Source organism: Mytilus edulis, chromosome 9, assembly GCF_963676685.1.
Source record: "Mytilus edulis chromosome 9, xbMytEdul2.2, whole genome shotgun sequence".
Lineage (NCBI taxonomy): Eukaryota > Metazoa > Mollusca > Bivalvia > Mytilida > Mytilidae > Mytilus > Mytilus edulis.
The window spans coordinates 15,773,537-15,914,248 of record NC_092352.1 but is presented as its reverse complement, the minus strand read 5'-3'; the positions used below and the strand labels follow the sequence as shown (position 1 = coordinate 15,914,248).

The following is a 140,712-nucleotide window of genomic DNA, read 5'->3' as shown; positions in this document are numbered from 1 at the left end:
TAGGGGAAAGTCAATAATGTGTTATCTTATTTCTCTTTATAAAACAGACAAAAATATGTAACAAAGACAAAAAGACGGCTAAATCAAGACAGGAATACAAATTTTTACTACAGCACAACCACACAATGATGGGAAGTAAAAGTACAGAGCCAAGTCTCGTGTAACCAAGCACATTGGCTAAAACACTGTTTATTTCATTATACAGTGAGTGGAAAACATCCTGAACAGTTAACAATCCCAAGAAACTTGGGTAGATAAACTTGTGAATTAGACAATTGGTGGTTATAAATGAACGAAGAGGAGTAGCCTCACCAAGGATAAACCTATAACAGACCTGATCATACCCTATTTGAAAAGTAGGTCTTTATTGAATTCACCTACTTTTTTTTCATCCATTCATCAACATATTTTCTCACTTGTTGAAACTGAATTTACTGAACTCGATTCTGGGTTGTAACATGTGCCCTTTATGCACAAACGATAAAAATGGGGTTTTTTTTGGTATGAAGATGTTATTGTCCAAAGAAATTTGTCTTCCAAACAAGAATTATATGGATTTCTATGTAACTAGCACAAAGGGATTTTGGGGGCAGCAAGAAAAGACTTGTTTTCTGGACCAAAGAAATAGTACACGTGTTTGAATCCATATGTAACTACAACAAAGTTCCGCACCTCAAAAGGAAGGTTGGGGGTTGTGGTCTAATAGTTTTTATACAACCGCAAAAATTTTAATTTTTTGGTCGTATATTGCTATCACGTTGGCGGCGTCGTCCGAATACTTTTAGTTTTCGCACTCTAACTTTAGTAAAAGTGAATAGAAATCAATGAAATTTTAACACAAGGTTTATGACCACAAAAGGAAGATTGGGATTGATTTTGGGAGTTTTTGTCCCAATATTTTAGGAATTAAGGGCCAAAAAGGGCATAAATAAGCATTTTCTTGGTTTTCGCACTATAACTTTAGTTTAAGTGAATAGAAATCTATGAAATTTTGACACAAGGTTTATGACCACAAAAGGACGGTTGGGATTGATTTTGGGATTTTGGTTCCAACAGTTTAGGAATTAAGGGCCAAAAAAGGGCCCAAATAAGCATTATTCTTTGTTTTCGCACAATAACTTTAGTATAAGTAAATAGAAATCATTGAAATTTAAACACAAGATTTATGACCATAAAAGGAAGGTTGGGTTTGATTTTGGGAGTTTTGGTCCCAACAGTTTAGGAATAAGGGGCCCAAAGGGTCCAAAATTGAACTTTGTGTGATTTTATCAAAAATTGAATAATTGGGGTTCTTTGATATGCTGAATTTAAAAATGTACTTAGATTTTTAATAATTGGCCTAGTTTTCAAGTTGGTCCAAATAGGGGTCCAAAATTAAACTTTGTTTGATTTCATCAAAAATTGAATAAATGGGTTCTTTGATATGCCAAATCTAACTGTGTATGTAGATTCTTAATTTTTGGTCCAGTTTTCAAATTGGTCTACATTAAGGTCCAAAGGGTCCAAAATTAAACTAAGTTTGATTTTAACAAAAATTAAATTCTTGGGCTTATTTGATATGCTTTATATAAACATGTACTTTGATTTTTGATTATGGGCCCAGTTTTCAAGTTGGTCCAAATCAGGATTCCATATCAAGTATTGTGCAATAGCAAGAAATTTTCAATTGCGCAGTATTGCACAATAGCAAGAAATATCTAATTGCACAATATTGTGCAATAGCAATTAATTTTCAATTGGAAATTTGCCAGACATGACTATGATGTCATTTTCTATTTTTATTTGCCAATAACTTTATGTAAATAACTTCATTGGAAATTTGCCAATATAAAATGTTGCTGATGAAGCTTTTTATACGACTGCAAAATTTGAAAAATTTTTCGTCGTATATTGCTATCACGTTGGCGTCGTCGTCATCGTCCGAATACTTTTAGTTTTCGCACTCTAACTTTAGTAAAAGTGAATGGAAATCTATGAAATTTTAACACAAGGTTTATGACCACAAAAGGAAGGTTGGTATTGATTTTGGGAGTTTTGGTCCCAACATTTTAGGAATTAGGGGCCAAAAAGGGCCCAAATAAGCATTTTCTTGGTTTTCGCACTATAACTTTAGTTTAAGTAAATAGAAATCTATGAAATTTTGACACAAGGTTTATGACCACAAAAGAACGGTTGAAATTGATTTTAGGAGTTTTGGTTTCAACAGTTTAGGAATAAGGGGCCAAAAAAGGGCCCAAATAAGCATTATTCTTGGTTTTCGCACAATAACTTTAGTTTAAGTAAATAGAAATCTATGAAATTTAAACACAAGGTTTATGACCATAAAAGGAAGGTTGGTATTGATTTTGGGAGTTTTGGTCCCAACAGAATAAGGGGCCCAAAGGGTCCAAAATTAAACTTTGTTTGATTTCATCAAAATTGAATAATTGGGGTTCTTTGATATGCCGAATCTAACTGTCATGACTGTGTATGTAGATTCTTAACTTTTGGTCCCGTTTTCAAATTGGTCTACATTAAGGTCCAAAGGGTCCAAAATTAAACTTAGTTTGATTTTGACAAAAAATGAATCAGTTAGGTTCTTTGATATGCTGAATCTAAAAATGTACTTAGATTCTTGATTATTGGCCCAGTTTTCAAGTTGGTCCAAATCGGGGTCCAAAATTAAACTTTGTTTGATTTCATCAAAAATTGAATAAATGGGGTTCTTTGATATACCAAATCTAACTGTGTATGTAGATTCTTCATTTTTGGTCCTGTTTTCAAATTGGTCTACACTAAAGTCCAAAGGGTCCAAAATTAAACTTAGTCTGATTTTAACAAAAATTGAAATCTTGGGGTTTTTTGATATGCTGAATCCAAAAATGTACTTAGATTTTTTATTATGGGCCCAGTTTTCAAGTTGGTCCAAATCAGGATCTAAAATTATTATATTAAGTATTGTGCAATAGCAAGTCTTTTCAATTGCACAGTATTGCGCAATGGCAAGAAATATCTAATTGCACAATATTGTGAAATAGCAAAAAAAAATTTAATTAGAGTTATCTTTCTTTGTCCAGAATAGTAAGCAAGAAATATCTAATTGCAAAATATTGTGCAATAGCAAGATTTTTTTTTTTTAATTGGAGTTATCTTTCTTTGTCCAGAATCAACTTAAATCTTTGTTATATACAATATACAATGTATATTCACTTTTTACTACCAACTGATAAATAAAAATAATCTTTACCATTCAGTGATAACAAGCAGTTTTTTTACATCTTAATATTTTATGATGTATTTAAATGAGTAGTTATTGTTGCAAACTCCATTAGAAATTTTAATTGAGATTAGTTTTGGAATAAGGGAAAGGGGGATGTGATTAAAAAAATTGGGTTCAATTTTTATACGACCGCAAAATTTGAAAATTTTTTCGTCGTATATTGCTATCACGTTGGCGTCGGCGTTGTCGTCGTCGTCCGAATACTTTTAGTTTTCGCACTCTAACTTTAGTAAAAGTGAATGGAAATCTATGAAATTTTAACACAAGGTTTATGACCACAAAAGGAAGTTTGGTATTGATTTTGGGAGTTTTGGTCCCAACATTTTAGGAATTAGGGGCCAAAAAGGGCCCAAATAAGCATTTTCTTGATTTTCGCACTATAACTTTAGTTTAAGTTAATAGAAATCTATTAAATTTTGACACAAGGTTTATGACCACAAAAGAACGGTTGGGATTGATTTTGGGAGTTTTGGTTTCAACAGTTTAGGAATTAGGGGCCAAAAAAGGGCCCAAATAAGCATTATTCTTGGTTTTCGCACAATAACTTTAGTTTAAGTAAATAGAAATCAATGAAATTTAAACACAATGTTAATGACTACAAAAGGAAGGTTGGTATTGATTTTGGGAGTTTAGGTCCCAACAGTTTAGGAATTGGGGGCCAAAAAGGGACCCAAATAAGCATTTTTCTTGGTTTTCGCACCATAACGTTAGTATAAGTAAAAAGAAATCTATGAAATTTAAACACAAGGTTTATGACCATAAAAGGAAGGTTGGTATTGATTTTGGGAGTTTTGGTCCCAACATAATAAGGGGCCCAAAGGGTCCAAAATTAAACTTTGTTTGATTTCATCAAAATTGAATAATTGGGGTTCTTTGATATGCCGAATCTAACTGTCATGACTGTGTATGTAGATTCTTAACTTTTGGTCCCGTTTTCAAATTGGTCTACATTAAGGTCGAAAGGGTCCAAAATTAAACTTAGTTTGATTTTGACAAAAATGAATCAGTTAGGTTCTTTGATATACTGAATCTAAAAATGTACTTAGATTCTTGATTATTGGCCCAGTTTTCAAGTTGGTCCAAATCAGGGTCCAAAATTAAACTTTGTTTGATTTCATCAAAAATTGAATAAATGGGGTTCTTTGATATACCAAATCTAACTGTGTATGTAGATTCTTCATTTTTGGTCCTGTTTTCAAATTGGTCTACACTAAAGTCCAAAGGGTTCAAAATTAAACTTAGTCTGATTTTAACAAAAATTGAAATCTTGGGGTTCTTTGATATGCTGAATCCAAAAATGTACTTAGATTTTTTATTATGGGCCCAGTTTTCAAGTTGGTCCAAATCAGGATCTAAAATTATTATATTAAGTATTGTACAATAGCAGGTCTTTTCAATTGCACAGTATTGCGCAATGGCAAGAAATATCTAATTGCACAATATTGTGAAATAGCAAATTTTTTTTTTAATTAGAGTTATCTTTCTTTGTCCAGAATAGTAAGCAAGAAATATCTAATTGCAAAATATTGTGCAATAGCAAGATTTTTTTTTAATTGGAGTTATCTTTCTTTGTCCAGAATCAACTTAAATCTTTGTTATATACAATATACAATGTATATTCACTTTTTACTACCAACTGATAAATTAAAATAATCTTTACCATTCAGTGATAACAAGCAGTTTTTTTACATCTTAATATTTTATGATGTATTTATATGAGTAGTTATTGTTGCAAACTCCATTAGAAATTTTAATTGAGATTAGTTTTGCAATAAGGGAAAGGGGGATGTGATTAAAAAAGTTGGGTTCAATTTTTCTCATTTGAAATTTCATAAATAAAAAAGAAAATTTCTTCAAACATTTTTTTGAGAGGATTAATATTCAACAGCATAGTGAATTGCTCTAAGAGAAAACAAAAATTTTAAGTTCATTAGAACACATTCATTCTGTGTCAGAAACCTATGCTGTGTCAAATATTTAATCACAATCCAAATTTAGAGCTGAATCCAGCTTGAATGTTGTGTCCATACTTGCCCCAACCGTTCAGGGTTCAACCTCTGCGGTCGTATAAAGCTACGCCCTGCGGAGCATCTGGTTCTCATTTGAAATTTCATAAATAAAAAAGAAAATTTCTTCTAACATTTTTTTGAGAGGATTAATATTCAACAGCATAGTGAATTGCTCTAAGAGAAAACAAAAATTTTAAGTTCATTAGAACACATTCATTCTGTGTCAGAAACCTATGCTGTGTCAACTATTTAATCACAATCCAAATTTAGAGCTGAATCCAGCTTGAATGTTGTGTCCATACTTGCCCCAACCGTTTAGGGTTCAACCTCTGCGGTCGTATAAAGCTACGCCCTGCGGAGCATCTGGTTTTCCTTATCTTATCTAAAATGTTTTTAGATAATGTATGTTGGACATTTGCCAGACATGACTATGATGTCATTTTCTATTTTTATTTGCCAATAACTTTATGTAAATAACTTCATTGGAAATTTGCCAATATTAAATGTTGCTGATGAAGTTTTTTTTATTGTTTTATACAATAAACAATGTATATTCACTTTTACTACCAACCAATCTTTACCATTCAGTGATAACAAGCACTTTATTTTACATTTTAATATTTTATGATGTATTTAAAAGAGTAGTTATTGTTGCAAACTCCATTAGAAATTTGAATTGATATCAGTTTTGGAAAAAGGGAAACGGGGATGTGAAAAAAAAATGGGGGGGGGGGGGGGGGTTAAATTTTTCTCATTTCAAATTTCATAAATAAAAAGAAAATTTCTTCAAACATTTTTTTTAGAGGATTAATATTCAAAAGCATAGTGAATTGCTCAAAGGCAAAAAAAAATTTTTAAGTTCATTAGACCACATTCATTCTGTGTCAGAAACCTATGCTGTGTCAACTATTTAATTTTAGATTTAAATAAGTTTGAAGAAGAAATCTTTAATTGATTTGTAAAATCTTGACATTTGTTTTGTGTAAAAAAAAACATGTAATGTCAAAAATTTGATCACAATCCAAATTCAGAGCTGTATCACGCTTGAATGTTTTGTCCATACTTGCCCCAACTGTTCAGGGTTCGACCTCTGCGGTCGTATAAAGCTGCGCCCTGCGGAGCACCTGGTTATAATCATTTTTGATCCCAAAACACTTATTTCTGACCAATTTCAATAGGGTTTATATAATCTTGAATAATTGAGATTCTTTGATGTGCTTAACCTTGCTGTGTATTTAGAACTTTTAATTTGGGCCATGTTTTCAAAAGGGTGGAAAATTAAACTTTCTGCCCCTAACATTTTCTGTCCAAAATGAAATCACCCAAATAGGAATTTAATGATAATCCACTCTAAACCATGCAACATTAATATGACCCTTTGATAATACTTTTCAGAACAATTCCATTCACAAATTGTTATTATAATATCATCTGAACACTGAAATTTACATTCCCATAACCTCATTTGACAATTCTATGCCATATAATCCTATTTTGCAAAACAAAAAAATTATCCTTATACCTTGATGTAATTTTATTCTGCATTTCATTTCCAATCTATCCATCAGTATGACCAAACTACTATGAATATTTGATTTGAAGCATTGCAATAGGTCGAGTGATATATCCAAGTCAAACTACAGTACAAGTATTAAAATATTGCAATGCTTCAAATCAAATTACCACTAGTAGACAATATAACTAAACTGCTTTAGAAGGAGAGCCAAAATTGGTTCAGCAATAAGTACAGGTGATAAAGAAAGCCTTTTACCATATGTTAGCTTTATCATATAAATTGTAAAGTAACATCAAGGTAAGTGAGTTGCTGTGTGCTTTATTCTACATTTGCTAGAGACATAGGGGAGGGTTGAGATAACACAAAACATGCCTAACCCCACCTCATTTTTGCGTCTGTCCTAAGTCAGGAGCCTCTGGCCTTGAAGTAGATACAATAATGTCTTTAAAACTTGATGAAAACAGATTTCAGCTAAAAATATATTTACAACTTTAACATTTTAGTACAAAGAGACTTATGAAACAAAGAAACCCAATTTGTAAACTAAATACGTTACGATCATTGAAGATTAGTTGTGTTGAAATTGGATCAGTTGGTTTTTTTGGGGGAGGGGGATTTAAAGACAAAGGATGACGTAATCGGACAACAAGAAATTTCGATAGTTAAGGTGGCTAGGGTTTAAAATAGAACAAAATGTAATAGGCAAATAAAAAAATGTCTATCCAGCAATATGGTAAAAATTGAAAAAGAAAAATGCTCGTATCAGGTATAACTAACTTCCAAAATGACAAATAAAAGCCTGCTATAAGGGGTTTTGGCACAAATATGGCGATTTTTTTTTAGTATTTCCAATTGGTATCTACATTTTACTATGTAAACAGCAACATACCAGTAATTCTAGACCTCCAAAAATATATAATGACGAAACCATGAACTGCTTTCTTGTAATAGTTAATGTACTTTTGCTCACCTTATAGTATTGTAAACAAACCAAATCAGTAATGCAATATCTACCAAATAAAATGCGGATATAAGGATAAATGTGTTGGACACTCGAAAACATTCTATGTGTGCCTGTCCCAAGGTAGAAGCCTGTAAATAAGTTGCTGGCTGGTGTTTTTCATATATGTTTTTTTCGTTTATTGTACTTGCATCATAATTTAGATCATTGTATTTCTATTTTTTGTTTTGTTTTACAATTTTCCAGCATGGTCTTTTATAGATTTCAATACGCCGTGGTTGAAAGCTGTACGGTGACATTAAGTCCAAGTCATTTCATGTCACTGGTTGATAGTCTCATAGGCATTCATTCCATATCGTCAAGTATTTTCACTGACCATTATAATTAATTGACTAACAGAAGGGGCTATTGTCCTCTTATAGCATGTATAGTGCCTTTTGACTACATTTTATTGTTTTGAAAATACAGTAGATATAGGCTGTGTGCAGCAAAATGAATGTCAGCAATGCAAGCTTTACCAAAACAAACAAAAAACCGAAAGCAATATGACTCAAACTATCAAGTATTTGTAAGGGTTATAACACAATTTATTTTAACAAATTGTAATGTTTTGCATATTTTGAAGAGATAACACATTTCGTTCTCAGCTTTTCTTGTCAACTTGTGCATGTTTTAAAGTAAAACTCATGAAGCGTTTTCACGAAATTGTAATACATTTTTTTAATTACATATCAGCTAACGACCATGCATGACGGACGTTTTAAAGGTGTCAGACCACCAATTAAAAATCCCTATCTGTTCAACCAAATTTTGCAATTTTCACAGCTTTCTAAATATTTTACCTTAAGTTTAACTTCAAGGAAACCAGGTATATCCTGAATTGTACATGTACACCTTCCTACATGCCAATTTTCAACCAATGTTTAAAGTCTTGTAACAAATTTCTGATTTTGAAAAGACAGGTACTACCAAAATAACTCCCGGTTTTCTGGAAATCTTAAATTAGTGTACTATGTAGCGCATTAATCCTGAATTTTTAATGCAAACTCATAGACAAGTGAATTTTGGCTCAAAATGGTCTAAATATATTTCCCTTTCACCAAAAGTTTCATTTCTGCAAATTTGTTGGTTAGTTTAAGTAAACAATGACATCAAAAGCACTATTTTGTGTCAAAGTAGGACTACGTTCTAAATTGGAGGGAGTAATTGGTGGTCTGACACCTATTCGATTCCGGAAATGCATCCGTTCGAAAAATGTGTTTTATGTTATCGCTGGTTACTGGTTTGTTTGTCCATGAACAAAATATTTTACAGATTTTAATACCAATCTTTTAAGTTCACTTTGACAACGGAACAGTACAAAGGCATATATATATACATAATGTATTGTCCAAAGTAGCATGTCAATGGCATGCTCCAAAAACTCTCTTAAAAACACATTATCACTTATTGTTTTGAAATAAAAAGTAACAATTGTAGTCAAGTTGAAATCTTTATTTTATACAATAGAGTTATCCTTCTTTGAATCGAATTTTATGTCATTGGTTCTCCATATATATTTGATGCCTGCTACTAAGATTTTGCAAATATTTTGTATGCCCTATTTATGGGCATTATGTTTTCTGGTCTGTGAGTTTGTCCGTCTGTCTGTCTGTCCCGCATCAGGTTTAAGTTTTTGGTCGAGGTAGTTTTTGATGAAATTGAAGTCCAGTCACTGACTTGAAACTTAGTACACATGTTCCCTATAATATGATCTTTCTAATTTTAATGCCAAAGCAGAGCTTGCACCCCATTTTCACGGTACATAGAAAATGATAGTGCTAATGGGACATCCGTGTACTATGGACACATTCTTTATACCCTAATTTAGCCACCAGCCACTGTTGACGAACGTATCGTCCCAAAAGATATCACCAGTCACTGTAACATTTAACGAACGTTTCCTCCCCAAAGTTATCACCAGTCACTGTTACAGTTGACGAACGTTTCCTCCCCTAAGTTATCACCAGTCACTGTTACAGTTTCACCAAAGTTATCACCTGTCACTGTAACAGTTGACGAACGAATCGTCCCCAAAGTAATCACCAGTCTCTGTAATAGTTGACAAACGTTTCCTCCCCAAAGTTATCACCAGTCCCTGTTACAGTCTCGCCAAAGTTATCACCAGTCAATGTAACAGTTGACGAACGTTTCCTCCCCAAAGTTATCACCAGTCACTGTTACAGTCTCATCAAAGTTATCACCAGTCACTGTAACAGTTGACGAACGTTTCCTCCCCATAGTTATCACCAGTCACTGTTACAGTCTCACGAAAGTTAGCACCAGTCTCTGTAACAGTTGACGAACGTTTCCTCCCCGAAGTTATCACCAGTCACTGTAACAGTTGATGAACGTTTCCTCCCCTAAGGTATCACCAGTCACTGTAACAGTTTACGAACGTTTCCTCCCCAAAGTTATCACAAGTCACTGTAACAGTTGATGAATGTTTCCTCCCCAAAGTTATCACCAGTCACTGTAACAGTTGACGAACGTTTCCTCCCCTAAGTTATCACCAGTCACTGTCACAGTTGACGAATGTTTCCTCCCCAAAGTTATCACAAGTCACTGTAACAGTTGACGAACGTTTCCTCCCCAAAGTTATCACCAGTCACTGTAACAGTTGACGAATGTTTCCTCCCCAAAGTTATCACAAGTCACTGTAACAGTTGACGAACGTTTCCTCCCCAAAGTTATCACCAGTCACTGTAACAGTTGACGGATTTTCCTCCCCTAAGTTATCACCAGTCACTGTAACAGTTGACGAGCGTTTCCTCCCCAAAGTTATCACCTGTCTCTGTAACAGTTGACGAACGTTTCGTTCACGAATGTATCACCAGCCAAGCCGTCAACACCTATGTGCTGACATGAAATATCATTGATACGGACGGTTATTTTTTGTTTTATGCGTTTGCTGATAAAAAGGAGTTACAGGATAGACGAAAAAATTCCAGGTAATTTTCATTTTAGAAATTGCTTGCTAAAAAAAGATTTAAAACCTTTTCTTACATATAATGACTATTATATATAATTAACAATTAACAAAAAATGTGTGAATTATAACATGTCGAATGTGTCTGTTCCCTGTTTTTATAATGGTTTTTACAGATTAATTAGAATAACACTGAAATGTCAGGAAAAAGAAGCGCACGTAATCAATCACACTAGTTGTCAATGTCAACATCTTTAGTAATTTATATGCAAATATATATATTAATAAGGTGCAAATTAAATGATTAAGAAGTTTGAAATTATTGTTAACCTATATACACAAAACAGCCTTGGAATTTCCCAGTTCAAAAACACTTTTAGTGTAGTGATTAATCATTTCATAAATAACTGATTAAGAATGACGCTTTTTTCTTAGCCGCCGTTCCACAAATGTCATACTTTGAAACTATGCCATATGTGTAGCTACGGACGAGTATAAGATTGTGATCATAATATTCTTTTTATGTTTTACAATGCGTACTTTCTAAATTCATAATAACAATAAATTCGTATTTTGTTTTAGTTCGAATCATTTTCATTACAATGGTAGAATCCAAAGAGTTTTTTCGACTTAAAGACTTATTGTACATGTGCAACTAGCAGCTTACTTCCCGAATAATTCAAGATATTAAAACGACAACACACCCAAAACAACATATCTTAGGGAAAAATTCGTAAGTGTTCCGCGGAACCCAGTGTCTCGCCTACTTTTGCTGTTAATCGCAGACTCAACAAAAATGAGGAAAAACATCAATAAAAATTTCCCTCTCGATACTGTCTTTTGATTGAAAGAAGCTTCCAAGTTTGGAAAAAATCCAGGATAGTTTATGAATCTAATAAATGTTTTATAAATTTTAACTGCAGACTGTATGTAATGTTAACTGGAAGAAAAACTAATTCCATTTATAAGTAAAATACGGAAAAAGTGGATTTTTTTTTACAAAATTTACTTCTGAATAATATCTTATGATCAAAAACAAGCTTTTGTCCAAGTTTGGTAGAAATCCAGGATAGTTTAAGAACATCATAAAAATTTTAAAAACTTAAACCACACAGTGAATGTTTTGTTTCTGGCAAAAAAACTAAGTCCATTTATAAGTAAAATACGGAAAAGTGGAAATTAATTTTTACAAAATTTTCTTCTTGATACTATCTTATGATCATAAACAAGCTTCTGTCCAAGTTTGGTACAAATCAAGGATATTTAATGTAAGTTATTAGAATTTTAAAAACTTTAACCACAGAGTGAATGTAATGTTTCCTCGCAGAAAAACTAAGTCCATTTATAAGTAAAATACGGAAAATAGGATTTTTATTTTTACAAAATTTATTTCTGGATACTTTCTTATGATCATAAACAAGCTTCTGTCCAAGTTTGGTAGACATCCAGTATAGTTTAAGAAAGTTATTAAAATTTCAAAAACTTTAACCACAGAGTGAATATTTGTGGACGCCGCCGCCGCCGCCGCCGCCGACGACGACGACGACGGAATGTAGGATCGCTTAGTCTCGCTTTTTCGACTAAAGTCGAAGGCTCGACAAAAATGACCAATTTCACTTATCCCACATCTATAAAAGTTGTCAAAATAATTCCAAACTGCATAATAAATTCTAGATCGATGTATGATTTTGGTTGGTTATCTCATGTCATACTTGTCATTTCTAAAGTTAACATTTATATATGTCTGTTATGCTTTTCTTTTCTTTGACTACTATATTTTTTTTAAGATAAAAGCTCAAATGGAGAAAAATAACTTTCTTAAACTTGGACAGAAACTTGTTTATAATCATAAGGTAGTATCCAGAAGTAAATTTTGTAAAAATAAATTCTATTTTTTTCGTATTTTACTTATACATTTGTAATGGACCGTTAGTTTATCTGCTGGGAAACATAAAATTTATTCATTTTGTGGTTAAAGTTTTTTTAAATTTTAATAACTTTCTATATATATATGACTCGTCTAAACATCAACCCAATCTGTAAATTTGTTTTCGCAAATTTGAACAGATCTAACATTGTTGGGTTGATGTTTAGACGAGTTGTATATACATAATGTACACAGCCATGTATCACCATCTTTGCTGGTGATCCGATGGATAAATCTGTTGTAGAGTTGTCACTGACTCAGACGTACTTATATATATAGAAGTAAATTATATCCAACATATATAGAATTAGATTTTTCTGCTGACAAATTTTTTGTCCGTCCCTCTGCGGAATTCGAGCTCACACCTTTGATACACTACAGCACCAATCGCTTAGCCTCATGTCCAGCGCTCTAGACCACTCGACCACATCCGCTATATAAAAATATAACTTCAATAGTCGTAGTGTTACCTTGTCACGGAAGGCGAATCTAGAGATAGACATAAGACTTAAGACATAAGACATATATATATATATATATATATACAACTCGTCTAAACATCAACCCAACAATGTTAGATCTGTAAATTTGATTTCGCAAATTCTTTGTTCTTCCCTCGCCGGGATTCGAACCCATGCTACTGAGATATCGTGACACCAAATCGCCTGCACTGCAGCCGTCCCGCTAGACCACACGACCACCTGGGCTTCACAATAATAATAAAGCTTTCGGTGGCCGTGTGTTACCTTTCCTCGTCAGTTTTAATCTAGCGTCGTACTGCAGTACATGATATATAAGGAATGGAGATGTTATTGTTACAGATCAGCTCAATTATCTATAGTAAAGGATCCTACAAATTAATGCAAGATACAGTCACAGAAAATAATTATATTTATAAGTTGGTCTGAGTCAGTAACAACTATCCATCGGATCACCAGCAGTGATGGTGATACATGGCTGTGTACATTATATATATACAACTCGTCTAAACATCAACCCAACAATGTTAGATCTGTAAATTTGCTTTCGCAAATTCGCAAATTCTTTGTTCTTCCCTCGCCGGGATTCGAACCCATGCTACTGAGATATCGTGACACCAAATAACCTGCACTGTAGCCGTCCCGCTAGACCACACGACCACCTGGGCCTCATAAAAATAAAGCTTTCGGTGGCCACAAATATATTTGTTTCTCTTGATACCCTATGAAAGCAATTTTTATTCTGCAAACTGGACTATACAAAGCCCCATTTCTCTGGGAGACGTATCGGATCGGTTAACTACAATATTTTTATGTTCACAATTGCTATTTCAGTAAATTACCACGGAATACGGACGTTTCCTCTCCCTCACACACACACACACACACACACACACACACACACACCAAATTAGAAAAAAAAAGAATAAACAACAAAAAATAAGAACTTCCTTAACTTTACATAATTTAATAGACATAAACCAGGTTAATACCAATTTTAGTAGATACCGTATTCTATTCCAGAAGTATATACGTCAAACCAGTTGTAACAAAGTATATTGACACACAGGGAACTGACCTTTAGCTGATCCATCATGTAATATATCATGTATTTCTTACTTCATAAATCTTACATAGATAGCACAAAAATCATTAATATTATCTGTGAATTTGTGTTCCAAGTGTTAATATAAATATAGGAAATTTGGTGCGAGGTTTGGTAGTTGCGTTAGAATATTTTAGGACTGATATAATATGACCAATATCAAGAAAAACTCGACAGTTATAGGACGTATAGGGTGAAAATATAAACCCAGTACATGATTCTTCACAGTGTCACCAAAAGGGTATAAAACACGGATATCAAAATTAATTGATCATAAAGACATTCCAAACGACTGAAAGCTGACCGCAATATAGGCTTGATATATCAAGATGCATTGCCAATAACCCACTGTCGCACACACATTGCAGAATTCATTACAGGTCATCACTTTGATAAATAAAAACGAAAGCGATTCTAGAGAACAATAAAAGGTTGCCAAAAAAACGTTTACAGTTTTCTTCCTCGTAAACTGAACTACGTTTTTAGATTAAATCTATCAGGAATAAATATAAGTCCATTATTTAACTAAGTACGCACACCACGGTCCAGACTGGGGACCATCATGGGAAAGGTTATCTAAATTAAGCCATCAGGAAATCATTAGGTCTTGCCTTCCAGGCAAATTTTTTCACGTAGTCTTCACCTATTTATCAATATTACTCTACAGATCATCTAATATATGATATACTACAAAATGTTCTTAAAAACAACAGAGTAAATGGACAACCTTGTCTGGTCTTTTTTAATACATAATAACATTCTCTATTGGTTGCAATGTAATTTATTTACTTGCAAAATAAACAAGAAGTCCTACATCTGAACTACATAATAAAAGCAACTAAAATTCATTCTAAAGAGTTAAATCACATTATGCGTTGTGAAGCATTTCTGGATTTCAAGATCGTTTTACATAGCAACATCTAAGATTCATAGGATAAATAGTTACATCTTTAAAATGGCGGCATTTATATACGAAAACCAAAATTTTGAAACCGTGGTTTTCATCTGTGTGCGTATCTTGTCTATACTCAGAAACTCTAAATTGCCATCCTACAAAAAGGTTATCACATACGCCATACATACCACTATTTTAGAATCGTCGCTAATAATTTCATGGGAATTCAACAATTAAATCAGATCCTGCTTGAATATACCATGACGCTTCTTCATGATCAAAATAAAATCGTTTGCCATTTGTTGAAATTGGAAAAGATTTGTCGACATTACTTAGTCTACCATCAATTAAAATGTTACTTACAGCTTTTAGATTGTCATTTATATATTTTGAAAAGTAACATGAATAATATGGATATTTGTTGACAAAATTTGTTTCGTATAAAAGAAGTCTGGTCGTGTCAGCTACTATAGAGAATCTAAATAAAACATTGCTGCCATCAGTATAACGTAAACGGATGCTGTTTGATTCTGCGTTTATTTCAGTTGTAGCTATCGAAACTGAAGAAAATTTATCTCTAAAACCGAAGTTTGGACCTATGAATATACCAGAAGGTTCGCTTATTGCTTCTGGATAGCTTTCCATCAATGGTCGCAACTCTGCTAACGTGTATAGCATCAACCTGCCATCTGAATGAAGTGTAATCACTTTGTAGTATGGTGCACGTCTGCCTTTCCGCGCCATAATGCTTACCTGATCAACGAATCGTCTATTTCCTGGAGCATGAGTAGAACTGAGTACCATTTTAGTATTGGAATGTGATGAATGTTGTAACCCGTATACTTCTAGCTGACTGTCATGAAACAAATCTAGCGTAGACACAATCGGATCATCAGACTGAAGGTCAAACTGTACAAAATCTATTTTCACGGGTATCGCAGATCCAGAAAAAGAAATTCGAATAGTATTTGGTGCCTTATGTGAAAATGCATCTTTTTTAACAATCCAGAAATTAGTTCTAGAGGTTGGATTGAACATTTTACGTTCAACGGTAGACCATTTCCATTTTTTATGATTAAAGTACTGAAATCTTACGAGCGACATTTTAGGATTAACTAATCCCAAAGAAAATGTCCCAGACACGGCTCCTCTTTCAAACTGAATTGGTGTAGAAAATTTGATATATATGACAGACGAGGTTGGATTGTAAATTGTTCCAGGCATCAGCTTTGGATTGATTTGAAGCTTTTCTGCATCAAATGATAAGAAACCAGTTGCACCAAGACCTAGATCCTTGTTAGAATTGTCATTTTTGCCTAATGCCCATAATGTAATATTTTTTACGTAACATTTTGGAGTTGCCTCAAACTCGTCATCCCATTTTATACCTAATCCAGAATTATTGAGATATTCCGAATGTGCAGATATCTGCATCCCAATTAAATAGTTTGTTTGTAAACACATAAAAACATTGTACTTATCAATACATTGGAATGGTTGTATATTCGTTAACAAGTTCACTATTTCTGTCTTATCTTTGTGTACGTTTGGAGGAGGCAGTTGTGAAAACATAACATATTCAGTCAGAGCTTTGGTGCAAAAGAACACTTCATTACTTGGTTGGTTCTCTAATTGAAATTCAAGACTATCTAATTCAGTTCCATAATTGTCAGATAAATTAATTAAAATCCTCAAAGTGTGGTATCCAGGAGACAGCAATATAGGATATGTCAAAGGCCCTGTTTCGGAGAAAACATTCCACATATGTCCCCAGTTAGTTCGGTAAATAGTTTCAAACTCTGCGACTGTTTGATTGTTCATAAATAAGAGAACATGGTCTGACAAGCCGTCATTTGAATATCTAATATTAGTCACAGTTATTTTAGTAAGAGCAGAAAGACAAAACTTGATATCAATATACTCCTCTTCGTATAGAAGCAGCGTTCTTTTCATCGAACCTCCACCTCTCCACATAACCCGGTCCTGGTGTCGAGACAAATCTGCAGAATCCTCAAATTCGATTGTAACCCTATTGCCCTTGTGTCGAGCACCATAAACAGTGCAAAGGATAGACAAAATTACTAGTAATATAGGTAACATGTTTCTCAAGTTGTTGTCTGATTAACTGTGAAATATGAAATGATATTGTTACCTTTTTATCAATAGACACGCCCTCCAATCAAAATAGTTATGAGTGTTGAATGATAACGAGAAATAATATTAATGCAAAAATTACGAATAATATTCTAATAAAACACCACAAACTTTCTTGATTGACTGATTAATAAAAAAAAATTATGTCATAATCCCAATGAACTATTTCAGTATATAAATCTAATTATTAGTATGACTATGTACTTAAGTTGTAAAACCCTATTTTGTCAATTTTCTTGAAATTCAAATCAATGCTGTCACCATGTTTTCTGAACTTAAATATTTATTTTTCCTTTTTAAATATAGGTGGAATAGGACAACCTTGTCGAACAAAACATTAAATGAATAAAAAAATGTATAAAACCATGTGCTTAAATTGATATGTTATTAATGGGTTGTATACTAATGCAGTAATATATATGCAGTTAATTTATTGGTAAATAAAAAGCAGTAATTTTTTTAAACAAATGATACTTATTGTTGAATTTGCAGAGTAGGATCTGATTTCATGTGTCCATACGGCTCTAATTCTTCCTACTATACAAATATTTAGCTAAACGGTTAAAAAGTATACACTAGATTTTAATGTATACGGTTGTATGGAGAATGTGGCATATCATTTGGAAATCGAAATTAAACTCCGTATAGAAAAATTACTGCACCAAATGATTGTGGTTTGTCATTTACATGGGAAACTCGGTAATTCATAAATGACATATGGTCAGTCACAATTGAATTGACCAGTTAATACAGGTTTGATGTAGAAAATAAAAAGGGAAAGATACCAATAAGACATTTAAAACAAAGAAGCCGAAGAGATCTGATAACATGACACACATTCAAATGACGGCGAAAAGACTCAACAAGATCATAAAAAAGACCAAACAAGATCATAAAAAAGACTCAACAAGATCATAAAAAAGCATTGGAAGCTTAAAGACTGAGCAACATGAATCCTACAAAAACTAGGAGCTTATATAGTGGTACCGTCATGTTGCTCAAGGTAAGAACAAATTAAGTGATGTCACAACGAAGAATAGAGGTTGCGTCAATAAGAATTAAAAGAGTATCATCCAAAAGAACTCTAAACTATCGCATGTCTTATAAAAACATTGACTGGTAGATAGCAAAATATTGCAAGAACTAATAGAACTTTGAAGTTTGTAGCTCGGAAGATTTTGGAGACGAATGTCATCATATTTTTACATGTTCTGTATCTAATGATGATTGATTGATTGTTGGTGTTTAATGCCACCATTGGTACTATTGGCTATGTCGTAGGTTTTTTTCTTAGCATCTAGAAAGCCGGAGTGCCTGGAGAGAATCCCTGACATGCGGCAGGACAACCTACAACCCTGGTCAATTTAGAAACGAATGTACTTGCCAAGTTCGTCAAGGTTCATACTTATATAACCTCAGTGTTGACAAGACACATTAGATGAACTATCTAATGAGGACAATAAATAGCTATAGAAAAGTAAATATAGAAACTAATCATATTCCTAAAGGTTTATTGAATTGAATGATGAATAGCAAAAATGTATTTGATCTCAACAACATGAAAATTTAGAAGAATTATTAATCAGCACTTAGGCCCTTTGCCGTTATAAAAGAGAGGCGAAAGATACCAGACATTCAAACTCATAAGTCGAAAATAAATTGACAATACCTTGGCTAAAAAAAGGGAACAGACACACATAGAAAACTAAAATCTTAAATGGTAATCTATATTGCTTATTTTACTTTTGCATGTCTGTAATATATGCAATATGTGATATATATTTAGTGTATCTCTTTATCACTGTAATTTGGTTTGGTTGGGGTTTTTTTTTAGAGAAAAAAAGATTTATAAAGATACACAAAAGATGTACTTATTATATATTAACCATAGAAGTATTAACTGAGATTGATAATTTAAAAAAAATGCTTGGAGTTGCATGGATGATGGATGTCAATATATTTTTCATTTTTAAAAGATGTCACAATCTGACAAACGTGGGTTTTATGGTATGTAATAACATTTTATTATTTGGTTTAAAAAAAAACGCGACCTTTTCACTGTGTTTAATCGTTGGTTTATATGTTATTTGTATTTTTTTAATTATGATTCAATACAATATCTATTTTTGTCTTCTTCAAGTTTGAGTAATAATGAAGTATTGTGTTTTTCACTTGACAAGTTATTTATGTTTGCTACACCCAAGTTACAAATAACGAGACATATGGACCGTTATTAATATGTATCTTGACTAACATAAATCAACAAACAATTATTCAAATTGCGTTGGGGTCTAATGTTTGCTTTCAAATGCAACCACTGCTTTAACTTGAGATACAAAACAAACAAGATTAATATAAACAAATAAATGCGTAATGGATATATAACTTCATTTATCATAAACATATATTGTTTACTCTTAAGAAGTTATAATAAATGAGCATATACATATGCTTGTGACAAATGCAAAGCAACAACAAAACTAAATTGAGATCAATGCATAACTATATACAAGAAAAAAAAATCTTCAAGAGTACACTCGAGTACTCATATTAGTAACACGACAGGTGCTACATGTGGATCAAGATATGCTTATCTTTACGTAGTAATTGCAATCACTGCCGTTTTTTATGGGGTTCGTATTGCTAGGTCTCAAGTTTTCTGTATTGTGTTGTGTTGTGTATACTTTTGTTTGTCTTTTTGTCTTTTTTTGTTGTTGTTTTTTGCCATGGCGTTGTCGTTCTATTTTCGACTCATGAAAATAAATGGCTTTTGGTATCTTTCGCATCATCCCACTAAACTCAGCCTTATAAAGAATTTTCTAAAAGGGAACTTAGCAGGACCTCTAGTTTTCAGAATCGAAAAGATTGTGAAAAAGAGGGATGAAAGATACCAGACGGACAGTCAAACTCATAAATCGAAAATAAACTGACAACGCCATGGCTAAAAATGAAAAAGACAAACAGACAAACAATTGTACACATGACACAACATAGAAATATAGGAATATCTATAATTATCTCAATCACAAGGTTTGTAACGAAATTTTGTTACTTTGACAGTAAGGAAGAAATCATTTTTCATCCTCTTATGTTTTACATGATAGTCACGTTCCTATATTTCGAGGTAAATTGATATATTTGGAATCTTCAAATTGGCGTCCAATTTTACGTGAAAGAATAAGATTTCAAATCGATAGCTGATTATTTGGCCCTATAATCATAGTTTTTCCAGTCTCAAGTAGCTGTCCAGGTCTTAGTTTAAAAAATTATTTGAACCAAATAAAATTTGAAAAATGATTAAAAAAAATAAGAATAAAATGGATTAATTTTCATAAATTTATCAACAAAGTATACAGATTGTTATTTCAATTTCAATTAATATTTTTTATCTGATCCCTTTTCATGCGGACCACAACTCTAAATGTTGTAGATAGATTGTCTGGGAATTTCATATTTTGTGTCTGGGAATTTCTAATATTTTCTTAGAATTTCAGCTATTTTTGTCTAACACAACTATTTTCTTGTACCATGCAAAGAATATCGCCAATAGTCACATCTCAATGTTTTCGTTATTTGAGCGAGTTGACTCAATATTGTTGAAAGCATGTTTAGGTCATTTTTTTTTGTTTGTTAAACAAACTGGTAAAATTATGTCTGTTATTGAAAGTTTAAATCGAAGGAGAAAGTGAACCAATTTAAATGTATTTGTATCCGAAATAATGCATAACTTAACATTCGGTAGACATTTGGTCCTTCTTTTTTTAAGTTTGTAGAAATAAAAATAGTTTTCAAAGTTGCAGTGCCGAGTTATCTGTAGTTAAACGTTTATTGGGTGGTTGAATGTTCAGAAATACGAAATAGTGTTCTACCATTCTTAAAAATATAAAAATCATTATAGGGAAAACAAATAATGATTAGTATACTGGGATTAAAAGATATTGGACATCGATTAGAGGAGATTCTGATCGATAGGACATCGATTTGGCAATACATGATACATGAAGTGACATTGGACGTCGATTAGAGGGTTTGAGAAATGTGACGTCAGATTGGATGCTGATGAAAGTAGTGGTAATCGGTGTACTTAGTTAACATCTGTTATTACGATGTACATTATAATGATATGTCGATAGTCAATAAGTGTCTGCATTTTTTGCATAAAGATTGATCACATTTAATAATTAAAAGGAAAATGACAATCAAATACATATTGATGAATAATATTACATCATACGGATCAAATTTTTAAAACTTTTTTTTATGCCAAAAATGATATTTATACTTCACATATATCAGATTTAATGTTGCTCATGCAGTGCATATGTAATTTTACAAAGATCCTTTTCTGAAAATTTATCAACGAATTTTACAAATTCCCGATAAACAACTTTAACTTTAAAATCTAACTTTTTAGGAGAATGGTCATGGATAGAAATGTTTACATATGATTTTATAAGTTAAAACTATTTTGTTCGTTTGTTGATACGTTTTTTTTTCATCGGTAAAATGAAAAGCCTAGACTATACACTATATGTTTAGTCATTTTCCCAGTCTTCACAATAAATTCAGACTATATACTTGTTTCGTAGTGGACATATTCACATGTTTATTTTTTTCCCACAATCCCTATATTGCAATAGTAACAAAAATGATTTTTTTTTATCAAAGATTATCAAAGCACATCGGCTAAGCTGTACACTGATATTTTTCATAATTCTAAAACCAGATACTGAAGGAGATTTGACCCGTTTCGTGGTGGACATAAGAAAAAATACAGCATCACAGTATAGTATAATAGTCCCAGTTTCAGTGTTTTAATTGTCAAACAGATCATCTCAAATTTACGATTTTTCATTCATATGGTTAGAGAGTGGATCATACTCTTATGCCAGTGTTAATATTGAATTTCTGTGTTCTTGAATATAAAATGTTATTCCAAGTTTAACCAAGATTAGTCTTACGTTTCATGGCCGTTATTGAAATACTTGACAATACTATTTGTATATATACAAGTCTAAATTGAAAACTACGTTCAAACCTATGATTTCGTTGGATACAAACCGCAATTTTTATACGTGTGCATGTAAAACAAATTTCGTTGTAGAAGGGTCTAAATGCAGCACAAACAACATTTTCCAAAAGACCAAAAAAGTGAAAAAGTATATTTAAACAAATCGCACTTGACTAACAGGTCGAACAACTGATGTTCTATAACCCTGCATGTTCTATATATATATATATATATATATATATGTTATAGAACATATATATTCCGAAGGCATGCTGGATATTTTACGGAGGCCGACGGACCAACCTATGTATACCTAGCCTATATTCATCGTGATGCATGAAATATTTGCCACTGGACGTTAAGCAACAAACAATCAATGTATCAACCTTAATATTCTAAATTGGTTTATATTAAAAGTGCTTTATAATTCTTTCTTCTTTTTTTTTTTTTTATAAGAAACACTTTTGATCATACTTCACATGCAAGATCATCATGAAAATGCACAGCATGAGTACAAAATGGCAAACTAGGTCTCTCACATATAGATGCCAAATATGTAATGCATGTTGTTATTATTGTTCTTGTGTTATGTATATGTTTTTATATTTGGTGTAGAGCTCTCTAGAGCTTGAAGTTGTGTTGTATGGTTTAAATGCCGAATAGAATGTCTGAAAAATTTCGGAAATTTACATGGTTTATCCGTCGTTGTAATTAATATTTTGTTAGTCATAGAAACGTTTGAAAACAGGACAATTTTCGTTGTAATTACAAGTAGATGTCTGACCTTGAATTTAAGGAAAAAATCTTGATTTCATGCTAAATTCCCCTTACTTCTTTACTTTCTCTGAGCGTTAAGTATGAGTGCTGCTGCAGATCTTAAAAATCAAGGAAACAAATATTTTGCAAACAGAAGTTTTGATTCGGCGATTAATTGTTATTCAAAAGCTATTGTAAGTGAATGAAATAATGACTGAATAATGATCTTATGTACATGTAGACTGCAACATGGTACACCAGTTATGTTGAAAAATTATATATACTGGTAAACAATATAGAATATTTTTGGATGTGTTCTTTTCCTATAAAACAAAAATTCTGAAAGTGTTTCAGCAACAATTTGTAAATACTTGGTATCACTATCATGTCATTCTGCTACAATCTTGTCCCCAACAGGTCAGGAATAACCACCCATAGGTGGATTATACCCCTCTTGACATATAATCCACCAATTGACATATATGGGTATAGACCAATTGACGTAATATGAGGCAGGCATTACCTGTAAATGGGGACGAAGTCTGTATGAATTATTTTTTTGTAACTAAATATTTGTTAAAAAAAAAGAAACGGCAATACAGTAACGTTTCCGATTTTGGTTCTGTTGTTAGGGATTTTAGTTGTGACGTTATTTAAGTTATGACGTCATATGCAATGTAAACAAAGAAATGCTATCATCAGGTAGCTGCGGAACCGTAGCTCTTAGGTCCTTATGTTATTTTTTGACTATTTGCGGATCTGCGGAACCGTAGCTCTTAGGTCCTTATGTTATTTTTTGACTATTTGCGTTTTTTTTTCATATCAAGGAATTATCAAAAATGAAATTGGAATTGTGTTCCTTCCTATTTTATACTATACTGATAAATATATATTTTACTCAAAGTTTCATACAAACGAGACCGGAAAAAGGAAGTACATTGTAGATTTCTGCGCAAATCCAGAAATTCAAAAACCTGACAAAAAAAAAATTGAACGATTTTGAGTTCATTAGTACAATGAAAATATCGGGAAAATTTTCCCGATTTTTTTTTTTTTTTTTTTTTTTGAATTTTCTACTGTTATTGGGGACTTCGTCCCCATATAATGCAGGTTTTTTGTAATAAAATGCTAGTGTGAGTTAGGAGCATGATTTTGCAACTTGCAACCTATTTTATGACCCTTATTAATATTGAGTCCTCCAAAGATTCAGTTTTGTCAAAGCCTGCTGCATCTCTTGAGAATGCATGTGTACAACAATCCTTTTGTTGAAACATTCGTACTATTGACTTTTGATAATGAAAGTCAAGTATTAACAAAGAGCTCCATTCACCTGTGGAGTTGTACTCATGATCACTTGACTGCACACAGTATTGATGTCCATTGACAGGTGATTAGTGGTTAATTTGCCAATCAAGAATTGACAAGATAACAATAGAAGAAACTGCAAATACAATTATTGATTAAATGCAATATGTTATGTGACTATACTAAACTAGGAATGTGTGACAAGTTTTCATACCATAATATGGTTTTAAGAAAACAATGCTCCATTTTGGTGGTATAATTTGCTTTGAAAAACAAAGATTTAGTTCACCAATTGGTCTATATCATTATATGTCAATTCGTCAATTGAGGTATAATCCACCAATTGGTGGTTATTCCTGACCTGCCCAAGTTAATCAACCCTGATGGTAAAAAAATAATAACTATCAAGATAGGTTTTTACATTTATGATTCATGGAAAGTGGAACTGCACATGAAAAATGTGTGTATTTTTTTAAAATCATATATATTTAATAAATGATGAGAGGAATATGTTTTAGGAAAAAATCAACATTGATAATGAATGACATCCATCAAACAACATTTCTTGATTTGAGTAGTATTATATTAAACTTTAGACAAAAACAAAAATTTGTGTGCATCCCCTTGGGAATCTTCTTGTGCAGTTGTGTATGGAACTACATGTATTATAATTACACAGTTGAAAGACTTATTAAGATCAGTCATTTGAAAACTTGCTATTTTTTTAACCGATATACATGGTACAATTTATTTTTTAATATGAAAAAAGTTATACATGCACAAAAGTGAATATTCATTTTACATGTTATAACTTCTAATAAAATCATTATTAACACAAATGCTTTTTACTCCATAATCATCTTCACTCATTTAACATGTTTAAGGTGATAAATATTTAAAAAAATATTTGACTAAATGTCTTGTTATTACAATGTATTCAAGAAATTAGGAAACAACTTGGGCCATATCGACTTCCGGCTGGATCACATGAAAGGCTTCAAAGCTCTGAAAAGGTCTATTGATTAACCCTATAATAGGTATACACAAATGTCACAGACAGGTCACATACTCTTTAAATAAATGAGACTGAATAAAGTTGTGTGGGTTATTCCTTTTGAGCAAAAGCATCTATAAGTAATTACATGGAAGTCTGAAGAAAACTTTTGTATAAAGATAATAATTATTCAGGCCAGTTATTGGAAAATAAATATTGAGTAATAAATCACAAAGGAAGACAGAATGACATTACAGCTATACACCAATTGTGATCATAAATGTTTCATCCTAAAAAAAAAAATTAATTGCTTTGTGACTTTGTAAGAAAATTAACCTTAGTGACAGTCATATCTTTTTTTCAGTTGAAAAGTCCTAATACATCAACTTACTTCACAAATAGAGCATTATGTTATTTAAAAATGAAAAAGTGGGATTTAGCTCAACAAGATTGCCGTCGTGCCTTAGATTTAGACAGATCTTTAGTGAAGGGACATTTTTTCATGGGACAAGCCTTGGTTGAGCTTGGTTTGTACGATGAAGCTATTGCAAGTTTGATGAGAGGTAAATATTAAATAAGTTTACAAATGTATATGAATCAATACAAATTGAAAACTTTTTCAGTCAATTCAGAAATTACGTACATTTGTATATTATTTAAAACAGTACTGTTAAAAATATGACAACTCAAGAATTACATTTATTATGATTTCAATTTTAAAATACACCAAAAAAAAAGAAAATGAGGATAAACTCATTATAATACAGTACCTGAAAGGCCACATTATAGTATACAAGAATGGAACATTTGATTTAAATTGATGAGTCTGAAAAAAAAATCACAAAATTACTGTGTAAGCCATCTTATGGTTATTACAATGAAACATTTATTCTGGTAGATTCTAACTAGTGTGTACTTCAAAGCTACATGTATAATACAATTAGTTGAATTTTACTGCATATCTTTTTGCTATCAATTTAATGAACAATATTGCTGCAAGAAATACATTTTGTAAGGAAAGTTGTCTTGTGTTTGCAATACTTGTTCCTTGAATGTTGTTTCTCCAAATAGGACACTTTCTCCTTGTTTCAGGATTTTTTTCAGATACGGTCATTCTTCATGTATTTGACCCCTACCCATCCTTTTATCTTTCTCAGATTTACCTCTTTAGTCTTATCCATTTATCATATTAATGAGACCAGGGTTCTTTATGTTTCACATAACTTTCTAAGAGTTTAAATTGTGTCAAATGATTTATATAAAGAAAGCAATTATTTAGATTTTATTTGACCCTTTTATTATGTTGCAGCAAATGATTTAGCCAAAGAACAAAAGTTAAATTTTGGAGATGATATAGCAGGTGCTCTTAGAATGGCTAAGAAAAGAAGATGGAATGCAATAGAAGAAAAACGAATCAAAGAGGAAATAGAATTACAGTCTTATATAAATAATCTCATAATTGAAGATAAAAAGAGGCAAGTCTTCATTTTAAGAGATCAGAAGTATTTATATAAGCAGATGTTACATTATTTGTCATATGATTACCAGTAGATGGAGAGTTGTCTCATTGGCCCTCCTACCAAATCTTCTTATATCTATCTATAGTTTTGAAACTTGAGGAATCCTCTAAATTAAGCTTTTTTAAAAGTATCAAGTACCTGTTATGATTGATATAAAAAATAAAAAGATATGATATGATTGTCAATGAGTCAATTAAATATTATTATCCACCAGAGTCCATATGAAATGGATGTAAGCAACTGTAGGTCACTTTACAGCCTTCATCAGTAAGATGAATTTCCTGACAAAATGTATATTAATGAAAAGCAAACATGATCCTGATTTGGGACAAGCAATACAGAATGTGGGAGGGTTAAACATGTTTTTTTTTTAGTATTAAACCTTCAAACTGACATCAAACAGTGGTGTAACAACAAAACACACCATCAGCACAAACTGTAACACCTAGTTGGAAACAGCTTGAAATATCAGATATCACAAAAAAAGTTAAGAAAAATAGATGAAAGACACAAATTACTGATGTTAGAGTACTTACAGTTACTGTAAACTAAATTGTATGTATGTCAATCAGTTTTTTTTTATGAAAGATATTTACGAAAATTATGATATTTCATATTAAAAGAGAAATATTACGTTATAATAAAAGACCTTTGTTGAAGTTGTTCGTTTGTCAAAAAGAAGCAAAAATTTTGTTTATATGAAATTTTTTATAGACTCTGCACCTTACATATCAGTGCATTGTATCTTTTAAACAGTGCAGTGTATTTGTACCTTATGATAAATAAATAAAGTTTAATGTACATGGCAATAATTGGTTTACAGGAAACTGGAGAAACTTTCTGAAGAAACCTCCGATCAAGAAAGTTTTACAGAAGTACAGAATGCATTAGAAGAAGATAATGTAAGAAATACAGATAAGTATTACTGGTAGAGGGATTAATATTTTTGTAAAAGTCTTATAATTGGCACTTTTTTGATACAATCATTAATTTAGACTTTTAGTAAAAGATAAAAAAGATTGTGTATTAATCTTTTCAACAAAAGTTAAGGAAATTTGAAATGATTATGTTGTATATAAAGTGCTTTAAATGTTCATTATATGTGCTTCAGGTAGAATAGAAATGAGAAATTTTTAACTTCTTCCATAGTATTTTTCTTGACTTATTTATTATCATATTTCAACAAAATAATGATTTTATTATTTTTTACTACTGGTACATTCAACCCTTCTTGTAGACTGGTTTATTATTTTTTTTATTTTTAATACATGTATTGAGTAACGTTTGATACAATGATTTACTTCTTACAGGACACAAGAATAAAGGATGTAAATGAGTTATTTTCCCAGTTAGATCACAGAAGAAAGGTATATCATTATTGTTTTGAATTTAAAATGAAAACATACATGAACATATATATGTTTTTCTACTAAATTGTTATTAGAGAACACTTTAGCTGTCGGACAACATATTACTTTTTGTAAATAATTGCATCATTTGCAATAAAAATAAAGTGAACTTGAGATATCAATATATGATATTTGTAGAAAGTATAGAAAGTTATCTTAAGCTGTGTCAAACAAGCAAACAATGTTATTGAATATGCTGACATACACTTTTACAATATTTTCAATTGATGGACATCACTTTACAGTTCTTCAAAAAAGATTGTTCGTGTAATGTCAAAGTTATTTGTTTGTTAGTATCCATTTCAACTTTTAAAACCAGTTTAACTAAACATACTAGCATTTGAAGAAATGAGACCATAGACATAAATGGGTATAAAGATTCAGTCTTCATGTGATATCTATTTTTAGTATTTCTACTGTTTTCAGACAAGAGATGTTCCTGATTATTTATGTGGGAAGATAAGTTTTGAATTGATGAGAGAACCAGTCATTACACCCTCAGGAATTACATATGATAAAAAGGACATTGTGGAACATCTACAGGTATATTATATTTTGTCATGACATGAGAAAATGACTTGGTATTGTAGACTATGTTACTCACATGCTATAGAAGAAATAGACTTATGTACTACATTTGTTACTACATTGAAACATTCTGATCTATTGCAGTATGATCTTATCTATTTGTTCAAAACTATATATAGATACAAGAAGATGTGGTATGAGTGCCAATGAGACAACTCTCCAGAGAGCATCCAATATGATATTCAGAACATCATTGATCTACAACAATGTATATGATTGAAGTACATTGAATCTAGGTAACAGTTTTCATGTGGAGGTCACAATAACATGTACTTCATGGTTCAATGATTCTGATAAGTAAAATTTTACTACCATACTTTTTTGATTGAAAGATGAGCAGTAAAGCTTTAACAAGCTAATTATAGAACTAGGCAATCTTTATTATAATAGGTTATATTTGTGTGGGTCGACTGCATTTCTGTTATGTAAATGAAATGAAAAGAAGTCAAAAAATTGGTATTCTTTTTATGTTATTTTTAGCCCCATCACTTGGCGTCCGGCGTCCGTCGTCCGTCGTCGTCCGGCGTTAACTTTTACAAAAATCTTCTCCTCTGAAACTACCGGGCCAAATTTAACCAAACTTGGCCAAAATCATCATTGGGGTATCTAGTTTAAAAAATGTGTCCGGTGACCCGGTCAACCAACCAAGATGGCCGCCATGGCTAAAAATAGAACATAGGGGTAAAATGTGGTTTTTGGCTTATAACTCAAAAACCAAAGCATTAAGAGCAAATCTGACGAGGTAAAATTGTTCATCAGGTCAAGATCTATCTGCCCTGAAATTTTCAGATGAATCGGACAACCCGTTGTTGGGTTGCTGCCCCTGAATTGGTAATTTTATGGAATTTTACTGTTTTTGTTTATTATCTTGAATATTATTATAGATAGAGATAAACTGTAAACAGTAATAATGTTCAGCAAAGTAAGATTTAAAAATAAGTCAACATGACTGAAATGGTCAGTTGACCCCTTAAGGAGTTATTGCCCTTTATAGTCAATTTTTAACCATTTTTCGTAAATCTTAGTAATCTTTTACAAAAATCTTCTTCTCTGAAACTACTGGGCCAAATTAATCCAAACTTAGCCACAATCATCATTGGGGTATCTCGTTTAAAAAATGTGTCCTGTGACCCGGTCAATCAACCAAGATGGCCGCCATGGCTAAAAATAGAACATAGGGGTAAAATGCAGTTTTTGGCTTATAACTCAAAAACCAAAGCATTTAGAGCAAATCTAACAAGGGGCAAAATTGTTTATCAGGTCAAGATTTATCTGCCCTTAAATTTTGAGATGAATCGGACAACCCGTTGTTGGGTTGCTGCCCCTGAATTGGTAATTTTAAGGAAATTTTAGTTTTTGGTTATTATCTTGAATATTATTATAGATAGAGATAAACTGTAAACAGCAATAATGTTCAGCAAAGTAAGATTTACAAATAAGTCAACAAGACCAAAATGGTCAGTTGACCCCTTTAGGAGTTATTTCCCTTTATAGTCAATTTTTAACCATTTTTCGTAAATCTTAGTAATCTTTTACAAAAATCTTCTCCTCTGAAACTACTTAGCCAAATTAATCCAAACTTGGCCACAATCATCTATGGGGTATCTAGTTAAAAAAAATGTGTCTGGTGACCTAGCCTTCCAACCAAGATGGCTGCCACGGCTAAAAATAGAACATAGGGGTAAAATGCAGTTTTTGGCTTATAACTCAAAAACCAAAGCATTTAGAGCAAATCTGACTGGGTGTAAAATTGTTAATTAGGTCAAGATCTATCTGCCCTGAAATTTTCAGATGAATTGGACAACCCATTGTTGGGTTGCTGCTCCTGAATTGGTAATTTTAAGGAAATTTTGCTGTTTTTGGTTATTATCTTGAATATTATTATAGATAGAGATAAACTGTAAACAGCAATAATGTTCAGAAAAGTAAGATTTACAAATAAGTCAACATGATTGAAATGGTCAATTGACCCCCTAAGGAGTTATTGTCCTTTATAGTCAATTTTTAACAATTTTCATAAACTTTGTAAATTTTACTAACATTTTCCACTGAAACTGCTGGGCCAATCATTATAGATAGAGATAATTGTAAGCAGCAAGAATGTTCAGTAAAGTAAGATCTACAAACACATCGCCATCACCAAAACACAATTTTGTCATGAATCCATCTGTGTCCTTTGTTGAATATTCACATAGACCAAGGTGAGCGACACAGGCTCTTTAGAGCCTCTAGTTTTTGTCGAGCCTGCAACTTTTGTTGCAGAAAACTCGACATAGGGATAGTGATCCGGCAGCGGCGGCTACGGCGGCGGCAGCGGTGTTAGCTTACTTCTTAAAAGCTTTATATTTTAGAAGGTGGAAGACCTGGAGGCTTCATACTTTGTATATAGATGCCTCATGTTACGAAGTTTCCGTCAGTCACATGTCCAATGTCCTTGACCTCATTTTCATGGTTCAGTGACCACTTGAAAAAAAAGTTCAAATTTTTTGTAATGTTGAATTCTCTCTTATTATAAGTAATAGGATAACTATATTTGATATGTGCGTACCTTGCAAGGTCCTTATGTCTGTCAGACAGTTTTCACTTGACCTCGACCTCATTTCATGGATCAGTGAACAAGGTTAAGTTTTGGTGGTCAAGTCCATATCTCAGATACTATAAGCAATAGGGCTAGTATATTCAGTGTATGGAAGGACTGTAAGGTGTACATCTCCAACTGGCAGGTGTCATCTGACCTTGACCTCATTTTCATGGTTCAGTGGTTATAGTTAAATTTTTGCGTTTTGGTCTGTTTTTCTCATACTATATGCAATAGGTCTACTATATTTGTTGTATGGAACGATTGTAAGGTGTACATGTCTATCCGGCAGATGTCATGTGACCTTGACCTCATTTTCATGGTTCAGTGGTCAAAGTTAAATTTTTGTGTTTTGGTCTGTTTTTCTCATACTATATGCAATAGGTCTACTATATTTGTTGTATTGCACGATTGTAAGGTGTACATGTCTAAAGGGCAGATGTCATGTGACCTTGACCTCATTTTCATGGTTCAGTGGTCAAAGTTAAGTTTTTGAGTTTTGGTCTTTTTATCTAATACTATATGCCATAGGTCAACTATATTTGGTGTATGGAAATATTTTATGATCTTCATGTTAGTCGCACAGGTTTTATTTGACCGTGACCTCATTTTCACGGTTCATTGCACAGTGTTAAGGTTTTGTGTTTTGGTCTATTTTTCTTAAACTATAAGTAATCGGTCAACTATATATGTTGTATAGAAGCATTGTTAGCTGTACATGTCTGCCTGGCATGGTTCATCTGACCTTGACCTCATTTTCAAGGTTCATTGGTCTATGTTTAGTTATCTTGGTTAATGTTAAGTTTATGTGACAATTGTTATAAAGCTTAGCTTTATACTTAGGACTATCAACATAATATCAATGATTAGTATAGACGGCGAGACATTTCAGCGTGTGCACTCTTGTTTTTTTGCAGAGCAGGCAAATCCTGTAGATAGGTTTGTGTAAAAATGATAATTTACTAAATAATAAATATTTTGTGTTTATCAATGGATAAAATATAAAATCCTACATTCTAATAGTTTTTCTATCAGTATTTGTATATATTTTATCAATGATATCAATACATTAGATTATGCCATTACATACAGCAAATCAAGATGTGCAACCAAACCGAAACAACAACATTGCTAAGGTCTGGATGGCAAGTCTTCTTCAATGGCAGAATCAGATGCTAAAGCATTAAAGTTTTTATTTTCATCTTCAAATTCAAGAAATCTTTAAAGGAGAGGGTGGAAGGGTGTTGTATGTTAAAACTTAAAATGATTATTTTATACATTACAGAGAGTTGGACACTTTGACCCAGTAACTCGTACAGATCTGACACAGGACCAACTGATTCCAAACCTTGCAATGAAAGAAGTAATAGATACATTTTTAGAGGAAAATCCCTGGGCTGAAGATTATTGAAATATGTAGTGTTAATTAATCAAATTAAGGAGTAATTAATACATTAAGTATACTACTCAAGATTAGAGGCAATGATATCATCAGGTTCTGTGAAAAAGCAGAGATGTTAAGTTTGACATCATATCATAATCATAATGGTCATTGTCATCATAATCATTATCATCATTTTCATTATTACCATTTTTAGCTCACCTGACCTGAAAGGTCAAGTGAACTTTTCTCATCACTTGGCGTCCTTCGTCAGTCGTCGTCCGTAAACTTTTACAAAAATCTTCTCCTCAGAAACTACTGGACCAAATTTAACCAAACTTAGCCACAATCATCATTTGGGTATCTAGTTTAAAAATGTGTGGCGTGACCCGGCCAACCAACCAAGATGGCCGCCATGGCTAAAAATAGAACATACAGGTAAAATGTAGATTTTGGCTTATAACTCTGAAACCAAAGCATTTAGAATAAATCTGAAATAGGGTTAAATTGTCTATTAGGTCAAGATCTATCTGTCCTGAAATTATCAGACAAATCGGACAACTCTTTATTGGGTTGCTGCCCTGAAATTAGTAATTTGAAGGAAATTTTGCAGATTTCGGTTATTATCTTGAATATTATTATAGAAAGAGATAAACTGTAAAAAGCAATAATGTTCAGCTAAGTCAGATCTACAAATAAGTCAACATGACCAAAATTGACCCCTTAAGGAGTTATTGCCCCTTATAGTCAATTTTAACCATTTTTAAAAATTTTAGTATTCTTTTACAAAAATCTTCTCCTAAAACTACTGGGCCAAATTTAACCAAACTTGGCCACAGTTGACCCCATAAGGAGTTATTGCCCTTTATAGTCAATTTTTAACCATTTTCAAAAATTTTAGTATTCTTTTACAAAAATCTTCTCCTCTGAAACTACTGGGCCAAATTTAACCAAACTTGGCCACAATCATCATTGGGGTATCTAGTTTAAAAAATGTGTGGCGTGACCCGACCAACCAACCGAGATGGCTGCAATGGCTAAAAATAGAACAAAGGGGGGAAATGTAGATTTTGGCTTATAACTCTGAAACCAAAGCATTTAGAGCAAATCTGATGTGGGATTAAATTGTTTATCAGGTCGAGATCTATCTGCCCTGAAATTAATTTTCAGACAAATTGGACGACTTGTTGTTGGATTGCTGCCCCGAATTAGTAATTTTAAGGAAGTTTTTCAGATTTTGGTTACTATCTTGAATATTATCATAGATAGAGATAAACTGTAAACAGCAATAATGTTCAGCAAAATAAGATCTACAAATAAGTCAACATTACTAAAATTGTCAATTGACCCCTTAAGGAGTTATTGCCCTTTATAGTCTATTTTTAATAATTTTCATAAAATTTGTAAATTTTTACTAACATTTTCCACTGTAACTACTGGGTCAAGTTCATTAAATATAGAGATAATTGTAAGCAGCAAGAATGTTCAGTAAAGCAGGATCTACAAACACATCACCATCACCAAAACACAATTTTGTCATGAATCCATCTGTGTCCTTTGTTTAATATTTACATAGACCAAGGTGAGTGACACAGGCTCTTTAGAGCCTCTAGTTATTATTTTTATCGTTTTCATTATCACTCAATTGTGTTTATATACACCAGTCAAAGACAGGATGTTTTATGGTATACCATTGTCCATCCATCCCTTCATCATCATTTAGTGTGCTACCTCAAATTTGCTTGAACCATTAGTAATAGTATTGGTGGAAGAATGCGTCTTATTTTCTTTTCCTTTTTTGGCATATTGCATACAAAGTCTGATTAAATAATCAGATGTCTTAGAAAAAATCCTATTTGTTTGGGATTAATAAAAGAAACAACCTACAGATTAAGTTTGACTTACCAGGTGTCCCTCCAGAGTTATGGAACTTTTTTGCTTGGAGGGATTGACTGGAAACTGTACATAATTGTTGGAATCAGTAAACGTAATGAACCATTTAACTTAAAAATTAATATGTTATGGTTTGTCAATCAAGAGTAATGGGATATTTTGTAGTCATATTTGATGCAATATTCATACGCTAAATGGTATCCTCATGCATGATTTTCTACAGAGCTATTTTATTTGCATTTAATAAAATACTTTCTTAATATCTCATTTTATTCTTGCAATAATTTCAATATGCACATTAAAAGGGTATAAGTTACTTTTAGCATACTAAGCTGATAATTTTTTGATTTTCTCCTTTTTATAGAATTTAACAATATTATATCTGAATTCAGTCAAAATTTGTAAGAATCAGAGGATTGGTATACTGAAGTGTCACTAAATGTAAACTAACTTTAAGCTTATTGCAACCAGTAACTGATATTGACATTATACCTGCCCCCAACTTTTTTTTCCACACATGATTTTGTTAAGACTGTTTAAAGACATCAACATTAGTATTAAAATGGATAGGAAATATTGTATGTTTAGTTTTAAATTTCAAATTAAATGATGAATTCGAAGAATTAAAACAGTTTTGTCATAGATGATTTCTAAATTGTCTATCTCCAGAATACATCCCTATGAAGTCCTATCTGATGTTTAAATGTTTAGATCTAGTACAGTGTTACCCCTCTGCCCTTTCTCTTAGTAGTCGGTTACTATGCAATTTTGTGTCTTGTTATAGCACAGAAAATTCCCAGATTGTCTTTTTATTCTTATGATTTGAAAATAGTGTTTTAACTTGTATAAAAGTCTTGTATGTAAAGTTTTGTGGACTTCTTTGTCTCTGTGTATTTGTTTTTTTTTGCAATATTGCATTTTCAGTTTCTCCTTGATTTATAAGTTTAGAATGTACTCTTTGTTTCTCCTGCTATTTTTCCTATATACGATATAAATAACATTGAATTATATGATGTTTGATTCAAAATTTTATGTTTATAACCACAAAACAAGTCAGTGTTACAGCAAGTTATAGCTATACTGCAAGCTTTGTATTTGTAGGGATGGGTATTCACATATAACACATTCTTCTATGATAAATTTTCAGTTCAGGTAATATCACCTGATTAGATCTCAAATAATTTTAGAAGTATCTAATTTAAGTCACTAAGTCCTGCTTATATGTAGATGTAATTGTTTTGTATTTCAACACACAATATTTTCATTAATTTGCTTTCATTTTGTATGTAATATAAAAAAGAGAAATGCTGTACATTTTCTATTGAAATTTTGCTCCTATTATATACATGGTATGGATTTATATATAGATATAGTGTTTCTTTAATGAAAGAACAATGATAGATAACAAAGTAATATGCCATCTCAAATTCTCAATATACCATTTATAAGTTCATACACAATAAGATTAAGCGCACTGAATTTGAGCTGATATTTCAATGTCTAGTACTGAATATAAAAAAGAAGATGTGGTATGATTGCTAATGAGACAACTATCCACAAAAGACCAAAATGACACAGGCATTAACAACTATAGGTCACCGTACGGCCTTCAACAATGAGCAAAGCCCATACCGCATAGCCAGCTATAATAGGCCCCGATAAGACAATGTAAAACAATTCAAACGAGAAAACTAACGGCCTTATTTATGTAAAAAAATGAACGAAAAACAAATATGTAACACATAAACAAACGACAACCACTGAATTACAGGCTCCTGAAGTCCTCTTAATTAAATTTCTCTGTAGTGATGGTCTTAAAGAATTAAGTGCTTCAGTCTGACATAACCAAGATTTATCTAAGAAAGTCAAAGAGAGATGTCCAAATACCCTCTAAAACTGTTCAGTAATTATGATGTACTTCAATTGATTTTCTTGAGTTACATATAATTTTATGACAACAATGCATTTTTTGTAAACTACATATCCACCTTTATTGTTTCTAGTCATAACAAGCATTTATTTATCACATCTATCACATGTAAAAAGTTTCCCCTTATATCAAAGGAAGTTTTACATTTGAAAAAAATTACATTGAAGTGAAAAGTGAAAGGTTTGCTGTGTATGAAGTAGATAATCATTGTACACTGACTTACAATTAAGAAATCAACTTAAAAGTAACCGAATAACTGAGAATTGGAAGAATCTGATTGGACCCATGATTTCTGTCAATCTCTTAAGTCATCTATTGCCCCAATTAGGTTGCTTTCAATGCAGCATTGACAAATAGCAATGATTATAGTATAATTCACCCTCACACTGTCACAATACAAGGTTGTTCATATTTTTGTTTTTATGTTAGATTTTTTAGCACTGCAATTTATACGTATACCCGGCCTTCTTGAAAAAAAAGAAAGATAATGATACAAATGTTTGTCATGGGTGGAACAAATTCTTTAAAGATACATGTATTAGGCTTTTAATGCAAAGGATGATAAATTTTGGTCATTGAAGTGAAGAAAAAAGAAAAAAAGTTCATTGATTTGTAATCATCTTCATTTCTGATTGTAATGTGTTATGTCTATTACTGTGTTAACATGCTTAAGACTGAATGATTTGTGTCTTAACTTATTGATATGTGTGAGATGTGTGTGTTGTACATGTTTGAATGTTAAGTATTTGTGTAAGGAGTATGAATATTCTTATTTTTCCATCTGTGATATTATGTATATTGTTATATAAATATTAAGAATAAAGGCTTTAGAAACCATAAATGATGCATCTTTGTATACTGACCATAGGGACTGAAACAACTTGGAAACCAAGCATTGATGTCTCACAAAAAGTTAATAATTCATCCATACTAATTGATAAATAACAAGAATGTGTCCAAAGTACACGGATGCCCCACTCACACTATTCTTTACCATGTTCCATGGACCGTGAAATTGGGTAATAATCTAATTTGGCATTAAAATTGGAAAGATTGTACTATAGGGAACATATGTACTAAGTTTCAAGTTGATTGGACTTCAATCTTATCAAAAACTACTTTGACCAAAAACTTTAACCTGAAACTCCCACTTTCATTTTCTATGTTCAGTGGACCGTGAAATTGGGGTCAAAAGTCTAATTTGGCTTAAAATTGGAAAGATCATATCATATAAGCAACAAGTGTACTAAGTTTCAAGTTGATTGGACTTCAGCTTCATCAAAAACTACCTTGATCAAAAACTTTAACCTGAAACTCCCACTTTCATTTTCTATGTTCAGTGGACCGTGAAATTGGGGTCAAAAGTCTAATTTGGCTTTACAATTAGAAAGATCATATCATAAGCAACAAGTATACTAAGTTTCAAGTTGATTGGACTTCAGCTTCATCAAAAACTACCTTGACCAAAAACTTTAACCTGAAACTCCCACTTTCATTTTCTATGTTCAGTGGACCGTGAAATTGGGGTCAAAAGTCTAATTTGGCTTTAAAATTAAAAAGATCATACCATAAGCAACAAGTGTACTAAGTTACAAGTTGATTGGACTTCAGCTTCATCGAAAACTACCTTGACCAAAAACTTTAACCTGAACGGACGAACGGACGGACGGAGCCACATACCAGAAAACATAATGCCCCTCTACTATCGTAGGTGGGGCATAAAAAACATATGCTTTTGAGAGATTGATTTTTTTCTGAGTAATTTCAGTGGTATAATGCAAATAATGTAATTTAAATTGCAACTCTCAAGTGAGAGGTTGAGCTTGCTATAAAACCTAGTTTAATCCATCATTTTCTACATAAGAAAATGCCTTTACCATGTCAGGAATATGACAGTTGTTATCCATTCGTTTGATGTGCTTGATCTTTTGATTTTGCCATTTGATAAGGGATTTTCTGTTTTGAATTTCTTCTGAGTTCAGTATTTTTGTGATTTTACTTTTTGTTCAAAAGTTTCATTGTCAGTTGATCATAACTGAAGGGAAAGAGCTAAATTTCTGCATGAATATGATATTTTTCTATGCTAGTACAAAATGAGGGGCGAAAGGAAGAGTATGTACAACTGCACATCAAATTCCATGATTATCAAAGGAAGGTAATTCAAATGCAAAATATTAACTGAATTTGTTCCATTGATAGATACAAATCATACAATGCATCTCACAGTGTACATGAAAGCATTCCTCAAAGTCACTTTGATTTGTTATTTTTTTGTTAATTGCAAAGGAAAACATTGTTAGTTAGCAAAACTTGCATACCCCACGCCCTCCATATAATTGAGGAGAGCTTATAATTAACTATTGGTTTATATCTTATTCTGTTTACATTTGGATGTTACTAGTACTTAAAATTATATTAAGTTCCATCATGTCAGTCAACTATTCACGAGGTAGACTATAAAACTTATGTAGTGTTGATTTTACTCGTTCTCCCTAATAACTTGGTGTAGGTTTTATACAGTATGAACATGCACCAACTGTATTATGAAAACACCATAGAGAGAGAGTATGTACTTCAAAGGACAATTTGAAGTTTGAATCATAACGTTAATTATAGATTCAAGATAACAGTGAACAAAATAATAGATTCAAGATTGAAATCCTCTGTCAATAGCGTGGAACAAATCGATATAATTAGTTATCAAAGGTACAAGGCTTATAATTTATTACACCAGCCGCGCATTTCGACAACATACGAGTCATCAGTGACGCTCAGATCAAAAAAGTAATATGCCAAACAAGTACAAAGTTGAAGAGTATTGAGGACCCCAAATTCCAAAAAGTTATACCAAATACGGCTAAGGTAATCTAAAATTTATAAATAATGACTATATAATTGATATTAATGGCACCGGAGTGCTGACTACTGGGCTGGTGATACTCTCGGGGACGAAACGTCCACCAGCAGTGGCATCGAACCAGTGGTGTGAATAGTTATCAAAGGTACCAGGCTATAACTTAATACGCCAGACCCTCTAGTTTTTGGTAGCAGCATTAATATAAAATCTCATTTGGATATATGAGATACAAGCAATGACAAAAAAACGTCAGTATTTTGATAATGATATCATCCTTGGTGTTTTTCTTTTATTGATCAGTGAGCTTTTATTTAACAAAGAAAACATTTTGAATAAAACAAATAAATCATCATGCTATCAATGCCATCCGAATTTTTGGGGTTAAACGAATTCATACAATCGGTAATAGAAACTGACCCGTGCCTGAGGTGAAGTCTGATATCTTCACAGTTATAGGGTAAACGACTGTGCAATACCCTCATGGGTAATCAACGTGTCAAAGAAGTAGCCAATAATTTGGGCAATTATTCTTGAGATAACTTTTCAGTACAACTATCTTGCAATTTATGAAAGTATCTATTTGATTTCATTGCCATGTATAATAACCTGTGATACATGTGTAAAAGTAACAAATATAATTTACCAGTAAATGCATTTATAACCTAGAGTTAAAGTGTCAAACACATGCAATCAACATAATACTAGCAGGTTGATTAGTAAATAGTTACCAGGCTTATGAGTTGATACGTCAGACACATATTTCGTCTACATAAGACTCATCAGTGACATTTTGAGCTTAACGAACTTTGGGCATGACTGTTGTACTCAGACTCGGTAATCACAGCACAAGTTGTACTCCAAGTATTGGGCAAAATTCTATGACATAGAGCCAAAATTTGCAGAAATTGGGTGAAATCAAGAGCAAAAAGATTGAGAGCTTAACATTTTTACAAAAATTGACAAGCCTTTTGCAATACAGATATTCAGTCTTATTATCTTAGTGAAAGATTACTCATTTAATATATACTGTTTGGAAGAAGAAATTAATTAGAAAAGCATAGCTAATTTATGGAAAATCGATATTAAATCATTTTATTTATAAAATAATATTATATAGGAAAACACAGAAAATATGAAAAAATAACAAATGCAATTGAATTTATGATTTTTGCAATTTTAAAACCTATTTTACGATTAATAATAAGTCACTGTTATTGTAAAACTACTGGAGAGAAACACGTAATAATCAAGAGAAATAAATAAATATCCTCCTACGATGATGTAGGTGTCGTTTTAGTTTTTTTAAACTTATTTTATTGGTTTTATTATGTCCTTTAGAAACTATTACTGTCAAATGAAAGTGATTCATTTTGTCCTATTTACCACTCTGTTTTTTTTATGTTCTGCCTGAGTTACGTAATAACTGCTGCCGATGCAGGCGTAAATGAATCAAATGCAATGTTCGACATATTTCTGGACTTAATGTTGGCCTGTACGCCTCTTGCTGAACGACTTGTGTTGTGTCAGGAACAAAACAATAAAAGAAAGAACAGCTTGATGATGATATTGGAATCTTTAAATATTATAAGGAAGATATTCAAAGAAAAGGGCATGAAAAGTATAATGGTTTAAATTAACTGTCGATAGAATCTAAGCATAACATATAAAGACTAAACAAAAGTATGTATTCAAGATACATTTTCTGTATGCTGTTTTTTTTTAATTGGTTTAACACTCATTATCATTACCCCAAATTATAAAGTATTTCGCAAACATAAAAAAATATAATGAATATCAAAGGGAACAAATAAAAAATTCGGGAAAAGAAGACTTCGGTTACTTGTTAGTTTATAAAACAGAGGGACATACAGGATATCAACAATCTTCTTTAACTCATCATATTATGTAACAACTGTTCACAATGCAATTTGTTTGCAAAAGTTTATGCAACAATACTAAACGTATCTTTATGTGGTTACACAAACTTCGTTTGATACGACTAATATTTGATAGGATAAACACACAGATTGATCAACTCCGAAGATGGCAGATTGGTCAAATGTATTTATTAAGAGTACATCTAATTAAATAAAGGCAACAGTGTTATACCGATGTTTAAAACTCATAAATCGATAGAAAAAACAAATCCGGGTCACAAACCAAAACCGAGGGAAACGCATTAAATATATGATATTATATATGAAAATGATATTCTGGCATAGATAAAAACAAATTAGTATATAATAAAAATATATTATTTATGAGATAATATTATTTGTAAAACTAAACTCTATTTTCTAATTATATCATAAGCGTTTTTAATATAACTGAAAACATTCTTATACTTCAAGATTATTTTGGAGTTTGCATTTGATTAATGCATCAATATCATATATGATAAATATAGTCTGAATCAAAATTAAATATTTGTTATACCTTATAAATAGATCTAGTAATAATCTATTTATATGTGTAGCATCTTGTCTTATAACAGCTAAGATGTTCATTTGAGGAATAGTGTGTCTTGTCTTTCTTGGAAACCAACAAAACGAAGTAAAGGGGATTTCTAAATGCAAATATAAAAGAGAGGCGAAAGATACCAAAAGGGACATTCAATCGCATAAGTTGAAAATAAATTGACAATGGATAGAAGAGAAAAGGTCCAAAAGACAACAAGAGTATACAAAACACAACTTCAAAAACTAAAGAATGAGCAACAAAAAACCAACCAAAAATTATTCAAATGATGACAAGAATGACAAAACTTTTGTTTTCAAGGTTTGACTGATCGAGTAGTATAAACTAACTAACTAACTAACTAACTAACTAACTAACTAACTAACTAACTAACTAACTAACTAACTAACTAACTAACTAACTAACTAACTAATTTTATTCAGTATAAAATCCAGTACAAAAGGATCATCACTGAAACACATGAACACATATAAAAACATATACAAAACAAAACAACAATAAAACATAACAGCCAACAATTGTGACACTTATAACATCCAATAGACAAAACACCTACACCTACTTAAATATTATGCAATTATTCCCACTGATGAATGTCTAATCAAAATACATTTGTCTACATATATAACAGTTCATTAAATATTTAAATTTATCAAAATTATCTAAATTACAAAAACATGGTATAATATTAACAATGTCATCATAAAACTTTTCCCTCTCGTCTTGATAGAGGTTGCATTCACATATAAAATGAAACTCTTCTTCAATTTTGTTATCAATACAATAATTACATATTCTTTGATCTAAAGGCGTATTATTATATCTGCCTTTTTCGATGTGTAAATTGTGGTTAGAAATTCTTAATTTACATAACTGTCTAATATATTGTTTTAAGATATTTAACTTTGTATAAGTCTCAGGTTTATATTCCTTTTTTAACTTGTAATATGTGCGTAGTTTGTTTTGTTTTCATTTTACAAACATGAGAAAAAATAATTTCCATATCTTTGTTGTAATATCTTTTTCACTGTAGATATGAGTTTTCCTTCTGACATAGTTCGTTATTATTCCAAACATGATTAAAACGAATGAATTTTAGAAACTGAAAAATGTGTTTATTGAAGGTACATGGAAATTAAGGTTCAATCAACATCTTCGATTGACTTATGCTAATTTTGAAAAATTAAAAAGAGGGTCTTTATACAAATATAGCCAGTATTTAAGAGACTGCAAAATAACAAATATAGAGATTGGATAACGACCAAGTTCTGCCATACTGTCAATATTAGAAGCATATTTAGTGACACCAAGTACATATTTACAATATCGAATGTGAACCTTTTCAGGTGCGAAATTTAAAAAAAGTTTTTTCTAAATTATTATTTGAACCTTGCGTTAATCTTTTGTCCAGGTTAAGAATGTATGGACCCCCAATTCACTTCCATAGATTAGGACTGGTTTAACACAGGAGTCGAACAGTTTTAAGAGCACAGGTGTATTAGTATGTGTACAATGAAATTTCCGTTTAATCATGAAAACTACTTTATGTGCTTTCTTACAAAGATCCAGTGAGGATAAACAGTTTTGTAACCCTTCTTTGGTTTGAGACATTAAAATTATGTCATCTGCATACATTAAACAATTTAAGCTTGTTTTCTCTATATCTACTGGATCACACTTCTTATCAAGATATCCTGGAAAGTAATTCATAAATAAATTGAAAAGAAGGGGGCTCAGTATACACCCTTGCGTTACACCAACATTTGAGAGTGTGGAATCAGTCAGTCCGGGATCTAGTTTAACTGAATATTGAACACATGTGTACATATCTTTAATTAAATGGAAAATATTGCAACTAATACCTTGCTCAAAAAGTTTAGAAAAGAGAAAATTCCTCCGGACTGTGTCAAAGGCTTTTATAAAATCAACAAAACAACAATATAGATATTTTTTTGCCCTAAACATTTTATCCACAATATATTTTAATGTATAAACATGATACATTGTTCTATTAGCTTTTCTAAAGCCTATTTGATTTTTACATAGTATGTTGTTCTCAGTTACAAAATAATCTAATCTGTTGCATAAGATCTTTACAAACAACTTACTTAAACAGCTAGATATTGCTTTACCTCTGTAATTACTTGGATCTCTAACGTCTCCTGATTTAAAAAGAGGTTTAATCATACTTTCTGTCCAACTACTAGGAAATAAAGTTGATTTCAAAATGATATTGAAAAGTTTGCAAATACAATTCAACATATTCACACTAAAATGTTGAAGCATCTCATTACTTATACAGTCAAAACCTACACTTGTGTTAATCTTTAAACTTTTTATAGCTCTCAACACTTCCTGCATATTTATGTCATAATCAAGAAAAACATTATAACTTGTAGGAAAATCATCCTGTTCATTACTACAATCTATATTTAATAGTTTATTAAAATAATTATACCATTCATCAGAGGGAATATTGGAACTCTGATCACTGATGTCCTTGTCAGAATATTTAAATTTATTAATGATATCCCAATAAGCTTTGGGGTTTATGTCTTCTAATTCCAGTAAGGAATCAAGCATTTTTTATTTAAACTGTCGTGTTTTTTTTCGTACTAGTTTTTTTAACTGCTTTTTTAGTCCATAGTAATTTTTCAACTTTTCTTCATTTACAGAACCCTTAGAGAGTGAACGAGAAGATTGGATTAATTTACGATACATTGATTTGCACTCACTGTCAAACCCTAAACTAGATTTCTTTCGTTAACGTTTTTTAGATTTAAACCTGTTACCCTTGGGAAGATTTAAATGACTTCTTAGCTTATCGAGAATGTTGTGAAAAATATCTGTTAAATCCTCGGTGGCTTCATCCACCCCATTTCTTTATGGTACCCTGTCTTTACCTAAGAATGATTGTACATTAAATTCAACTTCCTTTGATAACATCATCTCTGTATAACATTTTTTAACCGCATTGTTCCAATGTAAACCCTTAGGTATTGGTCTTCAAACTTTTTGTTGTACTTGAGAATAATTTAAAGATAAACATACATATATAGGACAGTGATCAGAGTGGACAGTAAAATCCTTTACAATAAAAAAAAAACCATACATTTTTTAGAATATTATTACTAACAATACTATAATCAACAACAGCACTACCATTATATTGATGGGAAGTGGGTTTACCTAATGTATCCCCCAAAGTTCTTCAATTTAGAATTCGGCTTCTAGATGATATGCAAAGCTCTAATACACGTATTCCGTATTCATCAGTTTTAATATTCTTTTTAGTGCAATATCTCCTATAATGTACATTATCTGACAAATATGAATTAGGAAGTATATCTTGTAAACTTTTAACATGATCAGATGAAATAAAATCCAAATCATTTTCATTAATATGGGCATTTAGATCCCCCATAATGATAGTCTCCCCTGAATTTAAAAACTAACTCAGGTCTTGTTCTATCTTTTCTAGTGTTGTTAACTCACTTTTTAGAGATTTAGAATAGCTAGACTGTATTGGTGAGTTGTAAGCAAAACAGACAAATATATCAGATGAATGTGAAAAAAAAGTTTTACTTAATTTTGCCCACAAAAATTCAGAGCAATTACTTTTGATTTATGTAATTCCTTTACTAACATTAGTTCTGGCATATAAAGCAATGCCTCCATGAATAGCTTTACCTTTCCTGGGGCGAGCAACCTTTTCTAATAAGGTATAACCTTTCAGACATATATCATGTATATTATCTTCCTTATCAGCCTTTGTTTCTAATAGGCATATAATATCAGAATTTATATTTTCACAAAAATCAGGGTCATTAAGTTTGCAATATCTATTACCATCTTCCCTGTAAAACAAACCATGAACATTCAAAGAACTAACTGTGAATTTGTTTTTTAACATTCTTTGAATTATAAGGGATTCAACAGAAACCTCCAGAGTTGAAAAATTAAATTTTTTGAAAAATAACTTTACCAAGTTGAAAATTTACTTAAATAAAGGATTTCTTTAATGTGCATCCTTTAAATTTTGAAAAAAAAAAAAAAAAAAAAAAGGAGAGAGAAAAAATTATGACTAGAAAAATTTAAGACAATTGACTAGATAAAAAATGAAAACAAAACAAAAAAAATGAAATAAAATAAAATATATCATAGGTACAATAAACAATACAATATAGTCATTGTATAAATATGTCAGTTATACATAAATATGGTGGGACTAGTTAATTCTTGATCATTTGAAGGGCTGCAACAGTGTTTACAACCATTTCCATCATTTTCATATCCTTGTTATCTACAAATCTGTGGTTAACATTGTTATATCTCATGTCGTGCTTGTTCATTTGATCTTTATAGCATAGCCATCATAGAAACCATGGTTTTGGTAGTTTTTGTTACTGATTGTATTATTTGTTGGTTCTTTGTTCTTCTTTTTGTATGAAGGCCACTTTCCATTTAGCCCAAAATTTAAGGTCTTTTTCAAATTTACTGCCAAAACTCTTGTTCCTTCGTTAATGTTAATGTGAAGACCATCTTTGTCATAAAGATTTAACTTGACATTATATGATGTGCTGTCAAGAAAAAAGTTAGAGTTGTCACACCATGTAACATCTTTTTTGTCTCTTATTTTTGAGTACAATGTTTCATTGAACTGGCAAATATTTCTAACAAGCCTAGTTGTCCTACATGGTAAAAGCGATGAGATGATTATTCTTGCGCCAAGTCTTTCAAGATTTTCAATGATTTCTACATATTTATCCACTGCGGAATATACCACATCAGGTGAATGTCGTTTATCATTTGTTCCTACATGACAAATTACGATACTGTCAGTCAGATCTTCATACTGTTGAATATATCCTTCAAGGTCTGCTAATGTGGCGGTTCTTTTAGCCAGGCCCTCAAACTGAAAAGATGCTGTCAGCCGCTTGATATCAATGAACTTTGGAATGGAACTATGATGAAATATAACCCTTTTTTAACAGGGTTTTGTTTGAGAGTGGGAAAATCAGTGAATGACACTTCTTTCCTCTGAATCACTGAATCCCTTGATTCTGAACTTTTTGCATTGTGATGCAAATTTGACTGGTGTTGGAATCCAGACGTTTCTGAACATGACTCATTTTTGGATTGCTCTCCCTTCACTGCTGACCATTGGCCTCCTAATATATCTTCTTCAACTGTTAGACGCCTATCATGTAATTTTTCAATTGTGGCGTCTTTTTCCTGCTAAAATATGACTACTTCAATATTTCGGCTGTCAAAGTAGTAAAATACTAATTTACAGATTCAGGTAATGTATAAGTTGACAGTTTAGTGTAGGAAAACACAACACCAATTAATTATCGACATGTAGCATAGCAGAGAGTATTGTAACTTGGGCCTTAACATCATATGACCCCCATCACATATAAAGACAACAGTAGTATACCACTGTTCAATAAGGCATTTGAGCAGACTTCCAAAGATTTAAAAGAATATTGTATGGCTACATGCCAGCCAGTTTTTCAGATCTGATTATGGGCAGACATGAAAGGCAAATATATGTGGAGGGCACTTTGATTTACCTCAATCTTATTTCAACAGATAGTGATTCTACATCGTGTGTTATCTGTAATACTATTAATAACCCTGTCATAGGTATTTGATTATACATATATTAACTTTATTATCAGACCTAACTAAAGTGTGGGTAATCAGGACTTGGAATTTGGACATAAATATGGGCGAATCAAAGAAGGTATATTTTTTAATATGTAATTACTAAATTTAGACGAAAATGAAATAGTATAAATTTTCCATAGTATGTTTAACATGTACTTATATAAAGATACACCCATATCAAGGCAAATGATTGATTTTATATTTTTATTATTAAATCTATATGTTAAATCAAGGAAATGTCTTTAAATGTAAACATTTATTCACATTAGAAATATCTGAATCTAAAAAAAAATATACTGATAAGGTATAGTATAAAAAAAGGAATTGATAGATATCTATTTAAGTAATAACAACTGTGATTTACCAAGATTTGTTTGCATTATTGTTGTTAATTATTTGTATTTTAAGAAAAACTAAATAAAAATAAAAATAATGATCAACGAAATATCGCGTTGTAGAAATCCAGTCGTTTATTTTACTTCTTTTTTTCGCCATCATGTAGTTTGAATAAAATGATATCCTTTTGTTAAGAATAAAATAGTGTTCTTTATCATAGCCAATCATGGACAATTTCAGACATACACAACGTATATCAGAGTATTTGTTTTCTCTCTCCGTAATATAAACAACTGTTACTATAAATTGTTTTTTTTTATTACAATTAAAATGAATTCGAAAACCATATCGAATGAGATTCTTTTTTTTCGAAATTTTGCATAGACGTACCATAGAAATGAAGATGCTATCTTACACTATATTTGTCATTTCAGCAGTTTGAGGATTTTAGAGTGAAAGGATGTGTATGTGCACCATTTACATTACTTAAAGATGACGGGTACGTGTTATGTACTCGTTTACATAAAAGTGAAGTAACGAAGCATGGGTACACATTAATAAGACAGCAATCAGGTAGCACAACAAAAAGAAAGAGTCATTCTAGGATTCAATAATGGGCATCAATAAAAAGTATCTGTGCATTTCAAAGGTACCAAGATTTATAAATAGATTTGATAGGTACTATAAAAGATTTGTAACAATTATTAATGTACTAATACAAAATTTCAATACTGGTATCTATGATGAGTGTATTGACAAACAAAAACTAACATATAAGAAAAACGACAATTACGGCCGCGGGTCCTGGTCAAGGTCAGGGCATTAAGATTTAGTTTTTTTTAGCACTTACATGATTCTTTTTTTTTAAACTTGACCAGAGGAAAGAAACACAGTCTGTTTCAAGTAACACAGCACTGGATTATACTCTACGAAATACCAAAACAAAAACTCTTTTTAGATACATGACTTACAATTTGTTACAAAAGAAGCGCGTTTCGTCTACCTCAGACTCATCATTGGTGCTTATATAAAAAAAAATAGAATACAAAAGCAAACAAGAAGCTGGAGGGTATTTCAACCTTAAAATATAGATTAATAGTGACAAGCACTGATAATGGCTGGGGCAGAAAGCCATATGATGCATCAATCACACTGTAGAAAATAACCATATTATGATCGTTTAACAACATTTATTTCTAATTCACATTGAATAAACACTGTACAGTGTAAACTGCCTAATCCGACACCTGAGTATTCCAACAACCGACACATTTTCATGGTCCCATTTATGCCTATCCTTGCAGAAAAAATCCTGAGTATTCCGACACCCTGCTTAATCCGACTTTTTTTTCTTCTGGTCCCCCAGTGTGTCGGATGAGGCAAGTTACACTGTATAACTAATACAGTGTATTTTTATCCAACATAAAGTAAACTTCATTTTTAAACGACATTGCTTTCTTTTTAGTGAAATTAACTTTGATGGCTTTGAAGAGTATGCAAAATATCTTGTTAGTCAGAAGTTCACATATCTTTTTGGTAAGTAACAAGACAATATATGAGTCTTTACAATAAAGTTGATTTAATAAATCTTGATTCCATGCTACTGATCTTTCATATTCTTGCAAAACTTAACGAAAACTTATAATTACCTCGTTGAAAAGTTTTTACTAGTGGATGTTGGATTTTTTTACTCTTGTACAGTATGCATGTTATAAGTTCGAAGTATATAAAAGTCCCAGATATCCTACAACAATGCTCCAATGACTATCATCCCAATACTATCACATTAAATCATTCATTATTTCATAGTGAATGGAACATTGGCAGAAGGGTTGTCTTTGACTCTAGAGGAGAGAAAACAAACAGCTGAGGCATGGGTCAAAGTAGCGAAAGGAAGGTTAGTTAAAGTGACGATGTTGAACAATTACTGTAACACAATCAAAATAGATTTTATGCAAATTTTAAATCAAATATAATTTTTGAAAATGAAAGTCTAGAAAGAAAGTTTCTGGATGAGACTGAATACATGAACAGCCTTAAAAGCGTAGAATGTAAAACAAATGTTTCAGTTCTGACTTTACATTTTTTCAGTATTTTTTTTTAGTTCAACAAAAAGTTCGAGACCAAGGGGTTGTAGATAACATGGTTGGTTGAAAATGTTGCACATAAAACCGTTGACAAAATATACGTTGACGATTTATCACAGGAACCGAAATATAAGTTCATCAATAGATTTTAATATTTGTATATAACATCGATTTTTATATGACAAAATATGTATCAGCAATAGGTAACAACTATATTATAATGCTCACAATGTGGAATACATGTTAACGCAAAAAGAAAAATACCCAACAAAAACAAATGTCTTCATTCAAACGTAGATGGATAGTTGTCTTATTGGCTATACCACTTCTGCGCTTGACAAAAAACAAAAAAAAAACCAAAAAAAACAGGAATAGACGATCAACCTGAATAACCTAAAAATCTTTTATCATATTGTAGGTTTGGCATTATCCTTCACATTGGAACTAACAATTATAAAGATTCCCAAGAGCTGGTTTGTTTAAATATAGTAGCTTAGTTCAATAATTATGAAATTCCCTAATGGGCAATAATATTATTGAAGGCAATCACTAGCAATATGCCTGTGCTGTGGTTATTCATTTTGGGTAGTTTTAGTCATATAGCTCTCTTAGTAAGCTACCCTGCTTTCATTTTGTTTTAGAACTGAGTGTTCCTGATAAGGAAGGAAATCAAAGAAACAGTTAAGAAAAAGACAAAAGTAAAGAACAGACAATTTCATTCATGTTTAATTAAAAAAAAAACCAACATATGTACACGTGACATAATATTACTTGAAATTTGATTATAGTTACTGAAAGCTATTTCGAAGTATTGCTGGTATGTTAATCAAGTTTTCATCACACTTATATTAACTAATGTACTTAGGAATATACATCGCAAAGTCAAGCCGTACACAGATTCAGGTATCTTGCGCTTTGAAGTCCGTCTGTCCCGTTTCAGGTTAAAGTTTTTGGTCAAGGTAGTTTTAAATGAAGTTGAAATCTGAACAACTTGAAACTTAGTACACATGTTCCCTATGATATGATCTTTCTAATTTTAATGCCAAATAAGAGTTTTTACCCCAATTTTACGGTCCATTGAACATAGAAAATGATAATGCGAGTGGGGCATCCGTGTACTGATGACTGATTCTTGTTTATGCTATCTTGGTTTGAAATACTTATTTGGTATCTAAAGAGTCGTAAGGCAGATATTTGGCTGAGTATTTGTTGTTTTATCATGTATGCATATTTTTTATGAATTCTTTTTACTGCAATCAATATGTGACACTTTAATTAACACTTTGTTGTATTTGTATGTTTGTGTTTGTGTGTTGAGCAATATTTATGATACAACTATTAAAAGACAAGGCAAATCCACATTTAAAAAATATAAGCGTTAAAAGAGGGACGAAAGATACCAAAGGGACAGTCAAACTCATAAATCTAAAACAAACTGACAACGCCATGGCTAAAAATGAAAAAGACAAACAGAAAAACAATAGTACACACGACACAACATAGAAAACTAAAGAATAAACAACACGAACCCCACCAAAAACTAGGGGTGATCTCAGGTGCTCCGGAAGGGTAAGCAGATCCTGCTCCACATGTGGCACCCGTCGTGTTGCTTATGTGATTACAAAATTTTAATTCGGTAAATAGTCTAATTCGGTAGGTCCCATTCATGAAAGGGAAGGGAATTGTAGTTACGACGTAAGGAACGTATCCGATATCATTTGTGAAACGGTTATTCCATAACGGTCAACCAACTCGTGATGGCGTCCGTAAAATTTACGAAGGGATGATTTCAACTTCACCATTTGGAACTCTTGGTTTAATAGCTTTCTTGTGAGCAGCAAACATCTATCAAGAAAATCATGATAGGAAATGCAAGCACGGGAATATCGTATCAATTGGGAGATATATACCCCGTATGCAGGTGCTGCTGGAATGTTGCTACTTAGAAATGGAAAGTTCACAATTGGAAAGCTGAAATCATCTCTAATTGTCTAACCATAACAGTGTCATGTTTTGTTATCTTTATAGGCTAGGCATGCAGAAAAGATTGGAGTTGATGCTATAGCATGTTTTGCACCGTCATTCTACAAACCAGACTCATTGGGTAATTGTTCAAATCTTAATTTTATAAAACATAAAATGTTTTACGTAAAACAAACGTTACACTTTTTTTTACATTTTATAGCAGGACAAAATTTATATTTTATAGCACGAAAATAATTCTAGTTTTTGTGTCCCCGATTTCATAGTGTTTTTACGATTTTGTTGCAGATACATTAGTTGAGTATATTTCCAAAGTAGCTTCAGCAGCACCAAATACACCATTCTTCTACTACTGTATCAATTTCTTCACTGGTGTTTATCGTGAGTAAATATTATAATACACAATCTTTTCAGTTAGTAATCAAGTTTGCCAATCATTCTCTATTCTTTGTATTTAAGCATTATATTATTCAGGACTTCATTGACCTATTTTTCTCTAATCTTTATTTTTTGCCATTTTTCGGTAGCATTGGTACCTTATTCTGTATACGCTATCCAAACCTCACAATCATAGATGTATTACAGAATTACAGTATACAATATTTTATTTCCCAATCATGGTACTCATTTTTGTGCAGAATAATCCAAATGAACAGTACAAACAAATAATCAAATTAGAAATGAATATAATTACAATAAAAATATCCACACACACACTCCCAAATAGGAAAGAGATTTCAAAATAGTTTTTTTTTCAAATGTGACATAGTACAAATACTTATTTTAGACTGCAGCATTTTGTAAAAATATTTCTAAACTGTAAATTTTTAAACGCGCGTCTGGCGTATAAAATTATAATCCTGGTACCTTTGATAACTATTTAATTATATATATTATAAGAATGAACTTCGAGCATGTTTTTTATTAGTGAATGACGCAAAATTCTTGGAGCTCGCTGAAAGTAAAATTCCGAACCTGGTTGGTTTAAAGCATTCATCAAGAGAACTTCCCAATGCTCATCGATGTATGATGGTTAATCCAAAGAAGTTCCAGGTCATGATAGGGTCCGATGTGGTCAGTATATTTCAACACTTATGTTTGGATTAAAAAAGATTTTAAATTGAATAAAACACACACACTTCATAAAGTCGTTTACTATGAAGGAAATGCAATATACCAGGTGCAGAGGTAATACACTTTGATAAGAATGGCTTTCTGTGGAAGTTTTGGCAGTTATCTGCCTGAAAGTCCGATTCCTAATTCTAGTAATTTTTTCTTCGTTTTATTGAAGCATAGCTTGTTTTGTCCCATTGGTGAATATTTTAAGTACAAAAAAAGTAAAATCATAAACATACTGAACTCCGAGGAAAATTCAAAAAGGAAAGTCCACAATCAAATGGCAAAATCAAAAGCTCAAACACATCGAACGAATGGATAACAACTGTCATATTCCTGACTTGGTACAGGCATTTTCTTATGTAGAAAATGGTGGATCGAACCTGGTTTTAAACCTAGCTAAACAAAGTACAATGTATCATAAAACCTGTTTCTGGACACTAATTTGTACCATTCAATAATTTCAGCAACTGCTTACTAGTTTGTCACTTGGTATAGAGGTACCAGTTATAGCATCGTTTCTAGGACAGCTATTTGACAATATGAAGACGGCTTTCGATAAAGTTGACATGAAAACAGCAAGCAAATATCAGGTATCTATTTGATATTGTTACCTTAATCTATAGTTACACCTGTTACCTAACTATGTATGTAGTCGTGTGTGATTAAAATACATTTGGCTTTGATTTCATTGATTTGTCTTCTTCATTATTGTATGACATCAGTAAACTACTTTTGACTTAACAATTTTGTAAGTTTTTTTAATATCAAATTGTCATGTATTACACGCTAATTATAAGAAATAATTCAAATGGAAATTTCATGTAAAATTGTCTTACGATTATCATAATGTGCCACTTGATTGTCTTAATATTTTGTAACTTATGACGTTGTCCGCAAAAGTAAGTTTTATTTTTTGATGTTATAATCCCTTAACTATTAAACACTAGACTCATAGCTAAAAATGCTTGAATAAAGCAACTATAGTTGTACGGTCACCATTAATGAACAAAAGCAATACCACATATTCAGATAGAATAAAAACAAAACAAAAAAAAACGCGATATGACAATATGAAAAACCGTTCAAAGGAAACACCCAAACGGCCTGATTTATAACAATGCAATTTATGAAAAAGAAAATGCAACCAACGACACCCTTAACATACAGACTCCTAACTGAGGAACGGTACATTTAGAATGTTGTGAGGTAAAAAATTACCTTACACATGGGACAATAGTGTAACAACAAAATATAAAAGAACAGTTTTCAGAACATTCATTTTGTTTGCAAATGAAAGGATTTTGACCTTTGTATTATAGTGTCAAGCACAAGAAATCAACACAATTCGATCAGAATTTGGTAAGTATATACATATAAAAGGATGTTAATCAAGCTTTGGTAAAATCATTTGCTGGGAAAAAAATAAAAACAACACGTGATTACTACAATGATCTCGAATCACTTTTCTGCATTAACTTCAGCGGGAACGCTCAAATCCAGACATTGATGTTTATGAAATAAACATGCGAAGAACTCAATGATCAAAATGAAACCGAAATGCCTGATACATATATAGAAATGAACTGCATACGTCCGTGATTTCAATTAAACGTAACTTTTATATATATGTAAAAAAGAAGATAAACGGATAAAACAGATGTGCATTTCGAAAATTAATGTCTATTTATTGATGCTCAAGGCAAGAATATTTATATATACATTTTGTATATTCAAAATATAATACAAATGTTGAGGAGCGGATCAAACCAAAAAGAAAATTAAGTGTAACCAAATCCGGATTTATAATAAGTGAACAGCTTTTATTCAGTAATAGAATTCACTACGAGCTTAAACTGTTCAAGAATATAAATATGTCATGATTGATTATAAGTCACCATTTTTTCAATATACATGTAACTGCAAAGAAATGATGAACAATAACAATAAAACTAATTGATCATCCTCCCACTATAACTGTGGGTGTCGATATCTGTTTTTATCTTTTTTTAATTTGTTTTATTATGTCATTTTAGGACCATTACTGTCAAATGAAATCAACATGTTTATTTTAATTCCTATTATTTACAACTACAGTTGTTTTTGTTTTTTCTCCTTTTATTTATTTAGTACATCTATACTGCAGGTGCCGGCATAAATGTAGCGAAAGCAATGTTTAACATAGTATCTGGGCTTGATGCTGGACCTGTACGACTGCCACTCACCGACTTAAGTCAAGAACAAAAGCAAAAATTGAAGGAAAAAATTGATTCCACAGGAATCTTTAAATAATAATCTAGGAAACAATGATTTATCTATAAGTCTTTTAGTTTCTATGAACTATCGTTAGAAACAAATCATATGAAAAGCAGCCTTAAGATGAACCTGTTCAAATAAATAATCCTTACCTTGGAATGATGGTTTCAGTTGTGGGCATCTTATTTTATGGTCATTACAATGTTTTGTGGATATTTTGATTAGCAATAATATGGATGCATAAACGAATAATCTCATACGTTAAACCTTTAACAACCGAATTAACATATGTAATAAAAGAAAGCTTTGTGTCTATTCTTGAGTGTTGAATTAATATTTTCTTGTAAATATATAAAACAATTCATGGGACTTAAAACACATGTAAAATGATAGCAATGTCCTTTTATTCACCATGTTCTATCAAACATTTGTTAAAAGTTTCTTGTTCGAAAAAAATTCGTATCAAATGGTAGGATTACTGAAAAGTCTGTTTTTGCACCATCTTTGCACATCATAACGTAAATCGCGCACATTAAAATTAAATGAACTGCCTTGGTTTAATATTGATATATTTTCTAGGTGGCATGTATCCAGTTCTATTTCTAATCCCTTTAAATTGTTCGAATTGTTCTGTTACCACGGGTCAAATTGTTGAAAGCACGATATATCCAGGATCCAAATAACTAATGCAACTTTCTTGTGACAGTTGTGTATTTTTTAATGGAAATAAACACACACGAATCCTTCCACAGCTGTCAGAAATACTGCAGATAAAAATGCAAATAAGACGAACAGCATGGACAAATCTGAATTAAACACACACGTCGTAAAACTTGTAAATATTCAATTAGAAAAAAAATTGGCCTGCCAGATTATGACGATTTTAACCAAGATACCCTCAAACAATAATTCAACATTGAAATTTTTACAGGTACGTAATTTCCCGCTGATGTTCCCCAATATTATGTGACAACTATTCCCTTAGCAAAAATAATTGTGATTCCACAGAATGTTGTTCACTTGATATATCTTTCGCATTCATTGTCTCCAACTAGAATGCACATATTTTGAGTTTTCCAACAGACAATCTATTGTTGTAATCAAATTCAAGCTTTTTGAAATATCACAAATTTTACAATCATGACTGACTTCCTATTTGCTTCATTAAGTGTAGATAAGGTGGTATTTAAAACGGTACCAATACGAAATATGGGTAAACCAAACAATGTTAGAAAAAAACAGGAGTCAACATTTTCCCTTAGTCATTTATGGAATTATTTTTATGTCTATATCAGGCAAAAGTTGTTTGCAGAAATAATCTAAGTTAAACAAACCTAATGCAATACCAATGTGAAACTGAAAGAATTTTATAGCAACAGGTGTACATTGCACGAGGTTCTATGAATCTGAGTGGTTCCTATACAAATAATTGGAGATGCGATAGGTTATGAAAAAAACGACAGTTTCCGTTGTGTTGTAATAAGTGACAAATGCATTACACAAATTTAAGGATAATATCATGCAGTTACCCAAAGACGCTCGGTACATACCCAAGTTCAAATGTGGTTTTACTGACAACGTTATGCAATAACAAGTTTTACAATAACCACCAGTTGTTTGGTGAAAAAGGTATCCCGGAACATGGAATCTAACTATGATTTCAGATATTTTCTCAAAGGTACCAGGGTTATAATTGTATACGCCAGACGTGAGTTTCGTCTTCACAAGACTCATCAGTGACGCTCAGATCAAAATAGTTAGTAAGCCAAAAAAGTATAAAGTTGAAGAGCATTGTGGACCCAAAATTCCCAAAGTTGTGCCAAATACGACTAAGGTTGTCTATACCTGGGATAAGAAAAACAAAAGTGTTTCGAATAATTCGAAATGGACCCCACATGCCAACTTGATATAACTGCTGCTTTATCATGTTCATAGCTTTGACATTACTGAATAACTTTGGAATTATATCACATGAAGCTTTGAAAGCATGAGTAGCTTAACTAAATGCTGCAGCTGGTATTGCTTATATTCGTGTCTTGAGTCATCCGGATTGTTTAAATCTCATGATTGGTTGTTTGTTGTTTGTACGTCAATAACATTAATGGTGCCAATTTTTCTGCGCCAGATATGCATTTTGACAATAAATGTCTCTTCAGTGATGCTCAAGGCCGAGAAATTTGGAAATCGAAAGCTTATAAAATATGAAGAGCTTAGAAACCAAAATGACAATAGTCGGGAAAGTCAAGTTTCTATTGATGTCAGTTTCTTATAACTATTTGGATAGTCTTGCCTTTGGCAATTGTAGTTAATAACCGGATTATATTTAATGATTATAATAAAAAAGAGATGCACCATTGTTGTAAATGAGACAAACATCCACCAGAGTTTATATGACGTGGACTTATGAAGTTATAGATCACTGTACGTTCTAGGTATTAATTTCACTGTACGCAATGCGCATTTGACAACTAATGTCTCTTAAGTGATGCTCGACGGTAACATATTTGTAGAATTGAAAACCTAACAGAAACGTTCATGAGCTGACAAAACAAAATAAATAAGAAATAATTGAAGCCAACCCAAGCATTGAATGAGAGCACACGAGGGTGGTGCATGTCATTATGTAAAATATGTGTCAGAAGAATACTGGATGAATATGTCTTACTCGGGGGCGGACTTACTATATGCAAGGTTATATGATGTGCCGCTGGAATGTGTTACATTGGCAGCTTAAAAATATGTGAACAGGTGGGTAAAACGATCAGAAATATAAGATAAGGTCAATAAAGTTCCCAATACTTATTGAAAAGAAAAAAAACTGTAATTTTCGACACGTTGGTATTCCATTGTTCCAACACACCACACAAAACCCGACCAAGCAAGAAAAGATGCAAAGGTAAATTGATAATTTCTTAAAAAAAAATACTTTATCAATTGAATCTACTTAAAATTGAAGGGACCATATCAGAGGCAGAATTTTAAATCTGTTTCTATCCTTTGTTTTTCTTTTCTTTTAGTTGGGGGGGGGGGGGGGGGGGGTGGAGGCTGAGCCGCAACTACTTATATGGTAAATGCACTAACTGTTGTCTATTGTCTCTTTTAAAATTGCCATGGTATCCACTTCTTTCAAAATCCTTGAACTGCAGTTACATTTGTAGAAATTAATTCCTTTCATATTTTAAATCTACAATCAAACCTATCTTGCGACATCATTGGACTTTTATGATAAAAGGTGTTTGTTCTTTTCTGTGTTCTTATCAATGGAGAAACTTAACATCGCATATATTGACAGTAAATCGTGTTATATCAATCGACTATCCTTAGTATATGACAATTCATTCTATTTCTATGAACTTGTATTCTAATAGAACCTAAAATATCTTACAGTTCTTGGAATATTGATGTAGACAGACGCGTTGAAAATTATATAGGATGGGAGGGGGTATTAAGTGGCTATGATTTATAAAGATAAGAAAATGTGATATAATTGACAATGAAAAACTCTCCACCATCGACCTAATGATGAAGAATTTACAAATATAGGTCACCTTACGGCCTCCAATATTGAGCACAGTAAACTTAAATATGACCCACAATTTATTTGAAGTTGATGATAACGTTTTTCTAACAATTATATTTTACCTCCACAAGCCTGGAAATGTCATTGCAGGTAACATATATTTCAACACATCAATTACATATTTGTATAAGTTTCCATTTAAATTACGCCAATGATAAAAAAAAATATATGATATAATAACAAATATTTCATTGATGGGACAATATCATTTGTATATGTAAATCTTGATTTCCCCATCAAATCATAAGCATTATGATATATCTAAAATAGTTTAGGTAAGAGGAGGGCTGGCGCCTTGAAAGTAGTTTCCCCCCACCACATTATGTATGTGCCTATACCAAGTAAGGAGCATGTAATCCAGTGGTTGTCGTTTGTTGCTGTGTTACATATTTGTTATCATTAATTATTTGTACATGAATAAGGCCTATGGTTTTTCTCGTTTGTATTGTTTTACATTTGTCATTTCGGGATCTATTATAGCTGATTATGCGATATGGTCTTTGCTCATTGTTGAGGATCGTCCGTTGACCCACAGTTGCTTATTTCTTTGCCATTTGGTTTCTTATGGGAGAGTTGTCTCATTCGCAATCATACCACATCTTTTTTCATATATATGTACATATATTTCAAGATTATCTTTGAAATATCAGAAATAATTTGCATATGATAACGGTAAAGGTTCATTCATGATATTCTATATAAAAATTTATCATACATTATAAATAGTAAATGTATACAAGAAAAAATAAACTTTCACTATGTGTTACGACAGCCAGCCGGTACATTTGAAGTGTTCCCTGCCTTCCATGGAAACCAATATACATAGTGAATGGGATTGCATTCCTGAACGCAAATATCAAATGACGAGAAAGAATTTCAAAACTAATGTTTTTAATTATTGACTGTTAGTTGAGAAGATATAAGAATACTTCGTAATTAAGCCTGTCGAAATAGCTAAATTCCAATCCACGAATTGACTCAATATAAACTCACCTATAGTCAATTCAATAAAAGAGGGGCGAAATATACCAGAGGGACATTCAAACTCATAAATCGAAAATAAAATAAAAACGCTATGGCTAAAAACAAAAATGACAAACAGACAAACAAAAGTACACAAAACACAAAATAGAAAAATAAAGACTAAACAACACAAACCCTGTTAAAAACTGGGATGGGGTTGATCTCAGGTGCTAGAGTCAATTCAATAAGTGTCAATGTGATTTTGAACTAATATCTGTATGCAAATGTGAATGTGAAGTCTTGTTACACGAGACAGATTATCATCATGTTACTTAAATAAAGCCAAAAGTAGCTTATTTTGGAGAGGAGCTGTAGACAAGGATAATCCCTCTCCCATTACTTTTTTTGTTATAGGTGTTGAGTTACTTTCTATGAAAATAAGGTCAAACCTCAATACAAAAAGAACATTTGTTAATGAAAATGAATTTCCTTTGAGTCAAAATGATTACGTTACTTTCTTTATTTTAGATGGAATCGAAACACCATCCGTTGGGAACAAAAATTATTCAGATCTGATTCTGAATTCCGAATCTAAATTTCAGTGATGCTATTAAAATTTAAAATTGACTTCTTATTAGACATTGACAATATTCCAGAAATTAACTTCCCCTAAAAGGTAAAGTAAGTGTCAGGCCTTTTTAACAGACAGCAACATAGACAATGAACCCTAATGGGAAAGATCACTAATATCAAGACTTTGACGCGTCCAAAACTAATCCACTTGTCGACTGCATTACCCAACTTTCCAGAATCAAAATTAAAAGTATTGAATACTTTATTTTATTTACTTATATGGAATGGAAAACCTGATAAAATTAGACGAAATACTTTAATTGGGGATATTCCAAAAGACGGTTAAAATATGATTAACATACATTATTTTGATATATACCTAAAGATTGGCTGGATGAAAAGTAAAATCACAAAAATACTGAAATCCGAGGAAAATTCAATCGGAAAGTCCGTAAGTCCCTATTTAAGCTTTGTTTATTCAATTCATATGGTAATTGACAATCGTTGTTATTGAAAAACAATATGATTGAAAACTTTCCTTTTCTAAAGCAGAAACAGAGAAATCTCTGAAAGTCTGAGCAATCCTTTTAGGTACGATATATTTTCTAGCTTTCATGTAGCAAGGCCTACCAATATTTCTGTTCAAGATATTTTTTCATTAGATATTTTAAATTTCGTACCTCTAGAAGATTTTCCATGCTTCATTCAGTGGCAGAATAGGGGAATGTAGTCTTTGTTTGACCCTGTTAATCCAAATTTGTGTACACATATCTAGTTGACAAAATTGTGCAACTGCCACCAAAAAGTTCATGCAAGGTGTTGAAATAACAGATCCGTCGGAATATTATATTCGTTTTGAAATTTCATGTAAAGACACTTATTTAAGAACTTTTCGATACAAATGTTTACATAGAATAATTGTAACTCATGCAATTAGTAAAGTTAAACTTACAGATTCAAAGCGTTGTACATTTTGTAAGGTTCCTGAAGAAATCAGGGATGTTCTATGAATATCCGAAAATTGATCTTCAAAAGGAGAGTTTGCTGTTGACTTTGATGATTATATTTGCAAATGTAAAGTGTATGAAATGAAACCGAGTAGTATTGAGCTAATAGTAAAAATAAGAAAATATCAGGGAAACGAACATCATATAGCAAAAATAAAAAGGGTACAAAATAGATGATTTTTCACACTATATTTGTCATTACAGCACTTCGATGATTTTAGAGTGAACGGGTGTATATGTGCACCATTTACATTATTTAAGGTTGACGGGTATGTGTTATGTATTCATGTAAGATAAAGTGAATAATCGACACTAGACTACACATGGAAAAGCATTCAAAATTTGGTAGAACATAAAAAGCGAAAAAGTCATGTTATGATCCACATATAGTCTTTAATAACAAGTATCACCAATAACAAAATCAAAGCTAAATTGAAAAAAGGAATCCCACAAAATCTAACAAAATCAAACGTAATAAAATAATACTTCAACAGAACTATTGGACAACTGTCATAATCTTGACTTGGTTCAAGAATTTCCGAAGAATATGGTATGTTTTATAGCTAGCTGAACCTCCTTATAATGCATTTCTTTGAAGTTACGACAACCTAAAAACAAGGTTTCTAATGTAGGGCAGACATAAATTGGTGAATCTAAATAAGCAGTTTTCTAGAACTGAACTGACGCAAGACAATACAAAAAAGGCAAAAAGAAACAGGTAAAAAATCTGTCCAGAAAACAAAAATCAGTAATCAACACAGACAACATGCAGCCTTAATACAGGATAATAATTTATTATTACAAACATATAATGTGTTACGTCAGACACTCACTCGTTTCGTCTACATCAGACGCATAAAAACATTAAGATTAAAAAATCAAATATGAAGTTCAAGAGCATCGGCATCCTAAAATACTGATTCATTGTGCCAAAACATCTACGGGGTTAGAAACCGTTAGTGTTTCGAATAATAAAAAAAATGTAAATTGCAGATTTAAAGAAAACTATCGTATCTTTTAAACTTCAAGTGAACACAAATGTACTGTGGTCTTTTGGTCATCAGCAGTGGCTTCGTCCTAGTGTTTGGAAAAAAAACTGATTTAAGATCCAAGATGTATAATTTGTAATGTCACTCAGACGCGCGTTTTGTCGTTTTCATCTACATAAGATTAGTTATGCTTGGTTAAAAAATGTATTCTCGAATGCTTTCATATTCTGCTATATAAATTATATCGTATTGTCCTCTAAAACTGATCGTTGTACTTCAAACTAAGTTACATAGTGCAGAAAAATATACATACCATTATCAATGAACAACGTGTACGTATATACATGAATAAGCATGGTTAAACTCACTTTAATGTCAGGAACATGATAGTTGTTTTTGATTCGTTTGATGTGCTTGGGATTTTGATTTTGACATTTGATAAGTACTTTCCGGTTTGAATTTTTTCATAAGATTTCAGAATTTTTGCCATTTTCTTATCACTTGCTGTAAAAAAAATGATGTTTTTGAGCGTTTGATTTTGCCATTTATTAAGAGACTATCCGTTGTGTATTTTCCTCGGCGTCCAGTATTTTTTTTATTTTCCTTCTCTTTTTTTTTAAGTTACGCTTTATGAATATCGTGCACCCGAATAGCTTTCCTGTATTTACCTTCAGCAGGAACGCTCAGCCCCGGATATTGCAAACCAATGATGTAGACAACATAAACATGTGAAGAGCTATATGATCAAAAGAAACATTAAAAGTCAAATGAATATAACGAAAGGAATACCATACGTCATTTTACTAAAACAGAACTTGTATAAGTAATTATAAGTGCTAAGATGTTTTGCAATACCGTTTTGGTATGTCTTGTTATAGAAGTAAGGAATAACCCATATGAATAATGTTTCAAAGACGAAATGAAATGTTTATTTAGAGAAAAAAAGCATTGATTCGGTAAGGGAATCAATTACGAGTTTATATACTTGCTATCGAAAATGACAAACTAAATATGATAAGTATTTATACAAGTATATAAGAATTAAAATATGTCATGATCATTTATTAGTCACCATTACTTATATGATACTGCAAAGAAATGCGTAACAACAAACATTAAAAATAATTGTTCTTCCTCCCACTATAAATGTGGCTGTCAATATCTGTTTTCATTGTTTTTTAATTTTTTCTATTATGTCATTTTATTGCCATTACCTGTCAAATGAAATCAACGTGTTTATCTAAATACCTATTCTTTACAACTACTGTAATTAAAGTTTGTATTTCTCTTTCTTAAATTTCTTTATGAGTTAACTTCATTTCTATTATACTTCAGGTGCGGCCATTCCAGGTACAGGCATTAATGTAGCCATAGATGTAATTACATCTATGATGTAGCGAAGGCAATATTTAATATAGTTTCTGGGCTAAATGCTGGACCCGTACGACTGCCACTCAGCAATTAAAGTTAGGAACTAAAAGAACAGTTGAAGGAAAAACTTGATGCCACTGGAATATTTAAATAATATGGGGAATAAATGCCAAAAACATATAGTTATTATGAAGTCTATTAGATTCTATAGAACTATCGATAGAAAAGAATAATGACATACAGCATTGATATAAATAGAACTGCAACAAATCTTTACCTTGGTATGATTGTTTTTTTTTTGTACCGGACATTTTATTTACGGTCATTACAATGTTGGGTGTAAATTTTTATTACAAAAAATACTGGCAGCACAAAAAAAAATAAACGCATATGCTGAACTTTTAACAATCAAATAAGCATATGTAATAAAAAAAAATAATAGCTTCATGTCTGTTCTTGAGTTTTGAATTACTATGTTCCTGTTAGTATACGCACAATACATGGAACATGAATCACAGGATAGAACATTTATTGACCAACATTTGTTTGCTGCTGACCCCCTTATTGTTAAAACATTCATATAACAGTACAGAATGTATCTTGTTGGGGTTTTGCAAATCTCCTTTTGATACGACCAAATATTTGAAAGGTAGCATTTCTGAATCGCCTGTTTTGCAGTGGATATACAATCGGGTTGGCAAATGAATTCAGAACTCCGAAAAAAGCAGATATCTCAGAAATGTGTATCAGGAGTTCGTTTAGTTTTGTTGTTGATGCTTGATAAACTAAACTTATGGCAAACGGTGTCCAGCAGAACATAAATATTACCAAAATAACTGCCATAAATTTTGCTGCTCTAAGTTCATGTCGGAATTTCATCAAACGAGAGTTTAAAACTAGATTTGATTCAATCGACACAATCTGGCGTCTTTTAGTGACAGCAGCTTTGCACATCATTACGTACATCGCAAACATTGAAAATAATATGACGAAGTACTGCACTGGAATGAAAATGGTATATTCTCGAGGTGGCATGCATCCGGTATTATTTGCAGTCATTTCGAATTGTTTTGTTACTACTGGCCACATTGTTAAAAGTGCGCAATATACCCAAGTTCCAAAAACAAATGCAACTGTTTTCTTTCTTGTGACAGTTGTATATTTTCCATGGTAACAAACACACAATAGTCTTTCGAACGCTGTCAGTAATACCGCGAATAAAGATGCAAATGATACGAAAACCATCGACGAAAATCGAAATATACATACACCTGGTAAATCTCTCAAATAACCAACGAGATTAAAAATGGCCTGCCAGATTAAGATGATGCCCACCAAAATATCCGCAGACGATAAATTTAACATTAAAATATTTCCAGGTACACTTACGTTGATGTATTTCCATAGTATGTGAAGAACTATTCCATTTGCCAAAATAATGGGTATTCCACAAATAAGTTGTATTATTCCTCTGTCTTTCTCGTTCATTGTCTTCCACTAGAATTAAAACTCTTAGTTTTCAAACAGTCATAATATTTTGTTGTGATTCAATTCAACCTTTTTTAATTATCACAAATTTGCAATCATGACTGACCGACTAGACGCTTTATAAAGTGTAGCTTAAATGGTGACTTAAACTGTACGAATACAAATTGTGGGTAAATTAAACAATGCAAAATAAGGACAGGAGCCAACGTTTTCTATAAGTAAATAACAAAATTGTTTTATGACTATTTCTGGTTAAAGTTGTTTGCAGAAACCATAATTTTTGTTTTAAATAACACTATATACAATAGAATAATGGCGTTATGTTTAACCGTTTTATTACAATTTTCAGAACTGTCCATCTGTCAATGTATAAAATATGTTAATATTAAATCTAATGCTGCACAGAAAACAACTATTCATCCAGTTTGAGAATGCTGCATATAAACCTGTGAATTGAAAAACCAATAGAGGAAATATTTTCAATTAGACAAACCCAATACAAGTGTGAAATTCTCAACTGTGTCTACACCGAAACAAATGTTTGAACTCAATAGTTTTTCATTTTCGATACCAGTTTTACAGCTGCAGGCGTGTATTGCACAATGTTGTATGTATCTAAATAAACTCATAATAGATAACAGGATTTAAATTTTGTTTTTAAGGCATACGCGCGTTTCATCTACAAAAGACGCCCGAATCAAAAAAGTAAAAAAGGCAAAATAAGGTACGACGTTGAAGAGCATTAAGGACCAAAATTCCTAAACGTTTTGCCAAATACATCTAAGGTAATCTATTTTGAGGTAGAAAGCCTTAGTATTTCAAAAATTCAAAGTTTTGTAAATAGTTAACTTATTAATATGACCATCAGCACAGAAGGGCTGACTACTGGGCTGAAATCGGGCTGGTGATGGGCAACAAACACTTCACCAACAGTGGCATCGACCCAGTGGTTGTAAATAAATTCATCATAGATACCAGGATTTAAATTTTGTTTTTACGCCAAACGCGCATTTCGTCTACAAAAGACTCATCAGTGACGCTCGAATCAAAAAAGTAAAAAAGGCTAAATAAAGTACGAAGTTGAAGAGCACTGAGGACCAAAATTCCTAAAAATAAATCCAAATGCATCTAAGGTAATCTATTCCTGAGGTAGAAAAGCCTTAGTATTTCAAAAATTCAAAGTTTTGTAAACAGTTAATTTATAAATATTACCATCAGCACAGAAGTGCTGACTACTGGGTTGGTGATACCCTCGGGGAATAAACATTCCACCAGCAGTGGTATCGTCCCAGTGGTTGTAAATAAACTCATCATAGATACCAGGATTTAAATTTTGTTTTTACGCCACACGCGCGTTCCGTCTACAATAGACTCATCCGTGACGCTCGAATCAAAAAAGTAAAAAAGATCAAATAAAGTATGAGGTTGAAGAGCATTGAGGACAAAAATTCCTAAAAGTGTTGCCAAATACATCTAAGGTAATCTATTCCTGAGGTAGAAAAGCATTAGTATTTCAAAATTTCAAAGTTTTATAAAGAATTAATTTATAAATATGACCATATCAATGATAATTCTTGTCAGCACAGAAGTGCTGACTACTTGGCTGATGATACCTTCGGGGAATAGAAAATCCACCGTGCTACCTAAAAGTAACTGGAGATTTGATAGGTTATTACAAAAGGACAGTTTTCCAGATGTTATAATTGACAAATGCATTACTTGAAGTAAAGGAAGATATCATGCAGTTGAGTACAGACGCACAAATGTGAATCCATCATTTTGAAAAAGAGAGGGAGATAGGGGGGACTAGTACAATTTTGGAATGGACAGGTAAAAAGCCTACATTTACTTTGAATGTAGCTTCATGCGGGAGGGCGGGAACCCCAGTCCCTCTGAATCCGCCTCTGATACACGTTTCATTTACAGTGAGATCTCACTGACAACTTAATGTAACTATCATTACCACCATTGTTTGCTGACTTGGTGTCCCATTTCATTATATTTCAATTTCTAGCCCTATTTTTAAAGAACATTTTACTATTAACAATAATCACAATAAACCTATTTCTCGTATCAAACATAAACTAAAAGAACTAGCCAAGGAATTTGTTTTTGTCCCGGCCGATAAAGCTGCTAATAATATTATTATTGTTTGACGTAAATTTTACATTGAGGTTCTGAAAAAGGAAATTACCAATTCACCAACATTCCAACTGACTCCATTTTCAGAAAACGAAATCTGTAACAAACACAAACTTTTAGCCACCGCTTTACAAGCAGAGCCAAATACAATGAAAGTCCCAACTATGTATTGGCTTCCGAAGCTACACAAAACCCCTTACAAATATAGATTTATTTCGTCTTCAAGCCATTGTTCAACTACTAAATTGTCTATTCTTCTTACCAGCACACTTGGTACAATTAAAAACCTGATAATAAATTGTTCAAATAAGGCCTTCGAAAATAGTGGAATAAATTACTTTTGGAGTGTCAAGAACTCGTTGGAAGTACTTAATAAATTGCATGCTTATATTGGTGATTTTGAATCTGTTCAAAGTTTTGATTTTTCTACCCTGTATACCACATTGCCTCACATTCTCATTAAGAAAAAATTCACACACCTAATTAAATGGGCATTCAAAAAATCAGAATGTGAATATATATGTTCAAACTCTTTTAGGTCATTTTTTAGTAGCAATAAACAAAAAAACTATGTTAATTGGACATGCTTTGATACTATATATGCCCTTGAATTTTTACTAGATAACATTTTTGTTCGCTTTGGGGATTCCGTATATCGTCAGATTGTCGGAATTCCAATGGGGACTAACTGTGCACCACTTATTGCGGACCTGTTTTTGTATTGTTATGAGTTACAATTTATGACAAAAATAAGCAAAGACCCATCAAAACAACATCTGATAAACAAATTTAATAATACTTTTAGATATTTGGATGATATTTTGGCTCTCAATAATGACGACTTCAGTATGTATATTAATGAAATTTATCCTGTTGAACTTACTTTAAATAAAGCTAATACTAACAATGACCACTGCCCTTTTCTCGATCTTGATATCTATATCACTAATGGAAAGCTGAATACTGAATATGATAAAAGGGATGATTTTTCATTTCCTATCGTTAATTATCCGTTTTTAGATGGTGACGTTCCCTTGTCACCATCTTACGGTGTTTATATATCTCAACTTGTACGATTCGCTCGTGTATGTAACAATGTTTTAGATTTTAACGAGAGAAATTTATGTATTACTGAAAAATTATTACACCAGGGTTTTCGATATCACAAACTAGTCAAAACATTTACTAAATTTTATCATCGGTATAAAGACATCATTCGTAAATATAGCTCAACATGCAGACTTCTAATACGTTCAGGTATTTCACATCCAATTTTTTATGGAAATATTCTTTATAAAGCACAAAGGCGTCAGCATTCATCTCAGAAACTTACAAAACCTTTGAATAGACTTATTAAGAAAGGATATAATTACGATACTGTTGTCAAGTCATTAAAGATTGCATATTTTGGCGTTAATATTGAGTCACTGATAAGGTCTTTGCATCGGAACTAAACACATTTATTCTAAAAACAGTTGTTGGCATGACACGGGTTATGTTCTTCTCATATATGTTATGATGGTATGATACTAAACCCCTAACGGGAAGGATTGTGCCTGATGTTTATATGATGAAATCATAATCTCTCATTCAGTTTAATTGAAGTCTGGAGCTGGCATGTCAGTTAACTGCTAGTAGTCTGTTGTTATTTATGTATTATTGTCATTTTGTTTATTTTCTTTGGTTACATCTTCTGACATCAGACTCGGACTTCTCTTGAACTGAATTTTAATGTGCGTATTGTTATGTGTTTACTTTTCTACATTGGTTAGAGGTATAGGGGGAGGGTTGAGATCTCACAAACATGTTTAACCCCGCCGCATTTTTGCGCCTGTCCCAAGTCAGGAGCCTCTGGCCTTTGTTAGTCTTGTAATATTTTAATTTTAGTTTCTTGTGTACAATTTGGAAATTAGTATGGCGTTCATTATCACTGGACTAGTATATATTTGTTTAGGGGCCAGCTGAGGGACGCTTCTGGGTGCGGGAATTTCTCGCTACAATGAAGACCTGTTGGTGGCCCTCTGCTGTTGTTTTTTATTTGGTCGGGTTGTTGTCTCTTTGACACATTCCCCATTTCCATTCTCAATTTTATCTATAATACATCAAACGTACCAACCTGACATTGCTGCTGCTTTTGTCATGTTCCAAGCATTGACGTTTTGGAAATAGTCAGGAATGTGGTAGTTGTTATCAAATAGTTCGTTTCTATGTATGTTGGTGTTGCATTTCAGTATTCCTGTTGTTTCTTTGTTTTTCTTCTTATAATTGGTGTGTTTCCCTCGGTTTTAGTTTGTAACCCGGATTTGTTTTCTTTCGATCGATATATGACTCTTAAATAGTGGTATTCTACTGTTGCCTTTATGTGTCATAGGCAGTTTTAGTTAATTACCGGCATATAATTAATGGTTATGAAAATAATGAGCTGTTGTATGACTGAAATAAAAATGTATAAGACATTTATAAGATTTTAATGATATGTTATCCAAAAAGCAAACTATTCAAAGCATTTAGAATTAGATCTACAAAAGTACAAAAGCAGGTAAAAAAATACCAACACGGTCGAAGCCGGCTTGAGCCTTCATACATCTCTACGTTTTTTCACACACAAAGCCATCAATATAGGTTCATCGATTCCCGCAGTACTACATTTGAGAACAATATTCTGCACGAACTCAATCAAAACAATGTACGAACAAAGACTCCAAACATTCTATTACTGTGCACAAGTGCCCAGGAGTGAACAATCAAAAAGCTCTGATCAAGTATCATTCTGAGCTTCAGACACTCTCTTCATGTATTCCTCGTATGACGGTGGCTCAGAACCATTACTAGGAGATGCCACAGACCCTTCGCTTGTTGTTACCAATTCATCCTGCCATCTATGTGTTATTCGAACAATGTCGAACGTATCAGGAGAGTCGGGTAAACATTGATCTGCTATGACAACCTCGTATGGTGGTGGGTCTTCATTTGTCGATAATCGTCTAAAAAATATTGAACATCATTAAAAGTGATGCATTTCAATGAGTGGTTTGCTGTTTTCTTGTAAACCGTAGTCGTTTGCTTTAATTGGTGTTCCAATTGCGTTAATGTTTCATTGATGATATTATCAAAACTTAAACATATTTCATCTTCCGTCATTTCGTGTAATTACAGGAAGGATTCGTGTTTATTTTTGTTTACTGTAATTTCAATTTGACTGTTATTAAATTTAAGCACGCAATAATATACGATGGTAAGGATTTGATTCTTGTGTCTTCCTATAATTGGTCAATGGCGCCCATTTGTTTCTCAGATATCAGATAGAGTCTTGTAATATTGCCTTTTATATATAAAAAAGACACCAGAGGGACAACCAAACTCATAGACCGAAAATAAACCGACAACGCCATGGCTTATAACAATACTTGCCCATTTTGATTGTTCTCTTCATTTACTGAAACACTACACATTGTTGCTGTCGTGCTACTACACTGAAACAGAATTTTCAAACCAATAACGGAAATTAAAGAGTAGTGCTGGAAGCAAATGAATTTCAAACTTCAATACATTTGAATCGTTTACAGAATATATATATATATATAAGAATATGTGGTATGAGTGCCAATGAGACATTTCTCCATCCAAGTCACAATTTGTAAAAGGTAAACAGTTATAGAAGTATGTTTATCAAACCTGAATACAAAATTATCATGTTTAATTAGTTTTCAAAGGTACCAGTATTATAATCTAAAACGCCAGACGCGCTTTTCGTCTACGTAAGACTCATTAGTGACGCTCGAATCAAAATAGCTATAAAAACCAAAAAAGTACAAAGTTGAAGAGCATTGAGGACCCAAAATTCCAAAACAGTTTATAGTATAGTCACTAAGTTACCTCTAACATGGATACAAAAAGTACTGTCTAAATCTTTCTTGCTGAATTTTACTTATTAAAATCATCAAATAGCAAAATCTAAAGCTCAAACACATAAAACGAATGGTTTGATTTTGTTGCACTTCAGTGGTACTGTTGTTCCTGTGTTTTCCTCTTTTAGTTGATATGTTTTCCTCGGTTTTGGTTTGTATTAACCCGGATTTATTTTCTCTTGATCGATTTATGACTTTTGAACACTGGTATGCTACTGTCATTTATTATTTAACAACTGTCAAATTCCTGACTTGGTATAGGCATTTTTGTATGTAGAAAATGATGATTTAAACCTGGTTTATAGCTAGCTACACCTCTCATCTGAATGACAGTCTAAAAAAAACCATTATATTGACAATGGTGAAAAAAAAAAACCCAGAAATAATAGGTAAAAATATCAAAAATAGGGGTAAATTCATGAATCTTACCTCCGTTATTTGTCTAGAAGAGTACAGGGTAGGTTGACAGTCCCTTATCAGTATTCTCTCTCTCGTCCTAGTCTCTACAAAATGAAATTGATTGAATGTCCCTCTAGCTAAAAGTAAGGCTCCTACAACGATCAGAACAGGACCAACATATCTTTCTGTATTACCCTCTGTATGTCTCTCTAAATTCTGGAAAGTAACCGAGGTTACAATGACGCCAAACACCAGTAAGGCAAGTCCAGAAATTATGTAACATAATGCGTTACCAATTAAGAGAAGACAGGGGTTCTCGTACTGAATGTATCTAGCCGTGGCTGGTATATTCCTCCAAGTAATTACAGTCTGTGTCTGTGTACTTGTATGCATACCTAGCAAAGAAAGAAAAAAACGTAATTTTACCTTGAAAAAGTCATATCTAAAATACGACATCTATTTTTTTATTTACTTTCTTTGATTAAGCTTCTATGTGATTGCGGGGAAACAAACGAGTCGACTACATATAACAAAATCATTGTAAAATTTGTCAGAGCAATTGATAAAGACAAAGGTCATGTATTTGTGTTTCTCTTGTCATGACAACATGCCCGTTTCCCTTCCTCGTTTGTGAGAAAAATGCTAGAAAATCAGATAAGCATGAGTCAAATGAACATAACATGAATAGTGTATCCGAATAGAAGGCTCTTCAGAAGATCTTTAAAAAAACATGATGTACCAATAGTAAACGGGGTTTTAACTCTTTCAAAGTGCCCGAGGTTGTGGATGGTTTATCCTCTCTTAGCAAAAACATGTTGTTTTTTTTATGATATTTTAACAAAGCTAAACTACACTTCCCTCTACAGTAATGTATCGCCGGAAGCCGAATATAACAGTATGTTTACTTGCAATGAGCAACACAACGTTTAACACTAGTGGATCAGGATCTGCTTACGAGGGTATTACCAGCTCAGTAGTCAGCACTTCGGTGTTGACATGAATATCAATTATATGGTCATTTTTTTTTTATAAATTTCCTGTTTACAAAACTTTGAATTTTCTTATCCCAGGAGTAGATTACCTTAGTCGTATTTGGCACAACTTTTTGGAATTTTGGATCCTCAATGCTCTTCAACTTTGTACTTGTTTGGCTTTTAAACTGTTTTGATATGAGCGTCAATGATGAGACTTATGTAGACGAAACGCGCGTCTGGTTTATTAAATTTTAATCCTGGTACCTTTGATAACTATTTTACCCTACCGGAGTACACGTTTTCATCCTCAGTTTTTTGGGGGCGTGGTCCCAAACAAGTTTCCTGTGTAGCACTTTGTTCACCTGTTATTTTTTCTCTCTCTTAGTGGCCATAATGTTGTCTCGTTCTTCTGATATTTTTTGTATTGTCCCCTTGTTATCTAAGTAGCTTTTTGAAGCATATACTTTACGAAAACAGAAAATTCTCTTATTTTATTTGGTCTCATCTCATTTAAATATTTTAAATAATTTGAGAAGGCATTTGGTATTAGGCGTAAAATATTGTTTAAGTGTACCGGTAAATCTAAAAAAATGGTCGTCTGTCTAATGATTGGTCAATTGTGGTATTGTGTTGATTTGAATTAGATGAATTTAGTATTGTCAGCACACAACACTCTTTATAAAGGAAGTGTGTTACTCAGAACAAACATCAATATTAACAGTTCTTATTATAGATTTTATAAACTGTATTGTGATGATTAATTTTACAAAAGGCAGAACAGCCATGATTAATATAGTTAGAAGTTGGGACAGAATGTGTGCATAATAACTTACCTATTGCATACAGACTCTCCAAATGGTGTCAGCATTGGGCAATTTACGAGGTTCCATTTCCATCAAAATTTTAAACCGCCTGGATCCATTTAATGATTAGGAGCAAGCTATACCAGCAGCAATGTTGTATTGATCGTGTGATTTAGGTCGGTCAATAATCAACAAAATGTCTCTGTAAGACTGAAAACCGCTAAGTTTAAAACGAGGAAGATATAGAAATAGAGAAAATGATATATGTTCAGAAGTGTGTTGGTTGCTTTTCTCAAATGTCGGTGTTTTTATATTTTCATAAACTAATTATTAAGTTATAAGCCGTAGTATAGCTAGGAACAGTGGTAGTAATTGTGAACAAATAGAATAATAAAGCTGTATTTAAAATCGACATAGATACCAGGATTGAAATTTTGTATTGGCGCCAGACGCGCGTTTTGTATGCGATGATTGTAGCGGTAAACGAAACGAACTACCAGTAAGCTTATGTGGGTGAAACTATGGCTCCAGATAATAAGAATGAATAGAAATAATACGTAGTAGGCAGCGGCTAGGAGTAGTAGTATAAAGCTTACAAAGGTAGTAACATATATCAGGTGCTGATACTGTAAGATTGTAATGGTATGGGCAATGTCATCTTGAAAAGTAGAGAACAAGCTGAGTATTTCCAGAAATTTTATGCAAAGTATTTGTAACATAAAAGAGAAAAATGGACAAGCATCAATTTAGAGAAATAAAATCAACGCATTCCATTCGTGTCTTAATGTCCCGAGTCGAGAAACTGTCCAACTGAACATGAAACTGACCATGAATGCAACCGAGACACATCGTTACAAATGTGTCTAGTTAAAATAAATTTCTCTCATACATATTGTTATGCTTTTTTTATTTACTAGTTTATAAGTTATACATGACTTTTATTTTATTGTATGATCTCTTCGTCCAATAGTTCATTTCTTTAAATTTCCAGAAAGCCTGAATACCCCGTCAGATAATAAAGAATTGTCTACCAGCTACAATATAATATAATTATTAGCATTGTGCTATAGCTTACAAATATGTGAAATCGCGTATCTTAATGAAAAATCAAATTGCAAACTAGCAGATTTTGTGAAATTATAAAACTGTTATTGCAAAAAAAATAAGAATAACATATTCAAATGTTGGCGTATGGCAAGGATATACTTCCAGTGACTTCCAGTGCCTTCCAGATTTGCTTAAATAATTCAATAAACTTTTTTTTAGTCGTGATATGAGCAAGTCTTGAGAGATGTGGGGTTTACGACAATGAAAAAGAAACCAAACACCTTCACAAAGACCAAAATACATCTACAGAGCAATGTACAGTTTCAACAATAGACACGTGGTTTTCGGTACAATATGTGAAGATCAACAGTTATTGCTTGGAATTTATAAGAATAATAGGTAAAAATGTAAAAAAAATTGGGGTACAGCAGTCAACACTGTGTTATAATCTTAATCACTATAAAAACAATCATTTTTTTTTAATATGTTACAAAGAAACACAAAATGGCATATAGATAAAGCACATTAGCAAAAATGAAAGACAAGAATACAAAAAATTACCATAGCACAATAACACAATGACGGGATATAAAAGTGCAGAGCCACGTCAAATGGATATAACTAAAACTAGACTTCAATTGTACATGTTTTACATTTGTGATTTCGGGACCTATTATAGCTGTCTTTGTGGTATAGGCTTTGTTCATTGTTGAAGGCCGTACGGTGACATATAGCTGTTGATTTCTGTGTCATTTGGTCTCTTGTGAGAATTGTCTCATTGGTAATCATACCACATCTTTTTTTTATATAAAAATTTGTTGATGTGTTATATCTGTTTTTCGTTCATTTTTTGTACATAAATTAGGCAGTTAGTTTTCTCGTTTGAATTGTTTTGCATTGTTATTTCGGGGCCTTTTATAGATGACTATTCGGTATGGGCTTTGTTCATTGTGGAAGGCCGTTCGGTGACCTATAGGCCTAGTTGTTAATTTCTGTGTCATTTAGTCTCTTGTGGATAGTTGTCTCATTGACAATCATACCACATCTTCTTTCCTCCCCCTTTTTTCTTATTGTAAAAGTAATATTCATAAACACAAATAAAAGAATACTAGAACACGTTTATAAGATTGCAAACAAGGTCAGTTCCAAGAATCTTTACTTAAGGACTATCGTGTAGTTTTGTGACGTTGATATGGAATATTTATCAACAAGGTCTTGGTACCTTACGATGAACTTTTTTTTAGAAAAGGACTAGACGTTTTTTGAAATACTCCTGGTTCATCAATTAACTTTCTACTCAGACACTGGTAGCAGCTGCAAGCTCTTGAATACCGAATAAGTTGGGAAATGTATATCACATATGCAGGTGAAGTTGGTATATTGCTGCTAAGCTGGGGGTAATTGATAGTTTCAAAATTAAAATCGTCACGTTTGTTGTAGATTCTGGTACTGAGATGACCACGTATGCCAAATTCGAGGTATAAGTATAAAAATGAGGCGAAGGAAGGCGTGTCTGTTGTTTCTATGATTTCTAGTTCTGGGGATATATATAGATATCTAAATGTGAAATTAAATGATACGATCTTCTTGTTTTTGACAAGCGTCTGAATGAACTCCGACTCAGTAAACTCAATAAACTCAGTGACCATCAAAGACCGAGCAAGCGAAACCATTATTAGACTAAAACTAGAATTCTGCTGCACTGTCTGGGACCCTTACACAACAGAGAACATTAACTCCATTGAAAAAGTCCTAAGACGACACGTGGAACGAGATAAGAGGGTGGTTAAGGGTCATTTTCGCGCAACGTGATCGCCGTTTTTTATTTCACGTTCAACATGTTTTTACTTTTTATTTGATGTTCAGTCGCGCAAGACAGGTGCCTACTTCACCGGCGTCGACGTGTGCGGCTTATTTAATTTTACGTGCATCGTGATTTTCAAATGCTAATTTTGCGCGATCGGTATTTTTTAACTAAAGTTCAAACACTTGACAGGGATCGTCAAGAAATACTTTTTTAAAAGCCGTAAACCAATTAGATCATAAATGTGTCAACTAAATCGGGAATATCAAGTTAAAGAGAGAGTTAATATATACAAGAAGACAGTGACTCAGTCACAAAAGGTTCACATCAAAGTATATGTTTTTGTGCAACGTTGAAATGATAAAAAATGTTCCATAGAATTACAAACAACAAAATTGCCATACCACATACTGACATACCAACTAGAGCAAATCAAACACGAGGTCTAGCCACGAACAAACATACCGACAAATTCGATAGAGCAAAAACATTTTGAAATTTTCATTTTTCTACCAAACTATAAAAGACTGGAATAAATTACCTGAACCAATAGCCTGTAGCACCACTACTGTGTGCTTCAAGGAGAAACTCACTAGAGAAATTATCCTTGAGACTTACAAATACCTACATGTTTAATATGTGTCTTGTTTATATCCTATACCCGGTGAAAAATTAAAAATAAAAATTGAAAAATATTACTTACATATGTATTTGTATATATAAAAATTGGAAAATTATTATGAAATTAAAAAAATAATCATTAACAATAAGAAGAAGTTTTTAAGATTTTTTAAGAATGTGTTATAGTAGTCTCAGGAACCTCTAATAGTTTTCACCCCTAAGTCATCCGTTAACTGATACAGAGACGAGTAAAGTTCAGTTCAGGCCTGGGGCTTATTTGTAAAATAAAGTCATAGTTTTATTTTTCAATTAGGTATTTGATAAGCATATTCAAACGGAAAGGTCAAACTACGGTCCCAGTAAATACTCGAGTGCGCCGTCCGTAAGCTGTTGGCCTCTTGTTTTTGCCACACGGACTGAAATCTCGTATTGAACGTGATCTGACGTGGATGTAAACCAATGGCGAAAACAACACATGAGGCCGATAAGGGGTCTCAAAGCAGTAAAGTGTTTCGGGCGTTGGATGGCTAGATATTCAAGAATATGTGTGTGTACAATGGGGCTTATTTTGTCCCTTCTTGCATTGCTCCCCAGGTAACGAAATGTCATTATTTACAAGGTGCAAAGTGAAACTTGTTCAGATGGTGCAAAAATTATGTGTTTTGAATCTGATGTATCAACAGAAAATGCAATCTGGTATATGCCATATTCGTTCATATATAAACCATGTAATGCCCAACGCACAGTGTGTTTCTCTTTTGAAAATACATGAATAGCTAGTTATTTTCAGTTAATGATAATAAATTAAACCCTACCTCATACAAGATACCTTGTTATAGTTTTATCTGTTTATGCTCAAAACGAATGTGTTGAGGGTGCATGTACATGTATGTACAGTGGGTCTCATTGGGGTCTTAGCGTGACGCGGGATTGCCAAATTTTTGTTAGCATGACACGTGAAAGTCAAATTATTGTGCAGTGAAATCGGGAAACGATGTCAAGCGTGAAAGTCAAATTATTGTGCTGTGAAAAAAGGAAATGATGTCAAGCAGGACACTAGTCAGAGATTACTCTGATGTCAAATGGCTGTTTTGCCAGACAAGCTGGGGTCGTGGGATGTCAGAGCTCGTCCCATATTAAAAAGTGAATATTTGCCGTCCAGAATAATCTCAGACTACTAGCGGGACACGGGAAATTACAAAAAAATGAGAATTGCTTACATACATAGTATAAGTGGGATACAGGAATCTGACAAAACAGTAAGCAGGATCTGGGATCAGAACCGCCAATGAGACCCCCTGTACACTGGACACTGGTACGCCTACCTTTGCCACATACAGTCAATTCAGGTAATCTACAAGTCAAGGAACTGCCTTGCCTTGTACCCACCAACATTGGCCAGGTCAAATTATAGACTTAAAAATTGGTATACACCTTTAGATTTTATCCCTATTTGTCCTACATGACTAGTCATCACTTTAGGGTAAAGTGTCCTGCCTTCTTAATTGGACCAGTACTGTTACCTTGTAAATAACAAAAAAATGTTCTGGTCCTGAATATAGTAAAACCTGTGTAAACCGGTCAGCTACGGGACTATGAAAAAAGGCTGGTTTGGACAGTGAGCCGGTTTATTCAGGTTTTCGTTTTGATAGGAAGTAACTGTGACGTCCGATATTTTGCATGTAAAAGTTCTCTCTGATTGTAAATCATATCTGATAAATTAAAATGCTTTCACTTCATTTTTCATTGTTTGCATCATGATACTCGCGTTGTTTGGATTCTGAGTCGAGAGTTTCGATTTACTCCCATCAGAGACATATAATATTATATATCTGCTTCCATGATCGTTTATTTGAAACGTTGAAATGGCCAGAATATTATCAAACAGAATTTCATCACTATCGAAACATTGTCGTACAGTGTACAATACACATTGATTGTTGTCATCCGAGTGTTTTTCATTATCAGGGTCATTGCTTTAGGTGTTCACAACAGGGACCCAGGATTTTGAAATCATACGATTTAAATAAGTTTATCCAAGTTACAACGTACAATGTAAGTTTAATCTGAGATATATTCGGTGTGTCTTTTCGTTTAATTGGCGCGTTTATAATGTTTTAATAAATAATACAGCTCACTGCTGTACGATTGTAAGTTCACATTTAAACACCTGACTAATTGATTATCCTGAAAAGCCATATTGTATAAACAAATATAATTTGATTGCATGTCGATCATTGAACTTAATTAGACAAACCAGTTTTGACAGGTAATAATTAATGTAATTAAGAGTATTAGGCCTGTATAATAAGACCGGAATTCGGAATACACAGGGTCCGGTTTACAAAGGGTATTTTAACAAAGACTGAAGGGAAAAAGTTGGGACTTTAATTTTCGGCCGGAATGGACAGGAATCCAGTTTATTCAGGGTCCGGTTTACTCAGGTTTGACTGTATATACATTGTTAATCTATTAAACTTGCAGCTGAATGTTTAAGTAGACATCTATCATCATCAATCTGTCTAGAAAATCAGCCATCTAATTACTTTACTGTTTATGCTATTTTTTAACTGTGCATTACATAAAACATTGCCTGTTGTACTTGGATTCTATATAACTGCAGTTTTGGTTGATTTTATTTAAGTTAACCCTATATGTGTGACTCCTGTCAGGGATAAGATTTGGCCCTATTACTTGAACCAGAAAAAAGCCCTAGAATGATTCACTCCAGTCATACCTATTTGGTTAGATCTTCAATTTGAGAAAAACATATATAAGTTTCAGGAAACTTAATCAATGTCAGAAACAAATCTTAATTCATGGATATCTTTTTTTTACAGATTTTATTGATGCATGTAACAGACTATCCCCCAATTTTATTCATTCCTACTGATGTTTGGTCTATCAGATGAATCATTGCTGTGTGTCTGAACGAATGTCCAACAGTCATTTAATGAATTTAGAGAAGTCTGATCATGAGATGTACTATAATGATCTAAATTAATTATACATTATATATGAAGCTGTGAAACAGATATGAAACAATGTGAACTTTGGCATTTGTTATTTGTGTCTAACTCATCCTATATCGATAAATCAATACATGCTTTCTTTCCATTATTCTATGTACAGTTTGCGGCAAGCTACTTTAACATCACAAGCAAAACCTCCTCGCCGATTTTTCCCAGCTGGATCAGCGGTTATAGACTTTCCTTATGGAAACATGAATCCCATAGTGGACCTCCTACAGAAAGAAGAGATACTATTTGTAATGTATTATGCTCCGTGGTGTGCACAGTCTGTTAGTGTTAGAGAAGAATATCAAAAGGCAGCCAAATATTTGATTGATAAGGTATGTTGTATATATGTACCCTTTATTTTTGTTATATACAAAGTATTATGATATTTAGCTAAAACTCAGCAATACTAATAAAAGCCTTTATAAAAAAAACAACGAAGAAATATTTCAAAGGACAAAGCAACACAATGCAGAACAATACAATCTTTGTTCAATATTCTTTGTAAAACACTTAATAGAAAACAAACTCAAACATTTAGTAATTTAGTAATGCCTTATGAAATGCAAATCAGTTTTAATTTCTGAATAAATACAACATCTCTTATTATTTTTCCTGTATAAAAATACGATGAAGTTTACATTTGACACATGTACAATGTAGCATAAAACTATTAGTTGATGTTTAAAAATAGATATATATTTTTTAAGGTAAAGTTTGTTGGTGTGAACTGTTGGTGGCCAGAAGGAAGCTGTCGGAACACTTATAAATTTCTCAAGTATCCGGAATTATATGTTTATCATACCAATCTAGATGGCTTTAAATTTAATGGTAGTTAAATTTATTTTTAACCTTTACAAAAAAGTGTTCCTGCATTCATACACAGAAATTTATTTTTAACCTTAACTAAAAAGTGTATCTACATGTACATTCATACATAGAAAGGTTATGGTATAATCACAGAAATGTTAATTTTGATCTTTTATAATTATCATGCCATATATTATCAAAATGATCATTGATTGAAATTAATTAAAGCAACAGTAGTACCCTTTAAGATGTTGGAATAAAATCAACATATTCCTACAAGACATTAGACAAATGTTAGAACAACATATTTTTGTTGAGGCTGTTAATCACATTAAATATAAATTAGTTGATCAGAACCAAAATAATTTGAGCATTAAACTAGAAAATAAAATATGAATAATAACACCAATTTATTTAATATGTTTCAGGTATTCCTACAGCAGATGAACTTGTTAGATTTGTAGAAGATATTTTATATCCAATCACCTTACTACATTCTGTCGAGAGTATTAATAATTTTTCAGCTGTACATGATGTAAGTGATGTAAAACGCCAAAGAAAGGGTTACAAGACAATATAAATATATCGTCGCTGTTATGCAGAAACCACGTTTCTAAGGTTTTGATAATTTTTCACCAGGCATTAAAAACTGAAATCTTTTAATCGATTATTTAGAATTAAATATGTATGTTCAACTGTATGCCAAAATATCTGATCTTCTAACCAATCAATTACCAAGACGAGCAAATATTTCTGCACCTATATTGTTTTTTCAAAGCTTTTCATTATTTTTAAGCTATATTAGCTTTGAAAACCTGAAATTGATAAAACTGTACCTGTTATAATATAATCTGCCGTGCCATGTGTTTTCTTTTGAGATACGATATTTTCGCACAAAAAAATGTCTCACCGATCCGACTACACTTTTTCGTCTCGTGTCAGAATTCGAGTAAATGATTGGTTAGAAGATCAGATATTTTCGCATACAGTGGATCATACCTATCTAATCTTAAATAATCGATAAAAAGATTTCCGCAAAAAATTGAGATACGAGGTTTTTGCATAACAGCGACGATATGTTAGTTAATTTATCTTGTACTTACATAACTCTTGAGTTTTGATAGAAGCTGCAGTTTTAAGATATGACTAAAAATAATGTGGTATACGTTTTTGAGAAAACAAACAAACAACAACAAAGGGAAAGACATATCAAATGAGTGTCTTCAAATTAAGATTATTACTTGAATAAACATCATTTCTATGGTAAAACTTTTGTACATTGTTATAGAATTCAAGCATATTCACACATTGATCTAATGTCTCAATGGAGTGGATCTGATGGGTAAGTGGGATGATGCCAGAGAGCAGTCCTTATAATAACAAGGAAATTGCAGACCAAGACATGGGGGACTAGTTTCAAGTTAATTTGAGTTGTCTTCCTTTAACCTGAAAATATACTACAATGTATAATGTTATTTGTGTATAATATAATATTCATAAAGACAGGTGTTGTGTATAATGTTAGTGTAGTGACTTTGCAGCTTTTACTAATTTAACAGAAGATGACTTTTTGTGTAAACCAATTTGAATCTCTGTTTACAGAGGTTTGGGGCTTATAATTGCATCAGGTGAGGAGAGAGTTTTCTTTCTTTTTGTTATTTTTTTCACGTGTTAATTTGTTATTCCTGTATCTATTTTCAGAATGTGGTGATAGGTAATTTTGATCTGTCAACCCCAACACCACCTGGATACAAAACCTATTATATATCAGCTATGAAGATGATTGAGTGGAGTAAGTACTTAAGGTTTATGTACCCTTCTGTAGCCATTTTTGTACGAATTTTTCAAACCTCAATTGTATCAAAACTAAAGATATAATAAATAATAGAGATAGGCCATTTAGTACATGTTCCAAGGGGAAACTTGATGTAAAGCATTATTTTTTACTGTTTCATTGCATTTGGTAGAAAAAGAGGACTTTGTGGCAAATAAATCAAGATTTTTATAGAAAATCCACAGCCTTTAATACAGAGATTTTTGTTATAAAATTTGAAACATAAATTACTCACTTGATTTTCTATGATGTGCTAGTGTTTATTTTTTACAAAAAGTTCTAAGTAACCTGTAAATTCCAAAACACCTCGTGCTGAGTCACTAAAGTCGAGCGCACCCTAAAAGGTGTACTTGATTTTAGCCATATTTATACTTGTCTTAACCAATAACTACATTTATAAACTTGTTTTAAGGAAATCAATGCTAGCACTGCATGCAATAATCCTATATCTATCAGTCATCAAATTGCCAAATATGAGAGTACAAGGATAAAGGCTGTGGATTTTCTATAAAAATCTTGATTTATTTGCCACAAAGTCCTCTTTTTCTATTAAATGCAATGGAACAGTAAAAAATAATGCTTTGCATCAAGTTTCCCCTTGGAATATGTACAATATGGCCTATCTCTATTATTCATTATATCTGTAGTTTTGATACAATTGAAGTTTGAAAAGTTCGTACAAAAATGGCTACAGAAGGGTACATAAACCTTAATAATTAGAATATTTGATAAAGGTTAGTCTAAATGACAACCTGTATTGGTTAAGTAAGAAATAATTGTTTATGGTCACAATAACTTGAAACTAAGTATAAATATTTATTATTAAATTAACTTTTATATATATGTCAAATGAGGTTTTTGACCTGGAAATATTATAGAGCATGCGGGCAAGGTGTCCTATTGCCGCTTAATTGTCTTCATCGAGGTTAAAGAATTGGGGGTATACATTGCACAACATCAATGCAGTTTTTAAAATATAAATGATATCCTTTTTGACAAAAAAATGTCTTCTGTACTTGTCTTTAAACATTCAGATAGCCCTAGACAATTTGTTTATAATACTTCTTTTTAATTTCAGATCATCTTCAACCAGTAAAATTTAGTGTAGTCAATAAACCTTTATTGTCACAGCTGTTGGGAATGAACGATACAAAACAGTTTGTTATACTCAATTTAAATGGTTCATTTGTAAGTATTGTGTACACTAGAAAATTATATATGGTTGCAGTTCTGCAAAACAAAGTGTTCATTCTCCGAGTGCCCTTTTATATAACTTTTTTGGTCAGATTACTAATGAGTATTCTATCTGCTAAGCCTAATTGTTCTTAATTATCTTGATTATAGATAAAAAAAAAAGTTAAATAGCAAAAGTAAAGTGAAGCCTAAATTTTGACAACTAGATATAAGAAGATGTGGTATGAGTGTCAAGAGACAACTCTCCATCCAAGTCACAAGTAGTAAAAGAAAAAAACATTATAGGTCTTAGTACAATCTTCACACCTAACAGAAAGCTATAAAGGGCCCCAAAAATGACTAGTGAAAAACCATTCAAGCGGGAATACCGAAAAATGTTATTAATATTCTAAATATATTTTTGTTTGTACTAGCCATATAGGGGTTTACTGCCTAATTGACATATAGTCAACATCTCTAAAAGAAATAATTGATTATTGTGATTTTATGTCATATCAGATATTATTCAGGAAAATATTTCTTTTTTAACAGATTTACCCAACACAAAATAATTTTACTTCTGACAGTATTGTCAAGTGGATTAATGAACACAGGTATGAGGTGAGAATGTAATATATGTTTTACTTGGTTATGTATTTTTTTTTGTTATTCTTATAAAAATTATGTTTTATTGTTGCATTTATATAATGTTCAGATAAATTGCTTAGATATTTGAATCTGAGGGGACTTGTATGACATCAGAGATAAATATTTTGTCAATTGTGTTACCTCTTATTTTTTTGTATGGAGTCAAAAAATGTATAGTTTGATATTATATTTCTTTTAACTCACCTGGCCCAAAAGGCTTCTTTGTTGATTGTTTACAAAAGTGACAATCGGTTATCTTTAGTTTCAAAACACAACCATTAATTAGCTGCCACATTTTAACAACAACGCTGACAGATTGAAATGTTTTCTTGACATTATACAACATGAATCAGTAAAAAATTAATAAATCGTGCACAGAATACTAAGTTTATGATGTATGCATGCATTGATTCAAAAATTGGATTAACGTTACTTTTCACCAGTCACTCATTTCCTTCAACTTTAAGTTACAGAATGTATGTCTGCTCCAGTAAGATAATATTCATATAGGATTTGAATGTTTAGATACATCCTTTTTTATTGCTGTACATTTATATACTGATTTCTTGTTTGTATATATGTAAAAGTGTTACATTGTTTAGATTTTTAACAATGTTACTTGCTTATAAATTGCAGAACTTAGTGAAATGGATATCAGTACCAGGACACAAGAGTCTACAGTTATCTACACAATTAAACCGGGGACCAGTTTTATTGGTCTTTGCTCCAGTGAATAGGCTGCATACAGTGGACTTCTATTATCTCATAGTGAGTTATTAAAGATTTGACTAAAGATTTTACAAGTTTTCAGCCAAAAATGTTAAACCATCACTTAACCAAGTATTTTTTTCATGAGAACATGATTCATTACATGTTCATTAAAATAAAAATATATTACAAACAAAATATGTTGATGAACTTCCTGATATAAGGTTCAAACAGAGGATCAAAAGTTATCACTGTTGAAAATGATGTGACCAAAAAAGTTGAATTCTTTAAAAAGATTATTTTTTTTGCCTTTTGATACATACAATAACTGTACGTACATTAATGCTGGTGAATATTTCATGTTTACATTTCTTCATCAGATATCACTTTTTTGGTAAAGATTGCATGCAATGCAATCAAAATCTTATGGAGCTGACTTGATATCTAAATCTTCCAACCTTTATCACTACCTTTTTGATACACAAAATATAGTGCATTGATCATAACATTCTAGATCCTATCCATTAACATTTACAGAAATTTAACGTTGTAATATATGCTCAGATATTCTGCACACAAAATAATGTTACACTTGTCAAGAAAATTACATAACTTTTGCAGGGTGCATGAATCTAATAACCTTTTCTAAGAATATAAATGATGTCATTATTTAAGTCATCTTTAAAAAAATTGAAGTTATCTTCCTTTGTCTAGAATTGATGTTAAATCAACAACAACCAATGCAATATTTAATTTTACTTCCCACTGATAAATTGAAGCAATCTTTACCAATCAGTGCTTACAAGCACTTTGATTGAGATAATTTATTCATACAGTAATTGCTGAATTTGTTGGTTCTTCTATTTGATGAGAATGCTCCAATTAAATTGATATATACAGTACCATTCAAACAGATCGATTCAGTACTTTTTTTTTCTGATTTCCGTGTGTTTCGGATACACACTGAGTACCACGGATTTCACTCCCAAATTCCTCCAAAGATTCTCTCCCAACACCGCGTGGCTGGTAATTGGTTTATTGACCATCGGATGTACTAAAAATTAACAATGCGTAACAACATAATCGGATTAGCCAGATAATTTACCTATGTACATTTAATCGATCTTGATTGCAATTAAAATCACGGGGTATTAAAATTTTAACAAATGTTTTCCTTCCTTTGACAAATAAAGATGTGAAATTATTAATTAGAATAAGATAATTATTATCTTAAATGTTTTTGTCCCATTACATTATCTATGAAATAATTTTACAAACAAAAAAATATCTTGTGATGGTAGAGATCAAAGTAGGATAAGGGCAATTAATTCCTCGGTGTAGGTAGTGAACTCGCTATCACAATAAACCTATACACAATTTTGGGAGAGATTACTCCTAAATTCCTCCCAACATTTTGGGAGGAATATCGGGAGTTTTTTGGAGTGACTCCCGACATTTTCCTTGGTGCAAGATGTGGCAGAGCTGGTCCACTTGAATGGTACTGTAAATTAAGCTTCAGAACCAGCTAATTTTTTATGTTAACTCTTAAAAAATGTTGTTAACATAACAAAAAAGCATATTTTTAAAAACAATTGTTTTTGTAAATGTTCAATGTCTAATGATAATGTTATTGCTTTTTCAGTTGAGAGAATTAGTATTACAGTATAGAAACTGTCATAACAGAACATTTATCATTTTATTAGAGGGTTTACTGAGACGTAAGAGAGAACATGCTATGAATTCATTGGTGCTACCAAAAGACTGCCTTCCTCCTCTTGTTAACAACCTGTCATGTTGTGTATCATTACACCGCCAAAAGCATATTTGTGAACTTTGTAAACGCACATTTGATTATAAAGTCAAAGACAGTTGTCAATTTTCTCCTTCAGAAGAAGACATTCCCAAAAGAGGATTTGGACATTATAGAGCTCCGTCGTGTTTGGATTCTTATCAACATTATAATGTGAATGAGTATCGGACGTTGATATGTAAACAATGTGATACTTTATCTAGTCATTCCTGTACCATCAGACGTAGTTCTGATCGTTATGTAAATAACCTTGTCAATAATTTTTCAAGGTCAAAATGTAAAAGACTGTCTTTCCAAAAATCACTGTATCTGGATTCTGAACAGAAGATCCACAGTTCTGACATTGACCAGGATCTAGTGAATCAGGAATTTACGGGTTTTAAATGTCGCAGTAATAAAACAGTCAATGTTGTGTTATTAGATAAAAACAAGCATCAGGCATTTTTAGACAGACTAGGTACATATGTACCAAAAGAGAGTAATATTTCAGTATCTGTGATCATTGATAAACAAGTAAGTATGATTTAAGTTTCCCATTCTACTGTTACTATGGAATCATTTATTTTTCATGGTATCAATTTTTGTGGATTGAGGAAAACTTGCATTTCGGTGGATTCATGGTTTCAACAATCTCTGCATATAAACTGAATAGAAAATTTGTGATTAGCTGACAAATGAATTCTTGGTTCACTTGTACCCACGAAAATTTGTATCCAATGAATAATAATGAATCCACAGTATGTCCAATGAACAATTATTAATAACAAGTGGATCAAATTTGATTGATATGCTTGCAAACTTTGTACATGTATGATGCATGTTCACAAATTGTAATACAGATTGACATATAAAGACTATGAATATGCATAAATTTCAGTCTACATATATACAGTATGATAAGATTTGATTGGGTAATTGATGCAATGTGGTCTTGAAAAGTAAACCCCACTTTTTTATGTGCACTTTTATGTGATAATTTATAAATAAGATTTAACATAAGATTTAACAGTGTTAGTTCAGTATCAGGTTAAAGCTTTTAATTTCACAATTCAAAGTGCATGGAAATATGATAGTAAAAATAGTGAATGGTGTCCCATCATTCCCATAGACATGTATTCTAGGTTGTATGACATTTTCTTGTATTTCTCTTTTGAATCAAAGTGTGTTTTTTTTATAGAATGAAGTCCAGCATTTTCTTAGGCAGCCATTTACGAAGCTTAATATTGGTAAGGCTTTTATATCATGTATATGGTTTGATGTAATTTTCAATATCTATGATATGAATTATGGATATCAAGAACTACACAATATCTTCCACTTATTGAATATGAAAACAGTGCTTGATTGATCAGATTTTTCATACATGTTTAAAAATTTGTAACATTCAGTGAATTGCTAGAAAGTTATACCAAATTACGTCAAATTCTTCATGGAAATATTTGCCATTTGAAAATGAAAATTAAACAAAGGTTGTTCCTTGTGTCATTGGTTCTCATATTAAGATCAGAGTTAATTTAGACATGTTTAGGGAAAAATTCAGGTAATTTTTAACAAAATTTTTGTCTATTTTATTTCAGCCAATTTTGTAATTAATTTTACCAGAGGTGACCTTCCTCGTCACTTTAGGTCAGAGGTTACCAGTGGGTCATGTGTAAGTGAGGTGTGTGTGTCTGAAGCTACATCAACAACATTCAATAGTATTGTTATGGATGAAGATAAAGTAAGTCCTATGGCTGTAAATTATAAGATACATTTTAGGATTGTTTGATGGTCATCATTGCTACATGTATTGGCCTAATGTTCAGTTTCTGATATCTAATGCTTATTCTGACCACTTTTCTGATTACCTTTTGTCCTTTTTTGACAATGTCCACATACATAGTACATTGTGTGTTTAGCTATGACTTCCTACAGTTTTCAAGGCATAGTGAGTGTTTTTGCTGTATTGTTTGCAAGGGACATCATCAATTAATTGTCTTGGATAATTGTAAATTTCATAACTAACATCAGGGCATCCAATTTGTCATTCACACAAACCATTTCAAGTGACACTGTAATATATTTTGCACTAAATCTAATGTTTGCTGATATACATGTATGGGCATCCTCTTGTATAAGGTAATCAGGGCTTTCCTTTGAAGCCGGTAGCCGGCGGAAATCTGCCGTTTGTGGTGGCTTCAAGTGCTGGCTACTTCACTGACAAAAATATAAATTCAGAAAGAAAAAAATATCTTTTTCAAATGTTTACAGACCGCCGAGAGACGTATTGTCGCAAAGTCACGGTCACGATAAACAAGGGATGAAAAATCTGTGTTTCCCTTGGGCTAAATATAGTTCACATGAATTCAGGTCACTGGATTGGTTGTCTATTTAAAGTCAGAATTTATCGTTTCTTTTCAAAGATAACATGAGAGACATTCCGGTGGTCATTGTACAATAACAATAGAGACGTTCCGATGGTCAGTAACTGGTTGGCTTTTTTTTTTGGCTTTTAAAACGTGAAGACAATCAAGATAGGATGACAATCTTATGTTATGGAATAATTTCAGTCAAATTAAAGAAAGTGTAGTAGATCATATTGTTCAGAACCTGGTAAACAGTATCTTTTGAAGTTCATTTTTCAAAGCCCACGTGGTGTTCAGAGAATCAAGGTCAAAAACGAAAGTAGAATACTGTAGACTCGACCTCAAATAAATAACATTTCCAAATGATTTATGTATCCGACTAATTGAACAGTTTACAAAAAAAAAAAAAAGAGAAAATAAGAGGATATATCAATTTTCTGTCAATGCTTGAGAAATAATTGTATGATTTAAATACGTGTAACAGTCTTTAGAGAAAAAAGGGGGGTCATTTGTTTACAAATGCACGTAGTTATGCAAAATAAATCGATCAAGATTTCTAACAAAACGGATTATTATATAAATAAAATTCCTTTAAAAGTAAATGAATTTCAAACATAAGGTAATAAAAATAAAAAACTACCGCATAAAAAAAAATGAAATTTCTTTGAGATTTTTTTTTCTTTCTTTAATTTCATACATAAAAAATGGTCATTTGAAAGATGAAATTAGGTGTCAGGAGATTGCGAGAATGCAGGATTTTGCTTTATTTCTGCCAAGGCTTCCCAGACCCCCTGCAGTAAGGCACCAAGCTTACAGCTTGGTGGGCGTCCAGCTTCACCGAACGCATGTTACAGCCGCCTATAATTTTATTTGAGCCTTCTGCTTCAATTTCAAGGGAAAGGCCTGGGTAATTGCAACCATCTTGAATCTAATTTTGTATTTTAATTCTGTAGATAATTAAAACATTTTGTCTTAATACCTAAAATGCAAATGATGACTGAGCTTTTGACACCTCTTATGCGAGTGTTTCAGACACAATGAATAGAAAAAGCTTAAATAATTTACTGATGCATTGGTATTAACAAAGTGAGACAGGCGAACACACTGTAAATATTTTATTTGAATTAAGCTGTTCGCAGGGAAAAGTCTGAGTGTCCTGAAATCATTTTACCAGTTTCAAATAAAATTGCATCTCATAATTTGAAAAACGGGATTTCAAATGATACCTGCTTTAATAAGATTGTAAAGTCTTATGATAAAAACAAAAACAGAAAGAACTCAGTATGTCTACATCATTTGGACAGGACAAAGAAGATTTAAGGTATAAGTTGTGCCAACCCAGATGCCACTTAATTGTGGATCGGACGATATATAAATTCAATTTGATTTGTAGTGTCAGTTATGATGAAGACAGCTGCTTTACATATAATGTTTTGTTATTATAGGATGTGATGATGCTTGTTTATTCTCCATGGTGTGGATTTTGTGCCAGTTTTGCTCATATTTACCTGAGTCTAGCAAGATATTTCAAAGCAGCCAAAAACATTATATTTTCAAGGTAAAAATTAATTTTATTTAAGGAATGACTGTAATATTTTTTTCTGTCTATGAAGAAATACCATAAAAAATGTGGTGCACACTGAATAACGTGGGTTATTTTACAGTGTGCACCACATTTTTTATGTTATTTCGAAAAGACTGACAAATATTACAGTTCTTTCTTATAATTTAATTCAAATTCCATTTAAACCAGCGTAAATCATGAAAAAATGTTGATGACGTTATGGTCACATGACAAAATTGTGTCTATGATATGATAAACAAAACGATGTCAGCCAATCAGAAGACGCATTACATTCAAAATTAAATTATATATACATGTAGACAAAAACATTATCTGTTTAATGATATTCTGTAAGTTTTTGTTGCCTTACATTTCAATTCACTGGTTGTTGTGGATTATGTTTAAAAATCATACGAATGAATAAAAAAAATAGGTATTTAAAGTAAATGATATGTTGTGGTTTTGAGCATTTTGGATAAGAAATAGACCTTTTTGTTACAGCAGATTTTATTTACATGGCATAGTGAACCCTGAATTTGTTGAAAATAAGTAATTTGATGTACATTTCTATGCCCTGCTTATGATAGTAGGTAATATTGTTTTACAGTATGTGGGTTGGTTTGACGTTGTATTCACATCAACTTGATACTTATTACACATGTTTATTATGAACTTGATTTCCTTATGAAGTTTTGACCCAGAGTTCATGGTTCACAAAAATGAAAATATAATGCCAGCAATGCAGTGTCTGCCAGTAAAATATTTTTATGCCCATAACTAATGTTGATGTACACAGGCAAATTTTGCTTATGTGAATTTCACATGAAGCTGAAGTAAAATTCACATAAAATATTTCATGTGAAATTCACCTTAAATGAGTCATTTTTTGGGGCCCTTTTTAGCTTACTGGGAGGTGTGAGCCAAGAATCCATGTTGAAGACCGTTCTTTGATCAATAATGGTTTACTTTTTCAAATTATGACTTGGATGGAGAGTTGTCTTATTGGCACTCATACCACATCTTCTTACATTTATTATAAGTGAATCTCCATCAAAATTTTCATGTAAATTTTGCTTGAAATTTATTTGAACTTTACAAAAATTTGAACAAAGAATGATGTTTTTATACGACCGCAAAAATTTTGCGGTCGTATATTGGTATCATGTTCTCGTCGGCTTTGTCAGCGTCGTCTGAAGACGGATGATTTCCAGTTAATAACTTACGTAAAAGTAAACAGAAATCAAAAAAATTCTAACACAATGTTTATAACCACAAAAGGAAGCTTGGGATTGATTTTGGGGGTTATGGTCCCTAAGGTTTAGGAATAAGGGCCCAAAGGGCCCAAAAATAGCATTATCTAGTGTCAGAACAATAAGTTGTGTATAAGTATTTCAATTGTTCTGAAATTGAAACACAATGTTTTATACCATAAGCAGAAGGTTGAGATATATTTTAAGGGTTATGGGGCAAACAGTCTAGGAATAAAGGGACAAAAAGGGGATAAAAACAAGCAGTTTCAAGTCAATAAATTGAAGTTATCTTTCTTTGTCTAGAATGGTTGTTGAATCAACTAAAACCAATGCTTTTTATAATCTTTTTTTTCAAGTTGGAGTTGACTTTCTTTGTCCAGAATAGAAGTTGAATCAACTTAAATCATTGCTATATACAATATACAATGCAATATTCACTTTACTACCAACTGATAAATTAAACCAATCTTTACCATTCAGTGATTACAAGTACTTTGATTACCATTCTAGGGTTATGCCCCTTTACAAGTGGAAAAATTTAAGAATTTTTTAGCTTATGTTTGTCTCAACTAAATTTAATGAAATGTATATATAATGCTTATTACCTCTAAATTCAGTTAAAGTTGGGGAGGTGAAGAAAAAAATTGGGGTGGGGGTCAATTTTTTTTTCTCATTTCAGATTTTTAAAAGAAAATTTCTTCAAATATTTTTTCTTTGAGAGCATTAATATTCAACAGCATAGTAAATTGCTCAAAAGCCACAATTTTTTTTTTAGTTCATTAGACCACATTCATTCTGTGTCAGAAACCTATGCTGTGTCAACTATTTAATCACAATCCAAATTCAGAGCTGTATCCAGCTTGAATGTTGTGTCCATACTTGCCCCAACAGTTCAGGGTTCGACCTCTGCGGTCGTATAAAGCTGTACCCTGCGGAGCATCTGGTTCATGATTTTAATTAAATTTGAATACTGAGATTTTATAAGAATTACCGGTACTTCATTTTGAAAATTCTAGTGAATATCATGAGAAATCAATTTACATTAGTTTCAATTTTAAGTCCTTTAAGGTGAAATTCACTCTATTGAATTTTCCCTGTGTACATATTTTTAACACTCATCAAGTAAAAATGTTGTAGTATCATATATTTCTTTTGGTGTCTTTCCCTCAAAAACTCGATGTTTTTGAAGTTAATTTTTTTTTTTAACACTAGTTGGAATTTTAAAACGGACTTGAATCATAATAATTTATTCAGTATAACTTTGTACAAAATCTGGTTGACTGATAAATATATTTTGTAATTAGTACATTTTCAAAGTCAAGAAGTTCAATTAATGATACATCTTCTTTTTATTTATTTAGAATAAATGGAGACAACAATGATTTACCATGGCAGTATACAATAGATAGATATCCTACTTTGCTGTTCTTCCCAGCTCACAGGTATGTCATATTTATAGACTACTATATATATCATTCATTAATATTCTTCATTGTGCTTCTTTTTTCCTAAAGGGTTAGTCTTATAACTGTTCCATTAAACAAGACATACACTTATCACTGCTTATATTTATTTGTTATGGAAACTGTGGATTCATTATTTTTCGTTAGATACCAATTTTCGTTGATTTTTTCGTGGATACAGGTGAACCCCGAAATCAGATGTTCAGCAAATCACAAATGTTCCATAAACTTGTATCCAGACTTAGGAAAACCACTAAATTAAATATACATGAATGTAATTTTCATCAATCCACGAAAATTGGTACCAATGAAAATAAATGAGTCCACAGTTAGTTTCCAGGTAATACTTTGAATAAAGTGACAGTAGAGGTAAATTAATGGGGGCAGGCAGACCCATGACCAAAACCTTTTTTTCAAAATCCTGGATCCACGTATGCTATCCAAATATAAACAAACATCTTTTGAAGCTTCTCAATCTGATACTTTATCTTTTTGACAATGTCCCTTTTGTTTATGAAATCTTAAAGGACTTCATGAAGACTTCACAGTGTATTTTCATCATGTTTCTGCAATTTTCTTAATAAATGTCTGACAGAATTTGTGTGATCTTTACAAAGAGATGATAGGTTTCCTACTGTGGTATTCTATTATCTCCAAGAAAATATCAGACATACTTACAAGTGATAAGGTTAAATAGTTTGCTACATCTATATGGTAAAATGATACATAAATATGGCACAATTAGATTCCATTTATTGGTGTAATTTGTACCAAAAATAAACTAGACAGTGGGGCAATTGATATTTAAAAAAATATATAATTGGCACAAATTGTTCTGCTCTGAATCGACTTTGTGTAATTATCCTTCAAACAATCTGATGCCAGAAAAATTGCAGTTTTATGTGGCATTCATAAAGGAAAGTTAAAAGCACTGTTACAGAATGAACACAAATAAATCTTCCTTAATTATCTCAAGAATGATTTATCATTGTTTTTTAAAAACACACAATTGCTTTATTATGGCTGTTTAAAAAATAGAAACTTGCATTGTTATTTGATTAAATAGCCAACCACATAAATCAAAAAGCAACTCTGATTTTATGAAAGGAATTTTGTTTTTGCCTTCTGGTACCAAGGGAAAGAAATTTTGATTACATGGAAGAACTTTCATATAAATTTGTTATCATTAAATAATTGTGTTACATAATTATTTGAATACAAATGATAAGGGTGAGGTGAAATATTTATATCATCAGCATATGGGTACTTTTTTCTCGATATTGACATGTTGATTTAAATACTGTAAAGTTCTGGTTTAAGATCTTTAGACTTTAGAGTTGTCTTTCTTTGCAGTACCAAGAAATAGTTCAGCCTAAATGATCTTACTGGTATTAATTTTAAACTGCTTTTGTTCTGATCTTTTGGTTTTGTATTCTAAAATCTGCTAATTTAACACTCTTGACTGTTATCAATTTAACAGTATTTCTCTGAGATTTTTACTCGTTCTTCTTGATTTGTTATTGTTCAAATGAAATGTTAGATCAAGTAAAAATACGAGATATTTAAGATAGACTCTCACCATTTCCTGAAAGAGTGTCAGATTTATATTATTTAAAATTATAGGTCACTGATTTTATTTCTATGAAATATTAGGTACTCAATTTTATTATTTGATGCAGATTGTTAAGGGGGAAATCATTTTTGATGAATACAAAACTCATCAAAAATTTTTACATTCTCAGTTGAGAATTTTTTTAAGGGAATTGCTTAAACCAATTACTTCTGAAAAATAAAAGTAAAGTAGGCATATCTCTTACGTTTGTCTCCAAGTAGTTAACAAAATTTGCAGTTATCTGTTTTAAGTATCTTCCCTATATTAAGCATACAATAATTATATGTGCAAAAGATTTGTCTACTGGTAAAAGTATTGGTTGATTGATTGGTTAATAATTTTGTATAGGGATATATTTGTCGTCTATGTCATTTAGAATAAGATAAGTAGTTGTTTTTAGTTAAAAATTAGAGTAAAAATTAATTCAGTAATATATGAGGGTAGTAATGCCCTTTACCGTCAGTCGTCAAACTGTCATTTTCAACTACCATTAGTGTCCAATTGGTTAAAAGTCTTCTGTGCTTCATCAAAATTTCCTTATTGTGATACATCAGAGGTCTCAAATGTTAATAGTTTGCATTATTTAAAAAAAAAAAATAACGTCATGCGTTAAAATCAGTTGATTTTTTTTATCGTCACATTTTATCGCTAAGCCACAAAAAATATTGGTTAACATCATTTGGCAAGAGTTTTTAACAAATTTGTCATGAAAGTACCCCAAGTACTACCCTCTTATATCTTCATTTTTGCAAAATTGACCTGGGTGGCCAAGTGGTCTAAGCGACAAGTTCTACTTCTGTTATCACTAGCAAGTCAACACTTAGGTTGTGAGTTTGAACCCCAAGGAGACGGGTGCACACAACTCCAATCCTAATTGACTAGGATTGTCAGTGGTTTTCTCTGGGTTCTCCAGCTTCCTCCACCGATAAAAACTGGCCACCACGAAAGCCCAAAAGCTGTGCTTAAAAGTGGCATTAAAACGCCAACAATCAATCATCATTTTTGCAAATTTTTAAGAAAGAAGTAATGACTAATACATTGTTAACAGATGAAGGATGTGCAACTATCTATGCTAAGTTAAACTATTGATCATTTGTTAAAGGAAGAGAAAGAGGGAGAGTCAACAAGATAGGTAACAATATAAAACAACATGCAATAAGTACTGTTAAGAACCATAGAAATAACTTTGTTTGTAAGATGATTATTTAAAACATGCAAAATAATTTAGGTACATATGCTGCTTGTTGTTATGACAAATTTTTATACGACCACAAAAAAAAAAAATTGGTCTATATTGCATTGGTATCACATCGTCAGCGTTGTCCGAAGACGTATGGTTTCCGGATAATAACTTTAGTATAAGTCAATAGAAATCAATAAAATTTAAATATAAGGTTTATGACCACTAAAGGAAGGTTGGGATTGATTTTTTGGCTTATGGTCATAACAGTTTAGGAATTATGGGCCAAAAAGAGGCCTAAAAGGCATTTTTCTAGTTTCTAGACAATAACTTGTCTTTAAGTGTATGGATCTCTCTGGAATTATACCACAAGTTCCCATACCACAAAGGGATGGTTAGGAAGGGCTTTGGAAAGGGGGGGGGGGGGGTTAATGGCTCAAACCGTTTAGGAATTAGGGACAAAAAAAGGGGAAAAACAAGGGTTTCTTAGTTAATGGACAATTAAGACAATTTTAAAGCAGTGTAAGTGAGGTAATCTAAAAGTAATCCAAACATAATATGTTGGATTACCTTCCTAACACTGCTTTAAAATTATGTACAAAGAAATTCTGTATTTTTTTGAGGTGATTAGCTGCCAATTTACTTAAAGAAGTTACTATTAAATTTATGCTGATGTATTAATTTCTATTATATATTCATGTATGGTACAAAATAACAAATCATTAACATTTACTATGGGCAGGTCAGTCAGACCTCACCTTTGATCCCTGTAGTAGTGAACATTTGTCTGATTCGTGTCTCATAACTTTTGTATTATAGAACACAAACTCAGTTTTCTTTCCAGGGAAACCAGTCCATTCATACTATTACATGTTCGTACTAAGTCAACTTGTACTACTAGCAGTCAAATAAAAGCAAACGTTAACTACCAAGTAAAACAACTGCAATCATTGCGAACTTGTACCACTGCAGACCCACCATAAAAATATACATTGATATATGCATTGCCTTTGAAACCTTGATAACATATAAATTATTTGCCTTAATAATTTTTCATAAGATAAACATAAATGTACTATATATGAATGTTTAATGTTGAAGCAACATTGCCACAGTTTTCATAATTACATTTGCCTTGGTTTTTGGTTAACTGCCTTCAGGGCTTACAGCGCTTTGATTAACAACATGCAAAGTGATAAATAATTATTTATTACTTGCAAAAAGAAAAAAACATTCATTGACTGACAGTAACAAAAAACTGACATGCAACAAACTAAGATACAATGCTCTTATTTTTAGACATCATCTCATAAATCATTAGATAAAACAATAAAGATTTTAAAACAAAATTGGTCAGGTCAAACAGGCAATTTAAATGCCCAATTTAGGAAATTTCTAACTCACAAGTCGTAAGCTTTTTTAAATAACCCATAATGTAGTGAAAAGATTGTTTCTGTTTTTCATTTATTTATACATGAGCAATAGGACTAAAAATTGATAACATCATGCTATAAGCCAGAAGCAAAAACCTACTAAGACAACAATGATTAACAAAGTATAAATCATAAAGCCAATGTCTCACCAACAGTTAACTTGGATCATTTCTAATCAGAGAATTTGGTCATTTATTTCTTTTTTCCATCATCACATATTTATTGTTTTAACTTTTGATGTCTTAATTATTTACACAATGCAAAGGAAACCCATTGTACAGTGATATGTGTTTAAATCATTAAGATAGGATATGAAGTAATTTGTAAGTTTGGTATGGAAATGGCAATGATTTATATGTATAATGTTATGGGAGAGCACCATTAAGTTAGAAAATAATTCTTATTTTACAGATGCTTCGTGTACGTGTACTCCATCGGTTGTTCGGTATAATGGTGATTATTTAGAGAAATCAAAATGTCATTATCAAAATATATAGGTTTAGAGAGTATTGTATTGGTTTAGAGACTATTGTATTGATCAGCAGAATAACCCAGCATTTATTGACTTGCTGGAGAGGATATGAAAATGTGTAAATTGAGTTGTCATACTCTGATGGAAGATAATCTATGATCTTACAAAGAAAAAAAATCTTACAAAATTAATTTTGCTATTTTTGTCCAAATTTTGACAAGTGATGATTTTGATGTATTTGTACGATTGGTGTAACCGTAGTGATACACATCTCCTGTAATTTGTATCCTACCAGTGGGAACACTTTGTTAAAGTTCATTACAATTTCTATTAACGATCTTGATGAGAGAAGTGAAAGTTTCAATTAATCTTTATATTGATATTGAAGATTATAATTTTATTATTTAATTGTTTATCTTCACTAAACATGTGACTTGTTCTCCGATCTGTCAGTTGCATCACTCATTCTATTTCTATGGTAACACATCCTGGTGAGAAGGATCTGGTTTCTGTCAAGTCCATACTTTTGTCCTTTTCTCTTTCCATGCAATGAACCCTGTTTATAAATGACTTCTATATATGTAATACTCCCTATGAGAGCTTCACTGATACATGTTTTCTATTTTTGCTATACAATTTGTTTCTCTTTGTTTGTCCTTATGATTTAATTACTTCAAATCTCTAATGAAAGACAGAAACAGATTGCACAACCGAATCTGCTGTTGAAAATACAATATATCTCAATTCTAGACAGTTTAAGAAAATCTGGTAAAATTTGACCAAAGTCATATGCAGGAATTGTCCATTGATGAAGTTGCACATAGACCTAGATTAGCGACACAGGCTTGTTAGAGCCACCTAAGTATATTTAGTTTTGATAAACAATTGCTATTTAGTAACAGATTTTCATGTCTACACTACTATAACATACATCTCTTTATCACAATCTGGTTTTGTTAAATCAGGACTATATAAAAAAAAATAATAAGAATGTCTTGAATTCTTGTCGGTTTTCATATACCACTATTTCAAATAACAAAACCAAAAGGTTTGACTTTAAAAAGCAATGTTTTAATGATCAATTGTTTTATTCTGCCTAAATGCACTGAGTGGAAAATTGTCTATATTATTAATTTATTATTTCATCTATAATTTGCTGTTGAATTTAGAAATGACATTACATTGGGATTAATCAATAGAAAATGATGCTAGAAATTATGACAAAATGACAAAGAACAGGAAATTAATTTTTAAATTTGCAAACAAGAAGCTGTCAATTTAACTTGTGATGAAGTTACTTCTTGTTTGTTCTTGTAAAAAATCTGACTTTTAGTTTCCTTGAAAACTTTTCAATTTTCATGTGATTGAAATGATGCTTTATGAGAGTCTTTAATGGATTTTCCCTGGATGCTTAATGCAGTCATGCTATATGATGGCAAAACCTGTTTATATCACGACAAAAAGTGATATGATAGACTTAGTGCATCTCGAGAGAATTGGTGTTTGGTTTGAGGTAAAAAGTTGTTTGTCTATATTAATACATAAGTACCTATTATACCCATAAACCTTATAGACAAATAAGAATTTCATTAACCTATAAGAATCTTGAAGGAGAAAACAAATATATGATGAAGATAGATAACGTTAATGTGTGTTTACTTGGCAAGTTACTGGAGGTTTGAGAATAGATTGTCTTATGTGAAATATATCCTTTCTTTCTGATGGAAGTATTGATAATCTGTCACAGAATTTGTAATAAAGACAAAATTATATTTTCTTGTTACAAAACCACTTTAAGGCAGTACTTTATTTAATAGATCATACCATAATCCTTGGCACTACATACGAGGTATGAATCTTGGCAATATTGTAGGACAGAAAGGTCTGAGGAATGAGTTTTCAATGGTATGTCTAGTCAGACATAAAAATGATAACCAAAAATACAATAGCAGTAATTTATGTTACACATGAATAAGCTTTAATGACAAGTCTAGCTTTGAAAGTCAAATATCTAAATTTATGTTTTACACAATCTGACAAGTTCTTAGGATTTTAAGATCTTTTTCCAGACAACTATAAACAATTTAAACATATACTAAAATTTCCAAAAGCCATATTTTATCTGGTGTCCTAGTTAAGTGTTCAGTTGAAATAGCAAAACTGTTTGTAAGATCCTTTGCATCTTTTCTAGAATCCAGTACACAAAGTTCAAAAGAGGAGCTATATTACTGTAACTATAAGACAGTGTGACCAGTATGCAAACGAGACTGCAATTTTACATGTGAAAGGATAAACTCCTTGTTCATAGCTCTAACCCAACAAATCTTGTGATTGAAATTGATCGTTTTAGTTTCATTGTACCTCATGTCAGTCAGTTCAGTGGTTTCATTGTACCTCATGTAAGTTCAGTGGTTTCATTGTACCTCATGTAAGTTCAGTGGTTTTATTGCACATTTTGTGAGTTCAGTAGTTTTTGTGTATATTTTCTGAATTCAGTTGTTTTATTGCACATTTTTGTGAGATCAGTGGTTTTATTTATCATTTTGTGTGTTAGTGGTTTTATTATATATTTTGTGCGATCAGTGGTTTTATTATACATTTTGTGCGATCAGTGGTTTTATTGTATGTCTGAATTCAGTTGTGCTATATAGTTTTAATTACCGGAGTTTTGTGACAAAAATGTCGGTTATTGATTTGGGGATGTACGACGGGCTGCCGGGCGGGCTGGCGGCAATCAAATGTTGTTCGTGCATTAACTCAGGAACCGTTCAACCAAAGCTTTTAAAATTTTAATATGTTATTACTAACAACTATACGAAGGTCAAGTTCAATAATGGCTATTTTGACTTTTACCGTTCAGGAGTTATGGTTCTTGAAAGATTGAAAAATGGAGTTTCCAGTCGTGTTTGTGCATTTACGCATGAACTGTTCTACCAAAGCTTCCCAAATTTTAATATGTTGTTACTGATGACAGAATGGAGGTCAAGTTCAATAATGACGATTTTGACTTTTACCGTTCAGGAGTTGTGGTTCTTGAAAGATTGAAAAATGGAGTTTCCAGTCGTGTCCGTGCATTTATGAATAAACTTTTCTACCAAAGCTTCCTAAATTTTAATATGCTGTTACTGATGACAAAATGGAGGTCAAGTTCAATAATGACGATTTTGACTTTTACCGTTCAGGAGTTATGGTTCTTGAAAGATTGAAAAATGGTGTTTCCCGTCGTGTCCGTGCATTTTCTCATGAACCATTCAACCAAAGCTTTTGAAATTTTAATATGATGTTACTGATGACAAAATAGAGGTCAAGTTCAATAAAAAGATTTTGACTTTTACCGTTCAGGAGTTATGGTTCTTGAAAGATCGTAAAAGGGCGTTTCCATTCACGTTGTTGCATTTACTCATGAACCTTTCAATCTAAGCTTTTCAAATTTTAATATGTTGATACTGATGACAAAATGGAGGTCAAATTTGATTGTGACAATTTTCACTTTCACCATTCATCAGTAATGGTTCTTGTGATATTGCCAGGACACAAATAAATGTTAATAAATCCGGTTTGCTGTCGTTGTGACAGCCTCTTGTTGTTCTTTCTGTGAGTTCCGTTTTATAACTATGACTCACAATGAAATCATAAAATAAAACAAAAATATTTTGCAAATAGGTTTGTTTCAATCTAAAAGTTCAATTGCACATTGATCATATAAAAAAACCAGGATAATGAAGAATTTGGAAAAAGTATAAATCAACTAAAAATTAAGAGCAATACTGTTTTGTTAATTATCTTATTCATTTCAATCTGAATGACATCTTTTCCCCTGCGTAATACTAGTCACTAGAGTTGAAGAGAATTGAAATTTGTTCCCATGAACTGAAATGATCGTATGCACAAGATAGTGATCATCAGTTTTCTTATACTTGAATGGATCATAGTAGAGTAGATTTATTGTTAATACAGTAGTTAAAGAGGAAAATTATTCAGATCAATACAATGTGACTTACGACAACGTAATCTTAACTGCGGGAATATCGGAAATGAACAGTCACCTAAAACAGTTATTTGCTCGACTAGGTTTTATTGGCTAATTACATGTGTTCTGATTGGAGATTCAATCATCCGTTTGTCACCAACAATTGTCAAATTATACATAGATATATGTTTGCTGGCTATGGATTAAAGTTCATCTTGTACAATTATTTGATTAAAGGATGAGATACATTTGTAATACAGAAGTCATTTTTTGTGGGGTTGATTTGTGTCTTGTTCAGTAGAATTTTTATATGGCATGGGAAAAGAATGAAACAAATGTAGAATGTTTTGTATGTTGTACGTTAAGCCTTTTAAATCTTATGAATTGTCAGAATATTCTATTAGAATGCTGTTGTTGCTCATCAAAACTTGTAGAATTCTTAGATAGTGCCACAAATTTTTATAAAACCCAGTAAAAAACACCAAAAACCTGGTCAAACACAGTACTTACCCTTGAAGCTATTGGTAAAAAATTTAAGTTTAAGTTTATGCCAGTCATGATCAATCTATTCTGTTGATTTATTCTTCTTACTATTACCAATGAATTCAAATTTTCAATCCCTTTAATTTTTCCTATGCATGTAATTAAAATTGTAATTAAAGTATTCAAGAATTTCATATGATTGTAATTACCTTTACCTAACTTTCATGTTTATGCTAAATTCATATACGATTGGCTTTTATAGTTAATTTGAAGATTGTAATTATCTTGAGTTAATAGATTTTTTAACACTTATTGTTTATTTTTAGGATTCCTGATGTTGAAATTACACAAAACATTGAACTTGTATGAATGACTCTCTAAAGTACAAAGTGTCAATTGTAGAGCAAATTGAAATAATGTATATAAATTCTTTGTCATAATAACTAAACAGATTAATTTGTGATTTTCAGGAAAGCAGAGAGCGTAAAGTATCCTGAGACATTACCACTGACTTTACCAAACCTGATCAAGTTTGTTTTACATCATACAACACATGATCTGAGAATGGACACAGCAGTCGATGTCTGTACTAAGTCGTGTATTGAGAAAAATCTACGCAGAGTATCAGAGGCTATTGTCCTTAACATAAAGAGAAGACAACTATTACAAAACCATATCGAAAAACTTAAACTACAGTATAAAACCAGACAGACTTCAGTTAGATTTAAATCAGGTGTCAAAGTGTTAAGTATAAGACTAAAGAAAATTGACAAGCAGTATAAAAATGCTTTTATTTTGTTAAAATTTCTTAAAAGCTCTCAAAAGATCTTAGATAAAGACAAATTAAAAAATGTATTAGAAAGTAAGAATAATATAATAATTGAAAAAGATCTTGCGAGTTCTGTAGTCAGATATGAAGTGCATGATGAATTATGATATATAGATTATATTAATTAAATTGTATCTAAATGTGATCAGACATGAGAGAGGTTCAATTTAGATGGAATGGTCACCTTCCTTTCATGATTAGATTTGTAAAGTCTCAATCATTGACTACATTTACGCCTGCCAGAATCACTTGATTTGTTGATCAATATAGAGTGAAACATTTAGAAGATTTGTGCAATAATGAATCTGATATGAGTTTGGAATGATTTTATTAATTGTAAATGATCAGACGATATACCTACATTAGTCATATAGGATTTAATAGATTACCTTAATAGATGATCATAGATAAGGGGTTTTCTGAGATAATTTGCTCTCTAAGGAGGAATTCTTTTAATTAAGTATAATCAGTTTCTCCATTGTCAATTATTTTACATATCATTTAGTATTACATGTATATTAAGAGTCTTCCAAGATCTTCAACAAGTTTACTTTCTGTGAACTCTATAATTGAAAAACCCTCCTACGTTTTAAAGAGAATAATCATTTTCAGTTTGGAAATTGGCAATTTATATCAGATTTCTTCAACTAAGATTTTGTACACTTAGAAAAGTAAAGATCATCAATTGATGTAAGTAATTTTGTTCATCCATCTGCATTTTGCAGTAGTAATTTGTACCAGTTATTCCTTGAACCACTAACAGGATTATCTTGAAACTTTCAGTAAATCTTCAATACCTTGTAGCCATCCATGTACACTCCAGTTTTCCCGTTGAAAATCAATGTTATCCTTTTTCTTGACCGCTGTATCACTTGATAGCCAATTTGTTTGATAAATTGTACATAATGGTACTTGTTGATATTATCAATAACTTGTTTTTATGTATAAATGTGTGAAATGAAGGGTAAATAAGTTTTTTTAAAAGATAATTTAGCCAAAACTGGCATTAGTTCATTTTGTAAACCATTCATGTTTTCTCATTGGGAATATTTTTACTTGCATATGGACAATCAAGCCTTACTGTGACGGTCTGAATGTTTGTGAAAGTGTGTGAAGGGTTGCTTGTTATCATACAACACATTTTGCAAGAGTAATTCATTTTTTGCAAAGGAAAGTATATTAGTTGACAGAAATTTAAAAAGAAAATTCAATTCATGCCAAATTTTTGTAAATTTTTAAAAAGTATTACACAAAATGTATCTATTTTTCTCATTATTATCATCTGCCAAAATGTATGGTTTATTATTGTATTTTATGAATAATCCTTAAAAAAATTATGGTTTTACTTTATTATTGCATTTTATGAGTAATCATTAAAAAATAAACAGACATGCTTTTAATCAAGATATTTTAGTTCACCTTGTTGGATAGGACTGAGCTATTGCCATCATTTAAGAATCCATCTACCACAGCTGCAAGCAAGAAAAGATAAAGCCTATCTTCTAAAACTAGGAAATCCATACATCTACAGACTGACATAAATAGAATTTTAACTTTCACTTTACCAGCAAGTTGCCAAAATAATTAAATATTTCTTGAATGAGTTTTTTTTTTCAGTCAAAGACTGTGTGTTGACATATATGCTTAATTTTTTTTTAGGACATTAATAACTATATTTCAGTGGCTGTTTTAAGGAAAGAGAATTGCCAAAGTATATTCTTTAGTTTATATTTTTGCTTTTTCAGTTTCAGCAAGCTGATCTGCACCACAAAATCTTTAACATTTTTTATTCTATCACTTATCTTGAAATAAGAGGTCACTTTCACAATAAAATTTCTTTGAATATATTGTTCACTTTAAACCCATTCAGTTTTTTAAAAAAACATTCAAATGATCTTTATTGTTTGGTTATTTAGACCATACTGATTTTTATACGACCGCAAAAATTGAAAATTTTTTGGTCGTATATTGGTATGACGTTGGCGTCGTCGGCGTTGTCATCGTGGTCCGAAGACATTTGGTTTTCACACTAAAACTTTAGTATAAGTAAATAGAAATCTATGAAATTTAAACACAAGGTTTATGAACGGTTAGGATTGATTTTGGGAGTTTTGGTCCCAACGATTAGGAATTAAGGGTCAAAAAGGGCCCAAATAAGCATTTTTCTTGATTTTCGCACAATAACTTTAGTATAAGTAAATAGAGATCTATGAATTTTAACATAAGGTTAATGACCACAAAAGGAAGGTTGGGATTGATTTTGGGAGTTTTGGTCCCAACAGTTGAGGAATTAGGGGCCAAAAAAAAGGTCCCAAATAAGCATTTTTCTTGGTTTTTACACAATAACTTTAGTATAAGTAAATAGAAATCTATGAAATTTTAACACAAGGTTTATGACCACTAAAAGGAAGGTTGGGGTTGATTTTGAGAGTTTTGGTCCCAACAGTTTAGGAATAAGGGGCCAAAAGGGTCCAAAATTAAACTTTGTTTGATTTCATCAAGAAATAAATTATTGGGGTTCTTTGATATGCCAAATCTAACCGTGTATTTAGATTCTTAATTTTTGGTCCTGTTTCAAATTGGTCTACATTAAGGTCCAAAAGGTCCAAAATTAAACCTGCGGAGCATCTGGTTTTTCATTAAATATATTAGATGAATAGCAATCCACAAGCAATAAATATACGAGTATACTAGCAAGTTGTCAAAATTAATAGATATTTCTTAAAAAGGCACTTCATTTATCAGTTGTGGAAGATTGTATGTTGACCTATAAATGTCTTTGTTATTATTTTGTTGTTGAGTTGCTGCCTCATTGACATATATCCTATATATCTTATTATTCATTTCCACTGTTCAATTTTGTGTGTTTATAGTTCATTCAGTGTTATTATTTAATCTATTTATTTTTATAATCTCTCTCTTATCAGATAAAATTGTACTGCTGTACCATGTATATGATGTTTGCATCTATAAATCAATTATTTTTGAAAGTTTTTATGCACCTACATGTAAAACATGTCTGAAATGATATTTTTTAAGAGATAACTCTAACTATGTATGGAATATGAAACACTTCTTACTTATGGAGTTAATGGTGTTTTCAAGATCATATATACCAAAAATAGTATTATTTTTTGCTTTAAGAATTAATTCAGTAGTGGATTAAAACAAAGCTATTCTCAATTTCCAACTTGAACTAATCTGATTTTTATTAGAATACTTCATGCTAATTTAATCTGTCCTAGTTTTAAATATGTTTTTGGCAGACAGTGAGTGAATTCAAATAATTGGTAGTATCATTGTGGTGTTTTGATTTCTCAATTTTCAATCTGTAATCCAATTTCCTGTCTAATGGTAGCTGTCTAAATGATAATGTTCTACAACTCAACTGAAAACTAACACTTTCTTTGTCTTGATGGTGACTATTAACAGTGGAATATAGATATTCAGCTGATTCTGTCTGTGTGTTGGTCATGTGTCAGAAACATTCAGATTAACATCATTTTCATAGCTCCTTAATGTTAAAAAGTATCAGCATGGGCTAAATTTATAATTTGTTGTGAAAATGACAATATAAAATAAATGAGATGTAGTAAGATTACAAATGATACAGCTATACACCAGAGTCCAAAAGACATGCATGTAAACAACTAAAGGTCACCAAATGACCTTCAACAAATGAGCCAAAACAACATATCTGAAATAAGCAGAGAATCCATACAGAATAAACATAGCACTTGATGTTATTTTTTGTTGTTTACAATTATTTATCTATTTAGCTACAGATTTTGTTGTAAATTGGTGTCAATTGATAAATCTATTGAAAGTCTGTAATTGCATGTATGCATTCAGGGGCATTATTCTCTTTCTTTACATTGGATCATTGATATACACTTTTACTAAATGTGTCTTATTCAGCATGAAACTTTAAATTTACTTTAAGCATGCTATCATTGACAGTAAATGTTCTTTAGAAATGTATATTGTTGCCATTATCTGGTTAATGATTAGATAAAAGTGCAAATGATAACATCACTTAAGTGGAAACATTTCTCAGTTATGCAGTATTCGAGGCAAACAGTATTTATATTTGTACATAAAATGTTACTCAAGTTTTATGGGGAAAAAGTGTAAAAAAAAGAGTTAAAAAAAATGTTATTTCTTGAACATTTCACTTTTAAAAGTACATGGCAGAAGATATTATGGAAAGGGGGTGGATAAGAACAGTTTCACGACAAAATGCATAAAGATGGCCAAACATTTTATTATTTGTCAAGGGTTCTCATTTCAATGATTGGTTGACTTGAACATAAAACAGGTTCCTTTCTTATGAAATATGATGATTCATATGAAAACTTGTGTTTCTGTTTTGGGACTATCACTTGCATATATTTTCTGTCAGATGTTGAAATTGTTTTTTATGTAAAGGTAGTAGGCCTTGAATTCAGGATCATATTAATCCTAATGACTTTATATAACTTGGGTAATGTTTTGCTTTAAGGTTAGAGTAAAACATACAATCTTTTTTCTAGTACAACTAAGTTCACATTCTTCTAATAAAAGTGAATACAAGAAAATGTTCTTTAAATTATTTTTTCCTTGGTAAATACATGTATTTTAAAAAGTTGCTGCTAGTGGTATTTGAAGTAATATAAGCAGATTATATGTTATTTATCATGTCATCAGATGTTGTTTGTATTAGTTTCATTATTTATAACTTTAATATGCACTATTATAATGTTCAATCCAAAGTCAAATAAATTTATTTTCTTTATTGTGATATTTGAAATTAAAACCAAGTCATTAAAAAACTGTTTTTCCTACTTGCTCTTTATAATTTCATGTCCCTACAGTTTCAGATTGGACATTAGGTTATATCCTTGTCCGTCTGTACGTCCATCTGTACATCCATCCATAGGTTTTCATTCTCTAACTTTAGTTTGCTTCAACCTAGTATTATGAAACTTATAGACAATGCTTTTTACCACAAAACACAGATCAAGTTTGAATTTTGGTAGCATCATATTTAGCTTTCTAGAGTTTTTACCCTTTACAAAATGGTAAAAATAAATTACTTAATTTTCTTATCCATTCTCTAACTTAAGTTTGCCTCTACCAAATATTATGAAACTTTTACACAATGCATAATACCACAAAACTAAGATCATTTATGAATTTTGGTTCTGTCTTTTTCTTGAGTTATGTTCCTTTAACTGTTTTGTGCAAGTGGTGGAAACATCTGTGTCCCATGGATATGGTCACACATTTCCCATTTATTTTGCTTGAAATATGTAATAGGAAAACGAGACCTAGTATAGTTAATCAGCTCACACATCCCTACATGTTTTATGAAACTCAATGCAAAGGAACAACACTTTTATTGCTGTTCTTCATCTCAAAGTCATTGAAATAATTGCCATTGGACTTAAAACAACCAACAATCAATCAATCATATAAAGGTAGATGGAAAACTAAGCAACATGTTTATGTAGAGTAATATCAACAAATTACAGATTGCAATGATTAAAGAAATCTAATTTCACAGTATATGGAAACAAAACAAACATTTAAACAACCACAAGACACATCAAGATACATATGTTTGAGATAACGTGGCAGGAAATAAGGTATAAATAGTGCAAATAATTCGTATATTTGCAAATCTGTAATAGTGAAATAAAAAAATGTACATAATCGAAATGTAAATAGACCAAGGTAAAAAGGATAATGTATGGATTATTCATGTCTTTAAACTATCTTCTATAATTTGACATTTAAACTGAAATCAAATGAAATGGTTGCATTTGAATAGCTTTAAGCAGCATACCCATTTCTTGCGTTAAAACAAACTAAAACAATTGGAACGGTTGTGTTCTAGACAACAGCTGTTTCTGATGGACTCCCATTCAAAGTGACTTCTAGTTACAGTTGTGTTCTAGACAACAGCAGTTTCTGCTGGACTCCCATTCAAAGTTACTTCTAGTTACAGTTGTGTTCTAGACAACAGCTATTTCTGATGGACTCCCATTCAAACAGTTGTGTTCTAGACAACAGCTGTTTCTGATGGACTCCCATTCAAACAGTTGTGTTCTAGACAACAGCTGTTTCTGATGGACTCCCATTCAAAGTGACTTCTAGTTACAGGTGTCAAAAACGGCTGTTACCACAGTCAATAACTCGATGTTAACACACATGTAACAGCTAAGAACAATGGGGGTCAACAATCGTGATGAAGTATCAATTAAACGGATGCATTGGTTAATGCAAGTGAGAAGCTGGAAAGAAACAACATTAGACAATCAAAAGAGACTATGTTCACTAAAATGCTAAACATCTAAAAAACTGAACTCCAAGGAAAATTCAAACCGGAAAGTCCTTAATCAATGTCAAAATTAAAAGCTCAAACACATCAAACGAATGGACAACAACTGTCATATTCCTGACTTGGTTCAGACATTTTCTTATGTAGAAAATGTGGGATTGAACCTGGTTTTATTAGCTTGCTATACCTGTCACCTGTATGACAGTCGCATTATTGAACTTGACCTCCATTTTGTCATCAGTAACAACATATTAAAATTTGAAAAGCTTTGGTTGAACAGTTCATGAGTAAATGCACGGACATGACTGGAAACGCCGTTTTTAAATCTTTCAAGAACCATAACTCCTGAACGTTAAAAGTCAAAATTGTCATTATTGAACTTGACCTCCATTTTGTCATCAGTAACAACATATTAAAATTTGGGAAGCTTTGGTTAGACAGTTTTTGCGTAAATGCACGGCCACGACTGGAAACGCCATTTTTCAATCTTTCAAGAACCATAACTCCTGAATGGTAAAAGTCAAAGTCGTCATTATTGAACTTGACCTTCATTTTGTTTTCAGTAACAACATATTAAAATTGTTAAAGCTTTGGTTGAACGGTTCATGAGTAAATATTTGCACGGACAACATTTGGTTTGCCGCCCGCCCGACAGCCCGGCCGCCCGCCGTACATCCCCAAATCAATAACCGACATTTTTGTCACAAAAATTCGGTTAAAAATGTCGAAAATACAGTAGTCAACTTAGTGTCATAGTCTTAATCATTAAAAAAGAAAACAAACAAAATTATATGTCTCAAAGTAGCACAAAATGAAATATAGACCAAGCATATTAGCAAAATTTAAAGACAAGAATACACGAATTTACCATAGTACAATAACACAATGACGGGATGTAAAATATATTGTTTTTCTTCCGCTTTATGCTATTTGTTTAAAGGAGAGAACAACATACTACAAAGCCAAAAAAAAATGTTTGACGTGCCACTGAGAGGGTGTTTTCTTTTTTTTATCCTTAATGCAGGTAAAAAAATAATAGCCTTTTTTCATGTACGAGCATTTTTTATATCTGTTTTAATCATAATTATAGCGAACGACGGATGTTTTTTTTCTTCATTATTTAAGATTTATTTTTAAGATCAGAAAACAGGGACAAGTTAAATCTCATTAAATGGCTTCCTTTTGACCTGCACCAAAATTGCAGGAAACGTACATATAGAAGTGCAGTTCATCTTTGACAAGAACCGTTTGCACATGAACCATATTTCATTTTGTTGATCGCCCTGAATCCTTCCTGCCTAAACATAACACAATCTGATATATTCTTTCATTGCTGATTAAAAAAAAGAATGGTGAATAATTTGCATTTCAATTCAAAGGTTTGTCATGAAAGTTATATATTTTCTAAACGTCCCTTTATGATCTAGGCCACAAGCCTACAGCTGGAGTGGTTAACATCACAGTAACATTGAGATGCGAGTAATGTCAGTATGCGACACCGCATCTTCAACCAAGGTTGTGCTACCACCAACTCGTTGTTTTCATCCGACAGCAACCTTTTAGAGAACACAGCTTTTTAAACATGTTCTAACTACAATAACGCAGACTAACATGTACCAGCACTCGTTCTTTTGAGACACAACACACGACTATAGAACAGCCAACTACCATTATCGAAGTGTGCAACTCAATTGACACCTTCAAGAGTGCAGATACTAACCTGTTTTGAAAAGCGAACGCAATATCATTGTTATAGAATGTGTTGTCTGCAATTACACATCAGATAATGACTGAACTTTATTTTAAACAGAACTATAGGCGATCCCCGACCGAGTCAAGCCTAATAGGTTTTAATTGGCATTAGCTGTTTTAGTCATTAAGAAATCGAAACAAAGACAAAGTTTCCGGGTACAGTGACATGTTTCCTACTTACTGTTTCTTTGTTAGTAAACTCGTTCAATGATTATGCATGTATTACTGTTCGTTGAAGGTTAAGTAGTAACTAGTCAATCATACTCTATTAACGAATTACGGAAATTACTTGAGAATTTTTATGCATGCGACTCTTGTTCGAGAAACAAATTTGAATAACCCGGTGAATTCTTTTCTTCTTCATATAGCATACAAACACAAATTCTAAAGTTCTACACCTATTAAACTGGCTACTAATTTCAAAATACAAGAGTAAAGACATTATCTGTAACTAATTTGAGGAGAATTGTCCAATCAAAAACACTTCGTTCAAATCATCGAAATCAAAGCCGGAAAGTTCGATTCATACAGAGATATGTTTCTTTGCAATGTTTCTCACTTAAACGTTTTATCTAAATTAGAGTGAGTCTCAGAAGTGCTGATGAGGGCCAAGTTCACTCAATCAAGTATTTTGCAATCAAATTAAACCAGTAAAAGATGAGGTGAATTTATTTCCGTTGAGATTTGATTTCTTTCCATGCTGGTTCTAATGTGTATTCAGTATTCGTTATTACGATGAAACACTACTGTTATAGGAAATTGTATTTTATTTAAAGTTTTATTTGATTTAAACGAAGCTATGTGGCTACATAAATATTTTGTAACTGATATCTGGTAAAAAAGTCCCACATATGTATTATTGAAAACAATATACTTGAATTAAAAAACCCACCGCAAACATCACCGTGTTGTAGAGTGACCGTAAAACTTTCTAATCTAAGGGTGATGTGACATCTAAAGTCAAAAGGTTTGTACTTTAAATTAAACTCCATCTCATTTTCAATAATTTCGTTTCACATATGTCTTCTCCGTTTTATGTTTCTACGTCATTTGGTCTCGGGTGGATAGTTGTCTCATTTACAATCCTACCACATACTTTTATTTTTCACATCGGCAACTTAATCTGAAGTACCAGGGGACACTAACATTGACAGTATCGATAACTGTAGCATATAGTTAGAATTTAAAATAAAAGACAACCTTCCTTTATTACATTTATGAAATTAATAACTTTTTTATTGATTGTAAAATGTTTCTCGTTTTGATATTTAGTATATACAGTTTTTTTGTTTGATAGCAACAGTTTGAATGAATTTTCATGACATTTGGTCACCAATGTGTGGAGCCACTATGCATGACGTGGATGAAAACTGTATTGATTCAAATTGTATTTGCACCGGTCCCTCCTGCCTGACAAATTGGATACGGTCCCTTAGTATATATATAATAAACATCTTACTTAACGACAAGAGACATACAATAATGACCTATGGGTACTTGGAAGATATTTTAAATTCCAAGAAATCAAACAGATATCGGCTTGAATATTGACCAGTTTTACCAAAGAAGGGCCAAACTTGACCTTTGAAAAATATATATCAATACGTATTACTGTGACAAAAATAAATAAAAAGATAATTTCAGATTTAAAGATAATTTCAATTTTACAATAAAATCAATTATCTTGTTGATTTATTCTCTTGTAAGATACACATTTCTATGTCGTATCCTGCTTTTACCATTTACTTCATTTACCACAGGTACTGATTAGCGTACCTTTCGTGAGAAATCATCTTCTCTATGAAAGTACGTGTAAGTGCAGAGAAGCGAGAATCTATATTAAACAATCCCCCCCTTTTTTTTTAATAGTTTTATGTCTTAGTTTAATGTCTTAGCAAACACCAACAAAGCGTACAAGTATTGAGACATCCAAAACAGAAACAAAAGAAATAACACCCTTTGAGTCCTTATTAAATAGTTCATGGTACTTCCGCGAATCAAGGTACTTATTATCAACAGCAATAATGATAACAAGAAGAAAAGAGTTTACAATGTAAATAAGAAGCAGCTATTTTAAAGGTTAGATGGCGTTCTCAATATCCAGGTCACGTCCCGTTAACTAGAATTAATAACGATATAATAAGCCAAAAAAAAAAAAAAAAAGAAAGCCCAAAAACACACAAATCTAAAGATAATGATTAAAAATGGTATCGTGTTACTTAAGAATGTCAGTACGCTACAAATTAAGAAGGAAAATAATGTATACATGACAATGAAGCAAACGAATTGAATGAAACTAAACCACAAAGATGCGAAAAAGTAGTTAGAATATAATCCTAACAACCTATTTGTTTTTCTTAATTGACAAACCTGAATTATTACTTTTACAGTAATATCTATTGCATGAGAAACCAAAATAAGTCATAAGATATAATTGAATTCTACCGTGACTATTTGTAAATAAGGTCTTTTAGAGCTGAACACACCTTATGGTAAAAGATTTATTTAACCGTAATAGAATTAGACAACACGACCTTAAACCAAAAGAGAATTAGACAGCACAACCTTACATCACAAGAGAATTACATCAAATTAGTTTTAGCAGTTGATAACATAGACAGCCGACTGATAATAAAAACCGAGAAAAGCAAATATTTTTGGTTGATGCATTCCGACTATTACCCAGGTTTTTCAACAATATTCACACATTAAAAGAAAAATCAACAAAATATACATACAAATGTAACTTGTGTAAATCATTGAATTATGGGAAAGAAATTTTGTTGGTTTTAGGTTTCATATTGGCTTTATTTATTTTCGCATCAAGAGTTATATACAAAATGGCTAACGAAGGAAATTTGATTATAAAAGGTATTACAGTAGTTTATAGACCATAATGAGTCCAGTACTGTAGTAGACGTCTTATATTGGTCAGCTTTTACTACTTTAATCAAATCACTATCTAGGGCTTTAACAGTTTTCTCGTGGTAATGGCTAATTTACGTTACATTTGATAGCCTATATCATGGCTGCTGTTGTGATAAGTAATGGAGACAATACAATAATTTGGTTTTCTATCCACATTAAAGATCATCGAATAGTCAGCAATGCCACGTCTAATATTCAAATGTGTGTCCGTTGTGAAATAAAATGAGAATTGACCATTTCCCTGGCGTGTCTTTACGAAGATAATGGTTACGAGTTTAGAATACTTATAACAATTTAGCCGCCATCTTACTTGCATTAATGTGAGAATAATAAGAAGTTCAGTAAACTTGTATTCAGTTGAAATTCTCAAGCTTGATATCATGCATAATACTATAGAACACCAGAGCTTTCTCATCTACATAACTCATTTTTCTGTTTTACCCCTTGGTATGATGGAAAGAAAACAGCCATTTCATCTTCTGTTTTATCACAATAAATATGAAAAAAAAGTTGCACAGGTTGCACAGGTATTTACCATATTCTGCAAATTTTACTGAAACCCATTCATTTTTAAGGATTGTTGTGCTCTCTGAAACAATGCATGGTACATTGAAATGCCGAAGTGTTTAATCTCCACTACATTATGGCCGACAAAGATAAACGTAACGAGCGAATTTGTATCATATCTTTATTTTGAATATGAAATTGATCTCTCTTTTTTTTTTTTTACCTTTGTTGACAATTTTTTCTGTTTATAAATTTAAACTAGCTTAAACTAGATTTTTAATTGGTTTGGTTTATTGTTGTCTTATGAACGTTTACAGACATCTATATAACTATTTCTTCACATGTATATCTATTCTTTAATCGACAACATAAAACCGTATTGCATAGAAGTGTCCCATTATAGGAGTTAAATGAGTAGTCCAGTAATAGCTTGGTATTATAATACCCTACAAGGTATTACTCCAACAACAGCAAAAGACGGAGGTGAAAGTCCCTGTGGTCATAACCAGCGTAAATACCAATAATTTGTAGATTATCTAATTTAGCTTGCTTTCCTTAAAGATAATGTTGCAAAGTCGTTTTTATTTAGTATCTAATACTAAAACATAACGAGAAAAAACACTTGTGAATATTATGCCATGAGCCATTACTATATACTGATTAGATACAAATAAGTTACTTGCATGGCGCAGAGTAATTATTGTTCACAAATGTATCTCTACAACAAACAATTGTAACAAAAATTAAACATGAAATTTTACAAAAGAATGAAAATAATTATTGTGAAATGACCAATAAACCATCTCAGAATCTAAATTAGTCTTGGTAATATTTCTAAAAGTACATAAACCGTTGTGATTGCATAAACTAAACAAATGATAACCATCTAAGGACGTTGTAATTGTATCATGATATAATTTTTTTTTTCAATCTTTGGATTCTGAAACGAGACATTATACTTATAATGTCCAAAACGTACCACTGGGGAATACTGTGAACATATAGATATCGTCAAGCGATCTCTAACAACTACCACATAGTACATTATGACACTCTATAGCAATGCTTACATTAAATTACATATCAACACACGAGTTTGAGAGAATGGTTCATATCAAACTTTGCTCTGAAGAATATTTTTGTTTCTACGGGGTACTAGATTGGCAGTAAAAGAAGGTCTTATTCAGTAAAAATTGTTGGTGTAAATACTAGGTGTAACTTAATATTAATATTAATAATAAACGTCAGTTGTTAGTCTGAATACTGTACTTGATCTTCATTAATTCCACCTTTTAGTATGGGTCTAACTACGTAATAGTTGTAAGTGTGAATATTGTACATAGTCTTAATCAATGCCAGAATTTATTTTGGGTCTTGGTCATTATTTGTTGTCCAAATAATTATAAAATTGCCTTTCAATACCATCATTGTCCTATTTCTGAATAATACTGTTATACTAAATGTGAATTTGCATTGCTGTGTCTCGGTGTTTTGGATATCTAACATTCATGTATTTAATGTTTATGTTTCTGTTATGTTTCGTTTGGGTAATCTGTTAGGTCTTATTGTTTGTAGTTCAAATAGTTTTAAAATTGTTTCTGATATCCTGTGTTTGTCGTTGATTGAATATGTTCGTTGTTGTACTGTGGTTTTCATGTTGGGTCGAATATTATATTATTTGTTATTCGTTTCTCTGTTATAAATGTTCTTGCGTGTGTTTGTGATGTATTTTTGCCACGTAGTGTTTTAGAGATATCTTTTAACATTGTCATAAAGTAGGAACTTTGGCTAGCCATTAAACATGGTTTAACCCTCCATTTTTCTCAAGATGTCCTGTACCAAGTCAGGAATATGGCAGTTGGTATCTGCACGTTTGTTTCTATGTGTGTTGGCGTTTGCTTTTGTTGCACTTCGGTGTTCCTATTGTTCCTTTGTTTTCCTCTTATAGTTGATGTGTTTCCTCGGTCTTGGTTTGTAACCTCGATTCGTTTTCTCTCAAACGATTTTTGACTTTTGCACACCGGTATACTACTGTTGTCTTTATTTATCAATATTCTTTCTCTTACAATAATATTATTTATAGTATGAATACCTAGCTTCCAATTACTATTGAGTCACTGACAAATGTCAATGTAAAAACTTATGTTATAATCAGTTGCAGTTTTAAGACTTAGTGCGACTCAAATATTTTTGATTTTAACCTAATTGTTTTTGTTTTTATTTATTACATTATAATGAGGTATTCTGGACCATCTACTTTCCTCAGTACTTAATGTAATCATGGTAATATAAATTATGTTTTTGCCCATTTTTCCCAACATTTTAAATCGGTCAGTCTTATATCTTAAAAGCTACAGACTCCATGTAACACTTACAGTTTTGTTACCAATGAATAGTCTTTCGTATTTGTTAAGATTTACTTACAATTTCTATTATATATTTACATAAATTTATCCTGATTTTCAGTTTCCGAAAGAAATGCAATATACAATAAAAGGCATAGCCTGGGTTGATAAACTGAATTATTTAACAAATCAACATGCACTGTTATTAGTAGTTTGAATGCCTTCATGGGAATAAAGCTACCACATTACGTATTTCGCAGTTTTTAATTGAAATGTGATTGAATCTGCGGAAAAGAAGAATACAATTACAGCCGATTTGAAACTAGAGCATCAAATGGAACATACAAAGTTTCCCTTTGTAATTGGTCACACGAGACAGTTGGTTTTATTTGACCATTACATGTGGTAAAATGTCCGTCAATAATGGATATTTTGCGTGCAAAGGCGACGTATTTGAGACAGAAAGCATCCTCGATATCTTCTTTTTCGTGGAATAGATTTTTAAATGACAGTCCACAGTATGTAAATAGCCACTTTCCTTTATTTATCCTGACAGCAGAATTAATGAATGTAGATAAACGGTTGTTTTTGGTGAGAGAGTTGCGTGAATTCTAATGAAAAAATACCCAAGTGTATTTATAGAGTAGAAATTCGATGTTATCTGTTTAAACACGTCTCAGAAATATTAGTCACTTGTTCAATAGAACCCAAGAATACTGTATAATATAATAACCCAATTAAAGCACAATCATTGTAGACTTCGTAGTTTTTTTTATCAGTATTTTTCTTTTCCTGAAATAAACCTCTCACGAGACGACATCAGTTTTGGATATTGCGATATGATCATAATATAGATATCCATATTTTTGTTTTATTTAGATCTACGTATGTTTGTGAAAGTATTTGTGATGCAAAATGCAATACTTCCAACTTTAAAAAAAAATCTAGCTTCTACTTAAATACATCAATTTGGATCGGATTTTTTTTCAGAAAGAATAAATACAGGTTAATAATGAACTCATCAAAGATACCAGGATTGAAATTTCATATTTGCGTCAGACGCGCGTTTTGTCTACAAAAGACTCATCAGTGACGCTCGAATAAAGAATATTAAAAAGGCCAAATTAAAGACGAAGTTGAAGTGCATTGAGGACCAAACATTTCTGAACGTTTTGCCAAATACAGCTAAGGTAATCTATTCCTGATGGAGAAAAGCGATAGTATTTAGCAAAAATTAAAGTTTGTTTTGCGTTGAGGTTTTGGCTACCTCGGCCTTGTATTTTTATGTGCTGGATTAGGTTGTTTTATGTAATGTATCCCGTTTTTATTCTGTAGTTAGTCAACACTTCGGTTTTATCATGTATATCTATTATATAGTCATTTTATAAAATTTACTGTTTGCAAAAGTATGAATTATTCTTAATAATAAGGATGTTCTTATCCCAGGCAGAAAACCCTAGCCGTATTGGGCACAACTTTTTTGAACTTTTGGTCCTCAGTGCTCTTCAACTTTGTAATTGTTTTGTCTTTCGATTTTTTTTCATCTGAGCGTCACTGGTTAGTCTTGTGTGGACGAAACGCACGTCTGACGTATTAAATTTTAAACCTGGTACCTTTTGTTAGCTATTATACGTGTGCTTTATCTGTTCTATATGTTCTCCCAGTTATTTGTATATAGTCCTGTCATGTAATGTTGTCATTTTAATTTTATATTTAACATTGCCATAAAAGCAGGAGGGTTGTCATACCACAAAACTAGGTGAGCGTTTCCATCATTTTTAGTTTGTAACCCGGATTTGTTTTTTTTTTCTCAATCGATTTATGAGTTTCGAACAGCGGTATACTACTGTTGCCTTTATTTGTAAACAGGTTATTTATAATAATGAACATATCAATAATAACTCAAGTCAACACAGAAATGCTGACTACTGGGCTGGTGATACCCTCGGTGAATTAAAACTCCACCCGCAGTGGCATCGACCTAGTGGTTGTAAATAAACTCATAATAGATACCAGGATTGAAATTTTATAGATGCGCTGGTTTTAAAAAGTCATAAATCGATTGAGAGAAAAACAAATCCGGGTAACAAACCAAAAACCGACGAAAACACATGAACTAGTTTTTAAAATATTTACTTTTATATTCACATTAATGAATTGCTGCCATTTAACAATAAATATTTGTAAAAAAGAATACTTATAACCAAGATATATTAGTTTCTAAGATCTTATTTTAATCAAACATCATCTTGAACAAACAACGCATTTTAGATATTTCGAATTTTCATAAGGGGGACACGGCAATGAGCCACAGACGGTAATGACTGGAAAAAACAATTTTCCGTCTAAATTTTGCCGACTTCCTTCAAAATATTGAGGATTTTCATCCACACATGAATACTCGGAAGCACCTGCATGTCCATAATGATTTGCACAAAGAAAACCTCCATATTGTTTTTTCCAGGTAGCAGGACACGAATTCTTTCCGGGAATCATCACGGAGGTGACTGCATTTGTATCTAAACAAGCCGCACAAGGAACGTCGTCATCCACTTTGACATTTCCATAGGCAAATTGATATTCTGCACCCCAAACGTGTGCTTTTAAACCATGAACTTGTAATGCATTTGGAAAATCTGACTGAGCAAAATCTGGATCATGGGGTAGACATAAGTAGTTTGTTCCACCTCCTGTTTCTTTCCAAGACCCACCACCTGCTATACCTGTAATAAAATACAATAACTTCTTAATATTATATACTCTTCATAAATACACAAATAAATGATATTTGAAAAAAGCACACTTTTAAGAAAGATTATATGAAAATCTGTAAAAAAAACCCAGCACATTATGATTGGTCAACGGTTGAGTGTATACTTAACTTTCCAATCATTTATTTGCGTACATTGAGTTTACTCTGATTAAAAAAAGAGAAGAAAGACACTAAGGCAAAAACATATAGCGTTGTTTGATTGAAGTACATTTTGATTAGTAAAGACAATTTGTTAAATTTTAACGGACCAGTCTATCAACAGAAGATATTTGTATTTGCACTGAACATGTTTGATTGTTTAAAAGACAGAATAAAAAGATGTGGTACGAGTAAAGATTATTTCAGCGAACGAAATCTCATCTCTAGATGAGCTTGATTTTAAATTATAATCCTTGTACCTTTGATAACTATTGAAACGGTTTACGCGCGTCTGGCGTACTAAATTATAATTCTGGTACCTTTGATAACTTTTACACCACTGGGTTGATGCTACTATGGGTGGACGTTTCGTCCCCGAGGGTATCACCAGCCCAGTAGTCAACACTCCGGTGTTGACATGAATATCAATAATGTGGTCATTTTTCTAAATTTCCTGTTAACAAAACTTTGAATTTTTCGAAACACTAAGGATTTTCTTATCCCAGGCATAGATTTATCCGTATTTGGCACTTTTGGAATTTTGAATCCTCAATGCTCTTCAACTTTTTACTTGTTTGGCTTTAGAAATATTGTGATTTGAGCGTCACTGATGATTCTTATGTAGTCGAAACGCGCGTCTGGCGTACTAAATTATAATCCTGGTACTTTTGATAACTTTTACATTTTCTATCCAATAAAATAACATGAAATCAAAACAACAGTGATTTCTGTAAAAGCCATTGATTTAATTTCAAGTCATGATAATAAAATTCATTTGATTTGCTTCTTTGGTAATACAGTTCTGTTTAAGTATATGAATGAAATTATATCCAGTAAATATGTAACGTAATTACATTCACAATAAATTACAATACTTAAATATTATATATTACCAGAATATACTAAATTGGTTCCATTCACAACTGGACAGTCTTTTCTTCCCCATCTAATATAAAAAGCACCACCTGTTGGAAGAAATGACCACAACAAATCTTAATAAAAAGTTTAAAAGTATTTATGTCTTATCAAAAGGTTCCATTGTTATTTGGTTTTCTTAAATGAAATCAAGTACTTTTATCAAAATTAACTGTCATGCTAAATTTATTGTATTTTTCGTGATTTGACCACTATACTATTATAAATGTTATTATTCGACAAACATATTTGTATGTTTCTGTAATAATTCACATGTTTGGTCACTTTTTCACGTTTTGTTACGTTTTTGGTGTTTGATATTTGGTCTTATTTTTGTTGTAATTACAAATTAGAATGTTGTCATTATTTCGCTTGAAGTTCCTGCCTGTTTTTAATCTCACAGAAAGATGATTTTTTGGGTATTTTTTTTAATTACATTTTCTATACTTCAAACAATTTAAAGATTAATGAAGATGCTTCTAGTATCATTTTTAGATCAACACATTTTTTCAATCCTGGTCATAGCCGTGTTAAGCATATTACCATAATGGTATGTTTGGAAAAAGGGGTATCTCAAAGAAGGAAATGTTTTAACAATACTTTGTTAGTTTTCTCATTTGCAAGTAGATGGAGAAAAAATGAAATGTTTTAACGACATTGACTGGCTATACAGCCCTTGCAGGGCTGGCCACAGCTTGCGCCGTTTTTGGGTATTGAAATAATTTAATTTTTATCATATGGTTATTAAATGACAAATAAAAGTAAATAGAAGTAAAAAGTTGATGGACATGGTTCTCATGATACATTTGTATAGTATACATTTGTGGCGATAAACGTACGTGACAACACAATTACATCAATTATGAGCCTTTGCAAATACAATCATCTGCATATTTGTATTGCATTCAGAACGCATGTTCGGTCCAACCTTTCGAAAAACTAAACACATTAAAATATCTTAAATTGTTTCATCAATGTGGAGCAGGAACTGCTTACCCTTCTGGAGCAACTGAGATCACCCACAGATTTTGATGGGGTTCGTGTTGGTTAGTCTTTAGTTTTCGATGTTGTGTCTTCTGTACTATCATTTGTCTGTTTGTCTTTTTATTTTCAGCTATGGCGTTGTTAGTTTATTTTCAACTATGAGTTTGACTGTCCCTCTGGTATTTTTGTTCCTTTGTTATATTCGCTTCGAAGCATTGCTAAGTTATGTTGTGGTAAAAAACCATCTATGATAATTGTTGAAATCAAAACAGAAATTTGTATCCTCAGTTTTAAAAAAAATAAGATTTCTTGAAAACGCAGCGTAGGATATGTTATGATCTTCCTTTCTAGAAGCATTAACTAGCTCAGACAATAATACATACGGTAATATTTACCTGTTTGTAGTCTGCTGATTACCAATTCTGACCGTAACTGCGAATTTTCATTTTCTATAGACCCCATCCTTACATTTACGTCCTGCAGTTTCTTTTCCAATGCCAAAAATTGTGCATTTATTGCATCCGGATCATTTAATAATAACCTTTTTCTTTCATTGTCATATTTCTCGGGCGAACAGAACCAAACAAATGACGTAAGAAACAGACGTATACTGAATTGTTTAACTGATAATCACCTGGTATTGACATTGAACTATTTTAAAACATTTTAAGGTGTAATTGATAAGACAGCAATGCAGTATTGAATATAGGCGTCTCAAATGTGAAGGACAATAGACCCGAAATTACGACAGACCACATTCGATTTGATAGAAGTAATAAATACTTATTATGCCCCACCTACGATAGCTGGTCTGTGCGTCCGTTCGTCCGTCTGTTCGTTCGTTCGTCCGTCTGTCCCGCTTCAGGTTAAAGTTTTTGTTCAAGGTAGTTTTTGATGAAGCTGAATTCCAATGAATTTGAAACTTAGTACACATGTTCCTTATGATATGATCCTTTTAATTTTAAAGCCAGATTAGACTTCTGACCCCAATTTTACGTTCAAATGAACATAAAAAATAAAAGTGCGAATTTCAGGTTAAAGTTTTTGGTCAAGGTAGTTTTTGATGAAGTTGAAGTCCAATCAACTTGAAACTTAGTACACATGTTCCCTATGGTATGATCTTTCTAATTGTAATGACATATTATATTTTTTACCCCATTTCAGGGTCCACTGAACATGGAAAATGATAGTGCGAGTGGGGCATCCGTGTAGTTTGAACACATTCTTGTTTTAATCTTATTTATATTGTTCTAAAGAAGCAATTTTTTTTGAAAATAAAAATAAGAATACTGTCATTATCCCAAGCTTTCAACATGCAGTAACACTTGCAGTTGAAGATTTATGGCTATAAATAAAGGTAACAGTAGTATACCGGTTTTTAAAAGTCATAAATCGATTTAGAGAATACAAATCTGGGTTACAATCTAAAACGGAGGGAGACACGTCAACTAAAAGAGAAGTACAAAGGGACAACAGGAACGCTGAAGCGGAACAAAACAAACGCCAACGAACGTCTTTGGTTCTATCCCCAATTTGAAACCTTATCACTGCTTTTGTATGGTAATCTGAATCCCTGTATTATCTTGTCTTTTCCAGGTTAATTGAGCGTCACTGATGAGACTTAATATGAAGGCGAAACTACTAAATTATAATCCTGGTACCTTTGATAACTATTAACTCCACTGGGTCGATGCCACTGCTGGTGGACGTTTCGTCCTCGAGGTTGTCACCTGCCCAGTAGTCAACACTTTGGTGTTGACATCAATATCAATTATGTGGTCATCTTAATGAATTTTCTGTTTACAAAACTTTGATTTTTTCGATAAACTAATGATTTCCTTATTCCAGGCATAGATTTCCTTAGCGGTATTTGGCACAACTGTTTGAAATTATGGATCCTCAATGCTCTTCAACTTTGAATTTGTTTAACTTTATAACTATTTTGATCTGAGCGTCACTAGTGAGACTTATGTAGACGAAACGCGCGTCGGCGTACTCAATTATAAAGTTTGCAGGTAAATTATAACACTTCTACGTATTATTTTTCTTTCTTTAAGAAAATTCGTCTTTACTGATAATCTTCTGTAGCCAATGTTTCGGAACTTACACTATTTAAATAATGTATTTAATGAATTTCAAGTATTACAATAATGTAGCAAATAAACTCAGGAAAACAGGATTGAAATTTTGAATTTCCGCAAGACGCGCACAGTGGACATTAGTCTATTTAAAAAATCTGCTCTACCTTGGCCATTTTGGTTTTTCTCTTTTTTTCTCTCTCATAAGCATAATATTTTAGGTTTCCAATATATTTGTAAACACATGAACCTGATAAAGTTTATTTTGGAAACGCATGTTTTGTGCAAGGAAATCATTTCATTTGTCTTCTTTTTCATTAGGTCGCGAACGTTGCAAGACATGTATGGCGAGCTTATATTGAATAATTAATAAAATTTAAAGTAATTGCATGGAAGAAGTAAAGACATATCGTGAATATAATTTAGTGCAAACGGATGCTTAAGCCAGGCACCCTTATCACCGTTTAACTTGATACTTGTACACACAATTATGTTTTTCCTAATATATCACTAGCATGTTTACACATAGATTGTGAGTTCAAGCACCGTAGGTGACAGGTGTGCACTTCAACTATCTAAATTGACAAGGATTTTCGTTTTTTCTACCGAGGGTTAGCGATCTCCCGTGTACTCTGGTCTCCTCCATCAATTAAAACTAACCGCCACATCATAGTAACATAGAGCTAAAATTGTCGTTAAACATCAATCAATCAATCAATCAAGCTATACATATGTTTTTAAGTTTTGTTCAAGGCATATGTTTTTCAATATTTTCTAGGCATACTGTTGTTTTTTTAAACGAATTCAAAGAAGAAAAACCTTTATTTATTTTGAACAAACAACACAAACCATATATTTAGCATTGATATAAGGTGGACAGGGCAATGAGCCACATTTTGAAACAACTGGATAGAACAATTTTCCATCTTGATTTTCTCGTTTTCCTTCAATATTTTGCGCATCATAGTCAACGCATGCGTATTCAGAAGCCCCATTATGATAGTACAGATTGGCACACAGAAATCCGTTGTATTGTTTTTTCCAGTGAGACGGACATGACGTTTTCGCCGGAATCATCAAAGACGTTTCTGTCGTTGTATCGCGACATACTGCACATGGAACATCGTCATTAACTTTGACCATACCGAAGGAGTACTGATATTCGGCTCCCCAAACATGTGCAACATAGCCACTTCTTTCGAGCTCATGAGGAAAATCTGCAGGACTTTGATCGGGATCATGTGGCAAGCATAAGTAGTTAGTACCACTACCGGTTTCACCAAAGCTACCTCCACCTGCGATACCTGAATCAGAAATAGCGTTGAATTGGAACACGATAACAATACCTAACAAAAAACTTTAAAAAAATGAATAGAGGATTTCAACTTGAACTTTAACATTATAACGAAACAGTGTAAACAAAATGCAATTGTATCAATAATCATATACCACCGTAAAAGGCAAATACAAGAATAAAATCAGTGGAACACATCTCAAAAGCAAAGAATTGTGTAACTGGACTTATTGTACTTTTACATAGATGCAGTTGATAATTTTTGATACACAGATGGATTCGATTTTTTTTATGTAAAAACGAGGAGAGCCCTTTTTTTTGATGAAGTAGAAAATAAAAAAAAATAAATAAATAAAAACAGATGCAGTGACGCTCTTACAAAATATGAAGCATAACAAAATATTTGAAGCATAACAAAGAACTAATTTGGCATGTCATTTTAGTACAGTGAGAAATTCAAAAATATAAACAAATGTTAGAATCAACTTATTCACATGTGGATCTATAGAATATAGCTAAAATATCTTGGATAACACAACACATTACAACAACCAACAACACCGACTACTCCAAACGCTATTATCTATTAGACTAAATATTGAAGTAGACAAAAAAAAAAAAAAGAATATGAGGCTCATCTGCAGTTTTTGCTGTTTGAAATTTGATCCATACTATATTTGTATGTTAGATCCTTGTTGATTTTAAATCTTTGCTACCTCATATTTTGTTAAATTATCAGATAACAAATGTCCTATTAATTTCAACTTTTTTTATGAAATTATTCAAACATAACAGCGCAATCGATCATCAAGATATGTCAAAAAAATTAATAATAATAAAAAAAAATAAAAATAATCACTCGAGTTTTTGTGGGGTCTATTTCCTCAGTATTTGAGTCTTTTCGTCCATTTTGCTTTTAGTGACGTTTTTATATATTTCACTTCCATATTTATACTAGTCAATAAAAGAATCGATACACAACTTTGAACTAAAATTTATCATAAAATATAATAAATAGGAAAAACTGTTCAATCATTCAATGAAAAACATTCATTTACAATGCAAATGCATATGGTTAAAAGAATTTGACCAAATTGGAAAGTTAGAAAATAGCGAGTTGCGAAAAATGAAGACAAAAGTCTTCTAAGTTCGAAGATGAGAATTAAGTATTCAAATATCTGGAAAAGCATTCAAATTTTTACCAGGCCCTTTTTAAGTTGAAAAGTTCTAATATCGATTTTTAAATTTCTGGGTGAAAATAAGATTTTTGAAATAACTAAATTCCCAATTTTTTTCCCCCGCGTTTTTGCCTTTAATAAATGGTTTTGATGAGATGATAACACTCTGTAAAAATTACCCAAATTGGGCAATTATTCACCTCAGTACTGTGATTCCAATTTCAATATATATTCTTTTGTTGACTCGTATATAATTCACGTTTCTGGTTCTGGTTTCCTGTCACGAAATGTTAGCGTCTTTCTTACATTGCCATAAAAGTGGGAGGTATTGCTAGCCAAGTCAAACCAGGTCCAACCCCCTTTTTAAAAAAAATATCCTGTAACAAGTCATGAATATGACAGTTGTTATCTATGTGTGTTGCATTTGCGTTTGTTTTTGTTGTTCCGTTGTTTTCCTCTTATAGTTCACTGGGGTAAAGCTGATGACCCTAACTGCATTCACGGTCATCCTAAGATGTCGGATGAAAAATTAGGTCAGTTTCTGTATTGTCTGTTAAAGTGTTTCTATATCATTTTCTTTACAAATCATACATTGAAACGACTTAAATTTATAAAAAAATCACTCGGAAATCACAAACTACCACCGAGAAATGTGCATGAAATGGGAAATTCGATTTGAAAAAATCGTTAAGATGACCGTAAATCATAATCAAAATATTTTCAAGATGAGCGTAACATATAACAAGGATGACCGTGATTGGTAAAAAGATGACCGTAACTTGTGAAGGATGACCGTAATTTGTAAAGACTGACTGTAATTTATAAAGGACGACCGTCAATTCTAAGAAATATCCGTACTTGTATTCAAAGCTTTTTGTTGAGTTTGTCGATCTCAATAGGGGCTCGGTTAGCGGATATAAATATGTTTCATAAATTTCTTTTTTTAAACTATTGGCCGTATTTTGGGTTCATGACAATGATAGTAAATTGCATATTTCTCGTAAACAATGAAAAATTTATTGATAACGACGTTAAAATTTTAATACAAATTGACAGCGATACGACGAAAATTTTAAGAAACATGAATGTGTCCCTAGTACACGGATGTCTCATCTACATTATCATATTCTATGTTTAGTGGACCGTGAAAATGGGATAAAACTGTAATTTGGCATTAGAATTAAAAAGATCATACCGTAGGGAAAATGTGTACTAAGTTTCAAGTTGATTTAACCTGAAGCTGGACAAACGGACAAACGAACAGACAAACGGATGAACGCACGCACAGACCAGAAAAAAACATAATGTTCATAAATGGAGCATAAAAAAACATTAATAATACATATGAATATTCGGTAATCGAGCCCATGTGTATGGTTCCAGAGGAAGCAGATTAAAATCTTGATTTGTCTTGATATATGCAGGCGGAAATCCAGTTGAAATAGAACAAAAGAATCGTAGCTCTTTGTTAGAGAAGGCAATAAATGTTATCTGTAATATTTACTAAGTAACACAATTTTTAAAAGTTATTAGAAACAAATAAAACGACAATTTTCTAAAACGACAATTTTCAGGTAACGATTGTATCGAAAAGAGAAAATCGAGTGCACCTTTTTATATTAGGGCGTGTTTGAGGTGTATATTTTGTCTTTAAAACGTACAAAGCAAGAGTATTTGATATAGCATCTCGCTTCAGATTCTATAATTTTTAGGCAGTTAAGCTGCCTTATGCGAGCACCCTAGTTCTACCCAATAAATGCTGAAATACGTGCTATTGTCATTATCTAGCTGGATATTATGTTATTTATAACTAATTGGACAGTTTGTTCATACTTTTAACTCTGGATTACAAAAAATATGACCAGAAAAACCTTAAATGATCGACGAATCGCCCAAAAGTTTTGAAGTTGCGCATAGGAAGTAGAACACATTAGGAATTCGTATGTAGTTTATTATCCCCTGAGCTTTTGGCTAAGATGTCAAAGAACAAAATGTATGAAATATTTAATCGCCGAAAATCTCTAAAGACAAGTAGTTTAGATTTCCCAAATGAGAAAAGTCGTAGGAATATCGTTTGTCGTCAATACATAGTCAACTACGTCAGTAGTTTATTAAAATAAGTTCACCTGTTTATGCTGTTGGCGGCAATTTTAAATTAGAAGTCAACATTTTCGTATCTTTTCAATTTGGAGGCTGGGTTTGAAATTAGCGGTGGTCCGAGGTCTGCGACCTTCCACTTTTGAAGTCGGACTTTCGACTTGGTTACTAGCTACGACCGATATGCCCGACGGAAAATAAAAAAAAACAAACTTTGCAAACCTTTTTACCAAAGTCTCCAAACTATCTCAAAACTTATTTTCATCATTATTATTCACGACAGCGATATTCATTTTGTCCAACCGCTAGCTTTATACAGAAAATCGCCGACAAATAATGTGCAAATTCGAGTAATATCGTATCTGACAAAAACAACATTGAAAACAAAATGGATGCCATAAGAAGGCAAATTACAATATCGGATCCAATTCCGGAAGTGGATAAGAGTAAATCCGGGGTTTTGGTCACGAACTAAAAAAAATTTCAGACAGATGACAAAATACATCTATGTATGGTAAATAAATATAAACACTAGAATTGGAAACCAAAAGATATATAATGTAAAAGAAAGAAAAGCAGAAACTATTTTGTACAGAAACTCAAAATTACTTTTTGACAAATTTTAATGTCAAAATCCAATACAAGGTGACAGCTGGGAACAGTATATGATTATCTAACAATATATATGTTCCTGGTGACAGTAGTATCCTGACTGTATGAATAACATTTCTGTAGATATACAAATTGACAACGTTCCCCCTTGTGATACGCTATTCGTACAAGACTATTTTAATGATCTACTTTGCTGGAGCTCACCATCACTAGTTTAGTCGTATGATATTTTCAAAATATTTTCTGTTATTTTATTTGCACGACAAAATGGAAGACGATATAATATCAATGGGTGTACATGCATTGGCATTTTTAAAAATGTGTATTTATTATACGTCATTAAAAGGAATCCCAGAAATAAAAAAAAACCCTTTTGTCTTGTAGTTTGAGGCTGTGCACCGCATTTTTGTTCATTATACTTGTAAGGTGTCATTTTATCGCGCTTTTGTTGCATGGTTTCCCCACTTGTTCATGTGCATGTCTTGTTGCAAATTCATTTTAAAAATCCAACCCTCTACTGTAAAAAAGATACATATGGTGAACTATGCATTTGAAGCACGTCTTAGTTTCTTCAACTTATAGGATAATACTCTCATATTAATACGTTTATACCAACACGATTAACTTCATTGGATACAAAAAGGTAGTTATATAAATACGGATATTTTAGTACGGCGGCTTTGTGAAAAATTGTGCACATCCTGCTACAAGCATGAAATTTGGCATAGACCTTCCTCAACTATTACTCTTTCATTCAGATAAGGAGGCATTTGAAAAAAATGTCTCACTTCCGGTAAAATCCAAAATGGCGGACGTCATACTTAAATCAGCCCAATATCGAAGGCTAGTGTGTAAAAATGTGTTATTATCATGCTACTATCATAATATTTGGTACAAACCTTTGTTTTTTACTACTTTTGGATAAATGAAATAGATTAGATGTCTTCAGAAATTGTACTTAAATAAGCTTATTTCTTAGGGAGGGTAATTGAAATGTGTTTTAACTTATTGCTACTATCATAACATTGTGCAGGAACCTTTCTTTGGTGCTTCTAATGGATACAATGTATAAGACATATGTCTTAAAAACCGGTAATATCCAAAATGGCGGACATAGAATTATCAATTTATTATTCAAATTTTCAACTTTTTTTAAAATGTAAAGAAAATGATTTTTTTTAATGCTGGTCATTAAACTTTTGGCTGTAAGTTATCCCAAAAACTACTCATTCTATCATGTTGTAAATGTTTAAATATAAAGTTGACACTTCCGGTAAAAAAATGACGTAAATTTCAAAGATGAGTCCTCAATCCATTTCTTCGATGTAGAGTTTTGGATAGATTGGTTAAAACAAAATAAAATCCCTATAGTACTAAAACATATTTAAAATTACTACAATTTTCGGCCAAAAATAACGATCACCACGACATGCACACATCGTAGTGCACGAGAGACCCGACATTCCACATTAAAAATGACCGCGGCATCCCTTCTTACATCACAATGTACAAGCCTCTGACAAAATGATGAGGCCTCAGAAAGATTTTTTTTTAAAAGGGACCCTCTTTGTCCCTTCGCAATCTATTAGTGCGTGGACTGGGTAGCATAAGAGCCAATCCCAAGCTCGTATCACTAAACACCTGCATTAGTATATTGCACGCTTTACATGCTTGAAAAGACTAGACCAAGTTGAGGAAATAGCCTCACTTATAATTAGCCTTCCCTTTTGTGCAAAAAATTATTTTCTTGCTTCGTTTATCATGTTAGCTCCATCTGATAAGTTTGTGCGATCTTACAGTAAAACCCCGGTGATCTAGGCTGATCAATCATCATTCTTTATGTTAAAGTCACATCTTCAAATACCATCAATGTCTCCCACGTAGTCTTTTTTTCCTTTTCAAGCAAAGAGAGAACCGTATCACAAACGGTAAAGGTATGGGTCAGAAATAAGTGTGTGTGATCACTCATTGCCTAGTGCATTTGAAAGGCCATTGATAGATATTAATACAAAGATTTTTGCCTTCCCAAACACAATCCATAGTTCGTCTGCCCCTATCTCACGGAATAGCGAAATAGTATTGACAGCATCATCAGTGATTGTTAATCATGACTCGTTTAAGTTCGTGTTTCACTGCATCCGACACATGCATCATGATTTTAGTGTCGGTTTCTTTATAAGAACATGGTGCTACACTTGAAATACATCAAGTGGTGGATAAGATAGAACATCCTGAGCATTTGTTGCTACAAATACCATACTCATCAAAGACTTCATCCACTCTTGTTTCAGTTTCAAGGTATTTTATCAAGGTAAGGACATACTACCCAATCATCATACTCGTTAGGAAACACCTTGAAACTGTTACAACAGTGGATGTAGTGTCGGATGCGAACATAGACAATACTGGTACTTTGAAAGCTGCTAAAAGAAGCAAGAGCAACATTTAGGGGTAAGGGAATACACAGACGAATCCAGGGTTAAAAACATCCTCAAAATTGGCAAAGTTTTCTGAGAGATGACGACAATAAGAAAGAACTTTTAAGTTTTCATTCACAGAAGCTTGCTCAATACAATTTTAAGTACAATGTAGTTGTAGCAACAAATGTTCAGGATGTTCAATATTATCCACCACTTGATGATGTTTCAAGTTTATCACCATGTTTACACGAAGAGACTGACACTAGAATCAAGATCGATGTGTCTGATGCAGTGAAACACAAACTTAACTGAGTCATGACTCGAACAGTCGATACTGATGTTATTGCTGTTTCGTTATTCCGTGACATAGGGGCAGACAAACTTTGGTTTGCATTTGGAAGGGGAAAAAGCTTAAGATATATATCTATCCATGACCTTTCAAATGCACTAGGCATAAAAATATAACACGTTTGCTAGAAAAGGAACTGCATTAGTGACATTAATGGCGTTTGAAGATGTGACTTTAGCATTTAGAATGATGATTGACCAGCCAACACCACCATATGGATTTGATAATTTAATGTCATTGAAAACGATACGTGGTTTTGTTGTAAGATCGAAATAAACTGATCAGATTGGGTTAAAAAAGCAAGAAAATATGTGTTTTTGCAATTTATGGATGTGAGGACCAATACCACAGTCTTTGTAAATGTGGGAAATCAGCTCTCCAAATGTGAACTGCGGCTTAACGAGTATGCTGATTGGGTATTATGTCCTTACCTTAATAAAATACCTTGAAACTGTAATACGAGTGGATGAAGTCTTGGATGCGTATGGTAGTTATAGCAACAAATGGTCAGGACATTCTATCTTATCCACCACGTGATGTATTTCAAGTTTAGCACCAAGTTCACATTTAGAGGCAGACACTAGAATCATGGTGCATGTGTCTGATGCGGTGAAACACGAACTTAAACGAGTCACGATTCGAACAGTCGTTAATGATGATGCTGTCACTGTTGTTTCGCTATTCCGTGACATAGGGGTAGACGAACTATAGATTGTGTTTGGGAGGGCAAAAGACTTTGGATTAATATCTATCAATGGCCTTTCAAATGCACTAGGCAATGAGTGATCTGACACACTTATTGTTATCCATGCCTTTACCTGTTGTGATATGGTTCTCTCTTTGCTTGAAAGGGAAAAAAAACTATGTGGGAGACATTGGTTGCATTTATAGATGTGACATAAAGAATGATGATTGATCAGACTAAATCACCGGGGTTTTACTGTAAGATCGCACAAACTTAACAGATGGGTATAACATGGTTAACGAAGCAAGAAAATAACTATTTGCGCAAAAGGGAAGGCTTTTTGAGGCTATTCCCTCAACGTGGTCTAGTTTTTTCTAGCATGTAAATCATGCAATATACTAAGGTAGGTGTTTAGGGAGACGAGCTTGGGATTGGCTCTTATGCTACCCACTCCAGGCGGCGACAAAGGGGATAACTTTTAAAAAACTCTTTTTGAGGCCTCATCATTTTGTCAGATGCTTGTACATTGTGGATGTAAGAAAGGATGCCGCGGTCATTTTTAATGTGGAAAATCGGGTCTCCCGTGCACTGCGATGTGTGCATGTCGTGGTGATCGTTATTTTTGGCCGAACATTGTAGTAATTTTAAATATGTTTTAGTACTATAGTGATTTTATTTTGTTTTAACCAATTTATCCAAAACTCTACATCGAAGAAATGGATTGAGGACTCATCTTTGAAAATTACGTCAAATTTTTACCGGAAGTGTCAACTTTATATTTAAACATTTACAACATGATAGAATTAGTGGTCTTGGGGATAATTTAAAGCCAAAAGTTTAATGACCAGCACAAAAAAAAAAATCATTTTCTTTACATTTAAAAAAAAGTTTAATATTTGAATAATTAATTGATATTTCTATGTCCGCCATTTTGGATATTACCGGAAGTAAGGGTTTTGAAGACATATGTCTTATACATTATAACCATCAGAAGCACCAAAGAAAGGTTCCTGCACAATGTAATGATAGTAGCAATACGTTAAAACACATTTCAATTACGCTCCCTTAAATATAAGCTTATTTAAGTACAATATCTATCAATGGCCTTTCAAATGCACTAGGCAATGAGTGATCTGACACACTTATTGTTATCCATGCCTTTACCTGTTGTGATATGGTTCTCTCTTTGCTTGAAAGGGAAAAAAAACTATGTGGGAGACATTGGTTGCATTTATAGATGTGACATAAAGAATGATGATTGATCAGACTAAATCACCGGGGTTTTACTGTAAGATCGCACAAACTTAACAGATGGGTATAACATGGTTAACGAAGCAAGAAAATAACTATTTGCGCAAAAGGGAAGGCTTTTTGAGGCTATTCCCTCAACGTGGTCTAGTTTTTTCTAGCATGTAAATCATGCAATATACTAAGGTAGGTGTTTAGGGAGACGAGCTTGGGATTGGCTCTTATGCTACCCACTCCAGGCGGCGACAAAGGGGATAACTTTTAAAAAACTCTTTTTGAGGCCTCATCATTTTGTCAGATGCTTGTACATTGTGGATGTAAGAAAGGATGCCGCGGTCATTTTTAATGTGGAAAATCGGGTCTCCCGTGCACTGCGATGTGTGCATGTCGTGGTGATCGTTATTTTTGGCCGAACATTGTAGTAATTTTAAATATGTTTTAGTACTATAGTGATTTTATTTTGTTTTAACCAATTTATCCAAAACTCTACATCGAAGAAATGGATTGAGGACTCATCTTTGAAAATTACGTCAAATTTTTACCGGAAGTGTCAACTTTATATTTAAACATTTACAACATGATAGAATTAGTGGTCTTGGGGATAATTTAAAGCCAAAAGTTTAATGACCAGCACAAAAAAAAAAAATCATTTTCTTTACATTTAAAAAAAAGTTTAATATTTGAATAATTAATTGATATTTCTATGTCCGCCATTTTGGATATTACCGGAAGTAAGGGTTTTGAAGACATATGTCTTATACATTATAACCATCAGAAGCACCAAAGAAAGGTTCCTGCACAATGTAATGATAGTAGCAATACGTTAAAACACATTTCAATTACGCTCCCTTAAATATAAGCTTATTTAAGTACAATATCTATCAATGGCCTTTCAAATGCACTAGGCAATGAGTGATCTGACACACTTATTGTTATCCATGCCTTTACCTGTTGTGATATGGTTCTCTCTTTGCTTGAAAGGGAAAAAAAACTATGTGGGAGACATTGGTTGCATTTATAGATGTGACATAAAGAATGATGATTGATCAGACTAAATCACCGGGGTTTTACTGTAAGATCGCACAAACTTAACAGATGGGTATAACATGGTTAACGAAGCAAGAAAATAACTATTTGCGCAAAAGGGAAGGCTTTTTGAGGCTATTCCCTCAACGTGGTCTAGTTTTTTCTAGCATGTAAATCATGCAATATACTAAGGTAGGTGTTTAGGGAGACGAGCTTGGGATTGGCTCTTATGCTACCCACTCCAGGCGGCGACAAAGGGGATAACTTTTAAAAAACTCTTTTTGAGGCCTCATCATTTTGTCAGATGCTTGTACATTGTGGATGTAAGAAAGGATGCCGCGGTCATTTTTAATGTGGAAAATCGGGTCTCCCGTGCACTGCGATGTGTGCATGTCGTGGTGATCGTTATTTTTGGCCGAACATTGTAGTAATTTTAAATATGTTTTAGTACTATAGTGATTTTATTTTGTTTTAACCAATTTATCCAAAACTCTACATCGAAGAAATGGATTGAGGACTCATCTTTGAAAATTACGTCAAATTTTTACCGGAAGTGTCAATTTTATATTTAAACATTTACAACATGATAGAATTAGTGGTCTTGGGGATAATTTAAAGCCAAAAGTTTAATGACCAGCACAAAAAAAAAAAATCATTTTCTTTACATTTAAAAAAAAGTTTAATATTTGAATAATTAATTGATATTTCTATGTCCGCCATTTTGGATATTACCGGAAGTAAGGGTTTTGAAGACATATGTCTTATACATTATAACCATCAGAAGCACCAAAGAAAGGTTCCTGCACAATGTAATGATAGTAGCAATACGTTAAAACACATTTCAATTACGCTCCCTTAAATATAAGCTTATTTAAGTACAATATCTATCAATGGCCTTTCAAATGCACTAGGCAATGAGTGATCTGACACACTTATTGTTATCCATGCCTTTACCTGTTGTGATATGGTTCTCTCTTTGCTTGAAAGGGAAAAAAAACTATGTGGGAGACATTGGTTGCATTTATAGATGTGACATAAAGAATGATGATTGATCAGACTAAATCACCGGGGTTTTACTGTAAGATCGCACAAACTTAACAGATGGGTATAACATGGTTAACGAAGCAAGAAAATAACTATTTGCGCAAAAGGGAAGGCTTTTTGAGGCTATTCCCTCAACGTGGTCTAGTTTTTTCTAGCATGTAAATCATGCAATATACTAAGGTAGGTGTTTAGGGAGACGAGCTTGGGATTGGCTCTTATGCTACCCACTCCAGGCGGCGACAAAGGAGATAACTTTTAAAAAACTCTTTTTGAGGCCTCATCATTTTGTCAGATGCTTGTACATTGTGGATGTAAGAAAGGATGCCGCGGTCATTTTTAATGTGGAAAATCGGGTCTCCCGTGCACTGCGATGTGTGCATGTCGTGGTGATCGTTATTTTTGGCCGAACATTGTAGTAATTTTAAATATGTTTTAGTACTATAGTGATTTTATTTTGTTTTAACCAATTTATCCAAAACTCTACATCGAAGAAATGGATTGAGGACTCATCTTTGAAAATTACGTCAAATTTTTACCGGAAGTGTCAACTTTATATTTAAACATTTACAACATGATAGAATTAGTGGTCTTGGGGATAAATTTAAAGTGATAGTTGATGTGTTTGCCTTGGGTTTGTTACACGATTTATGACATTTGAACAGGGGTTTACTACTGTTTTTTTTTATATTTACCTGTATATACCAGTTGAGTACCATTATTATTTGGACAATCTCTTCTTCCCCACCGGGTATAAATAGTACTTCCTGTAGAAATAAAATATTTCAAATTAGAATTCAAATACAAAAACTTGCAGTTGAAGGAATTAAAAATAACCGTTTGTATAAAAAAACGAGTATAACACAAAGAATTACGGATTCTAGAAATATTTCTATAAAAATTAATATTGCTCCATTAAAAAGAGTAGCAAAAGATACCAAATAATTCGAACTACTTTATTCTAGTACTAAACTTGTCCCATTGCCGGCAATGCTTTTTGATATTTGTTCCTTAAATGCCTTTTAAAAAAATCATGGAAAACTACTATTGTCTAATATCTATTTGTAATTTTATCGCACTCAAATAAAAAGGGTTTGTCTTTTCTAGGTGATTTTTTTTCATACCTAACGATTTTGCAGAACACTCTATTTAATTAGTTATTTAATTAAAAAAAATCTCAGGTCTTTATTAAAATACCTTTGAGGACAAATTTGTACCCGCAATGAAACTGTAATCAGATTCAGTCTAGGAAATAATATATATAAATGATACTACAACCAATCTAAGATAGCCAGCTTTTTGTATCTCTATTGATCCTTTCATAATGGCTGCGCCCATGTATCTTTGTCACCCAAAAGTATATCCATCCAAATGTACAATGCCATGACAAAAAATTCCGAAAATTGACCAAAAAGGAAATAAAACACAACACACAAAACTTAATACTGAGCAGCACGAACCCCCACCAAAAAATCGGGAATGATCTCAAGTGCTCCAAATTGGTAAGTAGATCTTGCTCCACATTTGGTATCCGTCGTATTGCATATGTAAGCACACATCCAGCGACAAGATTAATTTGATAGTTTTATTCGAGGAAAACAGGACGGGATTGTGGTTAAAAAATTTGGATACCCTTCTTCTTTATTGAAAAGCTATCATAACGGTCTACCAACCCTTGGTGATGTCGATAGTGTCGATTTGAATTTTCCCCGGAGAACAGTCTGTTTGTGATTTAACGTTTTCTTTTCCTATCCTATTTTTGTTGATTTTTTTATTAATTTATTTATTTTTTAAAATAATACAGTATCTTTATTGCACTTTTCTTTGCTGTTGTGACAAATTACTCAACCTACAGCAGTTGGCCGAATATCCCTGTGTACTAGTCAGTGGATAACCAGGGAATTTATTCAGTGAATTTATATTTATAGATAGTTAGTTTTACAGTTCATGGTTATTACATGCATACATTTTGCAAATAACAATTGTTCCATTATTACGGAAAGTGTACAGTATTGTCCGGTTCTGTTTCTAAAGATTAAAACTTTATGATCATTGACCTTAACCTTATTGGGAAAATGGTACTATTTATTCTGCCATAGGCGACAATATCAACATTTTCTAAATTAACCACTTTTTAAGATAAAAACCTGGATAAAACAGTTATATGTTGTGTTAGTACTTTATTATTCTGTTTTAAAAATTAAAGCCAAATAGTATCATGACCAACTTCCAACGGAGCTTGTTTATGTTATCCATGCCCACCGTCATTTTGCACCAAATTTATGAAATTTTGCAAGTCTTTTCGAATAATTCTCTAGAAAATATTTCAATAGGTTTCAACATTTATATTATAAATATACACACTGCAGTTATTCATAGATAAATAAAAAAATATATTGTACCCTTACATCCAATCACAGCGCTCATAATTTGACTTCCTTCACCTGCCTTGGGTACACAAAAGGCCAACCTAATGCTGGGAAAATTTAATACTACCATTTTCCCTATTGATGAAAACTGTTAAACATTTTACAGCTGGTTGATCATTTGGCCGGATTAATTTATACGTTTTATTGATTCTCACGAACAACTTAAACTAAAGTTAAAAATTATATGTGGTAAGTTTCGACATTGTAATTGAAAAGTGTGCATATATAAATGAGTTTGTAGACAAAATTCTGTACATTTTTACGAATTTTTGTGGAATTTAAACATACCTGTATATGACAATTGATTATGTATGTTGTTTGTGTTCATATCTGTTTGCTTTTTGCTTGCTACCAAATCTATTTTCAGCTGTGAATTTTCTGCTTCTATCGATAACATCTTCGCATTGACTGCCTGTAGTTTCCTATCTAATGTTAGAAGTTGAGCGCTTATTGCGTCCTGATCATTCAATAATAAACGTTCCTGTTTCTTTGAACCAAAGTCACTTGCCAAACTAAAGCAAGAGAGGTTCGTTAGAAGGAAACACACGAAAATTGATCTGTAACACATCACAATCGAAAGACTCTTGATTCAACAAGTGCGTGTATTTTAAGGCTTTATCAGCTGAAGCATAAGACTTTAAGCTGATAACGATTGTGACCATAATTTTCGTAATGGAAATTTTTCGGGTCTTATGCAGATGTTATGTTAAACAAGGAAACGTTTGTAGTATAGATACAATGAATAAGCGTTGATATCTGATAAGAAATTATGAGGACGGAGGTCGAATTGTTTCATTTTAAACAAACGCTTATCCATTGTGTCTCTAACTTAAACTATTGTTTCTCCCTCTCATTTAGATAACCATGTTATCATGTTCAACGATGTTCACAATTTACCAGTTAAAGAACTATAGTATAACACAATTAACGCACGTATGTTTACTCCTAAATTACTATTATTTTGTTTGCATAAGTAATTTATTTTTTTTAAAACAAAAAACGCATTTGAAACATTTGAATTTTTATACGGTTGACAAGGCAGTGAGCCAAAACGGTAATGACTAAGAAAACAATTTCCCGTCTCAAATTTGTCGCCTCCCCTCAAAATTTTGAGACTTTTCATCTACACATGAATACTTAGAGGCACCTGTATAGCTATATTGAATTGCACAGTGATTACCCGCATATTCTTTTCCAGATCAAAGAATAAGCATTTATTATATTTTTATTTTGTATCCAAACATGCGACACAATAAACATCGTCGTCTACTTTGACATTTCATTAGGCAAAATGACATTCTGCAACCCAAACATGTCCTTTATAACTACTAGTTTTGTACTGCAATTGGAAAATCTGATGGTGCAAAATCGGGATCATGGGGATGACATAAGTAATTATTCCACTTCCTGTTTCTTTATACCTTACCACATAATATACAATAAACTTTTTTCTAATATATACTTCTTAATAATCAAATTAATGGCTTTGAAATGAAAAAAAATCAGTTAGAATATATAAATATCAAAGTTCCATCTGATTTTCAACTGTTGATGGTACACTTATAACATTTTAAATTATTTATATGTCCACAACAAGTTTACACCGATTTAAGCAAAAGAAGAAATAAACACTGAGGCGAATATACATTCAGCTATTGCTTGATATACATTTTAATAAAGATACTATTTATTGAAAATGTTAAAGGACCAGTCTTTCAACAGATGATTGCCATTCAAATGGGTATTTGTTATGAGCTACTAGATACAACATTTATATTTGTATTATACTTTTTTGATTAATAAAGACTATTAAAGCAAACGGCATCTCTAGAAAGGCTTTTAACTATCTACATTTTTTAGCAAATCAACAAACGTGAAACCTAAACAATGATTTCTG

General features: G+C 32.1%; 6 protein-coding genes across 7 annotated transcripts; 3 read left to right on the top strand and 3 right to left on the bottom strand.

Moving 5' to 3' along the window:
• The first annotated feature begins 23,048 nt into the window (after positions 1-23,048).
• On the top strand, positions 23,049-35,211 carry LOC139487699 (E3 ubiquitin-protein ligase CHIP-like). The gene is made up of 7 exons (XM_071272688.1): positions 23,049-23,234; positions 25,704-25,902; positions 26,649-26,814; positions 27,683-27,761; positions 28,170-28,226; positions 28,695-28,811; positions 32,720-35,211. The coding sequence occupies exons 1-7, from the start codon at positions 23,142-23,144 to the stop codon at positions 32,843-32,845; spliced, it is 837 nt and encodes a 278-aa protein (XP_071128789.1). The 5' UTR covers positions 23,049-23,141; the 3' UTR covers positions 32,846-35,211.
• A 12,365-nt stretch (positions 35,212-47,576) lies between these two features.
• Positions 47,577-55,739, top strand: LOC139487698 (N-acetylneuraminate lyase-like). Of its 2 annotated transcripts, none has more exons than XM_071272685.1 (11): positions 47,577-47,722; positions 48,417-48,481; positions 49,448-49,518; positions 49,792-49,879; positions 50,488-50,542; positions 52,098-52,173; positions 52,341-52,433; positions 52,981-53,126; positions 53,636-53,761; positions 54,491-54,530; positions 55,315-55,739. In XM_071272685.1, the coding sequence occupies exons 1-11, from the start codon at positions 47,705-47,707 to the stop codon at positions 55,458-55,460; spliced, it is 924 nt and encodes a 307-aa protein (XP_071128786.1). In that variant the 5' UTR covers positions 47,577-47,704; the 3' UTR covers positions 55,461-55,739. The 2 variants fall into 2 exon arrangements, with proteins under 2 accessions (XP_071128786.1, XP_071128787.1); XM_071272686.1 differs by having other exon boundaries at positions 47,611-47,722; positions 48,420-48,481.
• Positions 55,740-69,989: 14,250 nt separating this feature from the next.
• Positions 69,990-73,790, bottom strand: LOC139489581 (uncharacterized). The gene is made up of 4 exons (XM_071276158.1): positions 73,652-73,790; positions 71,875-72,239; positions 70,949-71,010; positions 69,990-70,521 (listed from the first exon to the last, which is right to left on the bottom strand). Exons 2-4 carry the CDS (start codon positions 72,235-72,237, stop codon positions 70,296-70,298), a joined length of 651 nt encoding a protein of 216 aa, XP_071132259.1. The 5' UTR covers positions 72,238-72,239; positions 73,652-73,790; the 3' UTR covers positions 69,990-70,295.
• Positions 73,791-77,506: 3,716 nt separating this feature from the next.
• LOC139489560 (thioredoxin domain-containing protein 11-like) lies at positions 77,507-108,517 on the top strand. The gene is made up of 14 exons (XM_071276119.1): positions 77,507-77,687; positions 80,226-80,445; positions 80,821-80,941; positions 81,349-81,455; positions 82,622-82,712; positions 83,833-83,942; positions 84,480-84,548; positions 85,212-85,343; positions 86,926-87,606; positions 88,271-88,319; positions 88,671-88,813; positions 90,884-90,996; positions 93,614-93,694; positions 103,336-108,517. Exons 1-14 carry the CDS (start codon positions 77,569-77,571, stop codon positions 103,799-103,801), a joined length of 2,502 nt encoding a protein of 833 aa, XP_071132220.1. The 5' UTR covers positions 77,507-77,568; the 3' UTR covers positions 103,802-108,517.
• Positions 108,518-119,772: 11,255 nt separating this feature from the next.
• Positions 119,773-122,957, bottom strand: LOC139490266 (uncharacterized). Its single transcript, XM_071277116.1, has 3 exons — positions 122,754-122,957; positions 121,353-121,424; positions 119,773-120,271 (listed from the first exon to the last, which is right to left on the bottom strand). Exons 1-3 carry the CDS (start codon positions 122,818-122,820, stop codon positions 119,793-119,795), a joined length of 618 nt encoding a protein of 205 aa, XP_071133217.1. The 5' UTR covers positions 122,821-122,957; the 3' UTR covers positions 119,773-119,792.
• A 2,286-nt stretch (positions 122,958-125,243) lies between these two features.
• On the bottom strand, positions 125,244-139,452 carry LOC139490265 (uncharacterized). Its single transcript, XM_071277115.1, has 3 exons — positions 139,104-139,452; positions 137,082-137,153; positions 125,244-125,740 (listed from the first exon to the last, which is right to left on the bottom strand). The coding sequence occupies exons 1-3, from the start codon at positions 139,381-139,383 to the stop codon at positions 125,262-125,264; spliced, it is 831 nt and encodes a 276-aa protein (XP_071133216.1). The 5' UTR covers positions 139,384-139,452; the 3' UTR covers positions 125,244-125,261.
• Between the last annotated feature and the right edge of the window lie 1,260 nt (positions 139,453-140,712).

Coding starts and splice junctions, on each gene's coding strand:
- LOC139487699 (XM_071272688.1), top strand. CDS start 23,142: ATGAGTGCTGCTGCAGATCTTAAAAATCAAGGAAACAAATATTTTGCA. Junction 26,815..27,682: donor ATAATTGAAGATAAAAAGAG/GCAAGTCTTCAT, acceptor ATTGGTTTACAG/GAAACTGGAGAAACTTTCTG. Junction 28,227..28,694: donor AGTTAGATCACAGAAGAAAG/GTATATCATTAT, acceptor TACTGTTTTCAG/ACAAGAGATGTTCCTGATTA.
- LOC139487698 (XM_071272685.1), top strand. Junction 49,880..50,487: donor GTCAAAGTAGCGAAAGGAAG/GTTAGTTAAAGT, acceptor ATCATATTGTAG/GTTTGGCATTATCCTTCACA. Junction 53,762..54,490: donor AAACAGCAAGCAAATATCAG/GTATCTATTTGA, acceptor TTTGTATTATAG/TGTCAAGCACAAGAAATCAA.
- LOC139489581 (XM_071276158.1), bottom strand. CDS start 72,237: ATGCATACAAGTACACAGACACAGACTGTAATTACTTGGAGGAATATA. Junction 71,011..71,874: donor CTTCTAGACAAATAACGGAG/GTAAGATTCATG, acceptor ATTCTGTTTCAG/TGTAGTAGCACGACAGCAAC. Junction 70,522..70,948: donor GAAGAGAACAATCAAAATGG/GCAAGTATTGTT, acceptor AATATTTTTTAG/ACGATTATCGACAAATGAAG.
- LOC139489560 (XM_071276119.1), top strand. CDS start 77,569: ATGAGGCCGATAAGGGGTCTCAAAGCAGTAAAGTGTTTCGGGCGTTGG. Junction 87,607..88,270: donor CTGTGATCATTGATAAACAA/GTAAGTATGATT, acceptor TTTTTTTTATAG/AATGAAGTCCAGCATTTTCT. Junction 90,997..93,613: donor AAAAACATTATATTTTCAAG/GTAAAAATTAAT, acceptor TTATTTATTTAG/AATAAATGGAGACAACAATG.
- LOC139490266 (XM_071277116.1), bottom strand. CDS start 122,820: ATGGGGTCTATAGAAAATGAAAATTCGCAGTTACGGTCAGAATTGGTA. Junction 121,425..122,753: donor AATCAGCAGACTACAAACAG/GTAAATATTACC, acceptor TTCTTCCAACAG/GTGGTGCTTTTTATATTAGA. Junction 120,272..121,352: donor AACCAATTTAGTATATTCTG/GTAATATATAAT, acceptor ATTTTATTACAG/GTATAGCAGGTGGTGGGTCT.
- LOC139490265 (XM_071277115.1), bottom strand. CDS start 139,383: ATGTGTTACAGATCAATTTTCGTGTGTTTCCTTCTAACGAACCTCTCT. Junction 137,154..139,103: donor TAATCAATTGTCATATACAG/GTATGTTTAAAT, acceptor TTATTTCTACAG/GAAGTACTATTTATACCCGG. Junction 125,741..137,081: donor TACTCAACTGGTATATACAG/GTAAATATAAAA, acceptor TTTCTGATTCAG/GTATCGCAGGTGGAGGTAGC.